We start from the raw sequence: 137,145 nt of genomic DNA on the forward strand, positions 1-137,145 counted from the left end.
ATGAAACCTGAGTAAATGATGTCAGGGATATATCATTCCTCCGCAGTTTGTTATCAACCGCAATTAAAAAGCCATAGCCATAATTGTACTTCGGGTGCACAGTACTAGCCCACTTTGAAGCCCATAACAGAAACTGTTAATTTCTTCACAGCCCGCCCCTGTCAACCGAGGTATCTCTTCTGCTCAGGCCATACTTTATGAAGCCACTTGTGGTCAGAAGGACAACGGCAGATTTTTCGGCTACAACATACTATGCGCGGGTCAACCACTCTAGAGAAGACTTCTCACGGAGCTGCGAAAGCGAAAAGTACACGTGTGAAAAGATCACAGGCGCACGGATCCTTACAGTCTCTCCCGCCTTCTACCAACCGTTCTGTTTTCAAGGTAACGCAAGCCACTCACCTGACTTGTCTCGAGGACCTTCAGAGTGCTCAACCTCGACAGCGCCGTCGAAGTGCTCGTGTCATCTACACGGCTGTCGTTTAGACAAATGCGCTACCATCAACAGCATCACAGCCAGGCGGCTCCCAACACGTCGCAAAGAGAGCGCATACACAGTATAGCGCTTGAGCAGTGACCCAAATACGTGCCGCGCAGACCTACCTGCGACCACGGTCGGCTTCAGCAGCGCGTATCCGAGCCATTAATTAGCGAGTCCGAAACGGCTGCATCGTGCGTATGTCAATCGAACGCTTGACTGGTTCGGCGACTTCCGTGGTGGCGCCGGAGTGCCAGTCAACTAACCCCTCCCGGGATAGCCGCAGGGCTCGACGGCAGGGAGGCTGGGGGCCGGGATATATGAGTCATGGCGGGGCAGTGACCTTTGGAGCTGACGACACTGACACGTCGATGTAGTTTTTGTCTTTAGAGACACGATTGGGATAATTTCTTTTTTTTTTTTGTTCAAGTTCGTTTCGTTGCCCTTACTGACTTCACGCTTTATTACCGGAAGCTCTGACAACAACTGACCTTAGAGGGCGCGGCCCGCCATTGAAAAGCGGGTTAATTCTTTAGAGTGATGAGGAAGCAATGGAATGGTGTTGCTGACACAATGTCGTCGCTGTGCGGGGCTCTTTCCTCCCGTTTTCAATGGCAAGGCTGGAGCATTGTGCTTATCTGTGAAAAGGTGCCATTGCTCCAATTTTCAATATGTATTTCTGCTTCAGCTTAATTAGTATAAGGTACTGTTCAAGCTTAACAGTTAACCACTCCCTAATAGAAGCGCGCAATGAGAATTATATTTCCCGTAGCTTAGCAAAGCGCATTATAAGCATGAAATATCTGAAGAAAGGTTAACCCATAAAGCGGCAAGCTCTCGCGAAGCCTTGGTCGGAAATTGTCCAATTCAGATGAGCATGTACTACATCAAATGGAACTATGCACACTAGGTCACACGGCGTATCAAAAGTTCCAAATTTTATGCCTGCGTTGCTCTCAGCGCTTTATACCTTAAAATTATATCTCGCCTTCTCTTGCAGGGTAAAAAACGTGTCTCACGAAAGCAACATTACCAGGAACAGGCAATGCTATGCCAGAGCCAAAACTTCCACTTTTTTTGTGTCCGGGAAACACCAAAATGTGCGGCAGTTTCTTTGTAATTGCATATTATTATTACTGGGCTCCAGCAACCCGCATCTAGCCACAGCAGGTGCGAAGCAGCACTTCGTTATTTTCGCACAACTAGTGAAATGAAGGTTCTGCCGAGAACAAGTATTTAGTGACACCTAGGTTGGCCTAAATTTCAAAAGTATCTTCCTTCCTCGAGGAGTTTCACCAGAGTATCATATGTTGGTCTTCATGACTTCATCTTTGCGCGAGGGCATCTTGTCCAAAGTGCGACTTGTCTAACCTGCTTAATTTGTACAAGGAAGGGTGTTTAGGGCCTGATTTCCGAAGCATTTCGCCCCAGAATATAAAAAGCACTAGAGCTCAGGATAGCCCTTTAAGGAATACGTACTAGACGGCTGAAGTGAAATTACGCGCATATACGCCTATTTCCTAATGTGCAAAGAGAGATTGCTTTGCAACCAGTCCAGGAATGTATATTTCGCTGGTTCCATTCCATACAAGCTGAAAGTATAAAAACAATATATTGTGTTTTGTTCATAGACAACACTCTGGTTTCCTTTATAACCAGACAATATACCGCATGTTTCAGCGAACCCTTCCAAAATTTTCAAAGATAGGCTTTTCGGGGTGAAAAGATGGCTTTCGCGACATGGTATTACCAGTGTTGGCGGACACCAAAAAACCGCTGAATCGTCTTCTGTAGTAAGCTCCTTAAATAATCTTTAATACTCAATTTTTTAATTAGTAGAGTTAGGCGCCAGTTGCAATTAGAGATTTGTAGCCGGTCGCTACTAGTAGCCATATCAGTGTTTAGAATTTCGAAAACGCGATTATCCTTGGCACCGTGGCTCAACCAAATTGGGCTTTTTCGACTAGTTACGTGCACTGGAGGGGTTGCTTTACCTGCGCGCTTCCGAAAGTGCATGTATTCTCGCACGATGTAGCCAAATTTTATCGAGCCACAGCGGCGATGTAATTGCGTTTTCAAAATTTTAAAAACTGATATGCTCATTACTAACGACCGGCTACAAATCTCTGATTGCAACTAGGCACCTAAAACTAATAGTTAAAAAGTTAATTATTGAAAATTAGTTAGGCAGCATACTAAAGACGATTCACCGGTCTTCTCCTGTCCGCCAACACTGGTCATACTTTGCCTCAAAAGGCATATTTTTACCCCAAAAAGCCTATTTTGAAAATTTTTGCAAGCGTTCGCTGAAACACCTGCTATGAAGTGCCTTCTGTTTCCTCTTAGACGTCGTGCTTAGGACCAGTGGCGGCTTTTGATTCTTTTCCGGTGCGACTATAATACCAAGTTCTGTTTATTTCACCATCAAGCTCACAACACAATTAGCCTACTGTTCTTAACAGGGATATAAACGCCGTGCGTTTATATGATGCGAAACGCTTCTTATCAATATGACCCTTCCTACAGCAGGGCAAGAAAGGTACGGATTATTTCTAGCAGGCAAACAACGGAAACAAATAAGACCTAGACAGGCACAGCTCTGTGTCTAGAAACAAACCCACATTACTATTATCGAACAGCTGACCAAGATTAATTTTGGGTCAGTTCCGTCAGAACGACTGCAATAGGCAAAATATATTCTATGACAAAAGCTTCTGTTCGAGCTGGAAAAACTTCTTAAGACTTTGACATGTCACCGGAAGCCCATACAAAGGTCTGATACATTTCGGCGCCCTGGCTTTAACTAACTTATTAAGTGACGAAAATCTCAAATTGTATTCAAAGCGAAGCATGAAATGTCTTCTTTCTCTGGAGGAGATGACTCCAACGTAATGCTTACCTTGTGAACAACTCAATTGTAGCTCAAAACAAGGCTGGACCTAAAACCGGTCCTTGGCCAACCGCATTAAGAACCCTTTACTGTGGTAATATGAGATATTTTTGTCGAAGGATTGTTTTTCTTTCAGTAGGTAGCTTAAAAAGAAATCAATTCAAAAAATTTTTATACCATACTGCACTAGCGTTTGTAATGTTGTTGTGTGTTCAAGCACTTTTTTTCTATTATAAAAAGAAAGGACCCCTATTTTTATTAGCAGGCAAGGAGAAACAAAGCTTGAGACTATGTGACTATAGCCAAAGCTATTGACCTATAGTTTCTAAACTCATCCATGCTGACATTCAGACGTGACATTACCTCACTACCTGTTGTTTCCTAATTCATTCTCAACAAGCTTCTGCAGGACTTTATTAATACATTAATAAGTGAGACAGGGTGGTAGCTGCCTTCGTAATTTTAATCACTACATTAGGAATGCAGGCAAACGCACACTAAGGCAATGTTCGCGGTACGTCTTTCATGAGGCATTGCATTGCTTATTATTTTTGCAAGCATTAATGGGAGGCAGTAGGTGTTGTCATTACCTGCTTCCACGTGCATGTCATCATATCATATGTTCTTGTTAGTAATAAGGTTCTGGAAGATGGTTTTCAAGAGACTGTCTTTGTTGTCCTTCAAAGAAGTTTCAAGAGCACAAGTAATCTTGACAGGCAAAGAGCACTAGCGTGCTCTGAAAGGTCGGTACCGCTTAATGCGAAATTAATATTCAAATTGTTAGCTGGGTTGGAGGCGGACATTGTTTAGAACCTGCCATAATTTTTTGTTGGCTGTTGTGATTTTTTATTTAAAATGCAAGGTACCTTGAAATATGAAATGAATAGCTGTTTTATTCCCATAAAATCGGCATACACACGGCGCGTGTTCTGTAGGAAAGGCAGTGAAGTATGTGTGACGCGCCGCGCTTGGATGCATGAGAAACAGCACAAAACAGTTCGCAAAACCTATTTTAGCTTCTGACAGAAATCACTACGTCTGCTGAGTGCTCAGTGATTGGTTAGAATTCTTCCACACCAGCCCCATTTCAGTGCATGAAAAATATGTTAGCCCCTATTTGCCGATATTATTTTCTGGCTCTGTAAAGCGTTGCCTGCTAGGGCTGGAATATATCCCCACAGCAAGTCTACGTAAGTGGTCAAATTTCGCTTCCGTTATTGTTTTTTTTTCTTTACTTCGGGCTTACAGTTCAGTTTCTTTTACCCCTTCAACCTCTCTTTCAGATATGGCTTAGTGAGCATGGCGCATGATAGCCTTCGATGCTTATGCGCCACTAAACCTGACAGAGCACAACACACCTGTAGTTTATCACTAGTCATATTAGCCTAAGCTGAAATGTAGGGCGCCTAAGCATTGTAATTAAGTATGGGCTGGAGATTTAGTTGCACCGTGTTTCACTTACTCTCTAATGTATATGATGGTCATTTATATTTCATTTCAATTATTTTAATCCCTGAAATATTTAGTAAGAGTTTTTTTATTACAAAGCAATGCAGTCTACAGCGCCCTTTAAACACGGAATGGAAGCCACAGAGGGGAGCGAGTAGTAGAACTTAAATCCTCTTACCTTGGATAACCTCTGTCCTCTTAGCTTGGCATTCATTCCACTTTAATAGAAACCTGTTGTGCAAGTGCACTGGCCTTCATTGCCGCCCTAATTGGAAGTGTTTTCTGTATTGAACGGAATCGGACCGGATACTCAACACGAAACCCTAAGAACGAAACTGTAATTTGAAACCCGGCATTTCTAACGCGTCCGCGTTTTAAGGTTAAAAGGTTTATAATATTGGTCTACCTTTACTATTCTTCTCGATTGAGTGAAGCACGTCGAGTAAGTATCGAAACGAACTCTGAGGAAACTAACAAGTTCCGGCTCGTTCCTTCTACGAGTTAAGCTTATTTGTGCATGTGCAAAGTGTTCCATACTCCTATCACGTCATTCTGCAGTTACGAATACATCTATTCATCAAAGCGATTGCTTTAAGGAGCTGTATGATTAACGTTACACTGGTCCTTACGCATCACAAAGACTTTTTTTATTTGCATAAACAAGAAAGGAGAGATTGGTGCCGCATATCTGCTCCTGCTGTTCCTTTTCACCATAAAGGACTATGTGCTGTAGACATGTCTCTAGGCCATTTCGAACATATACGTTTTCATTTTGTTGTCGTAATAAGAAATTAGAAAAATGTGTTATTTGTAAGTGTGGCATAAAACAGTATTGTAATTAAAGCTAGTGTCTTTTTATGCTCTGGGCGTAACAATGTTACAGTAGTTGTCTGAATTTTTGAAACTATGCCGCTGAAACTATTATGCCGCTCTATTCGAGCTGCTTTTTAGCTCATTTGCACACTTTATAGAGGAACTGTGGCTACCCTTTTGATTCGATGTATTATCTCCGTAGTCAGGCTGATGGTGATGATGTCCTCCTATTATTCATGGGATATTTATCTGGTTGTGGTAATATTTTCTGGTTACATTGTACTTTATTTTGCTGTGTTTTTGCCTCCCTCCTCCTGTACTCTCCTCAATTGTGATGGCATTTATAGGCATTTGAATGAATAAAAAAATAAATCATGGATATTCATCATTTTTATTGTCTTGCAGTTACACCATTAAAAACTAAGCACAAAAGAATGTTCTTGTTTCGCACGGACTGCCAGTAGGAATATCAAGTCGATATCTTCAAGGCAGGCAAGTAGGGCTTGAAAGCTGGGTTTGTTGGTCTTCGCTCGACGGCCTTCCAGATCTTGCGTGTTAACGCATGCATCTACTGCTTCGGCATTTCACGTCCCCGTAGGCAGCGTGTGTCTGGATGTAACAGCGCTCCTTCTCGGATAGCTAGTGCCGCAATGTAGCAATACTGCCTGGAATACACGTATGAATTTTTTTCTCTTTTTCTCAATGATTTTGCTTTTCTTCCTTTTCAGTTTATTTTATTTTTCACTGAATATGTTTCTACAGGTGATTATATGTATTAATGGATGCATGAGGCTAAAAAACTTGTTATGGCAAGAAGGCTTCCCATCCTTTTGAGCGGTTACCTCGTGCTTTAGGGTGCGAATAAAGCCGATCACACTAATTCTTAAAATGTTCATTACAAGTAATGTCTTCATTCAAATCTAGTAACAGCGACTTCAACTGTACCTACTTTCACATAATCTAGCATCGTCACGAAAAATAACGCAAAAAATTTGGCACATGCACTTCAGACTGCTTACGCGTGAGATTTCGAAAGCAGCAACTGCAGAACAGCACAATGTAGACGCACCGATTAGTGCTGCGCATCAATCCGATGCTGCCGTGCCTTGTGACTGCGAAGCCAATGCGAGACCCATTTATAGCTTGATTGCACTGTGTGGCCACCTGGATTACCGGTGCCCACTACTCTGCGCTTGGTGGCGTAGAATGATGACACACGCACTGCAGAGGGTCGGACGCTGGCGGCCGAGAATCTTGATCCACATGCCCAAGCAATTCATTGTGGTCATGCGCAGATGCGTTGATCACGGCGACGAGGCACGGAAATGAAATTCAGTGCCGCGCCGAAAGTTTTCTGATATCCTCCAAATTTCGCACCATAGACAGAGGACGGTGGATTGCTCTTGTGCTATTTAGACATACAGTGCTTTCGCAGTCAAAAAATACAAAAAACGACGTTTCGACACACGCACTAAGCTCCCATGCGGGAGCCGGAGCAAAAATTAGTTCCTCATTTCGGCCGACACCGCTTTGTTCTGCGTCATGCTACAACCCGACTGGAGAGGCTACGATCAAACGCTTCATAACAGATCAAGTTTTTTTGTGTGGATAAGGTTGTCTTATTTCTGGCAGTTGGCAGCTGCACATTTCAGCCTGTTGAAAACAAATATAGAAGGCCGTGGTTTACATAGTTTTTGTTACTGGCGGACAGTGCTGACAGGGATATGGCTGCTTGCCACACCTTTCCGCTGAGTGACGCCGATGCTTATACAGCATTACATAAGGTCGTAAACAAACGGCAGCGATACGAAACTACGTCTGCTTGCTCGTCCCTACCCTTCACAGCTCACATTCACCTCGTATTGAAACTCGTAGTACTTGATTATGCAGTTTCACAGCTCCCGGTCGCTTCTGTTGCACGAAGCCTTTTTCCCGCGCAAAAGAGTCTATCAGCTTCGTAACAGCCAGTGGTGGTGCTCTCACTAGCCTTAGACGACATCCTGCGCTTCTGAAATCGAGTGCTATTGAAGTCGAGGTCTTCTCGCGTGGCTTTTGTGCGCTGCTATGCTGTCTCTTTCTCAGCAGTTGGTAAATTGAGTTTTCATGCCCACAGCGCACATTTCTAGCAAGAAGACTGTCGTGTGCAAATTTAGGAACTAACGGGGCGTTTTGAGGTATAAAGTTCGTTTTCCTCCCTCATGGGCCGGTTTTTGTTCTTGGAGTGTGAAAGAAAGAAAGAATTTTTTAACTAATAGCAGCTGCGTTTCTGTTGATAATCAGAACAATCCAGGACCCCCAAAGAGACGCAGTTGTTCTGAAGCTTTCATTATTTATTTATTTATTTGTTTATTTGTTTGTTTGTTTATTGGTTTATTTGTTTATTTGTTTATTTGTTTATTAGTTTATTTATTTATTGCCCTTTATGAGACGCCGTAACAAGGTATGAAACCAGTCTCACTTTACGATACGAGTTGTTACTGGGAAATAATAATGTCAGGGACATCAAAGAATGTATTTAAAATCTAATCGAGAGCAAAATTCGCCCTAGTTGCCTTTGCACCATTCGGTATGACTTCTTTCACAAAGCATAAGGCGCTTTGTTATAAAAACCTTTCTTGTTGCCAGCTTTCCGTTACTACAACTTCAGTGGCAGTTTAATGATTCACTTATTTGCCGGTAACGTTTCTTCCAATATGAGCTTTCACTACTGCAACCTGACTGCTGCATACGAGACTCAAGCACAGAGGAAACCATGTCCATGGCTGCATGACCGCAGTTTTGAAACTCAGCGTGGGCAAGGAGCTAGTTCTCCGATCCCTCTGGCTCTCTATCCGAGGTCTTGGCGTTTTCTGGCTTGCAGAAGTCATCCAGGGTGCCATTGGCGTCGCGGCGCCGGTACTCGTCCACCCAGCGCACGAAGCGCGAAACCCTCGTGGATCGCATGGGCGTCCCGGTGTCGCCGCACTTGCGCGGCCCACCCGAGATCACGCCCTCCAGGAACCAGGTGCCGTTGTCGCTGCGGCGCACCACGGGTCCACCGCTGTCACCCTGCGTCGTGAAAGTAGGCGTATGCGACTACTGCCGCATATTGCGCGGGAAACAAATAAACAAAACTGACTGCGAACTCCGGTTCACCCTGGTAAAGATGATCGGGAGGTTAAAGTGCAAAAATAAAGAGCCTTACATTTATTGTGTCGATAAATACCTCGTGTTTGTTTTATAAAAAACAGAAAATGCTTCTCTTTCAACTGTCCCAGAAGACCAGTCCCAATCAAAAACATCCAGACGAGACGCGTCTATAATAAATTACTGCATTGTAATGGCTGAAATTTAATACCTTTTAGTAATTTATAACAAAACAAATTCTTTTATGGCTTAGTACCTTAAAGATGTCAAGAATTATACATACAAGCAGTACAAATAAACAAAAGTAGTTAGTCACTTTCTATAGTTCCTTTCTTAACTGCGAACAAGGCATCCACGTTTCGAGCGACCAAGCGGAGTGACTAAGCGGAGTAAAAGAAAGTAAAAGAAATGGTAGCTTAATCGTTCCAGGCAGCAGGCCGATTCCTGGGACGGTGGATGAACAAAGACTTGCTGAAGCACCGACTTGCTGAAGTGAAATACAATAAGGCGGGATTACATGACGCATAGAACGATTAACTTCATCATCGGATGAAGACTGAAGCACCGGTGCTTCAATATTTTGCCCCTACAAAGGCGAAAAATCATTTTATCATGTACAAGACTGCTGTGCCCTCATGTACGTCTGCAGAGCGTCTTTTAAGCATGACCAAATGCACTCTCTCAGAGCGGAATATTTTCGCTGCCTAATTGATTCTTACGTTCTTGCAACAGCTGAGACGAGTGTACTTCCCCGCGGAACTAAAAAATGATTTCGAATATATTACTTTTCGATATAAATATTCCGATTTAATGTCAGTGTACCCCGCCGCAGTGGCTCAGTGGTTACGGCACTCGGCTGCTGACTCGAAAGACGCGGTTTCGATCCCGTCCGCGGCATCCGAATTTATATGGAAGCGAAATTGTAGAGGCCCGTGTTCTGTGCGGTGTCAGTGCACGTTAAAGAACCCCAGGTGGTCAAAATCACCGGAGCCCTTCACTACGGCGTCTCTCATAGCCTGAGTCGCTTTGGGACGTTATACCCTAATAAACTAATAAATAGGGGTGTGCGAATATCAAATTTTTCGAATACGAATCGAATACGAATACTTGGTTCCGAATACCGAATCGAATATCGAATAATCAAGGACAGACGCATTTAACCACTACAAAACATTATTTGAGCACCCAAGAACATCACAGTTCAACAATCAGTGATGAAATGAACACAAAAGGTTTGTGTGGCTGCACAAAAACTATCAGTCTCGAGCATTATTCTTGGAAGAGGCAATATCAGAGAAGATGGCTAGTACACACCATTGATTAGGGCTAGCTCGCCATAAGCACAAGCGCGTTGCTGGGATGAACATAATAGGTTGTCGTGAAGGAAAACTGGCTGCTCCACATGATCAGGCAGAAGTAGTTCCCTTCTAGCTGAAACGACTTCTCCAGCCAAAGAAAATGCCCTCTCACTTGGCACTGAACTGGCACATATTGCGAGGTATTTCGTGCACAGCTCTGACTATAGCAGCTTCTCAAGTATAGCCACAAAGAAGTTCACCAGCGCAGTCAGCTACTGCATGACCCAACTTTACGCATTGCTCTGTGCGCCGCCAAGTTGTTGTCTCTCTGTCGATAGGACTTGCGAACCGAAATGAACGCCGGTGCTCGCAATATAATATTCGGCTAGATACAAATATTCGCGTCGGGTCGAATATTCGAAGCAACACGAATACATGGATTTCGAATCGAATACGAATACTAAAAATATAATATTCGAATTATATTCGAAAATTTCGAATATTCGCACACCCCTACTAATAAACCAAACCATTTTCAGTGTTTTTCTGAACATAATTTTTTGCTCTCATCTAACTATACTTCTCCGTTCGAAGGAAAGAAATTACTATTGCAATTTATTTACCTTTTAAAAATGGTTCCAATTTAGCTCAGCTAAGCGTGATTTAGCGAAATGGCCCCGACGACGTAGACGGCTCCGGCCCATTCGCTCTGTCCATTGCGAAAACTGCAATGCGAATGCCGCGAGAGCGGCGCCGGCTCCTTTTTGCAGTAAACGGCGAGTAACGTCGTTAGTAACGTGGACACAGCTGCATTTCTTTTTCTAGTGAACCACCTCCAAGAATAGTAGTCAAATATGCACTACTTAAGAGTTTTTTCGGCTCAAGGTAAACAAACCAAAGGGAATAAGAACGGCCAAGAACACTTCACATTTGAAATCACTCTTAAGGACCATTTCGATGATTCGGTCAGGCAGTGTACTGATCTGATAATCAACTTTCATTCTATCCAGCATGCAGACCTTCTGCACAGTACAACATAGCGTGCGAATGAATTTCGAATACTCATCCAAGCACTCCTCCTGTACTGCGAAAATTTAGCACGGACTAATAAAAAGATGACGGATGGTCATGGCAGAGCAAAATGCAAATTAGGTGCGCTAGTACTTCAGTTTGCATTTCATTTTGTTTTTAGTTTCACGATCGGTTTTCCAGGTCAAGCAGGCTTCACACAAGGATCGGCGAAATGTGCGACTGGGGGCCTTCGTCCGAACGGACTAACACTCCCTCTTAACGGTATGACATGATAGCGTCAATGCGTTAATGTCCATAAATGCGGAATGCTCATTCTCTACTTCACCTTCTTTATCACTGGGAGTCCTCATACCACTCCTGGTGCAGTTATGCAGCGGTTAAGCGATGCGCCACTGCCCTGCGATGGCAGATGCTGCCATCGGTGGGACTTGTGAGACCCAAGTGTCTCTCTGCTCGGACAGCTGCCGCCTTCCAGGGTGGGCAGTTCACTGAATCCGGTGGGCAGGTTGTGATGAAGTCACAAGGCTGCGTGACATAGGTGGCCCAGCCACCAGCCTAGCAGGGCGACGTTGGTCAAGCTCAGCCATACAGACAGTGCCGAAAGTAGCGAGACAGTGGCGAAATCGGTGAGCGATGGTGTCAGTGCTAGAGCACTAAAAGCGAGTTCTTAATGTCTATTGTAACTAAGGCTGCAGTTTCGGCAAGTTTGATCCAACTCAGTGCCTGTGTTGCGCGCTCTGTGTGTTCTCTCTTCACGCGCCATTATATTATCTCTACTTGGGACGACTACTGCATACACCTATCCTTGGCACGCTCCCTAGCAATCTCTGGCATAGCCCTGTTTTTGTTCAAAACGCGAAAGGAGTTATTACACAGCGCTCTCACTCTCTGCAAACTTAACCTCCTAAGCCAGTCGGCTCAACAAAAACTGCCACCTTGTTTTAGGATGCCAACAGCAGCCGTGCACTAGTAAAATGCAATTGATAGTCAAGGCCACCGCCACCGCCTTAATAGCTGATAGGACCCTTACTAAAGGCGGCGCTGTTCGCATATCGCACTTTTTACACGATTCAGCCGGCGCGCGGCAAGTTAAATAAATGCGGGCTTTGTATAGTAAACGCGGAAAGTGCTCTATGCCAAGAATGACGTGGTTGACACACGCATTGTTACAAAACATTCCAAGTACAGGTTTCGCAAGGAGCCACTAAGTGCTGAAACTGTTCCGGAGAAGCAAGAGTCCAACTGCACATGCTAGCTTGAATTGAGATGGGAACAGAGCGAGTCGCCAGGCGGACATTCGCTGTGGTTCTTACGTGACAAGTGGAGCCCGATACGTGCTCCGTGCAGATGAAGGTGTCCAGTAGCTTGATGGATATCCTCTTCTGGCACTCCTCAGCGCTTATGGTCTTCGTCTCGAGCTGCTTCAGTACATCGGCCAGTGCTTCCTCGTCGTCTCCTGCGAGAGCACCGCACACGGGTTTGTACTGTCTAGGCAAGGGCCCCGCTGATTACTCATGCTTCCTGAGAAACCTGAAGGGGCCGCAAATGTTAACGTTTAATTTTTATTTCCTATGTCATTTGGTTGGGACGTCAATGTGATGAAAGCGACAGCAGGTAGGAGTGCAAGTGACCAATTATAGACAGAGGTTGTCTGGTCCCGGCGAGCCGCTAGCCGCCCTCCTACCTCTGCATCCTGTCCGTAAACATCACTAGGAGCAAGCAGTGGGAATTCGTCGCGCTACCGACGCCCAGCTTCTCTGCCTAGACTAAATTAGCGCCGTTAAAGCTCGTCACTGGCTTCAAACGCCTCCTCGTGCTCCCTAGATAGTATGCCTCGACGGCGGTCCGCCAGTGCGACATGGGCGCCGGGCGCGTCTGTGCAAGTATGTGTGATTGTGTGCGTGTTTTCGTCTCGACCAGCGTTACCTCCCCTGATGGCCAATGGCAATCACCATACCAATGGCTGAAGGCGAAATGAGTGGGTAATGAAAGGGATTCTTCTAAAATATGCTCCATATCTCATTACATATTATTTCCGGCAAAAGTTTCCCGTGAACCAGTGGAGAATTTTGAAAATGCTAGTTCTTGTCTTTTCTCCTTCAACTACGACACACCTGTAATATGTTGCACTACTGCTGCCGTTGCTTGGTGGCCGGCAACATAGTTACTCAGTGAAAAGATTACCATCTTTCTCAGTGGTTCAGCGCCTCTTGATTCAGGAGCGCGAAGCGAACACGAGCTGTGCTGCAGCAGCACACCGAATTGAGAAGCGCACCCCGTTAGTTCGTTTTCGGCTATCATTTGCGTGCCAGCGTTCATATATGTTTAAATGCTCCCTCTGATCCATGCTGGCCAAGCTGCATTTTGTGCGCACTCCTATAGCCATGCAGGCAACCAGGATAGAGTGTGGTGGTGTCTTGATGGTTTTTATTAAAAATTAAAAACTCGCTCGTTCTCCTGATGACCCATCTGTCTCCTATGCATGGCGATCGTAAGTAGGTACCCAGGACTGATCATACATACTAGCTTCTTATCCATGGCCCGAAGAAAGCAAGCATCTAGAAGCCAAAACATTTATGTCAGCACTGCACACACTGCATACCACTTAATCTCAAAATACGGATCCTAATGCCCGTGTCACAGTAAGAATTAACATAAAATGTAAATTCTGATTTTTACCACGTCTACGCAAGACACTCTGAGTCTCTGAGACACTCTGAGACACTCTGATCCACACTGCACTCCGTGCAGGGGACGGGGATGTTGTGAGCAATAGGCTTTGTGGGTTTTTTGCGCAAAAGACACGACACAGAAGAAACGAGGTAGACAGGACAAGCGCTTACTAACAACTCAGGTGTTTATTGACATAACATTTGCTTAAATACAGCAGCTGCTCTTATCAAACACGAAAAGGGAAAGAAAAGACTTCGCATACATATATATCAGATCAGCACAGATCCCACCATCGCACGAGTGAATGCATGTTTCGAGCTCTAATTCTGCGCAAGATAACTGATTTCTTTTTTTGACAGCAAAATTGAAGGATTACTGACACACGAGTTACCCGATTTTCCTATCTCATTGGCCTCAATTATCTCTCTTCCAAGTTGTGTCTTGCACCGGCGCAGTACTGAAGTTTTTTCGAGCGCGGGAGTGCAGTTGCGGCAATTTCGAATATGGTCAATCATTTTGCTACCTGACTTGTTCTTGACATCTCTTGCGTGCTCCCTCAGCCTTTCATTAAGGCACCTGCCAGTTTGGCCAATGTACTGCTTACCACAGGCAAGTGGTATCGAGTACACAACGCTCTTTTTACAGGCCACGAACCGCTGCTGGTGCCGCTTCGAACAAGCGACGGCCGCATCCTCCGCATTCACTCTCCTGCAAATCCTGGAGAGTTTTTCAGGAGCGTTAAAAACCACTCTAACACCAGCCCTAGCACCGATCTTCTTAATATTATGCGAGATTCCGTGAATGTACGGAATAACCGCCACTTTCTTCCGGTCAATTTGATCGGGTATGCTGGATGGTTTCTTCAGCAGGTTCTCGGCAGTTGATGCCAGCAAGGCCGTCTGGCAGCCTGCGCTCGAAAGGCGCTGTAACTGGATGTCAAAGCTGCGTCCTACCAAATGCAGGCAGGACTTGCTCAGAGCGTTGGAAAGGCACGATTTCACAATGCCTCGTTTCACGGCTTTGGAGTGTGCCGAGCTGAAGGGAAGCAGGGGCTTGTTGCCTCTGGGCTCAAAGGCCCAACATACGTGTTTACTTGAAAAATGAAGCCCTATATCTAAAAACCTGATGAAATTATCTTCCGGTAACTCGTGCGTCAATTCTAATGGTGCTAGGCACTCTGAAAACGTCGTTAGATGCTTATGTACACTAGCCGAAAAAGAATCTTTGTCACAATCTACGAACACAATGAAATCATCAACAAATCTAAAAACCTTTAAAACGTTAGTGTCGCGAAGGCAGTCATGCAGCGTCTTGTCACGTGTCGCTAAAAAGATGTCACTAAGACATGGTGCTAGGCACGATCCAATGCATACTCCTTGTTTTTGAATGAATGTCATATCTTTCCACTGCGCATACGTGGAAGTCAGGTACATTGTTAACAGTTCGATGAAGTTGTCAACCGATAAACCAGCATTATTTTGGAAGGCTGTTGCACCATGGCTGTCAATACAATCGCGGACATTTTTTAAGAGACAATCGTGAGGTATGGAATAATACAAGTCCTTTATATCTACTGACAGGGCTGACATGCGTTTGCTGTTATTTGATTTTAAAAACTCAATTATTTCGTCCGAATTTTTTACCCTAAAGGGATCGTTAATTTCTAAAACACTCAACTTCTCTTGCAAGAACCTGGCAACGGCTTGCTGCCAGGACCCCTTTTCGGAAACAATCACTCGGAAAGGGCATGCATCCTTGTGTGTCTTGCCACTGAAGAACATGTTTAAAGATAACTTCTCAGCTTTCTCTACAGAGTGCACTAGCCCATCCAGCTTTAACGTCTCGATAAACTTCATTGCTTTTGTCTTAACTTTCGCGAGTGAAAGCTTTTTACACTCTTTGAAATTTGTAGCGATCGCTTCTGAAGCCTTCTGAAGATACATCGTTTTTTCCAGGACACAGAAGCCTCCCTCCTTATCGGCCGGTACGATATTCAAGGCATTATCCTTCAGGTACCGAATAGTCTTTTCAACAGGTAGGGTCCTAGTTGACGACCTGTGACGTTGGAGGAAGTCAACGCCTTCGGAGACACACCTATCGGCTTCAGCTCCTGAACGTCGCGAGACTTGCCTGACCATTTCCAGTAGTTCAGCTGGAGACCTCCGAGGTTCGGTGGCGAACTTTGGTCCGAGGCTGAGTACCTGCTGGGTCTGCCTCGGAAGTGACACGTTCCCCAACGTGTGGACGTTGTTCCCAGGTCCAGCGTTCACTTTTGGTACGCACCGTCGAAGGAGGGGAAGTGCTCGTTGCCACAGGAATTCTGTAGTACTGTTGATCATCACGCAGAATTGGCGCCATTGCGATGAAGCACTGGAAGGCTGCGTGCACTCTTGTAGCCGAATCCACAGAAATTCTTTGTACAGACGGCACTGCCTCTGGTACTCCGAGCGCAATATTTTGCACACTCTCCTTCCGTGCCCGGGCGAAGGTGTGCAGCCGCCAAACAGCGCTATAACTTCGCCAGGAAGCACCTTTTTTCGGATACAGAACCCAAGTTCTCTGGACTTGCAAGCCACATGGGCAATGATGGGAACAAGTTGCGACGGAAACAAGGAATAGAGGAAAGGAACGCCTGCAGAACTAGAGATATAACTTGCGAGTATGTTTTTGCAGGCTAGTTGGTGCCTAAGCATTGTGGGTTTTTTGCGCAAAAGACACGACACAGAAGAAACGAGGTAGACAGGACAAGCGCTTACTAACAACTCAGGTGTTTATTGACATAACATTTGCTTAAATACAGCAGCTGCTCTTATCAAACACGAAAAGGGAAAGAAAAGACTTCGCATACATATATATCAGATCAGCACAGATCCCACCATCGCACGAGTGAATGCATGTTTCGAGCTCTAATTCTGCGCAAGATAACTGATTTCTTTTTTTGAGAGCAAAATTGAAGGATTACTGACACACGAGTTACCCGATTTTCCTATCTCATTGGCCTCAATTATCTCTCTTCCAAGTTGTGTCTTGCACCGGCGCAGTACTGAAGTTTTTTCGAGCGCGGGAGTGCAGTTGCGGCAATTTCGAATATGGTCAATCATTTTGCTACCTGACTTGTTCTTGACATCTCTTGCGTGCTCCCTCAGCCTTTCATTAAGGCACCTGCCAGTTTGGCCAATGTACTGCTTACCACAGGCAAGTGGTATCGAGTACACAACGCTCTTTTTACAGGCCACGAACCGCTGCTGGTGCCGCTTCGAACAAGCGACGGCCGCATCCTCCGCATTCACTCTCCTGCAAATCCTGGAGAGTTTTTCAGGAGCGTTAAAAACCACTCTAACACCAGCCCTAGCACCGATCTTCTTAATATTATGCGAGATTCCGTGAATGTACGGAATAACCGCCACTTTCTTCCGGTCAATTTGATCGGGTATGCTGGATGGTTTCTTCAGCAGGTTCTCGGCAGTTGATGCCAGCAAGGCCGTCTGGCAGCCTGCGCTCGAAAGGCGCTGTAACTGGATGTCAAAGCTGCGTCCTACCAAATGCAGGCAGGACTTGCTCAGAGCGTTGGAAAGGCACGATTTCACAATGCCTCGTTTCACGGCTTTGGAGTGTGCCGAGCTGAAGGGAAGCAGGGGCTTGTTGCCTCTGGGCTCAAAGGCCCAACATACGTGTTTACTTGAAAAATGAAGCCCTATATCTAAAAACCTGATGAAATTATCTTCCGGTAACTCGTGCGTCAATTCTAATGGTGCTAGGCACTCTGAAAACGTCGTTAGATGCTTATGTACACTAGCCGAAAAAGAATCTTTGTCACAATCTACGAACACAATGAAATCATCAACAAATCTAAAAACCTTTAAAACGTTAGTGTCGCGAAGGCAGTCATGCAGCGTCTTGTCACGTGTCGCTAAAAAGATGTCACTAAGACATGGTGCTAGGCACGATCCAATGCATACTCCTTGTTTTTGAACGAATGTCATATCTTTCCACTGCGCATACGTGGAAGTCAGGTACATTGTTAACAGTTCGATGAAGTTGTCAACCGATAAACCAGCATTATTTTGGAAGGCTGTTGCACCATGGCTGTCAATACAATCGCGGACATTTTTTAAGAGACAATCGTGAGGTATGGAATAATACAAGTCCTTTATATCTACTGACAGGGCTGACATGCGTTTGCTGTTATTTGATTTTAAAAACTCAATTATTTCGTCCGAATTTTTTACCCTAAAGGGATCGTTAATTTCTAAAACACTCAACTTCTCTTGCAAGAACCTGGCAACGGCTTGCTGCCAGGACCCCTTTTCGGAAACAATCACTCGGAAAGGGCATGCATCCTTGTGTGTCTTGCCACTGAAGAACATGTTTAAAGATAACTTCTCAGCTTTCTCTACAGAGTGCACTAGCCCATCCAGCTTTAACGTCTCGATAAACTTCATTGCTTTTGTCTTAACTTTCGCGAGTGAAAGCTTTTTACACTCTTTGAAATTTGTAGCGATCGCTTCTGAAGCCTTCTGAAGATACATCGTTTTTTCCAGGACACAGAAGCCTCCCTCCTTATCGGCCGGTACGATATTCAAGGCATTATCCTTCAGGTACCGAATAGTCTTTTCAACAGGTAGGGTCCTAGTTGACGACCTGTGACGTTGGAGGAAGTCAACGCCTTCGGAGACACACCTATCGGCTTCAGCTCCTGAACGTCGCGAGACTTGCCTGACCATTTCCAGTAGTTCAGCTGGAGACCTCCGAGGTTCGGTGGCGAACTTTGGTCCGAGGCTGAGTACCTGCTGGGTCTGCCTCGGAAGTGACACGTTCCCCAACGTGTGGACGTTGTTCCCAGGTCCAGCGTTCACTTTTGGTACGCACCGTCGAAGGAGGGGAAGTGCTCGTTGCCACAGGAATTCTGTAGTACTGTTGATCATCACGCAGAATTGGCGCCATTGCGATGAAGCACTGGAAGGCTGCGTGCACTCTTGTAGCCGAATCCACAGAAATTCTTTGTACAGACGGCACTGCCTCTGGTACTCCGAGCGCAATATTTTGCACACTCTCCTTCCGTGCCCGGGCGAAGGTGTGCAGCCGCCAAACAGCGCTATAACTTCGCCAGGAAGCACCTTTTTTCGGATACAGAACCCAAGTTCTCTGGACTTGCAAGCCACATGGGCAATGATGGGAACAAGTTGCGACGGAAACAAGGAATAGAGGAAAGGAACGCCTGCAGAACTAGAGATATAACTTGCGAGTATGTTTTTGCAGGCTAGTTGGTGCCTAAGCATTGTGGGTTTTTTGCGCAAAAGACACGACACAGAAGAAACGAGGTAGACAGGACAAGCGCTTACTAACAACTCAGGTGTTTATTGACATAACATTTGCTTAAATACAGCAGCTGCTCTTATCAAACACGAAAAGGGAAAGAAAAGACTTCGCATACATATATATCAGATCAGCACAGATCCCACCATCGCACGAGTGAATGCATGTTTCGAGCTCTAATTCTGCGCAAGATAACTGATTTCTTTTTTTGAGAGCAAAATTGAAGGATTACTGACACACGAGTTACCCGATTTTCCTATCTCATTGGCCTCAATTATCTCTCTTCCAAGTTGTGTCTTGCACCGGCGCAGTACTGAAGTTTTTTCGAGCGCGGGAGTGCAGTTGCGGCAATTTCGAATATGGTCAATCATTTTGCTACCTGACTTGTTCTTGACATCTCTTGCGTGCTCCCTCAGCCTTTCATTAAGGCACCTGCCAGTTTGGCCAATGTACTGCTTACCACAGGCAAGTGGTATCGAGTACACAACGCTCTTTTTACAGGCCACGAACCGCTGCTGGTGCCGCTTCGAACAAGCGACGGCCGCATCCTCCGCATTCACTCTCCTGCAAATCCTGGAGAGTTTTTCAGGAGCGTTAAAAACCACTCTAACACCAGCCCTAGCACCGATCTTCTTAATATTATGCGAGATTCCGTGAATGTACGGAATAACCGCCACTTTCTTCCGGTCAATTTGATCGGGTATGCTGGATGGTTTCTTCAGCAGGTTCTCGGCAGTTGATGCCAGCAAGGCCGTCTGGCAGCCTGCGCTCGAAAGGCGCTGTAACTGGATGTCAAAGCTGCGTCCTACCAAATGCAGGCAGGACTTGCTCAGAGCGTTGGAAAGGCACGATTTCACAATGCCTCGTTTCACGGCTTTGGAGTGTGCCGAGCTGAAGGGAAGCAGGGGCTTGTTGCCTCTGGGCTCAAAGGCCCAACATACGTGTTTACTTGAAAAATGAAGCCCTATATCTAAAAACCTGATGAAATTATCTTCCGGTAACTCGTGCGTCAATTCTAATGGTGCTAGGCACTCTGAAAACGTCGTTAGATGCTTATGTACACTAGCCGAAAAAGAATCTTTGTCACAATCTACGAACACAATGAAATCATCAACAAATCTAAAAACCTTTAAAACGTTAGTGTCGCGAAGGCAGTCATGCAGCGTCTTGTCACGTGTCGAAGTTCGCCACCGAACCTCGGAGGTCTCCAGCTGAACTACTGGAAATGGTCAGGCAAGTCTCGCGACGTTCAGGAGCTGAAGCCGATAGGTGTGTCTCCGAAGGCGTTGACTTCCTCCAACGTCACAGGTCGTCAACTAGGACCCTACCTGTTGAAAAGACTATTCGGTACCTGAAGGATAATGCCTTGAATATCGTACCGGCCGATAAGGAGGGAGGCTTCTGTGTCCTGGAAAAAACGATGTATCTTCAGAAGGCTTCAGAAGCGATCGCTACAAATTTCAAAGAGTGTAAAAAGCTTTCACTCGCGAAAGTTAAGACAAAAGCAATGAAGTTTATCGAGACGTTAAAGCTGGATGGGCTAGTGCACTCTGTAGAGAAAGCTGAGAAGTTATCTTTAAACATGTTCTTCAGTGGCAAGACACACAAGGATGCATGCCCTTTCCGAGTGATTGTTTCCGAAAAGGGGTCCTGGCAGCAAGCCGTTGCCAGGTTCTTGCAAGAGAAGTTGAGTGTTTTAGAAATTAACGATCCCTTTAGGGTAAAAAATTCGGACGAAATAATTGAGTTTTTAAAATCAAATAACAGCAAACGCATGTCAGCCCTGTCAGTAGATATAAAGGACTTGTATTATTCCATACCTCACGATTGTCTCTTAAAAAATGTCCGCGATTGTATTGACAGCCATGGTGCAACAGCCTTCCAAAATAATGCTGGTTTATCGGTTGACAACTTCATCGAACTGTTAACAATGTACCTGACTTCCACGTATGCGCAGTGGAAAGATATGACATTCATTCAAAAACAAGGAGTATGCATTGGATCGTGCCTAGCACCATGTCTTAGTGACATCTTTTTAGCGACACGTGACAAGACGCTGCATGACTGCCTTCGCGACACTAACGTTTTAAAGGTTTTTAGATTTGTTGATGATTTCATTGTGTTCGTAGATTGTGACAAAGATTCTTTTTCGGCTAGTGTACATAAGCATCTAACGACGTTTTCAGAGTGCCTAGCACCATTAGAATTGACGCACGAGTTACCGGAAGATAATTTCATCAGGTTTTTAGATATAGGGCTTCATTTTTCAAGTAAACACGTATGTTGGGCCTTTGAGCCCAGAGGCAACAAGCCCCTGCTTCCCTTCAGCTCGGCACACTCCAAAGCCGTGAAACGAGGCATTGTGAAATCGTGCCTTTCCAACGCTCTGAGCAAGTCCTGCCTGCATTTGGTAGGACGCAGCTTTGACATCCAGTTACAGCGCCTTTCGAGCGCAGGCTGCCAGACGGCCTTGCTGGCATCAACTGCCGAGAACCTGCTGAAGAAACCATCCAGCATACCCGATCAAATTGACCGGAAGAAAGTGGCGGTTATTCCGTACATTCACGGAATCTCGCATAATATTAAGAAGATCGGTGCTAGGGCTGGTGTTAGAGTGGTTTTTAACGCTCCTGAAAAACTCTCCAGGATTTGCAGGAGAGTGAATGCGGAGGATGCGGCCGTCGCTTGTTCGAAGCGGCACCAGCAGCGGTTCGTGGCCTGTAAAAAGAGCGTTGTGTACTCGATACCACTTGCCTGTGGTAAGCAGTACATTGGCCAAACTGGCAGGTGCCTTAATGAAAGGCTGAGGGAGCACGCAAGAGATGTCAAGAACAAGTCAGGTAGCAAAATGATTGACCATATTCGAAATTGCCGCAACTGCACTCCCGCGCTCGAAAAAACTTCAGTACTGCGCCGGTGCAAGACACAACTTGGAAGAGAGATAATTGAGGCCAATGAGATAGGAAAATCGGGTAACTCGTGTGTCAGTAATCCTTCAATTTTGCTCTCAAAAAAAGAAATCAGTTATCTTGCGCAGAATTAGAGCTCGAAACATGCATTCACTCGTGCGATGGTGGGATCTGTGCTGATCTGATATATATGTATGCGAAGTCTTTTCTTTCCCTTTTCGTGTTTGATAAGAGCAGCTGCTGTATTTAAGCAAATGTTATGTCAATAAACACCTGAGTTGTTAGTAAGCGCTTGTCCTGTCTACCTCGTTTCTTCTGTGTCGTGTCTTTTGCGCAAAAAACCCACAATGCTTAGGCACCAACTAGCCTGCAAAAACATACTCGCAAGCAATAGGCTGATGGAGAACAGTTCAGAATATATTAAAGAAGAAATAGGAAGAATAAAAATCTATTAAGTGATCCCCGGTGGATCGTTGGAATGCGTCAGGATTTTCTGTTTATTCTGTTGTACCTGATGCCCATACATGCGAAGTTGCGAAATTAATCAACCTCTACTACACATTCATAAATCGCTGAGAGCCACCATAGCAGCCCTAACGCAGTTGTGCAGCGGCTCAGCGATGCGACTCCATCCCGGCAGGTGGTCAAAGAGAGCCACCGGTGGAGCTTGTGATACCCAGGTTGCTGTTCCTGAGCCACCTCTCGTGACCAATCATTAATTTCTACCTGCAGAGTAGGCAGTGTGCTCACAATCCGAAGAGCAGGTTGTCTGCTGCCACGATGGTAGGTGGCAGTTACATTAATAACTGATCCCGAGAAGTTCCTTGGGCAGAACAACCTGACTCTAATGTTCGTTATATCCGAGGTGGCCATGAGGGATGGTGACTGGGACACGTTCAAAAGCGGTCGCCACATCCGCTTTCACGAACCCTTCCAATGCTTAAGCATTGTCAAATAACAAACTGTGGTCCTTGAATTTGGCCATAAGCAATTTAAGCGGAGATGCAAAACCAATTTTCAGTTTTCCTAAAAGGCCATTACCTCAGATTTGATCATTTAAATACATGACGCGGATGTAGAAGGGTGGTGGTGGTGGTGGTGTGACACTTTTATTAGAATAGCCCTTCTGTTAGCCGTTGTATAGGTCCAGCAAAGCGGAAAGCTGGGCAAGTTGGATAACGTTCATGATGTAAAAAATAGCGCACAGGGAACACACGGGACGGAAAGTAAACGACGCAGACAAGCGCTATGATGAAGTCATAGCGCGAAGTCATAGAAGTCAATGATGAAGTCGCCTTTATGGGCAGATGCGGTGTTTCAGTAGAGTCCTTCATGGAAATTCTTTCTTTCTATCTTTCCTCAACCGTCATCGGATGGGAAGGAGGCTTGTTCATTCAACGTACAGGGGTTTGCATCGGTTCGTGCGTAGCCCCCATTCTTAGTAACATTTTCCTCGCACAGGTGGACCGAAACATTGAACTTAATTCACCAGGTTTGGTTAAAAAAATTTGCAGATATGTTGACGATTACCTAGTGTTTTCATATCAGTGTGATCTAACTCATAGCATACCTGTCATTTTGAACGTTTTTAAAGAATGCAGCTCAGGTTTGAATTTCACCGTTGAGTCACCCAAAGAAGGGGTGCTACAGTTCTTAGACTTGTCGTTGTCCATGTGCAAGGATCACATTTGCTGGACTTACAGCCCCCGTTCTGCCAAGGCCCTTCTTAGTTTTGCTTCGGGACACTCGAAAATCGTGAAGAATGGTATCGCGACGTCCTGCATTAAGGCAGCCATCACCAAATCGTGCATTCACTCCTTCCAAAAGAGCGTCTCTGCACAGGTGAACAGGCTCAGGGAATCAGGGTATCCCATGCATGTCATCTCGATGACGTGCGGCAAACTAGTGCGCTGGATTAAAAGGGCACAAAAATCCCAAGACGTTGGAAGGGAGCGGCAAAAAGTCGGCGTGGTGCCCTACGTGCATAGAATGGCACATGGGTTAAAGAAGGTAGGGAGCCGCTACGGCGTCCAGGTGGTTTTTTCCGGGCCAAGCAAGCTGAGCAGTTTATGCTCTCAGATACGGAACAGGCAAGAAGGTGTTGGAGATAAGCGAAAAAAGCGCGGATGCACCGTTAGGCACCGCGCCCCGTTTGTTCCCTGCAGCTTGGGTGTAGTGTACAAACTACCGTTGTCCTGCGGAGCTGTCTATGTAGGACAAACGGGGCGATGCCTCAACGTTAGGCTTGGTGAACACCGTAACTCCCTAAAAGATCATTATGGCAATCTTCCTGAGCATTGCCGGGAATGTAGCAAAAAAGAAGAGCAGAAGGGGAAAACTTGTAAACCGATTTTTTCTAGTACCGTCATACTTTTCAGACATCGAGATCAGCGTGTACGCGAGATAATGGAGGCATACCATATTAGGAAATGTCGGAATCCGTGTATCAGTGAGCCCTCTGTTAACTTGGCAGACTGTGAAATCGATTTGTTAGCCTCAGCGTTGCATTGAATTCCTTTTTTTGATAACGGTTTTTTAACTGATCTTCCGCAGCGATGAGTGGCGCCTGATGCTTCAATTTCAATTTTTTTCCTCTGACTTGGTCTTTCCAGGAGGGACTGTTTGTGGTTGTTTTTGTTTTATGTTTTTAAAGTGACTACCTTTTATTGCGCGCGTCAGCAATAAACCTCAGTTGCGAGTAGCGCTTGTCTGCGTCGTTTACTTTCCGTCCCGTGTGTTCCCTGTGCGCTATTGTTTACATCATGTTGTATAGGTCCTGGGCCAAGGCGGCGAGGGCACGTTGCAGAGGCGAGCCAGATGGGCCACGGTGGGTAGGAGAACGAACTTAAAGTACATCAATATTTTCAGTGGCACAATGTAAGCGGCTCAGTTTTAAACTGGTAACATCTCCCCCCGTCCTATATGTCGAGCAGTTCAGAATAACTGATGTGCTGCGCAGTATGAGCAGACACAAAATGGTAATAGTGGGGACTAGTGGTTAGTCCCAAGCTGTTTTGATAGCGGTTTCTTATGGAGCCAATCAGAGGAAGCGGGTGGTAAGTAGTTTCTAGATAACGTGGTCAGTGCGGGGGCCTGGATACCATTCGCTATCGAGCATTGCCGAAACTTTTGGCTCCTTATGTGCTTTGAAGACATCTAGAGCCGAGCATATGGCATGAAACTCCGCAGTAATGAAGGACCCCAGATGCAATAGTTGAGAATTTTACTTCACACAAAAAGAAACAGCGAAAGTCAATATTATCCAGACCATAGTTCTTGCTCGCTTCATATGATGTCAGAACAGTTAATAACATGGCACAAAAATTAAGAGCGCATTTAAGCTCCGCCTTAAGGGTATGAAGCCACAACGTTAATCGTTACCTCTTTCGTACCTCTTTCGAATTGGCATAAATCATTAGACATACAGACCATGCGATACACCACAAGACACACAAAGCCTTCATTTAAGACAGTCGAACGAACGTTTTTCAACGGCCTGGAGGTAGCGTGTGTGACTGTCAACACAAGGGTGATGGTTTCGGTTTGCCAACTAATTATCTCAGCTTTCTTTTTAACGTGATTAATTTATTTAGCATCCCTATATGCCCCAATGAGATTTCAATCATACTACACCATCGTAATCACAACTGAACTGCTCGCTATACGATTTTCACCCACAGCTGAAAGCGTGACGTCACAACCCTGTCGACCAATCCTGAGTTAGTGTGAGCGCGCGCACGGCTTTTCCTCCAAACGTATTCTCTATGAAAACGAGTGTAGCACAATGTTTTCTCAAAATCAACAGCTCACGGCGCCCTCACCAGCCACTGAGTATTTGCACACCATTGCAAAAGCCTTCGAGTATTGAAAATGTCACTCGCGAATATTTTCGTGAATCATCTGATTTTCTTGCGGGCTTTATATCGTTACCGAAATCAGTCAAGAATGCGAAGTCTTTCGAGTTGGTTACTCACGGTCAATCCTGCCCCAGCCAGCCGTGTACAACTCCGTGTCGGCAGGAAGAGTGTCGGTAATGGAGTATTCGGGCAAGCAGATTGGTTGCACGAAGTCGCTCAGGGGAACGTCCTCATCAAGTTTGATGATGGCGATATCGTTCTGCGCAGATGTGTTTCGCGGCAGAATGTAAGCGCTTTGCATGCAAATTCCGGTAATAGGATTTTCACAAAAGCAGTGAACATCCGGATACTATGCCCATCTGGCGAGTTGCGCTGTGGGATGTCACTAACGAAACGCCATTAAAACCAGTCAAGTACTAACCGTCTATATTGATTTCGGCTATGTACAGCAAAGCGGAAAGTTGGGCAAGTTGGATAACGTTCATGATGTAAAAAATAGCGCACAGGGAACACACGGGACGGAAAGTAAACGACGCAGACAAGCGCTTGTCTGCGTCGTTTACTTTCCGTCCCGTGTGTTCCCTGTGCGCTATTTTTTAGATCATGTTCGGCTATGTACTGCCAAGTCTTCCGGAAAAACATGTTCTGCAAAAGTGACAGTCGAGTGGCCTGAAATGTGTCTGTCTTTTTTTTATTACATTTACGGTTGGTCTGAAAAACCACAAGCTGTTCCTTGGCTTTAATTAGTGTCGCGTGTGCTTCTTTCTAATTTAAATTTTCGGGAATAAACTTACAAACAACGAATTAGCTTTAGGCACTAACAAATTCCGCAATCTTTTCAGTGGTACATTGCCTAACCTTCTGGTTGCATAGTAGATTTGCACAAGTTTTAATACATTGCCTTTCTTAATATAGCGAAAATAAGATAACGGCGAAAAGACATTATTCTGATTACATTTAAGAACTGCACCATTTCAGTTCAAGGGCTAGAGCTACAAGCACTCATTTTTCATCAGAAGCACTGAAAAAACAAGGGATGTGAAATTATACCACTCTTTAAAGCACAACTTAAAGCAAGACGCTTTGATTATTGGTCGATACCAGCGGCCACGGCAGCTCATAAAAATATCGCTCTGTAATAATGGTAATGCCTCCAGCCCAGGATTGAATAAAAGCGGGAGACGCAATCACCGCCACCCTTAGCGCCGAAACATTAGCCATTATTCCTTTCAGATAAATATGAGAAAAATGCCTCAAGTGCATTTGCTCGTTACATAAACCTACGTTGTCAACATAGCCAGCAGCTTTCGCCTACGGCATTATTGTAGATCACAATTTTGTTTCGGCGTGTAAAACCAGTTAAAGCTCGGAGCTCGCATGAGTTAGAGCAACATGAAGCAGCCAATATCGAATCGATCACGAAAAGGTCTGATGTTTAAGAAACCTTTCAAAATTCCACTTCTAATTTCCCGAAACCACCTGTAGGTCCAGTAACGCTTTTACATGTTGAGACCATGTTTAGGCTGGAGTAGCTTTCTTTGTCTTAGGCTAAGACCTCACTTCAACACCGAGTTGTTAAAGGTTAAAGTTGTTAGTTGTTAAAGTACGCCAACGAAAACATAAGGAACCTTTTTTTTTTCGCGAATATGATTTTGTTCTAGCAACTGAAAGATCACTGCAGGGATCATTAATATATTTAAAAGCAGAAAAGCTATTTCCATGAAGTTTCATATCTTTATTGACCACACATTTCCTTACCATAAGCTATGGCTTATCAATGGCAAGCACTTCATTTTTCAAGTCTCAATCTGCTCCATGAGGTCTGGTTTTCAGTTTTTATCCATTTTCATTGTCAGGTGCATACTTCAACCCCAAGCCCAGCTAGCTCCACCCTCCTCTTCTTGTCGTATTCTGCACGTGCCCGAAAGGTAGAGATATTATAGGAAATGCAGATCAGCGCTTATTACCCACTGTAGCGCTGTGATGTGGTCGGGACGTTTAGATCACCCTAAGGTCTAGTGTGTTTCCTGAAGCGGATTTCTTCTCGGCGTACACGTAGGCCTCTCTTTACCGTATTTACTCGCATAATGCTCGCACTCGCGTAATGCTCGCACCCCCCACATTGGCTATCAAAAATTGGGAAAAATTTTTTCCCCGCATAATCATCGCACCCCCAAAATTACTGCCGCGAGCCGTCTGCTTGTCGTAGCGGTCGCCATCTATTGACCGCGGCTACAACTACCGTATTTAGGTGATTCTAAGCACCCCCTTTTTTTCACGATCGCGATCCCAACGCGATGCCCAAACTGAGAGGGGGTGCTTAGGTTCGAAAAATCTAAACTGACTCCGCAGTAAACTGACGAAGGTAAGTTCCGCTTGAAAGTAATGTTTTCGTTATATTTGCAATAGCGGACCTGACAATCCCGATCTCGCACCCATTCATCTTTTCATTTAACACTCCGAAACATTTGCTTGAAAATTTTCCCCTCATAATTATCGCACCCCCAAACTTCGCGTTGATTTTCAGGGAAAAAAAGTGCGAGGATTACGCGAGTAAATACGGTAACTGTAAACCTGCGCCAGCCTCATCATTACTTGCAGCGTTCCTTTCATCATATGCCTTTTTTGAGGCAAAACAAAAACAAAACAAAGTCGTGCGGAAGCGAAGTCCGCGAGGCAGGAACCAACATTTTTCCTGTTTGCTGAACAAGCGCGCACTCACGTATGTCCTGTAGGAAGCCCTGTGCTCGCAGACATGCTCCACACCAACGTCGAACTCCGTCGTGTCCGTGCTCTCCCTCTGATGTGAGCCCAAGTGCACTCGTACCAGAGGAAGGACAATGCTAGGGAAGTGCCTGTCAATCAAAAGCAAACATAAAAATATGTTACAGCAAAAATGCATATAATGAAAAGATGAAGATTTACCGAAGAGACTTTTTTGATCACAGTTCATCACAGTTGATCACAGTATATGATGTTCTAATTTTTTTCCTCTTGGTACTGGAAGGATGCGTTCTGACGCTTGCAGTGCATTTTATGTTTCTCGCGGTTGCACTTGCATCGATGACAAAGGGAGTATAGTCTGTAAGTGTGAAGTCCATTACCTGTTTTAGCGCTAACATCCCGGCTCTCTTTTTTTTATTTCTTTGTAGAGCGTGGTACCGTCATTGGGTCCGCAAGCGATGAAGCTTCCACCCAAAGTATATAGATAATCAGAAGAAAAAAAAAGCTGATGGCTTTATTTTTTTCCTAAATAGTAGATTTCCATGTGGGTGAATTACTAATGTGTGCGGTACCGGCATCGACAAATGGATTAGTGCAAGGTACTAAAAAAGTTTAACAACACAAGCCCTCCGTCGCTTAATTTATGGTTGATCATTGTTTCCTACAGCCTCACTATTACTGATGCAGAGTGGTAATGTGAGCTAGTTCCTTCATTCATTATGGAGAGGAACAGTAGCCTAACAATGTGGAGCGACAGTTTACGCATATGTTGCTTTTCGTTCTCTCCTCCCTGTTCTTTGCGCTCCTTTGTCTCTTTTTGCTCACTGTTACTACGGATCATCGCTAAAGCAGATAAGTGCGTTGGCGGCTATAGAGGTACAGCATCCACCATTGTGCGCAGGTGGTACCGGATTCTAATTCCACTGTGCCACCGCGATTTTTCGCCGGTAAAAGAAGCCGAGTGGTGATGGAATCCAGCAGCCAGGCCCAGCATGCTGGCTGATCCTAATGAATATAATTGAGCGGCATTGAGGCTTAGAATCCAATGTTTAGTCGCAATAGAAAGGCTCATTTATCGAGCACAAGAAACGTATGGAAGCTACAACCATCGTGAAAGGAAAAACAGCACAGAAAGCCATACAGACGCTTGTAAGATATGTAAGGAGGCTAAAAGGAGACTTCGCCACCATGGAACATGTCTTTAGCATCCATCACCAAGTATCCTGACTGCTCACAAAATGGCAGAGTGCGTCTGATAGCCGCTGGCCACAGCCAACAATTCTACCTTCTTCCACTTCCTATCTGATCGCCTTGTATGTGTACTCTGGTCAAAGCATGCCCGTTCTCGATCTGCTCCCGTGGGCTTTACAGTGGCGGGTTTCATACTGCCTGGGTTTTAGTGACGTAGAATAGCACGCATGGATTAAGTCACTGCGTTAAAGCCAAAGCCTGCGGTCAAGCCGCTAAGGCTACAGGCGCCGGCCGATTTAAGGTGCGCTACAAATAAGCGTCGTAAGGTTTCAGCACACAGAAGCCAAAGAAAGTGCAATGAATGAGCGCCGAAACGGGTCACCCTCCTCCAGATACTCATTCACAAATGGACATTGTTTTTTTTTTTTGAAATCTCGAAAGCAATTCTGAGATTCTTAATTACGCCACCTATTTATCTATAGCCTTGCGAAGCCATTGAAGTAAACTACATTCAAAAAGACCTCCTGAAAGACCCGTTGTCCCCAGTTCCATTCAAATTAATTATAGTATTCATCATAGCGGTGTGTGAACAAATACTCAACGTGGAAAAAGCGTTACAGTTTTGAAAGATGCCCGTTGCAGAGTACTCTGGAGTGGTTCCCGTCCCAGTCCACCTACTTTTAAGCAAGGCCAATCAGTCGCTCATCCAGCGCTTCAAAGAAGCCGACAGCACGCTGCAAGCTCACGAGCGTAACAGGTGTCTTGCCACTCCGAAAATGATCTCTTACCTGACGCAGTGCGAGGCGGTTAGCACGTGCCGGTTGTCGATAAGTGCTCCAGCGCAGAAGTGGCGGTCGATGGGCAGGGCATGGTGCAACTGGAAACCGACGAGCCATGGCCAGCTTCCGGGGGCCACCTCCGAACCACCCAGAATTCTGTCTTCGGCTGTTAGCGCAGGGTCGATCACCGGACGTCCACACTGTCGAACGGGTGGCGTGGGCGTTGGCACCGCAAATGCGATGGTAAACACGGCGGCAACGACAAAGAACACTCGCCACATTGCGACGTCGGCCCACCTCTCCCTGCACATCTCCGCAGAAAAATTCTAGCAGAGCCCTTCAGCTAACCTCTGAACTATCTCCTTTACGATGCGTGACGACGGTGCGCGAACCGTCCGAAGTTTCAAATGGATGATCCCCTGGGAATGGCGTTCAGCTCGCTCCAGTTACAATCGTCGTTAGATGCCCTCAACCACACAAGCAGGCAACTCTGAAAGCTTTATCGGTGCGCTGCAATCAATAACGTCGGACATTCACATCTTGCTAGCGCTGATTTAGCGTGCGTGCATAACAATCAATGGCTAACGATGCCCCGGAGTTTGACACTTCATTTATCTCCTCATGCACTCCGCTCTAGGTTCCGCCCTCATGCAACTTTGGTCCATTATTTCCCTCCGACCAGGTGCCCACGTAAAGATAAGGCGTCGTATCTACCTCACACCACTGAACTGATAAGGCTTATGCCTGTGTTTTCCACGGCTTACTTGAACAGCTCGATTAGATCTCTATTTTGCCAGAGCATATTGCTCCTGTTTCCTCCTTCTCTGCAAATCGTAGGTCCTGCACCTGAGCATCTTACCTGTACAACGTCGCCGGCTTGTCTAGCATACTGAAAATCTTTAAAAATTTTCATTAAGCTATTCGTTTACTTTTTTCAGTCACTATATTTTTTGTATAGCTACCGACTTGCAGCCTTATCGTTCCGTTCCATTCTTATCGTTCTTTAGAAATACCGACATGGTACCAGCAGCGGCCCTCTGAGTGCCGGTCTACATGTCTCCATTATCATCTTATCTGTAATGGGACAATCCCAACATATCAAGTGTAAGTAGTCCAGATAAGGTGTCCAGGATATCCATTGGCCTAGTGTTGCTCATGCATTACGGCCGACGCTTTCATGAAGAATAGGCAGGTTTCCGTTGCAGCAGATTTCCAGCACGTCTGCAGGTGCGGACGATGTGGAATGTATTTACGCACACGCGGAACTCACCAAAACTCAAAAACAAATGAAGTAACAACCTCTTTCACTCTTAGGGGTTTGCAGACAGCTCGGAGGACTCGCAAAAGGGGACTTGGTTAAACGTGATTTCTTCCTTCAAAACATTTTTTGTCGCTTGCGCTTAAGTGGACACTGTGAACAAGTCCCAGAAGTCCGTAATATTTTTTGTTCTCGGCAAAAATCTATAATATTGCTATTTTTTGCTATATTTATGTTTCCCCGAATGTACCAGAGGCATCCAATGTAGAAAAACCTGCATTTCAAGCCAACTCCAATTCAACCCCCCAACTCCGATTCAGATGCATGACGTCTACAGAGAAAAGAGCTCCGTGATCACAGTTTTTGAAGTAACCTGCAGTATAGTTCGCTGCTGGAATCCGCACCTATGGAACTGTGTCGACGCACCGTGGTGTACATGCGAAACACCCCGGTGAGGGTGCCGGATTTCTTAAACTTTTTCTTAATTTTTTAGCCTACAAAATCCCTTTTTTAAAGCAACGCAACACCTCTGACATTAGAACGCGGCAGTCTATCAATGCAGGCCAACTTATTTTTGTGTTTAGTGTGCACTTAAGGATTATCGCGGTTTGCATATAACGAAAATGCGAAAAATTCGTTTTTACTACAATGAAAGTATCCGCTTATGTGAGAAGTTTTGTAAGCTATCCCGAAATTTTTTGGGTGAAAAATTGCAGGTAGTGCATCTAAAAATAGTTTAACAGCGGTAGTGCATGCTGCATAACTTAAAGAGGCGCAAAATTCGCCTTTCATGAACCTCGGTGCCTTTGCAGAGGCGTGACCTTGGCTTCATCTTGAAATCTGTGGCCCGAGTTTAGTTCTAAATATATAAGCAAAGACACTAAATGCAAAAGATTCGAGGCCTCTCCATGCGACTGCTGCGGGTCAGATGCTCTTCTTCCCAGTTGTCCCTAGCAACCGACGGTTTCGGCGCTCTAGGCCATAGAGAAAAGCCTGCTCTTGCACTCGGTTACCTACGCTTGTTTCACCTTGTAAGATTACATTATTCTTGCAGCGTCATAAAATGTCGGAGGCGCTGGTGTTTGGTTCTGACTTCTGTGACCATGAAATGATGCGCATTCCAAAAGAAATGTCGTATGGACTACTGTTACGGCAGCTACAAGTGAAAGTCAAGAGCAGCCAGACATGTCTGTGGTCTGTTATGAGCGAATGGACCGCGTAGGGCGTCAAGTACGCAGATCCGGTTATCCGAGCTTGATTGCTGGATGGCATGGATGCGTAGTCGATTTCTTTGGGCGCTGTTGCTACGGCACAGCAGCCGATCTCAAATAACTTAAATGGACCCTGTGCTCGCATGGAGGCAGCTACGAAACACTGCGTTGAGAAGGACACTAAGGGCTGCAATCCTGGTGCCTTCAGGAGAAGTGCGTATGGTGGCCAGCTTTGAAACGTCTCTCAATACTGTTTTATTTTCGTTTTTTCCTTATTTTGTTGCACAAGGTTCTCCGCGACTATTTCGTTTACTTTGCTTATTTTTATTTTAGTTTGCAATTCTAGGTGAACTTCTAGTCAGCACAGGGTTGATTTTTGAATTTTATGAATTATAAATTTATTCTGTTAAACTTTTACCTCAGTCTAAACGAAACTGCAGTGACTGCACCGCAACAATTCTAAGAGTAAAAATTTCAGTTTTGCAACAAAAATACAGGCATGCACCATTCCTGTAGATTCGCTACAATGAATGCTAAACGTGCTCTTTGCCACATTTTGTTTACCCAGCAGACTCTTCACAAGTTTACAGAAGAAAAGCAAATCGTAGAAGAAAGTGTTCCTGGGATATAACATTTAAACTGTGACGAAGTGGTTATACCATCATTGATAGTAAGCCAAAATATTTTCATGCACTGCGTTAAGAAATAAAGACTCTGCAGTTAATGCAGAGGCTGCTTCGAAAATAGTCCGTTACCTAAGAAAATAGTAATTCGTTATGCTTAGAGCAATCAGGCCGTGCTTCAGTGATTATCGGGCTTAGCACTTTAACTACAGACTTGTGTTCACAAGCAAGACAGCGCCTTTCTCTCTATTCACCAATAGCGGCCACAAATATTATATCATCTTTTTCATCATCATCATGAAGCAAGCTACGTACACTGCAGCACAAAGGTCGCTTCCGCTGATGTCCATTTAACTCGGTCTTGTGCCAACTGCACCCCCTATCCCCTGAATCTTCCAACTCTCATCTACCAGCCTAACTCTACGCCTCACCCTCCTGCGCCCAGCTCCTATTAAAGCGCACTCGGTTACTCTTCATGACCGTCGGTCGCCCCTCCTTCTTATTAGACAGCCTGCTTAAGTCTTTTCTTGCCTTCCCGCTTTGAGATGTAGGCATCTATTGCTCGCGTTTCTTCACCAAATATGGTCTCTGTCAATGTATCTCACGAATAACGCTGCATTTTCATTTGCATACCTCAGTGCAATGTCATCAATTTAATTTCAAGTTTTTCCGTGAGCTTCTGCGTTTCTTACTTTGGACGAGTACTGCCTAGAAGCGGCTATTTTACAGCGTAGCGATCTCAAGCACGCGGGCCGCATACGGCCATAGGAGCTGTGGCGTGCGACCCGCCAGCCACCCAATTCTTCACAATTTGGTGGCTATCTCTTGGGCTCTCGCCCTTCTGTAGTTAATGTGTTTATCCGAGTAGGAAACCGCCGAAGGATTACCCGCCCCGCCGCGGTGGCTCAGGGGTTACGGCGGTCGGCTGCTTCCCCGAAAGACGCGGTTTGATCCCGGCCGCGGCGGCCGAATTTTGATAGAGGCGAAATCCTAGAAGCCCGCGTACTGTGCGATGTCAATGCACGTTAAAGAACCCCAGGAGGTCACAATTTCGTGATCCCTTCCCTACGGCGTCCCTCATAGCCTTAGTCGCTTTCGGACGTTAAACCCTAATAGACCAATGAACCGAAACACCGCCGAAGTAGACTCGACGATCTGTTTATTGTGTTTCGGAAGCCTGTATGCAATGTTGTTTTCACCCCGCCGCAGTGGCTCAGCGGTTACGGCGGTCGGCTGCTGACCCGAAAGACGCGGGTTCGATCCCGGCTGCGGCGGCTGAATTTCGATGAAGGCGAAATTCCAGAGGCCCATGGACTGTGCGATGTCAGTGCACGTTAAAGACCCCCAGGTGGTCGAAATTTCCGCAGCCCTTCACTACACGTCCCTCATAGCCTGAATTGCTTTGGGACGTTAAACTCCAATAAGCCAAACCAACCAGCATTGCTGTTCTCACAATCACAAAAGGAGCGTTGACATTTTGTCTAATGCACGTGTTATAGGCACTTGTGTTGCTTGGTTCTCCACTTTCGTTTCTGAGAACAAGCGTCTAGCGGGCCGGCTTGCCAACTGCTTCAAGATGAATTGAGGAACTGATGTCGATATTAATCGAGGATTTTATGTCGATTGAGTTGTAAGGGGCGTTTCTGCGCCTAATATTACAGCAAACGAGAAACTCATAGGCATTTAAAATTCCTACATTTGTCCCCAGTGACCGAGAAGTGGCGAGTTACTGCATTCTTTGCTTTCAGTCTAAGAAAATATATGCAGTGCACGTATATTTTTAGGGAAAAAATTATTTGTGCCAACTATACCTTCAAGAGCTTTGGCACCTGAATCGTACTCTTAGTCGCCCTAAATAGCATAGGGATCTTTGAGTTCGTCCAAGAATGTGTAGAGGAGTAGAAAGCTCTCTCTTGGTCCCTGCATGACCTTGGGCAGGAGCATGTGGCATAGCCAGCTACGCAGCTGTGGAGGACCGCTTCATCTCAGCTCTGATTTCCGTAAGTTGCAGACAGGAGCCCAACCTCACCCCCATAAATACATGAGGCCGGCGTTTGCAGTGATAAAAACTCAACCACCTACTCGACCGATAGAACAGTGGAGATAAACAAGGAATTCTTTCGTGTATAACTTCATTCCCGTGCGTGTGTTTCTTGCAAGCAGGAAAGGTTTCGTCTGCGTACATATAGAACATAAGTAAGACTCTTAGTGGCTGTGGTGTTACGCTGATAAGGCAAAGGAAGTGGGACCAAACTGGCTGCCGTATTTTGAACTTGAAGCCCACTTGCGCTTCAAGATGTTCTGAACTCTGCATGCCAGACTATATATGCTTACTACTGTTTAAACATTTACTCGTGAAGATCAGGAAGCGTTTTTACTTGTTTTTAAGTTGTGTTATGCGCATGAAAAGAGGCATTTATTTAAAACTTCTTTCACGCATGTAATTGCGGTGTTTCCTTCTATAGTGCTTCACCTCATGAATTGCACGACAAACGGGCTGTGTGAGTAATAAGCACTTTGAATGTTTCCAAGAAACAATTTCAGGAGGAATAAAATTACGCCGAGATAGGTTCTACTGAGTCCCAAAGTTCTTTTCTATTGCGGCCAAGCTCAGGCGTGCTGCAGTGCAGTTGAATCAAGCATACATATACGTGGTTTCTCCTGCAAATACCACTGTTCCCATTGCAACAAACACAGTGCAACAGTCTACACCGACAGGGTGTATTCATGAGCATGAATTTGTAACTTCAAGCCCACCTTCGAAACAAAAAATTATTCCACGGACCCGGGCGTGCACATAGTTATAAAACCCTGATATCTATCTTTTCAACTATTTTAACAGTTGCTTAACAAACTTGCTTACTGGTTTGTAAAATTAGCACTGCTATTTTCGTTTTCAAACCAATGAATTGGTTTTTTTGAGGTCTGGATATACTATTTTGACGGAAAATAGTTCCTTTGAATCCAAATGATGAATGGTATCGCAAAGCAATAAAAATTATATCCTTTTAGCTCCTATCCTCGGCGAACTATTCCTGAAAGCACGCCGAACATCAAGCCGAACTTGTTCGAAAACGTATGAAAATTCTGTCAGAACTATGAGGAACCGAGAAAACATGGCCATGATATAATATGACTCGAGTGTGATTCAAATCACCTGCCTCGCCGCGGTGATTCAGTGGTTACGGCTCTCGGCTGCTGATCCGAAAGACGCAGGTTCGGTCCCGGCCGCGGCGGCCGAATTTCGATGAAGGCGAAATTGTAGAGGCCCGAGTGCTGTGCGATGTCAGTGCACGTTAAAGAACCCCAGGTGGTCGAAATTTCCGGAGCCCTTCACTACGACGTCCCTCATAGCCTGAGTTACTTCGGGATGTTAAACCTCAATAAACCAATCAAAGAACCTGCGATGCAAACAGAGCAGTTTCGTTTCCCGATGGCAAAAATCTCTCGATCATCACCAAAGCCTATCGCGCGGCCTGTTCTAACTGACAGCCTCCCATGCTTTGTGCTTAAAAATCGTCGGCTTCGACAAAGCTCCTATGTTCTGCGTCGCGTATGATTGCTGAGGCCGCTGAAAAGCAGGCGATGGCTATGACACGGCAAAAAGCGCTTTGTTCCTTTCAGGAGAGCGGTTGATGGCAGTGGCTTCAGCCAAGAATGCAGGCCTCCAGAAGAACCCAATAAGCCGAAGGCGGGCGCCCATTCGTCAGCTAAAGACTTAGCCAATGTTCGAGTGTTGATAGCTGCCCCTATAAGACAGGTCCTAGAAAACGCCACACCTTTCTTTCAGTACATTCTGTGCTCACATCTACTGTGACGACGAGCTGGGTGATCAGTTTTGCAATCATTAATTAAAAAGGCTGAGGCTTAACTTGGTTAAGCCTGGAGAATGCGAAGCATCATCGTGTCGCGTAATTTGGAGGCGCACAACCACAGCGACGGCGCGAGGTGGGCCCCCGTTTCTCCACTGTCGTGACGTCATCGTGTCACGTGGTGTGACGGCATGTATTACGTGATTTGGAGGCGCACAACCACAGCGACGGCGCGAGGTGGGCCCCCGTTTCTCCACTGTCGTGACGTCATCGTGTCACGTGGTGTGACGTCATGTATCACGTGATTTGGTGGCGCATAACCACGGTGAAGGGCTGAAGTGGTAGCTAAAGTAGTATGCTTCGCATAAAATAACTTGACAGGGCATCTGAAGTGAGGAGGAAGCACACTCTAAGGGCTAAAGGAAGTGTCATTTCGAACTTAGTTCCAAACTGGCATATAAAACTTCATGTATTTAACTCTTATGAATCAGTGCACCGCTGTGAGCACGTGCTCTTTGTCGATCAGAGTCCCAGTGCAGAAATGGTTTGGCTCGGTTCATGGGGTTTGACGTCCCAGAGCGACTCAGGCTATGAGGGACGCCGTAGTGAAGGGCTCCGGAAATTTCGACCACCTGGGGTACTTTAGCGTGCACTGATATCGCACAGTAGACGGGCCTCTAGAATTTTGCCTCCATCGAAATCGACCACCACGGCCGAGATCGAACCCGCGTGTTTCGGGACAACAGCCGAGCACCACAACCACTTAGCCACCGCGGCGGCAGAAGTGGTGGTCAATAGAGCATACATGTTGGCACTGGAAAGCGAACAACCTTAGCCACCTCCCAGTCACCGCCTCAATGTCACAAGAATCCTGTCGAGAAAAAACGCTAACTATTGTCTACCAGTACTAACAGATGCATACAATCACCGCTTCACTAGCAGAACAAATAGGCCCTTTCTACAAAAGCCAAGTTAAATACACAATTCTGAAAAGGTTTCTTAGGTTCCCCTCTGAGTTTTGAAATCATCGACATATATTGTGGCCCACCAACAACAAAGAAGACTATGAACAAAGCGGCGGAGCTTGAAACCATCTGAAAACTAATATCTTCAAATGACCTGGGACATACTGAAGTCATCTCTTCTATACCTCCTGTATAAAAAAAAAGTTAATCAGAATGCATGTAATAACATAAAATCTTCCCCAATACTTCCACACCTAGAATGACTATTGTATATTGTTCAGCGATAATTATGTAAATACTTTATAAATCTTGCAACTCCCATAATTATTTTGTTATTGAATACTCAAAGTCAAGTTACTTTATAAGTCACAGTTCTTGCAATTTTTCTGCAACAATTACTGTATCATATTCAATAAAAATTATGTAAGGAACTCTAATTCATAGCGACCCGCAGTCTTGAATAATCAACAAGAGAAAGCCGGGAAAATGTGACTATTATTTCGGCATTTTCGTTTTGTTATTGTTATTACCAACATATTTTGACGTTCAGTTCTGTTTTATTGAATTAAACCACTAGAGTAAATGTAAGAATTTAGTTAGCTATCTGGAGCCAGACCTCTTTTTAGAGCTATAGTAAATCGTTTTTTCGTTTCGTTCTTTTTTTTTTCGTTATGCACACTTTTTCTATGGCCTCGTGCCTAATTATTTTTTTAGTGAGTCTTGCCATTGTGCCGTGACGGTGCGGGAATGACAATTTTTATCTTTTTTTTTTCTCTCAGGCTCCCGACCATCAAACCAATGCATTCGTCTATGCGGGAAAGATCGACTGCTGGGCGTCCACACTTTTGAACTGGCGGCACCGCTGCGGGAACTGCAGCCATGATATTCGGGATGGTTACTACAGCGGCACAAATGATGCAAACTAAATGAATATATCGCGATATCGACATATCCTGGACTTGCCAAGGCCTCCTGGATTTTTTCCACTAAATCCTGAAGACTGCACGGTCGCAACGCACTGAGATCGCTTCAAAGTAACGGGACAATCAGGTCAAAACTCCATTTCGAATCACTACAGATATAAAGGACGTGCATATCAATGACATGAGCCTATGCCGGGTGCACGAAATGACTCGTTCAACTGCCTACCTTCTACAGTTTGGCCCCGTGTCATTCATAATAGAGACAATTAGATGTGCACTGACGCCATCAACGGCTATTCACCTCTTAGTAGTAAGTCCATAAATGCTGAAAGCTAATGGCATGAGGTTGCTTAAGGTCGCCGTTGCCTGCATCTGCTCAATTACGTGTACAGCCGTTCCCATACTCCATTTTCTGCCTGCCAGGCGCCACTTCCGTTAAAAGAAGGCGCCGTATACGCCTCATGGCATTTAACCGAACTATCTTCAGTAATTTCTACGGCCCGTAAGCAGTGCTACTAACTTTTATTTTTTCTTGAGAGGCCCGTTGCCTTCCATCTCTTAATTTCCTCGAACTCGTACATCCTACTACTGCATCTGCAGTGCCATAAACGCGGAACCTTAGACTTCCGGCGAGTTGTCATATCGGCCTGCACACGGCCGCGGAGCTCCATATATTTTTTATTATCATATTTTGCAGCTGCTATCAGTTGGACACATCTTTTTAGGCTCATTACGACAGTCGAATAATCTTGATTATGTTCGCCAGTCGCGATAACATTGTACGCGAGGAACTAAGGTCACTTGCCTGCGGTTCAACTCCGCACCTATTTCATTCCTCCCCTAATGGGATTGATGTCACAGATAGTCGATGTCCCTGGCTCTCCAGCAGCGATTAAGTGCCGTACGGCATATACGGGCGTTCTCGCAATCACATCTTAATAGAGAACCCAGCTTATTTCAGGACCTTGTATTACAGTGCCACAAAAAACCATTCCGGTCTTTGCTCCCACAGATGCTTTCAGGCGGCCACAATACAAATGAATTCCTGCAGTCGCTTTATCTTCTCATGCCATGCCAGAATCCGCGGCAGCTGATTGTCCTAGACGATAACATTTCTTCTCCGGCGCTCACTTTAACCGCGGCATGTTGAACAAGAATCAGAAGCGACAGAACACCCGGTAACTAATGTGTTCTTTTCTCCTGGTTCAATTACAGTGCAGGTCGCAAAGCCAGGGTTCTCTTTCCCGAAAGATACCGAACGATAAGGTGAGCGGCTGGGGCTACTCCCCGCAAGGCATTCTCGCCAAAGAAGTGTTCAAATGTAACTACCATTAATGTACGCTGCATGATCTCGCGTTCCACATAGCAAAGTCCTATTGGAAACACGAGTCCTGGTTGCGGGTGCAGCTGCTAGCGAGATAGTAAAGGCACGTACGAAACCTTGATCGAATTCAGAGTACGAATAAAGATATATTCTGCAGTACTAATAATTCAAGTCAGTATTCAAAAAATGGTATGTATGCTTGATATCACATTTTATTTATCCCGAACTGTTTGTGACGCTGTTTTAAACTGCATACAATTGTAAGATTGTTGTTTCTGTAATTCTTCAACTTGGGTCTCCCAGGCAGCAGACGTAGGAAAACACTGCAAGCTGGCGTGGTCCAGCCTGAATGGACATGCTAAACGACGTCATTATTCATTAAACATGATTCATACCAGGGATGCATATAATGCAGAATAAGGATTAACGCATGCGCTGCAGTAAATAAAGGCACAAAGCAATATAGCTGCAATTTATTTTATGCTTTTCGTGTGAGAAAGCTGGTGGTGGTGTGTTGCGTTTAATGACGCATACAAACCAGAAGAACAGTTTGGGGAGGCACTTAAAATAGACCACTCAAGAGATTCACGTAAGAGCATTATGTAAAAGGAAATAGTCAAGCGTTCGACAGAACATCGTCTGCTCAAGATGAAGCCCAGTGCGAAAAAATGCATTTAAGAGTCACTGACCTAGGTCAAACAAAAACCAACTGACCTTTTGGCTACAATACGAGACCGTTGTTCACAACAGAGCATTCGCAGCAAAAGCGGCGTGTATAGCCTTCGAAATTTCGCTCAATGATGTGGAATGAGCTGTTTTTTATTTAATTTGCGTCAGTGACCATTATATGTAAAATTTCGTAAATTGAACTAGCACCAGAAAATGTACTACATAGATGCGCAGTGGATCAAAACCATGCCTGGGCTTGAGAAATTGGTAGTGTATTCCAAACGACAGGTTTCGGTATTGGGATTTACTTTAACATTTTCGCTTAAATCCTGTTTGTTTCAGCGTTGTGAAATCACTACGTTAGAACAGGATGCGCAGATGGAGATGTGTGCTTTACGATATGTGCTGAAAGAATGAACGGGTCAAGCCGAAGCGGGTGTTCAATATCGTTCAAAAAACTGAAAGTTCAGGCCAAGAAGTTCATGCATGGGAGTACAAACTGCACGGAAGATGATACTGTTTCTTGTTGACTTTCAAGGATGAAGGAGTATTCTTTTTACATTCCCTAATAGATTTATTTGCCACACGCATTGGTATTGGCTGCGCATGAACTGCTCAGTACTGACAATGATTAGCAAAACTGAGTTTTGTTAAGAAAATTGCGATAAGTTTAATGCGCAATATGTGAGACTGCAGTGCTAATATATGCTGCAACTTTTGCACAAAGTTTGTGTGCGTACTCTTCGTACTCCGCAGCTCTCAGCAAGAGATTAGGTATGGAGATGAAAAGAAAGCAGGCGGAGAGATTTGAGATCAACCAGCCGCCTCAAAAGTGATGCCATCCCGAACAATTTATAAGAATTCCCATATCTTTCCTGATAGTCACTTTCTCGAGAACGTGCAGGAGAAATTTGGTAGAACAAGAATTCGATGACTTGAAGACAGCTACGATGAATTCTGCGCACACGTCTTAGCAAGAAAAGAAGGATGCTAATGGCCTCCAAACACACGTGTCGAACTTTTGAACAACAGTGCTCGGAAACGAACGTATAATGTTCCTCAACCCCATCGGGCATTACTTTCCCACAGTTGAGCACGCGGTGATTATAAGGTCTGAAACTTCTTTTTCAGGGCGGTCGAAGTACAAAAATCGCAAGACTGCCAGGCATACAAGTGTCCGAGTCATTGTCAAGTGTGCGTGAGGTCTTCTGAAGCATGTTCAGGAACACACATTGGGGGACAATCAACAACGCTGCCAACATGCATAGTAGAGAAACTGAATGTCCGCTTCTTGGGGACCTGTGTTACGCCGAAAGTCCTCAGCGCTCAGCGGCTTTCCTTACTTGTCTTGAAGAGCAGTCATCACAAGTCTTAAAAAAATTACGGAGGGCACTTATGACTAGTTACGTTTTTTTTAATGCGAAAGCATTGTTTTTCATATTTATTTCCATTTTACTTTTATTTTTGTTTTTATTTTTCTCTTTATTTCTAGTGACATGCCTGCTCTGTAGCATACAGACGTAAGGCAACGCATATACTTGGTTCACCGTTGTTCGCCAAAAACCAACGTGGTTGCGTGCTCGAATCGCAGTCCGAAAGCGCTGGGTTCAATTCCCCGAAATTTGGGAAGAAATTTTATTGTTGCGAAAGCACTACTCCGTTGGGTAAGCCCCGAGCATGTTCTTGCGTTGTTTGCATACTTGCTGTGTGTGTGGGTTTGTGGTGAGTGAAATTAGCAAATAAAATCAAATAAATACGCGTGACTGGGATTTGAACCCGCGGCGGCGCACAGATCAGCTGCGCTGGCCTCTGCGCGAGAGTCGAATACAACATCTGTTAGACTGCACCACACTCTCGCGCCATGCATGGCACATCATCTTCATCAACTCATACTACTATCACGTGTACTGTCCGATGACAGTACTGTCCGATTACAGTACACGTTAAAAAACTCCAAGTAGTCGAAATTTCCGGAGCCCTTCACTGTGCCATCCCTCGTAGCCCGAGTCGCTTTCGGTCGTTAAAACCCCATAAATCAACCAACTACTACTAGCAAACTAATATTCGCGATTTGAGCTATGTGGCGGTAGTCACAAAGACATGTGCGCTGCATGCGTTGGCTTGTACAAAGTTGTGCCAGAAACACGGCTCTAGAGCAACACGCGTTGGCGTTCATAACATTGCTGCAGAAACGCGGGACTGAAGCATAGGCCGCCGGCGCACATTGGGCACATTAGCATTGACAATGAAAAGGTGGAAGACGCGCATAACTTGTTCCCTGGGTCAGTGGACACCCCAAAAGCGCTATCAGGTACGTGGTGGTGGTGTTCAGGTACCCAAAACAGTGCTTTCGCTCTATGTATCGAGCTTAGCAATGCTCAAACGAGACATTTTTTTTTCGTTGATAGCACGATGTCGTCATCTGCGATTTTAGGAACCACTGCTGCTGGACTACGCCGACGCCGGGTTTCGCTGCCGATGAGCCATACAATGCTTTCCTATGTACATACCTTGTCACTCAGGAGACTACATTGTTTTCTGCTCTGTCACATGCCATATAGGCCGCCGCGGTGGCTCAGTGGCTATGGTGCTCGGCTGCTGGCCCGAAAGACGCGGGTTCGATCCCGGCCGCGGCGGTTGAATTTCTTTGGAGGAGAAATTCTAGAGGCCCGTGTACTGTGGGATGTCAGAGCACGTTAAAGAACCCCAGGTGGTCGAAATTTCCGGAGCCCTCCACTACGGCGTCTCTCATAGCCTCAGTCGCTTTCGGAGGTTAAACCCCATAAACCAACCAACCAACCAACACGCTATATGACCACGTGGTTATAACCTTGAGAGAAGGCGAAAAACTAAGGAGGAGGAAACGAAATTCTACTCAGCGGCAACTTTTACAGGGTCCTCGTCTTAAAAAGGAAGCTATTTTCGGCAGAAGATATGCGAAAAAAAAACATAATCAAGAAAAAACAATAGCAGCTACATTTTCGTAAGCGTCATCCTAATAACAGAGTGCAGTAAAATGGCACTGCCAGTTTACTTGTTCAAAAGCTGCTAACTAGCATCAAAACCTCTTTTTCAGTTTTTAATAGCCAGTTCCCATTCATAACAAAAGAGCATTTTTGTGCTTTGCATGTCAAATCCAATGCGCATGTCAGTGCAACGCACGTTTATCCAATTGCAAAAGGAGAGCTGAACACGAACACAACAAAAGAAAAACTCGCAAGCCCCAGTAAAGCCATGAAACTGAAAGTGAACTTCGCGCGATGCTTGTTTGCTGCACGGAGACAAAGAAATCAAAGCAATCAGAGAAGAGAACCCCACAGTGAAAGCCCCGACAATCTTTATGCGCGTGCTGTACACACGGATAAGATATGTGGAGACATGCGTCACGAACAGCGCCATACACGCACTAACATCCGGCATTTGGCCGACAGCTGCACACGGCGCAGGCCATTGTATTTCAAGATGAGTGAAAAAGTTGGGCAAGTTGGTACATATTATTATTCACAACAACGCAGGAAACACGGACAAAAGGGGAGAATAGACAAAATAAGCGCTGCGCTTGTTTTGTCTATTGTCCCCTTTTCTCCGTGTTTCCTGCGCTGTTGTGAATAATGAACACTGAATTTCACCTCAAGGTTGAAAAAATAAACTCAGGCTGGTAGCAAACGACAAGCAGGGCATACAACATGCATACACAACAAACGTATTTTGAAGCACCGGCACGATAATCTTTTCCCCCGATTTCTACAAGTCAGTTAACACGCACTCGCGCACGAAGTTCGCAGCCTAAATTCGCCTAAATTCGGTATTGACCCAGGCCTAACCGCAAAATACGGGATGTTTTCTTCCCCTCAAACACCAAAGAGGCTATAATCGCACACTAACGGGCCCCTCATCCGACGACAACATGAGCCACACTTTCGACGGCCAGCAGTTGGCGATAAAAAATACTTATCAGCCATCGCAGGAGCACACAGCTTCAACTCGGCAACAACAACAGCACAGCCCGCCGTCTGCCATCTTCGTTCTTTACTTCGACGAGGCTCGATATTGGCGGCTTGCTTTCCCTAGCGTCACCAGCCAATACTAAGGCTGTTCGCCCCGCTGCCAGATTTCTTCACCATGAGTAGTGCGCTTAAATCGCCCGTCTTCGACGCCGATACGCGAAAAGTAAAAGTGAAACAGATACCTACAGTTTGGACATATGGCGACGACGGGGCATCGATCTGTTCTACGTTGCTATGTTGCGATATCTTTTATGACCGGTCGCGAACCGACGTTAAGGACCGGAAAAGAAATGATTGCCACAAGCCCCGTTCAAGACACCAAGAGAAATTATTTCTTGATACGCCAAGTTACGCTACAGCATGTCCTTTGTTATCGGCTCGTATATCCACGAGTCTCCTGCAACGCCCTACTTACACTGCAACGGCGCCCTCCGTGCTTGTATATCGCATCGGTTTAGGTCAGGCGCTCCGCAATCATTAGCAAAGAAATCTGGTTTCCCCATCCAGCGACAGATAGCCTCACACGCCACCTGCCGCTAGCCGAGGACTCGATCTTTCACCTGACGCATGTTGTACTTCCCTCCATGCACATTCGGCCCATTTCTCCGATTTGAAGTTGCGGCTTAATTGTTCCGGCATTAGATGTTTTTCGCACACACTTACGGCGCAGGTTTTACCGTTTTTTGCAACCATAAGTCTACACGTACAACTGTTCTCGCAGCTTCATCTTATAAAGCCGGTGTTCTCATTGCCTTAAAGCTATTTGGTTCCTATCGGGAGCGTTAACGGAGCTTGTCAGAAAAAAAGACCTCTATGATGTATGGCAGTCTAGATGGGTAAGCTGTCGTCCTCTGTCTGGAACGGCACTCCAGGGATAAGAAAGTTAAATAGAAAAGATTAAGCGCTGGGATTTTCTATTGTCCCTTCCACTGACACAGGAGCTGAGCGGAGCTTTCTTTCATAAAGACTAGAGAGTTATGGCACAGCCCTATCCGCGATTCGCTACCCTGATCCGCTACCACAGGGCGCCACTGCACGTTCGCAGAACGCTATGGGGGTGCCATATGACACCACGTTCCCGTCAGTTGCGTGCGCTTCTGGCGCGTCGGGACCAATCAGAGCGTATGTAGTGCTGGCCCGCGGAAGCGGATCATCGCAGCGGATCCAGGATCACTTTGCGCCATAACTAAATAAAGTTACAGAATACCGCCGTAGGATTTCACCTCGCCTCTAGTGGTAATCTACAAGGCCACATCATGAACGTCAGGATCGCAAGAACTCCAATAATCATGCTCAGTAAATTGATTTTTGACGCACAGACGTGGTGGTGCCTCACCTGCAGCATTTTCAAGAAACTGCTCGAAAACTACGAGAGGCGAAAAACGAGCTCGACAGACGGAGTGCAACGTGAATTCGAAATGCAGGAGCCATTGTCATTTTTCTGCTCACCCGCGGTGCACTGCGTTTCTAAAGAAGCTGAGGTCCACGCAGCAAACCGTCGGTTATAGGAGCACTCATCTCTGCCAGTACAGCTCGTTTTTGATGCGTCTGTATTTTTTGCGCTCTTTTGAAGATTTAACAACGCACCAGATGGTTTTTCAGCATCGCTGTTCGAAATACACATACACCAAAGATAACCCTGCCTTTTGGCGCTCCTAAATAACATTCCCTGATGTCTGAAGCTGATGCAGTGAAGCCGCTGAGGCCTCTTAACTGGAAGCCGTTCAGCTGCCTCGACACCGAAATGACGTAATTGGAACATCTTGTCAGCTACGCAACGCACTTCTACCTGTATCCTTGCTCCACTGCGTCAGACGCCTCACGCTTGGTGACTTCGATTTAACTGCATCAATCTTCATTACAGCTTTGCAAAGAAACGCGAAAACTCTGCTTCAAACTAAACAACAGCATGGCGTGGCATTAATAATTTCAATTCTCCTATGCATACCTTCAATTCTGCTTTGTTTCCAGTGGCATGTTTTCTGCCGCCATTTTGGCTTTCTGAGCTGTAATAGAGTTAATTTATTGTTGTTAAGCATTTATTGTACTCGCGGTCTTCCAGCTGATCCTTGCTTTTCTCTATCGCTGTTTCTCTCTCTGTCTCTCTCTCAATCTCTCTAGACTGAGGACTGTGTCCAACTTCAGGATAGTAAGGAACCAGGCACTATGTCAGGCCTTTGAAAGATTTTGCTCAAGTCAACTACAAAATATAAACACTGTTTCCAGTTATAAGGACCTCGCGACAATGCCTACCCTGCGGCAGTAACGTTGCGGCCTCCAACCCTTCAGTGAAAAAATGTCACGTTTTGTGCAGTAATTAGTGGGTATGACAATGGCACGGACTCCCGAACACAGTTTCCAAAAAGGTGTGGCATGGTACGGGTGTTTTCACGTCTCAAAGCTGTTGATGGGCTTCCAGAGATGACGTAGTGTAGAGATCGAAATTCCTTTTCAGCTACCTGGTCTTCTTTAACGTAAACAACACAACACTAGCGCGCATTTCGACTTCGCCCCCATTGAGATGCAGATGAGTCACTGGGATTCGATCCCGCGATCTTTGGTTCAGAAAAGCAAAATCTGTGAATTAAGAAAAATGAAGAGCCTATTCGGGTGACAAAATACGATTCCGAAGTTAAAAAAGGCTCAAATCGCGTTTTCCTTTTTTTTTTTTTTGCCGACGGGTTCAAATAGGAAAGGAACTCAGCTTTTTACTGGTTCAGGTCCATGCCTGATGAAATAGAGGTAAACATTGCCGAAAACGGAAATTTTTGTGTTGCAATGTGTAGCGTTGGTGGACAAGCACACCACCGTCACTAGACTTTCGCTGGCAGGATTAACAGGTTTTTTATTTTTAAAAATGGTTGCCTGTCTAGTTGACGTATTCCTTTTCATGAAATTAAGAGATGCGAAAAAAAAAACTTCACACAGCGAACGACAGGACGGAAAGATGATCGCAGTGAACAACTGGTAGAATCAGCTGCTCTCAGCTCCAAACATAGGTCGGCGCATGCACGAAAGTTACTCCCGCGGCAAGCCTGGAAAACGTGTATCATTAACACACTGTGCAATACGGAGTACCAGGGTTCTAACCTGACCACAGCGGCCGCGTTTCGATGGAGGCGAAACGCAAAAAAAGGCCGTGTGCTGTGCGATGTCAGTGCACGAGATGCCCAGGAGGTCGATATTATTCCGCACACCTCCACAACGGCTCCTATTTCTTCCTTTCTTCTTTCACTCCCTCGTTTATCCCTTCCTTACGACGTGGTTCGGGTGTCCATCGAGATATGTGACACAGTTACTGCGCTATTTCTTTTGCTCGAAAAGAAAACAATTTCTCATTTGAAAGAGGCTAATTCTGGCATGCACAAAGCTGTTGGTGTGCCTCTATAGCGGAGTTGTGTGCATTCTTTATTTTATATACTTCCATAATTTCTATTGTTACGGCGTTACTGCACTTGCCGAGAATGTTTCCCTCATTTCGTTGCGGCCGACACTCGCATGTTCTGTAATGTTCAGTCAAATTTCTGCTGTTTTTTTTTTATCCCCTCGTAACGAAACTTCATGCTCAATTATTTATGCAGCGTCTTTCCTGACTTATTTAGGCTTTTCAACTTAATGGTGGAATTTCGTGCACTACTTCTTTCACGTACTTCACATAGAGCGCTCCGCTCTCATGGGAACATATTTCGCGCAAGCGTCGACTTTGTCTTGTACTTGGAGGTGAAAGCCTCTGACAAAGCAGTTGTTAGTTGCGCTTATGTTGCTTTCCTCTATATCTGCGTGTCGTGCTTTTTTGCACAAATCTTCGTGACGTTACATCTTCGTGACGAATCTTCGTGCTCTCTGAGAAAACGTGATATGTTGGCTCGCCGTAGTCAATGCGTCTATAAACTTTTATTAAATACATCATGTGCACGTCGCCAAGGAATGCACCGCGTGGCACAGGCTCTCAGTGAAGTCTGCTGACTCGCGATGCTGCACCTGGACGCTAGCAGGTTCCCAAAAGTAAGAAGTTCGAAGTTAACAGTGCTGAAATTCTTCTTAAACGATTTCGTTGTAGTTTACTGAATTCTTCGAAAGTTCTAACTGTAAAAGCAATGTTACGTTTCGAAATCTTCTGAGCTTCGAGACAGTGGTTTTCAGATCGACATCCGCTCGTCTGCTGAAATGCCTTCTGGCTACTTCCACGGGTTCGCGGTACTCTTAGGTTTCAAACTGCTCTGTGCATCGAGACCACGGCGTTGAGATGGCCGTCCGCTGCCTGGGAGGGTTCATCACGGCCATCCACTCGGATCACAGCTCCATGGTATCATGGTATCATACGTCGGCGGCGGCGACCGGCTTCGGTGTTCTGTGTGATTCCCGGCGGATGCGGCAGAGGTTGTTTACAGCAAACAACGGCGCCTATATACTCAAGGTTCTGAGGAAACCTCTCATCTTCCCCTGTGTGCGACCTATGAGCGAGTCCAGCTTCGGCATTCCGTTCCCACAGAGAGCTTTGCAGTGCAGGTGTCTGACCTTCGCCACCGCTTGCCATGGGTCGCCTTCCGAGCCCGTCATCAATGGCCTGGACCACATTTAGTCAGATGTGGCGCAAGTGCGTCAAAGACGTCCTGGTGGGCGGTACCCAAACAACAGTGACTGGACGCTTTCAATTGAATTGAATTGCAAACCAGAGACTGAGGGACAGAAGATTCCATTAAAAAGAAAGCTGTAGTGCTCATTTTTTCGGTTCGAATCCTCCTTAATCACAATGTAAATAAATCTCTGTTAAATTTCTCTTTTCCTCGACCCGTCTATGCATCGGCGTCAACTGCGATGTTCGAGTTCCTTCAGCTCCACTTCTCACTTGGTTCGCTACCCGATGAGTCCGCTATCGGAGGAGACACAATGAAACAACAATATCGCAACCAACTCGCAATGAAAGGAACCCAATTAAAGCAGTAACGTCAGGCGCAGTGACGCTCCTAATGGAGGTATTCTGTGTTCACTTGAATCTTGGGTATGGGACTTGTAGGTGTTTACGCAGGAGGAGCAGAAATCATGATCCCTAAAAGCGTCGTAAAGCACGTGTAAATTCTCAAGGCACGCTCGTGTAATGCCCTGCTACCTCATAAATCTACCACCAAAAGATGCCGTGCAGCCATAGCTGCAGGCCTAAAGCTACTCTTCAAAGCGACCTTGCCCTACTACGCATAAGCAAAATTAGGCCTGACATAATGCTTAAGCAAACATCGGCACAACACATAAGAAAAGTTGCGCGCTAAGCCTTAACTTTCGCACGCTATTCAATACGCCATTTTCATGGTGGGGGTAAGAGAAAGTGCGCGGAAATATGCTTGAGATTGGTAACGCTATTGTACTTTAGCCTTGTCACATTATTTCTGTATTATCGAGAAAGTTTGTACAGCTGTGAACTTAACATAGATCTAACTCTATACACCGATATATCTCCTGCTTGTACGAGGGAATTTTCCACGCTGCAGCTCACACTCCCCAGGTGAACAATGCGGCCTTTTCATTTTTAGGCAGTGCTAGGACGTACCGAGGAAACGAGTCTGGAATACAATGGTTCCCGGCACAGTAATCTGGCAATAAAATATATCCTTTTATCGTCGTTCGCCACAGCACTGTTCAGTTTTTAATTTAATATATACCTCTCATTCAGGTAAATTACAAACCTGAGTACGGTAAGCCAGCAGCGAATCATTTTTTCACCCATTCTTACACGAATTACAGCTCACAGAAAAGCAAATAAACGCTTTACGACAACTTTGTGCTCGACACTGTGGCTTTGATCTGAACCAACATGCTGCACTAGTTGAGAACGTTGTGAATTCACCTTACTTTAATATTTTCAAAAGAACAGTGAGCGCAGCTGGTGGTTTAGCCCTGGAACACGAAACGAACAATGCGGGTCCCTATCAGGTCCCAAGGTCGCGCGCATCAGCTGGTGATATTACGAGGCTGATAAACGAACATCGTTACCCTGCGTCATCTCGCTTAAAAGAATCATAGGCCCGAAGTGTGCCTCCCTGCTTAGATTGCGTTGAAGCGCTTTCGCTATCACTATAATCAAAAAGTCATCAAAAAAATCTCCTATCCACATTGTTTTTATGTCACCTCGGAAAAAATAATAATTTGTCATTCGCTGTACAACAATGATACGCGAACAGTCGTTCAAGAACGAAAAAAAACAAGATCCAAAAAGTAGAGTTTATTATCATTTGTAATGCCACAGCTACCTCGACCAGAACATACAGTGGAAGCCAGCTCATTCTCTTGTAGCCATTCTTACACATGGAATGCTTTTATGCGTTCGTACTTCCCCGTGTAAGAACGGTGGGCGCGTCCCCAGCTCCTGACCTTAAGTTCGTGCCCCGGCACGCGGCCGGCTGTTCACGGGTCTTTCCTGGCGAAGTTGGGGGCCATATCACAAAAGGTGTCGGCGCGTCCTTCGGCATCGGCGCGCATGTAGTCGTCCACCCAGTCGACAAAGTGTGACACCTTCATGTAACGCATCGCCCTGAAGAACCTCATGGATTTGCAATACTTTCCGCCCTTGTGCACGATGCCTTCGAGGAACCAGGAGCCGCTGTCGTCCTTGCGTACCAGAGGGCCTCCGCTATCAGCCTGCAAATTGCCAACAATTTACGATTGATGGACAGAGTTAAGAGCAAGCTTTTGTTGATCTATTCAGTTCTATTTTTTCAGTGGAGTAGCGCCCTTATCGGGTGTTCCTCGACCTTCCAAGCGAGTGCCACCCCTATTGCAGCATGAGTTCATTACCTGCACCTAGCTCTCTTTTTTTGTTTATCCAGTAACTTAGTTGCAAGAAGAAATAACAAACAAAACCATCGTCTAAACGGTCTCACTGTTGACAGCCGCGCTATGTAGGTTTCTACACAGGATTGCTTGCTTTTATAGCAGAACAGCGTAAACCATTGCTCTGATGAGGTGCTCAAGCATTGCCGTCTCGCCAGTGTGTGGTAAATATGGTCACCAGTGCAGTGCAGTAGTTTTATTAAGGAGTAATTTATAGAGACCTCTAGCAGGCATTTATAAATGTTTAGGTTAATGAATGCTGTTTATGAATGCCGCATTGCATAATCCTCCAACAACCATACCCTCACAGAGGAAGCACAGAATCTAAAACGTGGCGTTGGATATACGTCACCTGGCATGGTGTGCCGTCTTCGTAAGACCCGCAGAGAAGGTAGTCGGGCACCGGGTGGAACTCCCTCACACAGCGCTCGTTGGAGATACTCCTCGTCATCAGCTGCTGAAGGCGCTCTGGTCGCGACTCGGGATCCAACTCTGTACCAGTGCAACGCAAGTGTCATAGCGAGGTAAATATCAGTATCTGCTATCTCTTTGAGCTGCGGACCTAAGGCGACGAAATAGCTGTGCGTTTTAGCACCTTACTCCTACAGCATTTTTTCGCGCACGGTCTATGACCACACTCGACGTAATTCGCAGTTTTCAAAACAGACGTCTTCTATGCGCCTTCGCATGTTTCCATCGGGCTCTGCAAACATCTTGCTCGTGTGAATACGAAAGTGTTGATAAGTTAGCGACAATGGAAATTATGGATCATATCAATAATGATTTACGGGAGTTACTCTCATGTACAATCCAAACTAATCGCTAGTGAATATGTAAATTACCAATTGAAGCTGCCATGAAACGCCTTTCAAAGAATAGTGCCTTATGAACTCGGTGTTCAATGGACAATGCTTCTCGAACCTCCGGCAGTAACAAAATTTGCATTGCGTATTGTTGAAGAAAACACACTTTTCGGCAAGTGCAATTTGTCCTTTGCCTTCTTCGCACCTTCTCTTCTGGTGTTTCCTAGCACGTTCTAAGTTAGGCGCCTCTCCAGCAGGGCAGGCGAGGAGGAAAGTCATCGAGACGCAATCATACCGCAGTTTCTTTTTCAAACTATTACACTTGCCTCGTGTCCACCTTGTGCGTACGCACTTCTCCTGCGTGCTATTTCATCAACATACACTAAGTGCCCTTTAAGGTAGAGAGAGAGCAAGCGGCTGGGCTTCTTGGGAACACAAAGCTAATAAGATAGGTAGGAACCTTAATGTGCTTAGCCAACGTTTCGACAAGAGGACGTGTTTTCTTCTGGTGTTAAGCGTTAACGTTTTTCCGGTTTAAATAGGGCCTTCACTTCAAGGAGAAGCCGCGATGGGAGGGGGGAGGCCCGGATGCGCGAAGGGTGTTCGTATGAGAAGCGTCGCGGTTACAGCCTTTTGGCGCAGAAAGCGTGTGCCCTCTAGAGTAGGTCTCAGTAGCTGTCGAAATTGTGTATGTTCATTTTTGTATGTTGTAGCGTTCAGAAAGGGCCGCCAGTCGTCACTGGCGGCATTAAGCATGTTCGACCTCAAAAATTTCAGTGTGATTCCGCAATGAAAACAATCAATATTTGCCCATTGTCATGAGAAAACCCCTACTGATGATATATAATGGATTATCAGAAAAGATATTAAATTTTTTAAGCTTACACAGAACAAGTAGTGCATTTACCTGGTGTCCTACATAGTAGGACGCTCGACGTCGGCGCAGATGAAAATATGTTGTGAAAGTAGGTTTATCGTAATTCTGAATCAAAATAAGCATTTTATATGAAAATATTATTTTTTTTACTTTCCCGAAGTTTAGGCATATATGCGTTGAATTATTTTTGCACTAGTTTCTGCGTGACGTTCAAGTGACGCCTCAAGTTATCTGAAGAATTTACCGACGGCTCAAGTTTTAAACACGGCCTTCACTCCAAGGTGGAAGCCCGGATGAGAGGAATGAGGCTCAGATGTCGAAGGCCTTTCGGATGGGAACTTCGGAGAAAGATTCTGACTTCTCTGCTACGTATGCAAAAACAATATTTACGCGAGATGTTTATGACTACGTGATATAATAAGTAAGCGAGTATATTTATAATACCCGATCAAAATGCATTGCATGGTTTCTTTCGCAGTGTAAGCTCCATTTACAAACTTTAGATAAAGTGCCTAAATTTTATGCATGCTGCAAGAAAGGCTTAGTCCCACATGTGAGGCATAACATTATTAGTATTATCCGAGAAATTATAGAAAAGCGCATTTTTTCGGCGCAAAATTGTTCATGCACCTATTTTTCTCAGATATCATATATTGCCGGCATAACAATCAACATATAAAAAAATTACTTCTCCGGGCGCTTAAAGATTTCTGCTATTTATTTTTGAAAACTAACCTCCTTGGTTTTCTATAACAGTCTTAAATACTCAATGCGAGCGCAGGACAAACTTCAAAAGTAAGATTTCGGTGCCCATCGCAAGGTTGGACCGTTCCCACCAATATGTTTTACAATAGTCCACTCTATTTTCCCAACTATTTTCAATAACGCACCCCATCTGCACTGCACGCTGCGACCACAGAACATAGTTTAAAGGCCAGATTCTGATACGCATCCAGACATAACACATTTCAGACCAATATGTTCAAAACAGTATACTACAATATTCCACAGTTCTCTCGCAATTAAAAGTGATCTCCGAGAAAGCTGGACATGATTACCACTGTGGCTACTGCGACTGATCAATGCGCAAATCTCACCATCCGCTTGTCCCCAGCCGGTGACGTAAAGTGTCGTATTGTCAGGCAGCTCGGAATCAGGCTCAGGCAGGCACGCCGGTTGAATTGTGTCCGTGAAGTTGACGCTGCTGGACAGCTTGATGATTGCAATGTCTTTCTGCATGTTTGCAAGGAAGTAAAGTTGCACAGAATCGTGTTAACGGCCTGCTTGATAATTGCGCATCTGATGGTTGGGTTGCTTATCACTATCCTGAGTTAGGTTGCAGACATTTATCCCCCATGTGTATTATACTATCGTCATCTTCGTTCTTTTTCTCTTCCGTTTGAATGGCTAATCTCCCAATTTACTCTGTACAATTATTTTTTAGTCAGTCAACCTATTCGCCTAGTAGTCTCTCCCACGCTTACTAGTCAGTAAGTCGTTTGTTTCTCCGTTGTTACGCTACTGCAGTCGTCTTTGTCGCATAAAATGAAAACATTTATACCATTTTCCTTATTATGCTTCCATGAAAGCGTAGCAAAAACTTCAGAAACAAATGAGCTAAATATATTTTATTGCTACACCATAATGTTCGCCACTTGGTTCACATAAACATTTCTAAGATGTGGCTTTTGTTCCTGTTTCGAGCTCCTATTTTTGCCAACTAACGCAAACATTTTTTCAAAATTAGCGACGAATTTCAGAGCAGATCAAAAAAAAATTGGCAGAGGCTTAGCTTGGTTAACCCCGGAAGGTCGCGAAAGCAAATTACGAGCAAGTTTAGCGACTACAGTAGTGAAAGGCGAAAGCCTGAGTGCTGCACGGAACGCCGGAAAAAGCTTAAAGTGCTATTGAGGTGTCCACTAAAGCATAGAGTTGGTAAGGCGCCTTTCCTTTCCTCCAAATCAACTCAGTCTAGAACGCTGTCAATGTCAGAGCGCATCAATGAACGCCGGAATTAGCTTAAAGTGCTATTGAGGTGTCCACTAAACCACAGAGTTGGTAAGGCGCCTTTCCTTTCCTCCAAATCAACGCAGTCTAGAACGCTGTCAATGTCAGAGCGCATCAATGAACGCCGGAATTAGCTTAAAGTGCTATTGAGGTGTCCACTAAACCACAGAGTTGGTAAGGCGCCTTTCCTTTCCTCCAAATCAACGCAGTCTAGAACGCTGTCAATGTCAGAGCGCATCAATGAACGCCGGAATTAGCTTAAAGTGCTATTGAGGTGTCCACTAAACCACAGAGTTGGTAAGGCGCCTTTCATTTCCTCCAAATCAACGCAGTCTACAACGCTGTCTATGTCAGAGCGCATCAATAAACGCCACAACAGAGGTCAAGCCAGAGGTCAAACGTGGATCCGCCGGGACGCCGCTGAAGGCTCAAAACCTAGCGCAGTATTGCTTTCGCAATAAAAGCCTAACATCAAGGCGAATCTTTCCGAGTCATTACAGAATGATACGTCCGAACGTTACACAGCGAATTAATCTAGCCGGACCGCCGCCGCTTTCGCTCAGTGGTTACGGCGCTCGGCTGCTGAACCGAAAAACGCGGGCTGCATCCCGGCCGCTGCGGTCGATTTTCGATGAAGGCGAAATTCTAGCGGCCCGTTTAGTTTGCGATTTCAGTGCACGTTAAAGAGCCTTGGGTGGTCGAAATTTCTGGATCCCTTCAAAACGGCGTCCGTCTTAGCCTGAGTTGTTTTGGGACATTAACCCCAATGAGCCAAACTAATCTAGCTGTACCACCGCATCGATCCGGATTCCATCCAGCGCCAGCAAAAATACACCAGCCTCACTATTCAATGCCTTAGCCCACTCGGCCTCACATGCAATAAGTTCTGGTCAAATGTTTTAGGGGAATCCCCCAAGGTGGAGTAGATTTGCAATAAGGGAGTAATTACTCATTGACGTCCACCTAAGCGCAGCCATACGGCTACAAAGGAAGCTATAGGAAAACATTTGACCAACACTGTTCCATCTTCGAGTTATTGATCAATTCGCTCTCGCCCTACCATAAGCTTGCCGTCCCGGTTAGCTCAGTTGGTAGAGCGACTGCTCCGGTGAAGCGGTGGTCCCGGTTTCGAACCCCGGAGCAGGACGAATTTTTCTTTAACTGCGAAGTTTCTGAGAAAGCTGTATAGCTTTTCTTTGTAGCCGTATGGCTGCGCTTGGGTGGACGTCAATGAGTAATTACTTCCTTATTACAAATCTACTACACCTTGGGGGATTCCCCTAAAACATTTGACCAGCACTGTTCCCACTTCGAGTTATTGATCAATTCACTCTCGCCCTATCATAAGCTTGTCGTCCCGGTTAGCTCAGTTGGTAGAGCGACTGCTCCGGTGAAGCGGTGGTCCCGGGCTTGAACCCCAGACCAGGACGAATTTTTCTTTAACTGCGAAGTTTCTGAGAAAGCTGTATAGCTATCCTTTGTAGCCGTAGGGTTGAGCTTGGGTGGACGTCAATGAGTAATTACTCCCTTATTATAAATCTACTCCACCTTGGGGGATTCCCCTAAAACACTTGACCAACACTGTTCCCACTTCGAGTTATTGATAAATTTGCTCTCGCCCTACCATAAGCTTGCCGTCCCGGTTAGCTCAGTTGGTAGAGCGACTGCTCCGGTGAAGCGGTGGTCCCGGGTTCGAACCCCGGACAAGGACGAATTTTTCTTTACCTGCGAAGTTTCTGAGAAAGCTGTATAGCTTTCCTTTGTAGCCGTATGGCTGGCTTGGGTGGACGTCAATGAGTAATTACTCCCTTATTGCAATAAGTTCTAATTGGTAACTCTTGGCGCTACGTGTTCCAAATCATATTGTCGATTAAGGCTGGGTGAACGACGCATTTCCCAAGCATTTCACCCTAAAAAAAGCCGAGCACCAGGAAGGGATAGCTTGTATCCATTGTATCACCGATGGGCACCCGGCGGCACTAGAGATCCAACCCTGCGCCTCACGCATGCGAGACAGATCCTCAAACGACTGGGCCACTGCTGCGGTCCCGTCGTGTTTCAAATAACACTTCGGCCCTTTCAGATCCTCGGCGGCAGAAAGTAATCGACACTGGCGACTTTATGTAGCCGGACACGAATTTGCAAAGGCGACCCAGGCAAACGAATACGTCGCCAAAGTCACAACAGAGCGGCCGAGCGCAATGCCGCGTCAAACGAACAAAGCAGCGAGGGGCACTGAGCACACTTTCCTGAACGACAAAGAGATGCAGCTTAACGCCGCGGCGCCTAAACACCAAAAAACGGCAAGGGAAACACGACGAAAAGTGGTCAATGACGGAGGCTCCTCAAGCCGGGAAACCTGCGAGAAGGCCATGCGCGTTGCCTAAACTGAAGAACAGAAGCGAGCATAGACAGGCACACATTCCAGGGCCATTGCTCTCCCTGGAATCTATTTCACGCTGACGCGCTATCTTCGCGTTAGCATGCGAATTTAATTTGATAGAAAATAGCTTGATCTAGCGTATTTAATATTGGGCCGATAACACTATTTCCTTAGATTAGTAAGAACCATATGACTGTATCAAGTAATTTCAGCCCATATAAGGTCACTGACTTGAGCCTCCCGTGCAACGCATTAACGATTATAAGAATAGCAGTTTCCACACACCATAGGTCCAGCACGAATTAATATATGGAACATCAAGCACTCAGCCGTATGGCGGCAGTCCGCAGTACACTTGGTTCACCCTGTCTCGCATACTCTGCAGTCTTCTGAAGCACAGAAGCAGTCACTCATTGTCCACGAACTGTGCTTTCGTTAATAAGATCTAAAGACGATAAAGTTCAGATGCCGAAAATCGCAGCTCGGCTGAAAGCATGGCCACTGAAACTGCCGTTAAGACATTTTGGCACATAAAATAGCGACGCGATTTTGTACGGCCGCGGAGCCAACGGGTTGTAAAATATCGATAATTTCCGCTACGCCTCTTCATGAAATCGTTTCCATAAGTAGTGCTGTCTTACGACCATGAAGGTCGTGCACACAGACACGATCATGTGTTTACGCCATCCTGTGCAGCTACACAAAGTTGAGAATTTAGTAGAGTAGAACAAAGGGCTTCTTCCTAGGCCATATAGAAATACGGCGCACAACATTTCGGGGCACAGTTCTCATCCCGTATTTTTGTTGGCTGTGTCACTTCACACTGTACCCTGTTTTCAGACAACATTCGCAACCTTTTTTACTACCGTCAGACTTTTTTTTTAAGTTCCTTCTAGCTTATCTCCTTCTAATATACTAATTTATATGGCATACAGAAAGTGCCGACTTCTTGGCTTATTTTTTACAGTACAGGCTTGTGACTGCACTCATCTAAGATAGGTAATCCACACAGGTGAATAGTGTATTCAAAGTGGACCTTACTGGCAACCTACGGTCCAATTTGTATCACTCATTCTTACCGTGTCGTCCTTGTTCATGCATAGATGTTCGGCGTGCACATACTGCTCCGCGTTGTCACGGATCACGCGGCTGTGCGAACCCACGTGCACGTAGGTCCCATCGGGCTTGTAGAACCTGCGCACAGAGTGGATTCGCTGAGAGCACCCTTCGGCAGCCATACGCAGCCGAAAGATACGGAAGAGCACCACTGAAATGCAAACTGGGTCCCATCGGTTTTGCAGAGTTATGCTCGAGAACTTTAGGCGCATTGCGAGGTAGAAGCTGTGATAAGATAAAAAATTACAGGCCTTTTACGACTTCTATACATTCTAGCTAAGTGCCACGTGGCACAGACTGTCTAGACTGTCAAGACACTCTGAGGTTACCCGCCACCAGCCTCAGCCTCAATAGATTAGGAGCTCCGCTTTCACCTCCACTTTACGAGACCGCTCAAGATGGCGACACGCCCTCAAAACTGAAGGTGCAGAAGGCTGTAGCTACCGAGTCACACCCGGTGGTCCAATGGCCTACATCGATTCATACCAGCGCACAGAGTTCACAGCCAAAACTACAAGTTACAAAGCATATGGTCGGCGCCACGAAACCAGTAAGGTATGACGACAGAAGACAAGTTACGTGAACTTATAAACTCTTTAGATTAGTAGAACCATGCAAAGCGATGTAGATGCGATCTGAATGGAACGCGAACACGACATAGCCATTCTAATCGGCCCATACATCACGTGGGCCCATCTGTGGAAAGTGCACCAACTACTACCGCGGATCTCACTCCGGTTTCATGTGTGCGACGTGATTCGTACGAATAATTCGCGCGCCGTTTCGGACTTATATGAAGAGATACTAAAGACTGAGAGAGGGGAACACCAAGTTGTTCCACACTTCAAAAGTAACACTTCTGACTTACGCTCCCGCTTGCATCATAGTACCAGATGATGATGATGTATTTTAATGGCGCACGGGCATCTGTGGCCAAAAACCGCCATGGCACAAGGTATGCTCTTCTACCGAACATGGTGTTTAGGCCCCTTTTTCTAGACATTTCATCCTCAGAAGCCGAGCACCAGACAAGGGTGCCGCTTGTGCTCATTGTATCACCGGTGGGCTCCTGACAACACTGGGATTGAACCCCAGATCTACCGAATGCGAGGCGGATGCTCAAATTTCATAAGACCAGCTCAAAGAAAACTACGTCCCTTTGACGACTGCACAGATGTGAACTTTGGCATACCTTGTAGAAAATTTCTGAAAATATTTAAGTACGGTGCACAAGAAGTATCTTTTTAAAATCTCCAATTATTATGTTTACCGCAAGTGGGGCTGATATTTCTCAAAATTCATCGTTTGAAGCTGATTCCTGTTCAAAACACCTTGTATCCCACCGCGGTGGTTTTTTTTGTCATATGAATAGATCCACGGTTAAATGTTCTCCACACTGCGAAGTTAACTTACAGTGTCATTATTTCCGAGTTGTAAAATCCAAACTTCTATCTTTCGCCTAAAATTGCCTATACTTTCAGTGGTTACGCTCAGTGGTTGCGGCGCTGGGCTGCTGACCCGAAACACGCGGATTCGATCCCGGACGTGGCGGTCGAATTTCGATGGAGGCGAAATTATAGAGGCCCGTGTATTGTGCGATGTAAGTGCACGTTAAAGAACCCCCGGTGGTAGAAATTTCTGGAGCCCTTCACTACGGCGTCCCTCATAGCCTGAGTCGCTTTGGACGTTGAACCCTAATAAACCAATAAACCAATTTGCATTTTATTATATTATCTCATACTGCAGCCACAAACCAGACTCTGATTTTCCTCTGCTTTTATTTATTTTCTCACAATCCCTGCAGACCCTGTTGTGGCCTCAGATTGTTCTGCAAAAGTACAATAATCATAAAATTTTGCTTCCCAGGCGTACAGGTGAGCTACTCTATGCCAGTTAAGAACACCTGCCAAATGAACTCATGCTAACTTTATTATCTAGATAAGCTGCAATTTTTAGCCCTAAAAGCATGAACTAGCTGACACTTTTAACAATGGCCCAGCATTCATTGCAGCTGCTCTTTCACGATACTGATGAATGGAACCCTAATATTCTATTTGTTTTCATAATCAAATTTAAGCAAAGCACTGAGCTTTCCCTTAAAATTAAAGCCGTTAAAATTAGCTAAAATTAGCAGTTAAAATTAACAAGCATTCTTTTTCATTTTCATCACAGCCTGCCAAAGTCATTTCCACCTTCCTCAGCGCCACTATAACCGCGAACTGTTTAACTTGCTCTTTCGCGCGCTGTTACTCGTATCGTTTGCGATACCTTCATGTTTCTGAGAGAGAACAGCTGCTCTCGAATAAAAGCTTAAATAGTGCAAAAATTTTGGCCTCCATTCTTGCCACCCTTCGTAACTCGCGTCCGGTACTGAACATCACGGTTCATTGTCACTACGCTTAGTGATGAATAAAGCTTCTACATTCACTGCCACTCCGCGATTGCGCACAGCCTTCGCAGTTGCGATGGACGGCAGTTATTTATGCCCTAGCAACGGACGGTATGTCAGTCATGAAAATATCGAAGGCTTGCGTTTTATAGTTTTTTTCTGATTAGTTCCTACTCTTAAACGTTCAATACATTTCGTACAGTTTTTGGATTATGACCTCATAAGTACTCTTCACCAAATCCGAGGAGATTTTATATCCTACAACTCTTCGAGCCCCAATCTTAAGGGTGCCAACTCAGAGCCTAACTTACAAAGTTATCTTCTCGACATTTTTGTCATTTGAGCTAGAATGTTTGCCTTTTTAGCCACATAATATTGCTATTCACAGCCAATTTCACTGCGTAGCTGACGTTTCAATCTGCAATCTGCATTTTAATCTCTTGTGCAAACTAAACGCCATTCCAAAAAAATCCTTGCTTGGTTAATTCGATTGCTAGTTTTCTTTCCCACCGCTCACAATTTGTGTCCTATAATTCTACTAATTCTTCTCTTGTCGATCTATTATCTGGAGTTCCTTAATGGTCAGTGCTTGGTCCTTTATTATTCCTAATTTACATTAACGACTTACCACGTCATGTCACATCACAAATACGCCTCTATGCAGATGGCTGTGTATTATATCAAGAAATCAACACACCAGATGATCACTTGCAACTAAACGCCTCATTTACTAGTTTTGCACCTGGTGTAATACATGGCAAATGAAAATAAATTTTAGTAAAACTGTAGTGATGTCTTTCACTAACTGCACGCACCCTTCACTGTTTAATTATGACTTCAACTCACCACTGCATAGGACTCTCGAATACAAGTATCTCAGCTTTATATTCACCACTAACATGCGCTGGGCGAAAGGCATTATTTTCATTTGGACAAAAGCGATAAAAACACTTGGGTATTTGAGGAGAACGCTAACTAGTGCCCCCCAAAAAACTAAGCTATTGATGTACAAATCCTCAATTCGTCGCGTAAATGAATACGCGTCTCCCATCCGTAATCCTCATAAACAATGTTCAATTTGATCAAATCGAGAGCATGCACAGGAAAGCCATCAGGCTCATACATCGTCGATATGATCGCTATTTCTCACCTCCTGGTGCCTTGTCCGCTTTGAATCTAACCAGATTGTCCGTGCGTCATAAGGTGGATTCACTGAAGTTCTTGCACTGCATCGCCAATTCACTGTATCATGTCACACCTATTGTCTATCTTACCCCTGATATTCCCCGATCAAGCAGGAGTCATCACAGCCTTAATGTTAAGCCATACTTCGCCCATACTAATAATTTCAAACACCGCTTTTTTCCTCGTACTATTCAACATTGGAACGTAATTCCTGGCATAACGCGGTCTCTTCCATTAAACTCATTTTAGACAGCTATAGGTGCCACATGATGTTTTGTTTGTTGTGTTCATTGTGCACTGGTTTAATTTATTAGTTAATGCCTATCACATTGTTCGCGATATGTATTCAACCATGTGAGATGTAATCTTTTTGTGTTTGTTGTACATTGTCATTTTTACAAATTGTTAACCCCACTCCTGCAGTAGCTCCAATAGAGGCTGCGGTAAGTAAAAATAAAATAAAATAAATAAATAAATAAATCGTTGGAACTGCTGACCTTACATCCAGGCAATGTTTCGCCCATTGCATAGGACAACTCTGGTGCCGTTTTATTCTTTGCACTTTGTACCAGCATTTTCTATTCAATTTATGGAAGACAGCATAATAATTTCCACTCTATTTCACTGCAGACATTGTAAGTCCAGCTTCAAATTGTACTTGCATGTTTTTATACTGTTGTTGGTATTCTGCTATTTGTTTTCATTTCCCATCTTGCTCTAATCCCCACCACTTCGTATCGCAGTATTAATTAACAAATACAACACAAATCCTGGGGCTCACATGACGCAGTGGGCAGCAGTGAGCACGTGGCGGTCAGAGATCAGCGCGCCGCCGCAAAAATACATGCTATCCCAGAAGGGGCTCATGTGTAGGCCGGCGTGCCACGGCCAGCTTCCCGGCACCGCCTCCTGACCGCCCACGATGCGGTCTTCCCTCTTCTCCAGCAGGGGCGCTATGGGCGTCCTGCCGCATCCCTCAGGGTTGGTCCACGCCGACGTGCCGCCGGTCGCCAATAGGACGGCGACCGCGGCTTTTATGACGCTGACGCCAGAGGCTCCCTGCCTGCTCATGGCTATCGCTGACCCTGCGGACAGAAAACGCATTGTCATCGTTATCACTGCAACAGCCCTTTTTTGTGCTTGCTGCGACCATCTTTTCCTTAATATATCTTAGCCACACCCGCTCACTTTAACATCTACCCCCCCCACCCCCACCCCTCGCCCTGCTGCACATGCCTTATCGAATCTCTGCACCCCTCTGAAAAAGGGGAGAACTTTTACAGACACTACTTTCTTTTTTTTAAGCGGTAGCTGTTAAGGACACATTGACAGGGTTGTGGGGCGTTGGCACAACACGGCACGCTGATCGGTCAGAATAAAGTGACGTCACGTATGATGTCACTAAAACGCGCATGCCTCAGTGGCCCGAACGCAGAACGTCATCACTGGTAGCGTAGTTCAGCAACACGCACAACACTAAAAGGGGAAAATAAACATGAATAAACAATACTTGAGTTAACTCCTGCAAAGAGCTTTCGTTGAATACTGCTTGACAAAGTGATAACCGTTCTCTGAGGTTTTCATCCACGCCCTACAGACGAACTACTACACCTGGTCACTGAGAGTTCGCGTATAAGTGGAAGAAAACGGCAAGACCGTGTCAGAAACACGACAAATTTTTGTACTTGTGCGGTAACGACAGATTTTCTGCGTAGAAAGTTGGGCTAGTTGGTTGGTAGGACTATTGTGAGACATTCCAGCGGCTTAAAAAGACACGGACGAAGGTAGACGAGACAGGACGAACGCCGGCGTTCGTCCTGTCTCGTCTACTTTCGTCCCTGCCTTTTTAGCCGCTGGAATGTCTCACGATTTTCTGCGATTCTGTAGTATTTTTGGGTAGTACTGTTGTTTTTTATGTAGTGATTTTCTCTAGTCTGCGGCGGTGAAGTACTTTACTATAGGAACTACATAGAATTCTGCTCTTACTAGAAGTTTTTGGTAAAAAACCTTACAGAAAACCTCTGTTCTACAGAAAACCTATAGGAATTTTTTTCTTGTCTTTTTCGACTATGAGACCCCTCCTGGAGGCTTGGGTTGTTCGGCCTATTAATGTTTCAGCCCTGCACCACCATCATCAAAGCTACAAAAGTATGCGAAGGAAAGTTCTCCTCACCCTCCATGTATCTTGAAGGCTTACACTCTGGTACAAGAGAGAAGTGATTTCATGAACGAAAAATTTAACGACTAGGTACTAGTTCTGCATGTTTCGAGCGTGAACAAAACAAGACCGAAGAAGAACGACGCACATTACTGATGACAGTTCAAAGCTTTGTTCCAGGTAAACTTAAACTTATACACCGAAATTTTGTCTCGCTTTCTTAGGTCTTCTTTTTCTGCTTACATATTCATTTGTTCCTACTGTCAAGCTTTCAGTTTTCTGTAGCAGTGCATGTGTCGTCCTTCGTGTTCGCTCTTTTTCTGTTTGGGCTCAAAATACGCAAAACTAGTTCATTTGGCACGAGACGTATTGAAGCAGCCTGTGCCTGTTTTTTTTTGCAGCCTTTCCACATAGTCTATAATATAAAAAGCGTCCTGCATGCAACTAAGTATAGCAAATGCATATTTATGCATGTGAATAAGTTAACAGTATAACTATGTGCTTGCTGCCTCAGGGACATATCTGAGTTGTTAGTACAGCCTTTGGCAGCCATATCAGTTTCCTTTTGGTTTCTTTTCTTCACAACAAATTCATTGCATCGTCTGTGTAGGCATAGATTTGTCAGAGTTATCTAACTAGGCTTCTTTCAAAACATGTAGAAGCAGTAGTGCATTGAAAACCGGAATATTCACCAAATTTTGGTGTTCTGTACAAATGGGTAATAAAAATTTTGTGCGTTTTATTTCGTAAACTACAGTACCGATTAAACGACAACCACAGTCAAATAAATCTTGAATTCAATTTGTAGCTAATAGTATTGAATTTAATTGAATTGAATTGGCGTTTTATTTGCAGGAAACAATACAGATGAATCCCTGCGGGTGGCGTAAGGCTAAAGGCTTGGAAGCCTGACGAGGCCTTAGCCCCCTCACATCAGTTACAGCCTGCAGCAGCAGCAGACACACATTTTCTGAATTTAAGCATGTACGCGGTTGCAATAGGATAACATGTTCACGCTTTTCAATTACAACACAATGAATACGAGAAATACACAGTACAATGCAGCAATATAACTAAAGTGCAGTTCAAAAGTTTTGAGCAAGAATGAAGGTACATAGGCATTCATGTACAAATGAAAAGAAACTAAGCCATAACTTGCGTACGTGGCGTACAAACTGCAAGTTTCTAATAACACAATTGAACAGAAGTGAGTATTAGCGTATATCACAGTCTAACAAAGAGCAGTACGAAAGGGAAACAAAAGAACAAACTTAGAATAATAGTTGCAAATGCATGATAACCATGTAGAAGATGTTTACTGTATTTGCAATGCGTTTATGGTTCTAAAATTATATTTGAGGAAAATAGGAATGCTCGATAATTTCGTTTGAAGGCTCTGAATGGTTGGCTTAAGTCAACATAAGATTCGTGTATGTTAAGCAGTCTAACTATTTGATAGTCCATAGCCTGTTTGCCATAGTTCGTTCTGAATTTTTGTACCTTTCTCTTACGATTCCTGATTGCATATCTCATGGAGGCATGCTGGACGTTATCGGCATATAGCTGTTTTTTGTATATTAGTTGCATTATCCGGAAATTGTACACTTTTTTAACTGGAAGGATATTATGTTTGAAGAAAAGTGGTTGCGTAGGCAAGTTTCTTACTTGACCTTTGTAATTCTCTAATATCCGAAGTACGCGCTTCTGCAGAACTAATATTCTCTCATAATTCCCTTTGGTGGTCGTACCCCATACTAGCATACCATAGAGCAGTTTGGAATAGAATAAAGTGTAGTACATTGATCTCTTCAGCCAAAGGGGTAAGATATGGGCCACTTTACTTAAACATCCTACAGAACGCGCGAGTTCCGAAATTAAATGATCTACATGATAAGTCCATGACAAATGTTCGTGAAACCATATTCCAAGAAACTTTTGCGTCTGCACTTTCTCCAAGTAATGGTCTTCAAACTTAATATTGATATTATCACATGCATTCTTATTGATGGGTCTGAATACTATGTATTTAGTTTTTTGCGCATTGAGCTGCAACTTATTTTTTTCTAGCCAACGGGACAGTTCTAGCAGATAATCATTAGCTTCATTTCTTATTTCTTGGATGGTTGTGCCTGTAAAAAATATACTTGTGTCATCAGCAAACAATGTGATTTCAGGTGTGTGTTTTAGCTCAGTGATATCATTAATGTATAACAGAAATAGTAGCAACTTTATTAGTAGCAACTTTATTAGTAGCAACTTTATTAGTAGCAACTTTATTAAGGACACAACGTTAAAGTCCAGTAGGTCAGCGGCCTGTGTATAAATGCTGTTCGGCAGACGCTTCGGAAGAACTATTCAAACCTCATTTTAAGAATTTTGCGGCCTGCGTCTGTAACGTAATATTGCCCTGCTCGAGAAACAATTTCCTTTTGGGAAAGCTACGTCGCTGGCGACAGTGCCATCGTACGCGGTAAAATAAAACACTCGAATTTATCCTTTAGGCCCAAAGAAATTTTCTTCAGAACTTAGGCAGAAAATGTAAGCAAACATTGAGAGGTGGTGAGCAAAATTATAATCAATGGGAAAGCCCCTGATTAATGAAGACAATGGAGGATGGGCATGATATATAAGGGAAGAGGGGATAAAGCTGACAAAAATACCTACCGTCTCAACAGTGACATCATTGGTTTATAGGGGGCACATTATAAAGGGCAGACTGCAGGCATTTGTGGCGAAAAGGGGGTGCTAATAGAGATACAAACTGGGTTCAGGCAACAAAGCAGGCTAGAGGACAATCTGCTGTCACCGAAGCAGTGTGTCGAGATTGCCAAAAATGAACACAGAAACCTATAGCTAGCACTTCTGGATATCGAGAGAGCCTACGTTACTGTAAACTAGGAGGATTTTTGGGACACACTGGACGCATTAGATGTGGCAGTTTGAGTAACGAATGTTTTAAAAGATATGTATTAAAGTACCAAAGTGCTTATCAAATGGGTAAAAAATGTATCAAAGCCTATGAGGATGCAGAGGGCAGCTTAGGTTAGCATGTTCAATGTCACCTTTGTTGTTCGTATTGTACTTATAAGGATTATAAACAAAACTAAAGAGGAGCGGGCTGGCTTCTCCTTTTCTTTTTTCAAGTAAGGAGAATGGATTGAACAGTCATTTTCAAGATTGATGTTGCGGATGATATAGTGTTAATGGCCGACAACGAGGAAGATTTCCAGAGGTTGATGAACATCAGCTGCACAGATGGAGAACGATTACGTCCGCAGTTTAATGAAGAAGACTCGCACTCTCGATATTTAATGATGAGGGCGGCAAGCAGGGGACCTGGATAACCACGAGTATCTTAGGGTGTGGATAAATATGGCGCTGGGATTCTAACAGAGCATGAAAAATATGTAATGTCTAGAGGTGGCAATAATGCAGCTGTCATAAAAAATAGGGCGTTGTGGAAGTACAGTAGGTAAGAAGTGGTAAGAAGGGTCAGGAAAGGGGTGATGGTTCCTAGCTTGACTTTCGGTAATGCGGTCCTGTTCATGAGACCAGAGGTTTAAGCAGTGTTAGAAATCAAGCAGAGCGGGGTAGATTCGCTTGCTTTGGAAGCGCATGACAATACAACAAACCAAGAAACACAAGACGACATGGGATGGGCATAATTCGAAATTACAGAAGCTACCAGTAAGATAAAATTAGAGGAGCAATACAGAGAAACGAGGGAAAAGCAGTGGGCTAGCAAAGTTTTCAGTTACTTGTAGATAAGGAATGTTGGCACAAAATGTAGAAAGCGAACTAGAAAATTGACAACCCATTATTTGGGCAGCACTGCAAAGGAGGGGGAAGGGGGGATAAATCAGAAATTAGCGGTTAAGAAAATGATTAAACAAAAAAGGAGGAACCTACGCAAAACTGGATTGCAGAGGCAATCGGTAATAACATGCAGAACGTAGAGGCTAAAGATAGCCAAAGAAATTATCTACGATAAGTCTAGGCAATTGTTGTTCCAAGCCGGGACGGGGGTACTGCGGACTAAGACTTACTGAGTCAAATATCTCTTGATACTTTGTACCCCTTTTCATCTTCACAATGGTTCCTGAACTATGCCAATAAGCTTAAGCTCACTCTTTCTCGCACGTAATGACGTCTATTCTCAAAATCAGTACCGCCTAAAAAGAGCAGAACTTGCTTACTTCTTGTACTGCCATTATTTCACTAGTCCTCCCAATCAGCCTACCTATCGTATTTAGAATCTATTGATCTGTGGTGATGTGTTTTCCAATTTTAGCGAACTATAACTGTGACAGCTGCCATGTGTCTTTGAAGTTTCAGACTCATGGCATTTTTCGTGACATCCGAACCTGTTATTCTTGGTACCTTTTCCAAACTTCTGATTTTTTTATATTCATGTTACATACGCGTCTTCCTTTCTTCCTTGCATCTCTACACACGATTTGTCTTTCATCATACGTACTTGGCTTGTTTCTCTGTTTAATTCTGTTTCATAACGTGTTTTACTGAGTATCTGCCCTGTTTTGTTTAATAAATCCCCCCCCCCCCCCCGCAATACCCGCAATGGCCCTGAGAGGATATGGAATAAGTAAATGAAAGAAAAATAATTTATACAAAAAGGCCCTTCTGCCTAGGCACCGATTCGAAGGGGATGCCGATAGAACATATCTGTCAGTCGATGTCCAATAATCTCGGACAAAAATTCTGAATATTGAAAAACTCTAACGTACTGTTTTTACTAGGTACTAGGTTTTTGTTTCATGAATTTCTGCGCTCTGGGTAGCTGGGAACTAGTAAAGTGGAATTTTCAGCTTTTTTTCCCGCAGTCCCACACTTCCTGAGTGAAATAAAGAATTTACTTAAATATTTACTGATATGGAAATTTTGAATATAATTGTCCATCCACCTGATTTGTGCTAAAAGCATTCTTCCTAGTGTACCAGGTAAAACTACCATAGAAAACCAATGGGGTACGCTTCTGACGATACCAAAAACGTTAATAGAAAAAAATGTAACCCTGCCGACGGGAGATTTGTCGATATATTGATCGTTATAGTCAAATCTTATAACATATAAAAAATGCACTAAAAAGCTCTTTCCCGTTCATAATTGGTTTTGTCCAGAATTGTTGGGTACGGACGAGCGCCCAACATGCAAAAGAGTAATAGTTTGTACACCTTGGGTTACGTTCTGCTTCTCTATCACCACTTTTCGTGTCAGTGTGTGGGTGTGTCCGGGTCCTTGTCCCAGTTATTCACGGGCCCTATTCCCAAGCAATTTATCCTCGCAGACCCGTGCACCAGGCCAAGCAAATTTGGACCCATTAGAAAATCAGTGGGCACCCGCCTGCTGTGTGGTTCAAACGCCGCACCTGCCGAACTGGAGGCGGATGCTCTTCCACAAGGCCACCGTTTCGGTAAAATAAGGGCCATAATTGGGCTTTATCGCATGGGACGGACTTAGGATCTTTTATGGCGGAAAGAATCACTGACCCCTCAACGCAATGGTCAGGTCGGACACCCTTTCCCAAGCATTTCATCCATGTACAGCCGAAAACTAGGGCAGTAAAAATCTTGTGCCCATGAGAAAACCGGTGGGTAGCCAGCGGCACTGGGAATAAATCCCAATCTTACAAATGCGAAGATAATACTCTACCATACAGCCACTGCTTCATTTAAGTGGTCGTAACTTCCGTGGAAATGATCATGTCCCAATTTCAAGATCCTCACAGGGTTTAACCACTTTCCTAGCTCGACAGCTGATTTCATAATGCAACGTGACTCTTCCCAAACGCATCCTTATTCATGACAAAATTGAAGCAATGAAGATGTGCATTAATGGTCTCTATCCCGAACTATACCCTGTGATCCCGTACATCATGTTCCGTCACTTCTTAAGTCTCCTGTGTCCGTCCTCATCACTGCAGACTGAGTAATGCAAACGAGAGCAGAAAAAACTGACAGCGTTTACGCCAAGCTGCGAAACGTGGGAACTACGTCGCCTCTCAGTGCGGAGAGGCGAATCAGCGTGTGGACCAACGCGGATTGGCGAAACAGCTCCCGCTGATTTCCGGAATTTCGCAGAATGACGTAACCGCTGTGAAATTTTTGACGCCAGTAGCAGGCCGACTTCTTTGCCTTTCTTCTATGAAACTTAACTTTCTCTTTCCCTCTCTGCCTCTTAAGTGTGTGAAAAAAGACTTGCAGATAGTTATGCCAATGCATATGACACATCGTCTCGAGCGTTCTTACCCCGGGTTCAGGATGCAGCACGTTTGCGGGCTCTTGACTCCCGTCGACAAGCAACTTACGCGACGCATCGTGAAGCGTTTGGCGTCTCTTACAACAGCGTGTCCCTTCCGACGACAACGCGCGGTTGAATAACGCACGAAGCATGGACTGCGCGCGCGGTATGGTCACGTGATGGCGGGTGAGCCCGTGGCCCACCCGTGGCGACGCATGTAACGAGAGGCGCATATTCGTGGTCGCATCCAGGGGCTCAAAAAGTAAAACAAGGCCCGAGAAATTTAGTTGGTAAGATTAGTAATTTAGTTTCTGCAAGAATGTAAAAGCTAAGCTAAAGAGTTTCGCGACCAAAGGAATTAGTTCTTCCTTTTTCTCGTGGCACCGCGTTTGTAGCAGACAGAACGTGTTTGAAACCTCACGTGTTCTTCGAGCCTCTACACATTCAGAGCATTGTTCAGGCAGCAATATTAAAGTGGTGCTAAGACGGTTTAGCCAAAGTATTTCAGTAAGGAGTGTGAGGTGGTGAACCAGGCTGAATCGAGGTTTGATTCGGCAGAGGAGGCGGAAGCTGCGGATTTCATGGGCAACTGTTGCGTGTTGAATGGTCGACTGCGCGGTCGGGTTATGTGTAGACACCCTGGAAGGACAGGTTGCGTTTAAAATTGGAGAATACGAAAAACATATGGGGAATTGTTTAATTAATTACAAGGAAAAATACTCGAAACCGCCTACTAGAACGACACCAGTTGATATGATAGCGCAGGCCACGTCGATCAGACTTGAACGGGCGTTGCAAGCGGCGAGAAAGTAGGTCAGTAAGGCTTGAAAAAGAAATGCTATTAACAGGTGGTATTTAAGTATGGAAAATATAATCAGCAAGAAGACAATGCAAACCCACGAAAGGAGGTCACGCTCAGAACCAGCAAGGGACAGGGCAAAAACAGAATAGTGATAACAGCATGCAGCAGAGTAAGTTGGGTGAGAGGGAAAGATTCTACAGGTTCTTATCGGTGATGACCCCTACATGAGAAGGTGCGCTGGAACTATAGTAAAGTGGTAGATATTGTCGAATCATCATCGCCATCAGACTGAATATATCCACTGCAGTACAAAGGACTCTCCCATATCCCTGATATTAATCTGGCCCGGTGCAACCCACCCGTTCCTTATCTTCTCCAGCAAACTTGTTAATTTCATAGGCCCATCTAACTTACTGCCGCTCCCTGCCACGCTTTCCTTCTCTTGGAATCCAGTCCACTGTTAATCCGCCGGTTCGACCCGCCGCGGTGGCTCAGTGGTTACGGCGCTCGGCTGCTGACCGGAATGACGCGGGTTCGAACCCGGCCACGGCTGGCCGAATTTCGATGAAGGCGAAATTCGAGAGGCCTGCATACTGTGCGATCGCAGTGCATGTTAAAAAACCCCAGGTGGTCGAAATTTCCGGAGCCCTTCGCTACGGCGTTCCTCATAGCCTGAGTTGCTTTGGGACGTTAAACCCATATAAGCCAAATAAGCCAAGCTAATTTGCCGGTTCCTTATCACCGCCCACAAACTTCTTAATCTCATAGCCCCCTCTAACTTAACTGCCGCTCCCTGCCACGCTTTCCACCTCTTGGAATCCAGCCCACAACCCTTAACGACCACCGCTTATCTTGCCTTCGCACTACATGCTCTGCCCAAGCCCATTTCCTTTTCTTGATTTCGTCTAGGATGTCATTAGCCGGCGTTAGCTCCCTTACCCATTCTGCCCTCTCTTTGTATCTTAACCATGCACTGACGATTTCCCTTTCCGTTGCTGGCGAGTAGCAGTCGGGATTGCTGAGGAGGACTGTGAGCGAGCTGCTATAACAGGCAAATAGCAAATTGTTGGAGAATATTCGAGGGCTTAGCCTGGTAATAGCGACGGCAAGGCTAACTGATGCGCTCAGAGGTGAAGCAGCTCAAGTAATGCTGACGCACTGATGAAGAAGTTAGTGAATAATCAAATCAAAAAAGCACTTGCACGGGAATCATGAACTACCGCGGGTAAAATGACGAAGCTGGTGGTGGTTTATTTATGAACAGGAGACTGCTCCAGGAAAAAAGATAAGGTAAAATGTATCAGTGCCTATGTAATACAGCTCGCAGATGGTCTCGTTAAAATTCCATTGGCCGATATGGATGGCCACATCGAGATTCAGCGATTGTAGATCAGCGCGGAAAATGCGCGGGAGCGCGGTAACTGTGGTGTTTGGGGCAACGAGCAAGCAGACTGGGCCGCCTCACTTGCGGAGACGCGCGGCACAGAATCTCTAATTACATTCAAAGACATCACTACATACTGCAAGGACAGTCATCGTCGACATCAGGATTCCTGTAAGGGTCTCCGGAGAGCAGACCAACCGCTCCTTCTCAAATTTTTTACAAATACAGTGCTGTGCCCGGCAGTACTGAAACACTTGAACCCAGAATTTGATGGTGGCTGCAGCCTGTGCGAAGCGAGGTTCTTGGACGTTTTCCAATGGTCTGGGCCTGCCCTTACAATCCCCACCCATCCCAATCCTTCATCTCCCGCGCTTCTAGGGAGGACTGGGAGGTGGCGCTGCTCAGCTGCCATGACCTGCAGACCCAACGGATCTTGGTCGAGAGGGCGCCAGCGGCGTTAGACGCCATTGGGGCTCCTGAATAAAAGTACCATCTAGATTTGTGAGGACCTGGACCAACAGGGCCTGGGCCCAAAAACCTCTCCTTGTACACAGACAATAAATGTTTACCACCACCGCCTCCTGCGGCCGTCGTGGTTGTCGCCCTCCTCTGTGCACCCCCGCATGCGCACCACCGTCCTCAGGCTCTGGTCATCTACATGGACCGCGAAACACTCTGGCACCCTCTTGGCTGTTTTTGTCACCTCCATTCACCGTTCCCGCGCTCTTTCCCTCTACCCCAATCTCTCGTCCCTATATTAACTAGCCACGGCAGTTTTCCCTCGTACTTCCATCGCTTTGCACTCCTTCCTTCGCCATCCTGTCCATGAGGTGCAGCTGTGGGCGACGTTCTTCATTGCCAGTGCGCCTATCCTCTCACGGCGGACATAGCAGTGTGGCTCCCCGGCTATCCGTACTTTCCCCTAACGACTCGCCGTCTTTGACATCTTCCCCGCGGTCTCGTGCGTTGCTTATCCGCATTGCCCTACGCGTTCCTTCTTTCCTTAGTGGAGAGGAAGCCACGAAGAGGGTGAAATAATGAAAATAAAAATGTACTCAGACAAAGATTTGTGGATTCGAGAGAACGCAAATAGGCAAAGAAGGGGGAAATTGACAAAAAAAGGAAATCTTGTCGCCAAAAGAAACTGAAGAACTGATTCTCGTCTGAGGTGAAATTGAGCACTCTACTGTTTGCTGGATAGGTTAAGTTTACGATATAACTAAAAGAAGACCAATAAACTTCTGGTACCATATACGTGAGCTGCCAATGTAAAAAGAATCAAAGAAAGGAGAAACTAACTGAAGACGGTGTAGAAAGCGTTAAGAGGGGGACGACACTGTGCAATGCCTTACGTAAATTTGAGCTGAGTCATTTTCAAGCGAAGACAAGGTAATGGTAGTAAACTGTGATGTAGCACAGGCTAGCATAAAGAAAAGGAATTTAGAATGGCACAATCTTAAGTGGAAAAAGCCGGAAGCAAATCCTCCTAAAGGCTCCAATCCAAGAATGGAAGACGAAAGTCCGGTCAGCTGGCGACAGGGTACGTTCAATATGATTTGTAAGGGAGAGCAGATTATGCCAATTTAAAATGCCTCAGACCTATTGCAATAACATCCGCTAGGTACATACCGGCTGGCAATGCAGGCAGTGAAATTAAAGTGCAGGCATGACTCCAAAAATACAAAATACTGAAATAACTTCAGAGCGAGTTCAGAAGCGGTAGCTGCTTAGATGAAGGCCTGTTAGAGCATACCCGGTGTATAGATTTAGCTTGGGCTGAAAACATGCCTCTGTATTTAGCCCTCCTGGACCTCAGTGGTGCGTATGACAACGATAATGGGGAGCTCCATTGGAGCCCACTCAAAGATGAAGGTATAGGTCATGAATTAATACGAGCGCTAATGTAAAAATACCGAAATAATAAAGTTGAAATTACATGAGAAGGGAGAAGAAGTGCATCAACAGCAGAGATACACAGAGGACAAAGACAAGGTTGTCCGTTATCACCGTTGCTCTTCGTACTTTTTATGATAAATATGAAAAAAACGGTTGGAAGAAAGTAGTCTATGTTAAATACATACGTAGAAATTAGCCGGAACATTCGTACAGCAGAGGCTCCCATGTTTAATGTATGCAGGCAATAATGCGCTATTAACTGATACCCAGGATGATTTGAGGACTCTGGTTAATACCTCTGGAGAATACGGAGTCCTTCTGCGCATTAACTGTAGTGCTATTATGTCAGCGTTGGCGATATTCAACGGTTACACAGGACAGGTTCTTACAGCACAAGGCCATGAGATACCCAGCCTGGCCGAATACAGATATCTCAGGCCATGAGTAAGCGAAGGACCGACGTGAAAAAGCACGAAAATACCGTACGGGCCAAAGGGCGAAGACATACCGCGATGATGAATCAGAACATCAGGGAGGTGCTATAGGTTATAAGTGCTGAGATGCGTTCGTAAACGAAAATGTTGCCTAAAGTTACTTTTAGGAATGCGGATTTGTGCCTAACGGCAGAAGTTCAGTCGGGGCTGGAAGTAAACCACAGAGCTATTTCGAGATTCGTACTAGCTTCCCAAGGCAAAACCACAAACGAGGCAGGACAGGGGGACAAGGCCTGGGCATCAGTTGAAGCTCGGGAAGCTAAAGGAAAGATATCATGTGAAGAACATCTCAGGAACCTGGACGATAATAGGTTTGCAAATAAGGTACTTAAATACTTGTACGGAAAGAGAGTTCACTGAGAGTGTCGGAGATGAACAAGGAAACTAATTTGTAAGTAAGCAGGAAACCAGAACGGCGAAATAAAGAGCTTTAAACGACAGCTCAAGACGCAGAAGGTCAGAACTGTATTAGTTCAATGGAAGAAAAGTAGACTCTATACCTGTATAGAAAATGGAAGAGGCGAATCAGCAAGGGACAGAAGGAACCGAAGAGGTAACACAGTACTCTTTAAAGCAAGATCAGGGTCTCTTTGAACGCGAAGCTACAAAAAAAAATACACCCAAGATGATGACATTTCCAGTGTGTGGTAGGTCCATAAAAACAATGTACATATTTTACAAGATTGTGCCAGCATCCCTCCAGGTGGCGAAAGAGGCGCAATCACTTTCCTTCAAGCCCTATACGATTTAGAAGCAACAAAGGAAAAGTGAATGAATTTGCGGTCGATATTATCAGAACACAATAGCCAGCAAGAAAAACAAATACCGAGCCCGCTGGCCCCTGCCACCACTGATCCATTCACCCACCCAAGCCTATTGCTGCTGCGTAGACAAAAGCCGTTTTTAAAAGTTGGTGGTCTTCGCGTCTCCATCGTTGGGGCCCGCAGTTTCCATGGAGCCTCCAAGCATTGGTTTGGCCTATTCTAAATCTCTCCAATAACACCTATGTATACGATAAGGCGTCACTTTTTTCCTTTCTGCAGCTTTCATGTTTGTTCTAGCCTTCCGCATCGTTTTATGTTGTATTTACGTTTTAATACTTTCACAGTTTTGTATTTTTGCCCTTTTGTTCCAACAAACACACACACACACACGCACACATATCCCACATACATATATCCCCTCCCTGCTGAAACCACCGAAAACAACATCTCACTATCGTTCTACTGACTCTCGAACCCCTCCTACGGCACAACACAACATATAGACATTGCAAACACGAAGAAAAATTCAAAGATTAAGATATCTTCTCTTACTCAAAAATAACTAACTCTCCATGAGCCCTTATTTATCTTAAACCGATCACAACGCGACTAACAAGACATCGTGACGCGGAATCACTAACACCGTACTGCGCTAGAATCAATGCTTTCAAATAGACATTTTTTCCTCACACAATAACTCGTAGAATGAATTAGCTCCCGCCTGAGGTTATAAACAGCACCGATGCCATCGACAAAATTGCTCATTGATAAGTGCTGAGTTGTTTCGTTTGGTGTTTATTATGTCCTGTTACTCATATGTTAGTTGTCTACGATGTATTTTGCCGCGTTTCTTTTTATGTATTTTTATTTGCCTCTCCTGTTTGGACCTATCACAAGGTCTGCAGAATTCAATAAATAAATGAATTAAATAAACACTTCTAAATAATCATCTACGCCCACTGACTACGCCCACTGCAAGGCAAAGGTTTCTCCCATATCCCTTCATTTAAAGCTGTCCTCTGCCAGCTGCGGCCATCCTAGTCCAACAAGCTTCTTAATCTCATCCACCCATTTCCTTACGGCTGCTTCGCTTGCCTTCTCTTGGAATCCAGTCCATTCACAATACGGCTGCGCATAACAGCCATTTAGCGGGAGTTGACTTCATACCGACTTTCTGTGTCACTATGTGAATCAGACCGGTAAATAATAATAGTGTGACGCACCAGTAAGTACTGCACTTCTGTCCAGGCGTAGCATGAGTAATACTACAAGCTTGCGTGATAGTTGTTGTACTACCCAGGTATTTAAGTGCACAGATAGACTTCTTACGTGATTTGCTTAGCTTTTACGTTCCGGTTTATGTTGTTCAACCGCACATTTGATGATAATGCGTAAAGTGTGACAATAACTGAAGGATAAACGAGCGTTCGAACTGTTCTAGATACTTGGCGTCGAAACTTTTCCCAAGCATCTTGAGTTAGACTGATCCTTAAATTATTTACGAGTCCATTACACCTGTGTTCCGCAGGGCAGCGCCATAAATTTAAACGCAGTAGTTGCGTGACCCTTCTTCATGCATGAAAGTGACGTGATAATAAAAAAAAGCTACTTGCACTAGATGTTTCATATGACTTATTCTTGAACGAAATATTCCTATAACGTAGTTTGCTGTAATGTACAGGATCCAGTGGCCGTTCGAGAAATGTGACATGCTACTTTATTTTAATCTTTAGTTCTAATTTCGAACTTCAAAAAATTGGTAAACAATCTGGGACAAGCTTGAGAAAATTAGCCATTATCTTCCCTTGCCAGGCCATTTCTAGTGGTCAAATAGGCGCGCAACCTCAGCGCTGCCCTGACGCGATAATTAAAATTATGCATTAAAAAATACATTAATTGCAAGAACCGCTCATTAATAGCGACATTTGGTAGCAGTGGACCCAAGCTACGAATACGTAGTTGTTGTGTTCATTTTAGCGGCTATCTTCCCTGTTCATTTTTTACGAGTCTCCCCTAACGTGTAATAATCGAATGTGTACACAAATGTTTTCTAAAAGCAAGACAGTCCTACTCAACCTTCACTACGGCTACTGAAACTCCATCCATAATAGTAAAAGTACGTTCATACCATCTTTCTCAGCTCGTCCACCTATCGCTCATTCGACGCACTGCTGAACGTCGCCTCTGCGTAATCTTCGAATTGTTATAACGCAAACAAAGGCTTGAGGTTCGTCTTCATCATTACTAGCGGTTGTCGGCAAAAGCGAAAAGGAGTGCACATAAAACATATCTTTTCAGTCCATCAAAATTACACGAAATGCATCAAAGTTCACACTAATAATACATAAAAGAGCACAATAATAATCACAACCTTAAGGCTTGCAAGAACGTTAGATCAAATCGGCTTTTCTTGAATTAACTTATCGACTGGAAGACTTCTAAGGAATGTCGGCATTCATCAGTAAACATGAGTGAACAAACGATCTCATTTCGTCTGTAACATATTTAAACACATCTGTGGCATCCTCAGTTTTTCGTGCAAATTCTCGTAAGAAATAATAGGTTCACTGCCGAAGAGGACCTCGCCAGTCGCGTACAAAATTAAAACTCTTCGGAGACGGATTCTACTAACCTGTTGCCGCTGGCCTTGATAGCAGGCTCCAGGAAAAAAGAAAATTTCGAACAGTCCTTTCGGTGACGAACTCCCGCAACAGTCTTTTATACGCGAGACTTCTAGCGTTGGTGTATGCGCAAGCTTTTTAACCTCTCCTCCATCAACCCTCCAGAAGCGGTGATAGCACGTTAAAGGTCGCGGTCATATGAACAATGTGTGCCGATGACTTCACAACGTCGGCAGCAAAACGAGTGGTGCACATGCTATCAGAGATAGCAGTGACGCCGATGCTTTTAGGTATAATCGGACGGGCGAAAGATAAGCGTTATCCTTTCTCAGCCTATCTTCAGACGGACGTGAAGCAGACAATGGAAATCAAGTACAGTTCTTGCGAAAAACTACAACGTATTGACGCACCTGTTCCCAGAGACGTCACTTCCTCACCGACGCAGTGTTGCGGTTAACTTAATTTCACCTCTCACATGTGCCAGAAATTGTAGAAGGAGCGGTACAGGCGCATTTTACATGGAGAAGGAATATTAAATATCTGAATTTACACCTTGCACATTTAACCCGCTCAACCTATAATTAGGGCTGTTTGCCTTAAAATATCATACTTACAGAGTAGCTTCTTTAGGACGAGTACAGCTCCGAAAGTCGACAAAATCGTGCTACTTCCTTTCCGTTAAAAATCTATGCGGCAATTCCAAACAAAAAGAGTGCGACCTTGTTGATGTGAAATGCGCCGCTACAGTTTCATGCAAAATTTCACTTTTCGTCGAAGTTTTTAAAGCCGTTCTTTTACTTGGTGAGGCACCATTGTGTGTCCGACTCCTTACCTTGAATATGTGAGTATTAAATCCCCGCACAGCCTGCACCTCCACTGTGCATCGTAGTGTGCAAGCCAGCTGGCTGTCTTGCTATGCGCAAACCTAGAGTGTGTAGCAATGGAAATATTATTCATTTTAAGCACCGTCCTTTCGGAGGAAGACAGCAGTGTTTCTTTTGATGCATTTGCTTTGAAAGAATCCAAAGAAATCTGCATTTGGAGCTTTCAGCGATCACCTTTTTGAGCAGACCACCGCCTTATGTAGGGCCAAGTCCTCAAAACACGATTCGTGAGCGGATATCAAAATACTCGCAAATTGAATGTATTCTTGCGATGGAAAGAAACGCGAACAACGCGGCACCTACATGCTCCGCTGTTCGAAATTCGTTTTCCAGCGTTTTTAACTGGGTGGTAAGAAAAAAGACGCTAGAGTCGCTCTAGAATGCATTCCAGTTAAGACTCGAGCGAGTGTAATAAGCAACGCACTGTCGAGGATATTTTTGAAGAGTGGAGTGTACGATTTAGCTCGTGTCGCATGGGTGTGTCGTGAAAGAGCGTTGTGCTGATTTCATCTAACACTATTTCGTTTTATTTGCTCAGGAAGCCTTGCCATAGCGAGGGTTTACTCGAAAATCAGTGCACGTGATTCGAAACCATACGGGTGGAATAAAGCGTCCTGGTGTTTATCTTACGTTATTAGAAAATGAAGAACAGCGCTAACGAATACAGCTTAAGCTGGCTGTGTAGCAAAACAGTTCATTTTAAGGCTTTTATTACTGCATAATTAAAAGGTTAATCATAACGCGAAATTATAAGCAAAATAATTTTCACTTTAAAATGTTGATTTTGTTCACAGCCGCGATTAGACAAAAAAGTAACACAGCATCCATCATGCCGTCGGTATTTTCTGGCTTACTGCTTTTTTAAAACGATGTGCAGACAAGAGTATGAAGCTCGTGCACCAGATATTTGTGATTATTTTGATCGTTTTAGCTGCCAAGAGCATGTTTGCATCCGTGATGGTTGCCATGGCCGATCGCGGCCAGTGCACCGTTTTGCAGTAACGCTCTCTACACCCGCCAAGCCACCTCATCTGCCATTATTTCCGACCGAGTCAGGCGGAAATGGGGAGCAGATCGTTAAACGTGTTCGTCCAAGCAAGAGCTTCTGGGCCCTTGCAGAAGCGAGTAGGCGTGGTCAGTTTCGCCAGCTTTCAGTGGACAAGAGCATGAAATAAATTTGAGCGCCACCATTTTGAAGGCGCTGTGGTGCCAACCGCAGACTTCCGGGCTGCCTTGCGAGGCGACTCGACAAAGGGCGCACACGGGATCAGTGGCTAAATGGCAGTATGTAAACGCTGCACGATGCCGTAATTGAAGACATAAAATGCAGTGATCGTGTTAATTGTCCTGCGACCTTTGGGGAGGCTGTTGTGTCCACTGGCGATGGGATTGCAGGCCCCTTGTCCGCCACCGGGGAAAATGCCTCCCCTGAGGGCAAGAACTTCGCATGCGATTTTCTCAAACCATGTGTTGTTAGTCCGCTAAACGCTGAGGCGTCCCTCATAGCCTGAGCAGATTTGAGACGTTAAACCCCACGAGACCAAACCAAACGATGAGCCAGGGTTCAATAGCGCAGCGGGGATTGCTACGAGCTGCTCACCTGCATGCCTGCCGTGTGCGCGATAATGAGAGAATACGTCGACATGTTATGTCAGTCTCCTATCTCAAACCCTAGCTCGGAGGCTGGCACTTGTTGCGAGCTGCCAACTACATACGTGCTTAGCCCTGATATTACGAAATCAGGGGTGTACGATAATTCAGGAAATCCTGACGATGCGCTACCCACATAGCACGTGAGCACTCGAGCTACAAATGAGAGCCTATTTCAGCGACCAAAATGGGCTCATGGAGGATCGCCCCACTCGAACAAGTTCATGCTACAAGCCATCGCACTATTAAGCTTCGCCACATAAATCGACGCGGCTAACGTGTAAACACAGAAAATCAACGCTGTAGCTTCGGCTGCATGGACACCGCTGCGGCGCATGCAACCTCCGCAGGGAGGAGAGCGGCAAGCGACTATCAGCAACAAAACAGGCTTCCAACTCCACAAAGGAGACGTTTATTCACCCCGTTTCGAATGCTCCGAGCATACCAGCAAGTTCCCATAACACGGTAAACGAAAACTAAACGTATTGCGATGACCACGCAGTTAGGTCGACCGTTTCAAACACTCTACTTACTCGTGCTTTCGTACGTGCCTCGTATTTTGTTCTATGCACCGCAGCAATATATATTTGATACAGGCCAGCATTTTTAACGCTCCATGGGTAACGATGCAGGCTGAACACTCCGCACCGGCAGAGCTCTCAACGCACGTCGCGCACATTGCATACAGCCCTCCGCAACCCAGCTGTTTCTTTTCCTCTGGCTGTCAATGCGCAACGCACTGGTGCCCAGATCACTTCTTGCACTTCCAGGAAGATGACACACACAAACTTGAGGGCTCTAAGAGGTTACAAAGCTCGCTTGTTGTGCATGGCGCGACGGCACTTCGCCGCGATTTGGCAGCCCGGTAGAAGATGGCGCCTGTTGCCTGGGTTTGAGAGTACGCGCGAACCGATCCCAGTGTGAGAGTATCGTATTCTGGTCAATAGTCAAGGGTCAAAAGGATTTATGCAGTGGGAAGCGTGTGTCCACAGACGACACGCGCCTACCTGCTCTAGCTAGGCGAAGCCTGCGTAGATCTTAACTAATGTTCTGAAAATAACACCACCAGCCCGCTTTCGGGAGAAAGCCGTCTTCGAGAGCAGCCTGCTTTGCTGTACGGCGCTTTCGCGCTGGGGGAACAGAGTTGCTTTTAACAGAGCTAAAAAAAAAAGAGTGTAAATTTCCCCAAGAGGCTAACGGTCTCCACGTGCGTGATAACGTAGTGCATTGTTAGTCCATGTGCCTTCAGATAGCATAAATAGTGAAGATGCACCCGTTTTAGACCCATTTTTCTTAGAGTGTAGTCCCGCTGTATTCATGAGGAGCATGCTCCTGCAATTCTCTGCACACCCTCAGGGCACTGTCTTTTCCGAGAGGAAAGCTGCACCGATCAAACTTCTCAGCTATGTCGAAACGTCAGCGCGCTCCGTCAATAGCCTGCGACGATGCTGGGTTGTGTTATGCCCAAGATGCCCTCTGCCCCCTACACAGCCTAAGTGGATTAGCGCGCGGATTCCTCGGCAGTGGTAATCACCACAGCGGCAGCGGGGACGGCAAGCATCTGTGGGAACAGCGCACGACGAGGACAGCTCGAAAGGCCTGCCATAATCCTCCCAGGGGCGTTCTGGGCAGCTGGGTCCATCCACCCGCTGACCATGGAAAAGCACGTCACTTGTGTAACCACCTGCAGAACGTGGGAACGCAAATCCCTCCTGCAACCAATGCAGATTTCGTGCATCCATCTGAAGGCCAAGGGAACGCCGCTCGCGCTGCCTGCGTGACATAGATGGCATCCGGTCCCCCCCCTCCCCCAAATCCTAGAGCTCATCACATGAGGGGAGCATGCCCACTGGTGTGAGAGTGAGTGATTAGTGCCGAAGTGTTCGTTTCAGGACACGCCTTCTTTGGCAGGCCAGACTCCAAACAGGGATTTTAGGGGAGCAAGACCATATAAAACTCAGCAGCGAGTTCGGCCGAGCGACGCCCGTTTGCGAAAAGCTCCCTCTCACCAAGACTCCCGTCTTCTAAGACGCTCTCTTTTACTGAGAGGCACTCTCAGATGCAGTTTACTTGCACGTAATGTAAATAGTCTGCGTAAAGCTTCCCCTTACCGTCCCTGTAACCCCGTCCCCTGCCTTCCTGGTCCGTTCTCCGGCCCGACCACGTTACCCGATTCCAACAGTTTCCAGTGCGGCTTCGGCGCGGCGTATTCGTGTACAAGCCAACCACATCATGGACGAGTTTCGGCCACCGTGACGCCGTCCCCTACCGCCTACGTCACAGACAGCAGCGACCAGTGTCCTGGGACAAGAGTAACGAAAACAAACTAGAGAGCTATGGCGCCCTATCCACGATTCACTACCCTGATCCACTACCACAGGGCGCCACTGCGCGTGCGCAGAATGTCATGCGGGCGCCAGATGGCGCCACGTTCCTATCATTTGCGTGCGATCCTGCCGCGTCGGGACCAATCAGCGCGTATGTAGAGGTAGCCCGCGGAAGCAGTTGATGGTAGCGGATCGATGATCGTGCTATGCTTTAATGCTATAATGTTAATCTATAACGGTAATGTTATAATGCTAATATATTAATAGCTGTAATCTACAACGCTACACCATGAGTGGCAGGATCAAAAATGCTCCCATAATCGTGCTCAGTATATTGATTTGGGAGTCTCACCTGCTGCATTTACAAGAAACTGCTCGAAAACTTGCAACAAGAGATGAAAAAGAATCTCGACAGACGGGGTGCAACATGACTTCGAAATACAGGACGTATGTTCATTCTTTTGCTCACCCGCGGTGCACTGCGTTTGAAAATGTGCTGAGGTCCACGCAGCAAACCGTCGATAATCGGAATGCTGATCGTAGTACTGTAGCACTCGTTTTCATGCGTCTCTATTTTTTGCGCTGTTTTCAAGATTTAACAACGCACCAGATCGCTTTACAGCATCGCTGTTGGAAATACACTGATACGAAAGATAACTCTGCCTATTTGGCGCTTTTAAAAAACATTCCCTGACGCTGATGCAATTAAGCCGCTGAGGCTTCCTAACCGCAAGCCGTTCAGCTGCCTAGACACCGAAATGACATAACTGGAACATCTTGTCAGCTCGCGCGCACTTCTAAGTGGATCTTTGCTCCACTGCGTACGACGCCTCACGCTTGGTGACTCAAGCGCAACTGCGTAACTGTTCATTACGACTTTGCAACGAAACGCGCAAACTGAACTTCAAACTAAGTAACAGCATGGCGTTGCAATAATAATTTCAATTCTCCTATGTGCATCTTCAATTTTGCTTTGTTTCCAGTGGCATGTTTTCTGCCGCTAGTTTGGCTTTCTAAGCTGTTATAGCGGTAATTGATTGTGGTTCAGCATTTATTGTGTTTGCGTTCACCCTGCGGATCCCTGCTTTTCTCTATCGCTCCTCCTCTCTCTCTTTCTCTCTCTCTACACTGAGAACTGTGTCCGACTTCAGGGTAGTCAGTGACCACGTACTATGCCAGGCCTTTGAAGGCATTTCCCGTTACTCTGTTTCCAATTATCAGGAGCTCGTGACAACGCCCAGCCAGCGACAATAAGCTTGCGGCCTACTACCCTTCAATGAAAAAAAGTCAGGTTTTTTGCTGTAATTGTGCAGTAATGTTGTGCAGTTTTGTGCATTTAAGAGAATGGGATGGACTTTTCTGCCGCATATATATTTCAGGTATCTTCCCTTACACTCCCAGGGGTGTGCCCTCTTAGATCCCCTTCCGAACACGGGTTCCAAGAAGATGTGGTGTGGTACGGGTGGTTTCAGATGCCAAAGCTCTTTATGGACTTTCGGAGGTGCCGTAGTGTAGAGATCGAAATTACTTTCCAGCTGCCTGGTCTTCTTTAACGTAAACTAATATAGCACAACATTAGCTCGTATTTCAACTTCGCCCCCATTGAAATGCGGTTGCTTCACAGGGATTTGATCCCGTGACCATTGGTTCAGCCGCTGAGAAGCAAATTCTGTGAAATAGGAAACATGAAGATCCTCTTCGGGTGACGAAATACGATTCCTAAGTTTTAAACGGCTCCTATCGTGGTTGTTTTTGTTTTCTGCCGACGGCTGCAAATAAAAAAGGAACGCACCTTTTCACTGGTTCGGGTCCACGCTTGTCGAAATAGATGGAAGCACTGTCGTAAACGGAAATTTCCAGGTGGCAACGTCTAGCATTTGTGGGCATTTTATAAAGGGATCACTGCCACTACCTTTTTGCTGGCACCATTTGCAGATTTGTTCTTTTTTACCTGTTGCAGGTCTATTTGGTGTGTTCCTTGTAATTCCATTAAGAGATGCGAAAAAAACCTCAACACACAGCAATACAGGACGAAAGGTTGAGCGCAGCGAACAACTCCTATTGTCACTGACTAGAAGACGACAGAGTGGGTGGCGCGGCACGGAGCGCTCGAGCTAGGCTCGCCGCCTTTAGATCATTCCATCGCCATATGTCACGTAGTCCTGCCTTCATCGGGCTTGCTGTCACGTAACATTTGGTATGAAGTGCTCGGTACCTTCGTCATCCCGGCGCTTAGGAGCCTGCTGTCCACCGATGTCCTCTGTGGAGTGCTCGTGGCTTCGCACCTCCAGGCATTGCCGCAGAATGCCAGTTATGATCCGACGCCGCCGCCCTCCTCCGCACCGCCCCAAGCCCCGACCAGAAGATGCGACGAGATGACAACCACACCATACCGCCGCCACTGACCAGAGACCCCACTGACCACCATCCACACATGAGAAGACAGCACCCCTGCCCTGCCGTTGGGTGCGTATGTACCTCGTCGTTGGCTTTCGGCGACCAGTGGCTCCTGCCTTCGTGGAACTGGCTTCACCCGCTCATCATATGCTCATCTCTTTCATTGATGACGGCAACCCTTGCACCTTCTCTTCTGTGTTCATCCCCCCTGTCACACCCATCGTCACGTGATGTATTTCATCGTCACTGCCCGTTCTCGCGAGATCGGGATGATCTCGCGCAGCCCCGGGTAGTGTGGCCCCGGGTAGTAGGTGGCGGGGCACGGAGCGCTCGCGCTAGGCTCGCCGCCATTAGATCATTCCATTGCCATATGTCATGTAGTCCTGTCTTCATCGGGCTTGCTGTCACGTAGCAGTATAATCAACTGCTGTCCACTCCAATCATAAGTCGGCGCATGCGCGAAAGTTACTCTCGCGGCAAGCCTGGAACACCTGTATCATTATCTTTCTCTTCTATACAGAGTACCCCGATTCGAACCCTACCGCGGTGACCGCGTTTCGAAGGAGCTGAAACGCAAGAGGCGCGCGTGTGCTGTGTGATCTCAGTGCAGACTAAAGATCCCCAGGTGGTCGAAATTATTCCGGACAACTCCACTGGGGCACCTCTTTCTTCCTTTCTTCTTTCACTGCCTCTTTTATTTCTTCCTTACGAAGCGGTTCGCGTGTCTACCGAGATATACAAGACGGTTACTGCGCAATTTCCTTTCCTTGGAAAAAAAACTTTTTCAGTTGCAACAGGCTACTTCACAAAGCTGTTGATGTGCCTGTAGCGGAGTTTTGTGCATCCTTCATTTTATATACTTCCATAATATCTTTTGCTACGGCGTTGCTGCCCTTGCCGAGAATTTTCTCAATTCTTCGCCGCCGACACTCGAATGTTATGTAATGTTCTGTCAAGTTTCTGCTGTTTTTCATTTATCACTTTCTAACGAACCTTCGAGCGCGATTATCTATGCAGCTTCCTTTCTGCCTTATTTAGGATTTTCTACTTATTACTGGAATTTCGTGCACTAGATCTTTCACGTATTTCACATAGCTCGCTCCGCTATCCTAGGAGCATATTTCCCGCAAGCGCCGAGTTCGTTTTGTATTCGGACGTGAAAGCCTCTCATAAAGAGGTTGTTATTCGCGCTCCTGCTGTTTTCCTGTCTATATGTTTGTCGCAGTTTTTTTGCACGAATCTTCATGACGTTACATTGCTCTCAAAGAAAACGTGATAAGCTGGCTCGTGGCCAATGCGTCTATAAACTCTCGCTTACGTATATTACGCACATGTCGTCAGATAATGCACTGCATGGCACAGGCTCTCCGTGAAGTCTGCTGACTCCCTATGCTGCAGCTACACTCTCGCAGGTTTCCGAAAGACCAACAGTGCTCAAATACTTCTTAAAAGATTTCATTGCAGTTTACTAATTTTCTCGAATATTCTCCCTGTAAATGCAATGTTACGTTTCGAAATATTCTGAGCTTCGAGACAATGGTTTTTCAGATGGGCATCCGCTTGCCTGCGAAACTTCCTTCCGTCTGCTTCCACGGGTTCGCAGTGCTCTTGCGTGTCAAATTCCTTTGTGCATCGAGACCGCGGCGTTGAGATGGCCGTTCGCTGCCTGGGAAGGTTCATCACGGCCATCCACCTGGGCCACAGCGGCATGGTATCATGCGTCAGTGGCCACGGCCGGCTTCGGTGTTCTGTGTGATTCACGGCGGTTGCGGCAGAGGTTGTTTACAGCAACGACGCCTGTATACTCGCGGTTCTGAGGTGACCTCTCTTCCCCTTTGTGGAACCCTATGAGCGAGTTCATCTTCGGCATTCCGTTCCCGCGGACAGCTTTGCAGTGCAGGATTTTGACCTTCGCTACCACTTGCCGTGATTCGCCTTCCGAGCTCGTCACCATTCCTGGAAGTAGCCTGGACCGCATTTCGGCGAAAGTGGTGAGAGTGTGTCGGAGACGTCTTAGTGGGCGGTTATCGAAGACTGGGCACGTCACCCAAAGAACAGTGATTGGACGCTCTTAATTGAACTAAATTCTCCTTGATGACAATGTAAATAAATCTGTTGTTTCTCTATTTCTTGACCCGTCTATGCATCGACGTCAACCGCGATGCCCGAGTGCCTGCAGCTCGACTTCTCATTTGGTTCTTCACTACGCGGTGAGTCCGCTAACGAAGCAGACACAACGAAACAGCAACAATATCGTAACAAAATCGCAAAGAAAGGAACCCAATTAAAGCAGTAACGTCAGACCTACTGACGCTCCAAAGAAAAGGAGGGTATTTTGTGTTCACTTGAACATTGGGTATAGGACTAATAGGTGTTGTCACTGGAGTACCAGAAATCATGTGCCCTAAGGGAGCGGTAAAGCAAGTGTAAATTCTCCAGGCCCTGTCATGTGGTGCCTTTCTTTCTCATAAATGAACAAGCAAAACATACTCTGTAGGCATAGCTATATACGCGTCAAAAGCTACTCTTTGAAAGTGACCTTGCCCTACTATGCAGAAACAAAACTAGGCTAAGCGTAATGCTCAAGCAAACACGCAAAGAAACAATTATGCACAACACCTAACAAAAGTTGCGCGCTAAGCCTTAACTTTCGTACGCCATTCAATACGTCATTTTCATGGTGCTAGTTAGACAGAGTGCGGTAAAACATGCTTGAAATTGGTAAGGCTATTGTACTTTAGTCTTGTCAAATTATTTTTGTATTATCGAGAACGTTTTTGAAGTTGTGAACTTAACATAGCTGTAGCTCTGTATACCGACGTGTCTCCTGTTGGCACGAGGAAATTTGCCGCGCTACAGCTCACAGACCCAGGGAAATAAAATGTATCCTTCCATCGTCGTGAGCCACATCGCTGCTCAGGTTTTAAAATATACCCAGCATGCAGGTAAAGTACAAACCTGAGTACGGTAATCCAGCAGCGAATCCTTCTTTTGCACATCAGTACTCATATTACAGTTCACAGAAAAGCAAATAATCGCTCTCCGACAAATATGTCATCCATACTGTGGCTTTGATGTGAACCACATACTGCACTTGTTGAGGAAGATGTGAATTCACCTCATTTTAGCATTTTACAGAGTACACGGAGTGCAGCTGGTGGTTTAGCCCTGGAATACGAAAGGAACAATGCGGGTCCTTATCAGGTCGTAAGGTCGCGCACATCACCTGATGATTGTACGAGGAAGATAAAAGAAACATCGTTACCCCGCGTCATCTCGCGTAAAAGAGTCATAGGCCGGAAGCCACGCCTCCTCGCTTAGTTTGTATTGAAGCCCTTGCACTACCCCTACCATCAGCAAGCCTTGAAAAAATCTCCTATCCATATTGTTTTTATGTTATGTCTGAAAATATTAATACTTTGTTATTGGCTTTACAACGATGGTACGCGAAGAGTCGTTTAGGAGCGAAGGAAACGAGATCCAAAAATGAGAGTTTATTCTCATTTGTAATACCCCAGCCTCGTTGGACCCCGTACAACAGTGCTTTACAATGGGGGCCAGCTGATTTCGCTTGCAACCATTCATACACGTGAAATGCTCTTATGTGTTCGTACTTCCCCGTGTAAGAACAGTGTGTGCGGCCCAAGCTCCAGTCCTTAAGTCCGTGCTCAGTAACGCGGCCGGCTGTTCACGGGTCTTTCCTGGCGAAGTTGGGGGCCATATTACGAAAGGTGTCCACGCGTCCTTCGGCATCGGCGCGCATGTAGTCGTCCACCCAGTCGACGAAGTGCGACACCTTTAGGTAACGCATTGCACTGAAGAACCTCATGGATTTGCACAACTTTCCGCCCTTGTGCACGATCCCTTCGAGGAACCAGGAGCCACTGTCGTCCATGCGTACCAGGGGGCCTCCGCTATCGGCCTGCAAATTGCCAACAAAATACGTTCGATGGACAGAGTTCAGCGGCAGCTTTTGTTGATCTGTTCAGTTTTGTCTTTAAACGGGTTAGCGCCTCTATCAGGGGTTCCTCGGCCTTCCCAGCGAGCGCCACCCCATTTGCAGCATCCATTCAATTCATGCACTTAGCGCTGTACCTTTTTTTGGCCGGTAAGTTAGTTGCTAGAACAAACAGCAAACAAAACCGCCATATAAACGATCTCACTGTTGACTGCCGTGCTATGTAGATTTCTACGCAGGATTGCTTCCTGCCGTAGCCGAACAGCGTAAACTATTGCTCTGATGAGGAGCTCAAGCATTGCCCTCTCGTCATTGTGCGGTAAATGTCGTCACCAGTGCAGTGCAGTAGTTTTAATAAGAAATAATGTATAGAGACCCCTAACAAGCATTTATGAATGTTTATGTTCATGAATGCTCTTTATGAATGCCGCGTTGCATAATGCTCCAACAACCACAGCCTCACAGAGGAAGCACCGAGTCTAAAACGTGGAATCGGATATACGTCACCTGGCATGGTGTGCCCTCTACATAAGACCCGCAGAGAAGGTAGTCGGGCACAGGGTGGAACTCCCTCACACAGCGCTCGTTCGAGATACTCCTCGTCATCAGCTGCTGAAGGCGCTCGAGTCGCGACTCGGGATCCAACTCTGCACCAGTGCAACGCAAGTGTCACAGTGAGGTAGACGTCAATATTAGCTGTCTCTTCGAGATGCACACTTAAGGCTCGGAAATATTTGTGCGTTTTAGCACCTTACGCCTAGAGCATTTTTCCGTGAATGGTCCATGACCACACTCGACGTAATTAGCAGTATTCAAAAGACAGGTCCTCCATCGGACTGTGAAAATATTCTGCTGAAGTAGATCCGAAATGTTGATAACTAAATTTACGACAATGAAAAACAGGAATCACATAAAAGAGCGCCCACAGGGAATTAATCTCGTCTACAAACTAAAGTAATCGCTAGTGAGGATGTAAATTACCAACTGAAGCTGCAATGAAACACCTTTAAAAATAGTGCCGTAAGAATTCGGTGTTCAGGGACAATGCTTCACGAATTTCCTGCACTAAAAACAAAATTTCATTTCGTTGAAGCAAACTTTCGGCAATTGCCCTTTGCCCTCTTCACACCTTCTGTTCTGGTGATTCCTAGCGCGCTCAAAGTTAGGAGCGTCTCCAGCAGGAAGACCAGGAGGAAGGTCATCTTGACGCAGTCGTGCCGTCGTTTATTTTTTCCACTTTTATATTTTCCTCGTGCCGGCCCTTGTGTACGCGCTTCGCCTGCGTGCTATTTCATCAATATACACCCAGTGTCCTAAACGGTAGAGAGAGGGCGGGTGGTGGGTTTCCTTGCAGCAGAAAGGTAATAAGAGAGGCTGGAACCTCAACGCGCTTAGCCAATGTTTCCACAAGAGAACGTGTTTTTTTTTTCTGGACAAAACGCTCACCTCTTGTGGGCTTAAATAGGACCTTCACTCCCAGGAGGAAGCTCCGATGAGAGGGAGGAGGTGGAAGGCCGTTCGGATGGGAACTTTTGAACAAGGATCTGACTCCTCTGCTACGTATGCAAGAACAATATTTACACAAGCTCTTTATGACAGCGGGATAAAATATGCAAGCGAGTTTATGATACTCGCACACCATTGCAGGGTAACTTTCGCAGTGTGTTCTCCACACACAAACTTCAGAGAACGTACGCTAGATTTTATGCATGCTGCAAGAAAGGCTTAGTCCCACATGCGACATGCGCAATTCTGGAAAAGACACCGTATTCACTAGATGCGCCTTTGTTCATTCCAAACCATCGAGCTGGCATGGCGGAGTGGTTGCGTGCTCGTCTCCCACTCCGGAGACCCTGGTTCGATTCCCCAACTCGACCAATTTCCTATTCGGTTTTATTTATTTATCTGGTCTGACTGGAAGGTTAATTAGGCTAGTTGGTTAATTAAATAATTAACTAAACTTAGTCACACTTACTTGGAGCATCACTATGCCATCCCTTTAATTGGTTGCATGGTTACTAGCCAAAGTACAGTTGGCCCCGTTTGAAATTCGCGCACTGTGACGTCACGACAATTTCGACCAATTGAATAGCGTGACATTTCTGTCGACAACTCCTGCTTACAACGATGAGACATTAAAGGCTCCCGCCTTAATATTCCACACTCCCCTCACAATAACTATCAAAAACGCACCCCACAGGTTATCTATGGTAATCTTCACTGCACGCTGCGACCACAGAACGTAGTTTAACAGCTAGATTTTGCTACGCATTTAGACATCAGACAATTCACATCAATATGTTCAAAAAAGTATCCTGCAACATTCCACAGTTCCTTCGCAATTAAATGTGATGTCTGAGCAAGCTGGACATGGTTATCACTGTGGCTACTGCGACTGATCAATGCGCAAATCTCAGCATCCGCTTGTCCCCAGCCGGTGGCGTAAAGCGTCGTATTGTCAAGCAGCTCGGAATCGGGCTCAGGCAGACATACCGGTTGAATTGTGTCCGTGAAGTTGACGCTGCTGGACAGCTTGATGATTGCGATCTCTTTCTGCAGGTTTGCAAGGAAGTGAAGTTGTGCAGCCTCTTGTAAGCGGCCTGCTTGGTAATCGCGCATCTGATGGTTGGATTGCTTATCCCTATCCTGGTTTAGGTTGCACACATTTTTTCCCCCATCAGTATTATTCTACGGCTATCTTCATTCTTTTTCTCTTCTCTTTGAATGGCTAATCTCTACACGTAATTGGCACAATTGTTTTTTATTCAGTCAACCTGTTCTCCTAGTAGCCTTTTTCATGCTTACTAGTCAGTAAGTCATTTGGTTCGCCGCTGCTACGCGACTGGAGTCGTCTGTGTTGCATAAACGGAAATAATTATACCACCTCACTTATTCCAATTCTATGAAGGCGTAGAAAAATCATGAGAAACAAATGAGTTAAGATATTTTAATGCTAGACCATAAGGTTTGCCGCTTTGTTTACTTAAACATTTTTAAGACGTGGCTTTTTCTCCTGTTTCGAGCTCCTATTTCTGGCAAACTCAAGCAAACATCACTCGAAGTGAACGATGAATTTGAAAACAGATATAAAGCCGAACATCAAGACGAATCTTTTTGGACCATTACATAATGGTCCGTCCGAACGTTACAGAGCGAAGTGATCTAGCGGTATCATCGCCTCGATCAGGATTCCAACCAGCGCCAGCAAAAATAGAGCAGCTTCACCTTCAATGCCCCAGCCCACTCGGCCTCTCATGCAATGTGTTCGACTGGGCAACTTCTAGCGCTGCGGGTTCTAAATCATAGTCTCTCATATTGTCTGAGGATGGCGAATTTATCATTGCGCAAGGGCGTATGTGGCCAAATAGCGCCATGGAACTAAGTTTTTCGGTCCCCTCTTATTTCAAATAGCACTTCAGCCCTTCCAGATCCTCGGCACCAGTGGATAATCGACATTGGCAACGTTATGTAGCCGCACACGAATTTGCGAAGGTGACCCAGGCAAACGAACACGTCGCTAAGGTCGCTCCAGAGCAGACGAGCGCAATGCCGCGTCAATCAGACAAAGCAGCGGGTGATAGTGAACACACTTTCCTGCACTAAAAAGAGAAGCAGCCTAACACTAAGGCGCTTAAGCACCAAAAAATTCGTTGTAAGCAGCAGTTGTCGACAGAAAATGTCACGCTTTTCAATTGGTGGAAACGGTCATGACGTCACAGCGCGCGAATTTCAAAAGGGGCCAATTGTACTTTGGCTAGGGGCCAATTGTACTTTGGCTAGTAACCATGCAACCAATTGAAGGGATCGTATAGTGATGCTCCAAGTAAGTGGGACTGAGCTTAGTTAATTTCTTAATTACCTAATTAGCCTAATTAGCTTTACTAGTCAGGCCATATAAATAAATAAAACCGATTAAGAAATTGGTCGAGCTCAGGAATCGAACCCCGGTCTTCGGCGTGAGAGACGAGCATGCTATCCACTCCGCCATGCCAGCTCGATGGTTCGGATCGAACAAAGGCGCGTCTAGTGAATACGGTGTCTTCACTCACTCTCATCCTCCTCCATTCCCTTCCGGCGAGGTTTAGGTTTCCACCGACAAATGAGAGACAGATACATTTCCTTTCCTCAAAAACCAATTTACCGACGGGCGAGGCGTAGAACCGAATGGGCGATGGCGTTCTATGGACTCCTTGGCAGCGCTGCAAGGCGCTGTCGCTTTCCACTCTTAGGGGCGAAGCTTAACATCTTAACCACACATCAGTGACCACACTTTAGGTCAAAAAAGTGCCCCCCCCCCCCCCCTGAATTTTGCGACACAGTTACTGCGTAATTTCCTTTCCTCAAATACAATTTTCATTTTCTCCATTACGGCTCCTCTTTATCTATCTTCTTTCACTCCCACTTCCTCCCTTCCTCTACGGTGCGGTTCAGGCGTCCACCGAGATGACAGAGAATTACTGCGCCATTTCCTTTCCTCAAAAAGCGTTGCGTTCAAAGGGCAAGGCATCGCGTCGAACGGGTGGTGGCGTTCCGTGGACTCCCTGGCAGCGCTACAACGCGCTGTCGCGTTCCACTCCTAAAGGTGAAGCTTAAGCGTCATTAATTAGCAGTTAATTAGTATTCAGGCATTAATCAGTAATTAACCATTAAATAGTGATTTGTCATCACTTAGTAATTAGTACTCAATCACATGTGACGCCACCAGTGCCACAGAAACAGCGGAGGTGGTGCGGAAAACGCTTCCGCCTCTACCCACTTTAGACAGTCAAAGTGCCCCCTGAATTTTTTTTAAAGTGCCGAGGTCTTTAGAGAACCCTCCACAATTGCAGATGCTATGAACAATTACTTTCATTCCGTGTACTCCTCGAGGGGTGATAGAGCCATCACGTTTTTACCGTCAATACCTGGTGCAGACCTTATAACGTTTGAATGTTTTTCACACATAAACTAAATTTTAAAGAAAAATTTGCTGGAGGCCCCGATTACATCAAAAATTTCTGCCTTCACCGTTATGTCGAACATGTGTCCCATATATTAGTGGCCGTTTTTCGCTTGTCAGTATGTACTGCAGTTGTACCGGATGACTGGCGTGTTGCTCGTGTTATAACCGTTCACAAGAAAGGTAATCGTCTTTTGATAGAAAACTACCGCCGTATATCGTTAACCTCGACGTGCTTTAAATTCTTAGAACACATCATTGCACATTTTCTCAAGTATTTTCTTGAAAGCAATAGCTTGTAATCTCTTTGCCAACACGGGTTTCGAAAGGGTTTATCGACGTGCACACAACTTGTAACAGTCCATCATGTCGCTAAAATTCTTGATTCATCTGGCCAGGCAGATCTCATCTTCCACAGCTTTAGCAAGGCCTTTGATCATGTCCCTCATATCAGGCTGTTGAATAAACTTGAAAACTTCGGTATAATGTTATCATGACTTTGTTCTGTTGATGTGAGTGTTCTTTTTTCTGTGCTCTCGATAAGCCGTTGTGCATGCCTTTTTTTTTACCAGACTAACGTTTGAGGTATGCTTCAGAAAACACTGCTTTGTAAAAGTTTGTATCTCTATGCTCCGATTACTTGGTATTCCGAGACTGCAGTGTGTCTCAAATAAATAAAAACACTTCGCAGATAAAGCACAAGCTACTCTACGGAACATAAACGCCTCCGCCATATGGAGATAGTCCGCAGTGTACTTGATTCGCCCTGTCTCTTATAATCAGCTTTCTTCTGAAGCAAAGAACAGTCACTCACTGTCAACGAACAACGCCTTCATTAATACGACGTAAAGGCGGTACCGTTTAAATGACGAAAATCGCAGCTCAGCTGAAAGCATGGCCACTGAGAAGGCCGTTAGGACATTTTCACATACAAACTGCCGCAGCCATTGAGTTATACAAGGTTACTAGTTTCTGCTACGGCTGTTCTTAAAACCGTTTCGATAAGTAGTCCTGGCTTACGACCATGAAGGTCGTGCACACAGACACGATCGCGTGTTTATGCCATCCTGTGCAGTTACACAAGCTTGAGAATTTAGTAGCGCAGAACGCAGTGCTTCTTCCTAAGCCATCAACAAATACGGCGCACAACATTTCGGGGCAACGTTCTCACCCTGTATTTTTGTTCGCTGTGTCCCTTCTCACTGTATCCTGTTTTATGCCAACATGGAGAAGCCTTTTTTATTGTGGTCCGACTTTTTATTTTTAAGTTCCTTCTCGTTCATCTCCTTCTGATATACTAAACAATGGTATACAGAAAGTGCCGACTTCTTGGCTTATTTTTTACAGTACAGGCTTGTGACTTCACACATCTAAGATAGATAGGTAATCCAAACAGGCGAATACCGTGTTCAACGTAGACCTTACTGGCAACCTATGGTCCAATTTGTATCACTCATTCTCACCGTGTCGTCCTTGTTCATGCAAAGATGTTCGGCGTGTACATACTGCTCCGCGTTGTCACGGCTCACGCGGCTGTGCGAACCAACGTGCACGTAGGTCCCATTGGGCAGGTAGAACCTGCGCGCAGAGTAGATTCGCTGTGAGCACCCTTCGACCGTCATACGCAGCCGAAAGAAACGGGAGAGCACAAATGGAAGGCAAACTCAGGTGGAATTGCTTTTGCAGAGTCATACCCTAGACGCATTGTGAAGTTGAAGCTGTAATCAGATTAAAAATAACAGGCCTTTTACGAGCTTCTATACACACGAGCTAAGTGCCACGTGGCACAGAGGGAAAGCTCCGGACGTTCAAGGCAGTCTGAGGTAACCCGCCATCCGCCTCAGTCTCGATAGTTTAGGAGCTCGGCTTTTCACTCTCATTTTACGAGATCGGTGATGATGGCGACACACCCTCGATACTGAAGGTACAAAAGGCCGTAGCTACCGAGTCACACCCGCCCTATTATTTCCCTACATCGATTCATGCAAGCGTACAGACTCCACACCAAACTCCAAGTTACAAAGAATATGGTCGGCGCCACGAAAAGCAGTAAGATATGACGAAAGATAACAAATTACGTGAACTTATAAACTCTTTAGATTAGGCCAACCATGCGAAGAAAAGTAGCTATGACCTGAATGGAACGCGTACACTACACAGCGATTCTAATCGCCCCATACATCACATGGGCTCATCTGTGGAAAGAGCGCCAACTACAACAGCGGATGTCAATCCGCTTTCATCTGCGCTACATGATTCTTACTAAGGATCCGTGCGTCGTTTCGGACTGATATGAAAAGATACCTAACGAATGAGAGAGTCGAATACCTAGTTGCTCCACACCTTAGAATTAACACTTCTGACTTCGCTCCCGCTTGCGTCATAGTAATGATAAAGATGGTCTTTAATCGCACACGGGCAACTTTGGCCAAAGAGAGCCACGGCACAAGGTATGCTATTCTCAGAAGCCGACCACCAGACTAGGGCAACGCTTGTGCCCATTGTATCATCGGTGAGTACACCCGGCAACGCTGGGGATCGAACCCCGCACCTACCGAATGCGAGGCGGTGATAAAACGTCATATGATAAGACGAGTGGAAATAAAACACGTATCTTTAATGACTGCACAAATGTGCACTTCGGCATACATTGTACAGAATTTCTGAAAATATTTCAGTATAGTGCAAACGAAGTATCTCTTCAACATCTTAAGTTACTCTATTTACTTCCAGTGGGGCTGACATTGCTGAAGATAACTTACAGTGCCATTGTTTCCGAGTTGTAAAGTCCAAACTTTTATATCTTTCACAACATTACCCATACTTTAATTTTCATTTTGTTATCTTACCTCATACTAAAGCCTCAAACCGAGGCTATGGACTCTCATTTATCGCTGCCTTTATTTATTTCGTCACCACCCGTGCAGTTCTTGTTACGGCCCCAGAGTGGTTCTGCAAAACTGCAATAAGATTAAATTTTCCTTTCCAGGCGTGCAGATTAGCTACTGTATGTAACCTAAGAACGCCTGCTAAATCATCTCATGCTAACTTTATGACCTGGATCGGCTGCGATTTCTCGCCATAAATGCATGAGCTAGTTCGTCACTTTTAAAAATGACCGGACATTCATTGGAGCTGCTATTTCAGTACACTGATGAACGTAACCTTAATATCCTATCTGTTTTCATAATCGATTTTAAACAAAGCACTGATCTTTACATGAAGCCGCCAAACAGCAGCTGCAGGCAACATCCACGCCCCTTAGAATGAACAGGACATCAGAATATGGCCGGCTGCTGAAAAATTCTGTCACCTCCTTAAAAACCCATGCTGATACTTGGTGACGAGAGCTCAGTAAGCATGCACGCTCTGCTTCTATGTTTGAGCTTCGTTTTCTGATTTGCACTAATCCCTTCTCTTAACTAACATTCACGTTGCATATGCGATTTAGGTAAGGCAAGATATTTTAATATATTCCTAGACCGAAGCTTCTTTCTCAACCTTCACAAATGAAGTGATTATGCATCTCCTCTAAGATGCTGATGTTTCCACGCCATTAAAGGCTGAGAATGTTTACGTAGAAAACCTTGTTTAATCTTTCAGATATGCCTCCGCGGTGCCTCAGTGGTTATGGTGCTCGGCTGCTGACCCGAAAGACGCGGGTTCGATCCCGGCCGCAGCGGTCGAATTTCTTAGGAGGAGAAATTCTAGAGGCCCGTGTAATGTGCGATGTCAGTGCACGTTAGAGAACCCCAGGTGGTCGAAATTTCCGGAGCCCTCCACTACGGCGTCTCTCATAGCTTTAGTCGCTTTGAGACGTTAAACCCCATAAACCGACCAACCGACCAATCTTTCAGATATCTTCAAAACCTTACTGACGATACGAATGTCCCCTTATTTGCAGGGTTCGCTGAAGTGTGAAGTGGCAATGATTCTTTTAACTGCTTGTACTGTACGGTGCAAAAAAAAATTAACGAGAATTTAATAATTCCTGCCCCCTATATCGCCTTTAGCCACGACAGTTGTGCTGATTCTATTCCTTTGGAACATTTTTGCGATAACAGCTTCTTCGAACAGTTGTTATGATTTACCACGAAAAATATCTAGCAAATCGCCGACACCCTGCTCTTTGAGCAGCAACGATTCCGGAATACCCGGTTTCTATAATTGTTAGGGGCGTGATATCCTTTGTTCCAGTACCCATATTTCTCTAAGAAGCACACTGGGAGGTTTCGGCATGGCACGTTGTAATGCTTATTTATTTATTTATTTTATTTCAGATACTGTCAATCCCGTTGGGATTTTTACAGGATGGGCACATACTAAGGTACAAATCGAATACGAATGGAATGGTATACATTAAAAAGACTGTCATTTGCAAGTAATTACATGAGTATGGGAAAAAAAACAGGTAACAGAAAATAAAACAAATAACGAAAGAGCATTTTTCACAGAAAAGGGTGAAATTTTATACATTGTAAGTAACGTGTTCATACAGATGCTGTTATATGCAGGGATACGAGTGGTCTGTTGTACTTGTATAACTATGATTTAATTATCTATTTAATTATCGCGCAACTGTTCTTCTACCAGAGTTACAAATTTATGCAAAGATGTATTAGTAGTGATAGAGGGATTCAAACTATTCCATTCTTTTATGGCAAGCGGGAAAAATGAATATCTGAAACAGTCGTTTCGGAATGCGTACTTTCTAAGGGTTAATGGGTGCTTATGCCGGGATGGTCTGGATTCATCTACAGATATATATAACGAAGTATCTATGTTTAACGTGTTATGAACTAATTGGAACAATAATTTTAGTCGTGCTAGTCTGGCGCGTTTCTATAAAGTAAGAATATGTACTTGATTTAGTGGTTGGGATGGTGAATCACTGGTCCTGTATTTGTTAAAGATAAATCTAATTGCCTTTCTCTGCACTCCTTCTAGTTTGTTAATAAGCTGTTGTCTGTAGGGAAACCAAATCGTGTTTCCATATTCGAGGACTGATCGTATAAATGTGCTATATGCTAACAGTTTGGTCTCCGGTGGCGCTTCTCGAAGCCGTCTTCTAAAGAAGAACAATCGTTTTAAAGTAGATGATACTATACTGTTAATATGTTATTCCCATCTTAGATCATGTGAAATGATTAATCCAAGGTATTTTTGTTCGTGAACTCGGGTTAGCGGTATGTTATTGATGCTGTACACATATTCGGACCTTTGTTTCTTACGGGTTACAGATAAGAAGGCTGTTTCTTTAATGTTGAATTCCATTTACCATTTGTGACACCATATTACTACTTCATGAAGGGCGCTGTTTAAGTCATCGTGGTCATTTATAGAGTTAATTTCGTTGTAAAGGATGCAGTCATCAGCAAAAAGATTAATTTTAACTTCTATGCTAGAGGGCAGATCATTAATGAAGATAAGAAATAAAAGTGGAGCAAACACGCACCCTTGGGGTACTCCCGACGTAACGAGCGCAGTAGAAGCAATTTTATTGTTAACTACAACACACTGAGATCGGTTAGTTAAGTAGTCCTCGATCCAGTTGATAATAGGGCCGTTACATAAAGTTGATCTAAGTTTGCTAATTAGTTTTTTATGGCTTACTCTGTCAAACGCCTTAGAGAAATCAAGTGCAACCAAGTCAACTTGGTTTTGGTTATCAATGCTCTGGAATAAATCATGTGTTAGTTCGAGTAATTGGGTGATATTTGAAAGGCCCCTTCGAAATCCATGCTGAACAGGCGATAAAATGTTCTCTTGCTCAACATAACAACATAACTGGTGATATTCTTTAGTATAATATGTTCCAATAATTTTCCTACCGTGCACGTTAGTGATATTGGTCTGTAATTTTAAACGTCATCTTTGCGTCCTGTTTTGTGTATAGGAATAACTTTCGCTATTTTCCATTCATTAGCTACACTACAGGTTGATAAAGATTTATTGAACATTAAATGTAAATATTTCGCGTTGACTTCGGCATATCTTTGCAAAAAAGTGTTTGAAATATTATAAGGACCATTTGCTTTTTTTGTATCTATTGATAAAAGTAGGTTGAGCACGCCTGTCTCAGTTATTGTTGGCATGTCTAGCGGTGTTTGATTGCGGTGAATACTCTCCGGTGTGCGGCCATCGTCATCTGTGAACACAGATTGGAAGTATGTATTTAAGGAATTTTCACGGTGTCGATGGTTCGGATCTGTCTCGTCTCTCACTCGGTACTGGGAAAGATGATGGAAGCCAACAGCCAGCGAAACGAAAAAGCATTGGGGATGTTTTTATTTGTATCTTTTAACAATAAGAGTTAAAAAAAGCAGAACAAAAACAACTGCAGCCGGCCAGTGGGATACGAGCCCATGACCTCCGAATTTTGTGTCCAGTGCTCCACCAACTGAGCAAAAGAGACGGCTGTCCACAATATTTTGCTTCCGCGGGTTTTATGTGCAGTGTATCGGAACGTTGAGAGTGTTCACCAGCGTCACACTTGACCATAGCCGCGGACGTAGTACTCCAGAAGTCACGTGTACGAGGTCAACGTAGGAACGTGGTCGAACGGCAAGGGCGGAAACTGCGTTGCGGAAGCTTGGTTCGTATCCCACCAGCGGCACGTGGTTGTTTCAGAATGCAGCTCTTAGGCGCCCGTTTCTGCGTTCGCGGCATCGCCGTCGCCGTGGCCGTTGCTGTCGCCGTTGTCCGGCGTAACCAGCAGTGGAACCCTTTAAGCTGAGAAAGCAATGGAGAAGGAGCTTGCAAAGGAGAAAGTAAAAACGCAACCTCCTCTCCTCTTTAGCAACCGGCGCGCCAGTGGGGGGCACAGCTGTGCATAGCAACCGTGACGTGACACAGTAGCGGTAGAACGAGCGCGCGCGCGTCGGCGGTGGCAGCTACACCATCGCTCCTTCGCCAGACGTCTCGTTGCAGTCGAGTGAGAGCGCCGCATGGCTCCGAAGCGGCCCAGTGATTCCGCGCCAAGCGGTTCGGGGTAGCGGCAGTGCGTTGACCACAGGGCTTTCGCAAAGCACACATTAGAATTTCCAAAGTGTCTTCGGTATTTTTTTTTGAGAAAAGGAAATGCGCAGTATCTGTCTCACAGATATCGGTGGACACCTGAATTAGAGGGAAGGCGCATAACCGCCATCTTGGAACAGTGGACACCTCAATCGTGGTTTAAGCTACGGGGCGGCAGTGACAGATGTGCGCTCCATACTTTGGCATTGACAACGTTGTGCACCTGCCAGGGTGGCCGGGTGGTGGGGACTTTAAAGTAGATATAAAGACAAGCGGGAATTTCTTACAACTTATGCGGGACAATATATCGTTCCTCTCGCTAGTAACGGCTCCCACAGCTGTGCCGACCTCGCGAAATACTTGCGCACACCTCGTCTTTGAGAACCAGGCATTGGTGCAGCAAGTCGAGCATATATACATCTATTTCTCCGTCCACAAAGCTTCCCTCGTGACTATCAAGAACTGTTAGTGGAGTGTTTCTTGAAAAAGGAATATGTGTGAAAAATAAAAAGTTGTCTGTAATTGTAAATACATGTCTTGATCGAATTTTTTGCTTCAATCTATCGAAAAGCTGAACCAGTTGATGAGCTGCCCTCAAATTTCGCATTAGAAAGTAACGCAATCGCCGGCAATTTTTTCCTCTGTCCTCTCCTCTACTCTTACAGACTATATTTTTTTACTTAGCTACTTTTAGTACTTTTTTCATGCATTCAACTTTACTGCGTAGCTTTTCACTTTCTCCACGAAGCCATAAGAAGTCCCAAGCTGTGTGGTATACGTCTGAGAAATATACGTCACATGTAACATGTGTGAAAAACAACAAGTCGTGTGCAATTGTACATACATGCCTTGCTCGAGTTCTTTGCCTCAATCTATCAAAAAGCTGGAACAGCTGATGAGCTGCGCTCAAATTTCGCATTAGGAAGTAAAGTAATCGTCGCCAATTTTTTCTTTTGCTTCTATTAATCTACCACTGAGGACAAGCTACAAATTTAAAAAAGGGACATCCCCTATGCTCCTTGGTTTCGGTGGCTCTTGGCTTCCGTCATGTATGTTCTAACGAGCACCTTTATTCCTTTCACTCTTATACTCGGTATTGGAAGCATTCGCTTGCACGCCCTGTCTCTTTACAACGTTGATTGTACCACAATCTGCCTTGATGAAAGTACCGATGCAGTCTTGTTGCGACGTCGGAAGTATTTGGTTGGCTAACTTTGGTTGGAACTAGGGGTGTGCGAATATCAAATTTTTCGAATACGAATCGAATACGAATACTTGATTCCGAATATCGAATCGAATATCGAATAATCAAGGACAGACGCATTTAACAACTACAAAACCTTTATTTGAGCACCCAAGAACATCACAGTTCAACTATCGATTATTAAATGAACACAAAAGGTGTTTGTGGCTGCACAAAAAGTATCAAAGTCTCGAACATTATTCTTAGAAGAGTGGAAGTATCAGAGAGGATGGCTAGTACAAAGCATTGATCAAGGCTAGCTTGCCATCAGCACAAAAGCGCGTTGCTGGGATGAACATAAAAGGTTGTCGTGAAGGAAAACCAGCTGTTTCACATGGTCAGGAAGAAGTCGTTCCCTTCTAGCTGAAACGACTCCTCCAGCCACAGAAAATGCCCTCTCACTTGGCACTGACCTGGCACGTATCGCGAGGTAGTTCGTGCACAGCTCTGACTATGCCAGCTCCGCAGGTATAGCCACAAATAAAGCTCACCAGCGCAGTCAGCTACGGCATGGCCCTTGGAGGAAGGAAAACTTTTCCTTCCTCCAAGGGCCATGCCGTAGCTGACTGCGCTGGTGAGCTTTTTTGCAAAGAAAAATTTGCTTTCCTCAAAGAAAAAATTCCAAGGAAAAATTTTCCTTCATCCATGCGCATTGCTCTTTGCGCCGCCATGTTGCTATGTCTCTGTCGATAGGGCTTGCGGACCGAAATGAACGCCGGTGCTCACAATGAATATTCGGCTAGATACGAATATTCGCGTCGGATCGAATATTCGAAAGAACACGAATACTTGGATTTCGAATCGAATAAGAATACTAAAAATATAATATTCGAAACATATTCGAAAATTTCGAATATTCGCACACCCCTAGTTGGAACCATTGTAAAGTTGCACCTATGATAGATAGGGTGAGAGCTGTGACATTGTCGAGACCAGTTGACGATCTCTGTGCACAAAATAGAACAGATAGGCGCAGTACGTCCTATAAATGTAATTGTTCTGCAGCTTCTTCCTTGTGCGCGGCGTTCGCATCGGGCAACGAGGAAAGGACGTGAAGAATTCACATGTCACTGCAGATATGCTGGCATGCGGTTGAAGTAATAAGGCGATTACGGAAGCCTAAATCACTTTACTTGAATCAAGACTAAGTGAAGTACAGGTCTGCAAAGATGGCATTGCTCCAGCTGCCAGGCCATAGTTCCTTCCTTTCGCCGCTAGGATAGAAACACTACCCCCTGTGAACGATGGAGCAGTGTACAGATCAAGCGTTGGAGAAATGTGCAGAGCAATGTACAAGTACAGATATGCGCAGATGGCATTGCTCTAGCTCCCATGCCCTAGCTCATTCCTTTCACCGCTAGGATAGAAACACTACCCCTGGTGAGCGCTGGAGCAATGTCCTCTGTGCAGGTCGTATTTGAGTGGGTCTCGATTAAAATAATGTCATTTTGGCGTCTTTGATCACCTTCTTCCTGTCAAACGCCGTTGCCACAGCTTCGGCAATCACATGCGAGTTCTTTACGTGTTTTCCTCTTTCGCCAAGATTTCCTCCAGTATAATTACTTTAAAGACGACATTTTTATAATTTGTCTGTTTAATCATCGCGATCCGTTTTTCTGTGCTAGGCGCGGTAGTGCCGAAGAAAAGGAAGGCACAAAAGAGAAGCGCAAAATGTAATTATAGCTATTTTTAATTGATGATATTGAGAGGGAAGAGAAAGACAAAGAAAATACGCTTAAGTTGCACGCACGAAAAAGCAGGTGGTAATGATCTCAGAAGATGAATAGGGCAACCGGACGCACTCAACGGCCAAGAAGGTAACGGAAGATGGCGAACGGTGCTCCTATAGGAACTCGCCATCTCTGCAGGTGTGTATTGCAGTAGGTCTTGATTAAAATGATTGGCTAACGAGAAGCGCCGTGCTACCTACTTAGAAAACTGGGGGAAATGCGAAGGTAGGGCCATGAACGTAAACCTAACGATGTACCTCCATCGTCGCCAATGTAGAGTTGGAGCCCGGGGCACGCAGCCCGAGGAATGGGAACGAAGCTCACTAGTCGAGTGGAACGATGAACCACCTTTATTTGACAGCTATATCGATATTGATAACCATTAGTCGCGTGCCACCTAACAGCCAATTACAAATTATATATCTTCAAAGGGAAGGAAAAAGAAAATCAACTGAATTGGAAGTTAGCTAAAACCCACAATACAACACGATAGCGACAAAGAACGGTATCAGAATTTACATTGTTGCAAAAAAAAACGCAAGATAATTACCGTACCAAGGACTTCCGGTTCCTTTCGTTGCGAGGCTGCAGTTGAATTTATCAGAATCTGAATCTGAGTTTCAAATTACTTCGAGGTTTCCGGCCCATTCACCATTGTAGCTAAGCGCCCATCTCAAGACCACGAGAAGACAAAGCGTATTTTATTTTATTCATGGTAGATCTAATTTGTTTAATTTATTTTAAAATTTTCACCAGTTAATATATTTTCTAATTTCAGACTTTCTACTATTCTACTTAGTTTTTTTTTTTCCGCACATATACCTCGTTGGCATTCACCACCGTACCTTGGCCAATCCCCCCGCGTGGGTATGTGCCATGCTTACTGTGAAGAAGAAGAAGACGAACGCCGCAGTTGAGCTTAGGGAAGAGGCAACTACCTTTTTTCTAGCCTCAAGTATGCTGCTCTTGTCTAGGTGGAGGCTGAGCCGGGTAGACTTAGTGACGAGTGACTGCTATGACTGTGGCGATGTCTTCGGCTACGGTTATTTTCAGCGCTCTTTCCTCATTCTTGCCATCTTCTCCGTATGTGCACTGCAGTGCCACACCCTCGTCTTCCCTCTCATCTCAGGCGATGTTGACCACTGGTGCAAGCAGCCGCAGGACCAAGTGATGTCTGCTGACTCCTGGAAGAACGCAGCGATCCCTCTAGAAGCCGACGGTCGCTTGAGTCGGTGCAGCGTCTACAAACACCCGGGAGACCCAAATGACACGCGGACTGTGAGCTGCGACAAGTGGGACTACGACCCGGAGCAGAGTAGCAGGACTGTCGTAAGCTACTGGGACTTGGTCTGCCACAGAGAGCGGCTGCGAGCTCTGGCGGAGGCCTTCTACATCGCCGGCTCACTGATCGTCATGAGCGCAGTCGGGCTCGTGGCGGATCGGGTCGGACGGATGCCTGTACTTCTCTCAGCTGTGGCGGTACTGCAGATGGCTACACTGGCCGGATGTTGCGCAGCGTCATACCAGGCCTACGTGCTCTCTAGGTTCCTGAACTCTGGCTGCACGGCGACGGTCGCGGTGCTCTCCTGCACACTGCTCTTTGAGGCGTCGACGCACGAGAACAGGAACAGGCACCTGTGCGCTGCCATGACCGCAGGCATGCTGATGGTCGAGGTGTGGCTTGCCGTGGCACGGCTACTGCGACAGATCAACTGGATTGTTATGCAGATCTTCATCCTGTCGCCGACCGTCCTGACGTTGTACGCGCTCTCCGCAGTGCATGAGTCAGCACGTTGGTGCATTGCCGTGAACGACATGAACAGAGCCGAAGTTTTGATGATCGTCGCGGCAAAGGAGAACCATTTTCCCGTTTCCACCACTGCCTGCATGTTGGAAAGGCTCAAGACAGAGGTTCTCAGGACGAAAAGGCGCATCACTATAACAACAGGGGACTTACTTGAAGCAAAGGCAGTGCAGCGCCGCGCGCTTGTGATGCTCGGCTTAGCGTTCTCCGCTACTTTCACACAATACTCCATGCTGGCCGTCCAGGCCCACGTAGCGTCTGGAACAACTGCCTGGTTCCAGTGGACCTCAAGCGGAGCCAACCTAGCAAGCTTCATCCTCTTATACGTCATGTTCAGAAAAATTTCACCGCAACGCTTGCTGGCCGCAACAGTAGCAGCGGTCGGTGGCACGGCGTGCGTGATAAGCCTGAGCTTCTCATTAGGGTATGCTTCCCTAACTACGCTATCGTTCCTTTTAGCCAAGCCGCTGACATACGTGGTCAAAGTCCTCATTTTCACGAATGTCTTGGAAATGGTCCCTACGCGTGTGCGTTGCGGGACAATATGCTGGCTATTCGGCTTCGGCCGAGTGGGAGGGGTGTGTGCCATCGTGTTATCTGTGCAGCGAGACATTGGGCGTCACGACGTCCTCTTCGCCCTAGCTGGAACCGCACTCTTCATGATGCTGCTTGCTCAGCTCACTTTCCGGCACACGTCCGAGCAGCCAACATTGGGAAGCCCTTTGTCCGCTGCCGATACCATGGACACTATGGTCTACATGAAGAAGACGCTGGATTCGTTGCCTCTGAAGAAGGAATATACCCGCAGGTCTCGAGGCAGCGCTCGGTCATCCAGATTCCAAAGCGGGGAGAGAAGAGCTGCGGACAGCAGGTTTTAGCAGTGTGTTATGTTTTAGTAGGGTGTATGTTATGAGTGCCAACTGAGCAATTTATACTAGGATGTGGAATACCGCTTGAAGGCAATATCTTAATGTTCCTTGATAAGGTTAATACAATTTTCTGACTCTTTATATGCTTTCATTGTACGCTGTATGGCCAGATATTACGTGCAATTCACTACATATAACATTTAACAAATAGATTTGTGTTTGTGTTCTGTTGGCTTGAAGTGTGTGCGTGGGCTTCCATCCGTTATTTCAAGCGCCGTGGTAAAAATAGAGCTCGAAGTCTTGTAAACGTCGTACAAGACATTTTCAGCCGCGGTATGTGCGGTGATTTGTGACTAAGGCACGAGTAACACAGTATACAAGCGTGTACAGTATACCGAACGACAATATGAAGGAGTAATCACTTTGAGGAACCCAGCCGATTATGGTTGTTTTTTCTGAGCGCAGTGAGATCACTTAAGTAAAAAGGGGAAGGTTACCTGTGTGGAGATAGTCATGCAGCTGCATCATCATCATCAGCCTGACTACGCCCACTGCAGGGCAAAGGTCAGTTCCATGCCTCTACAATTAACCCTGTCCTTTGCCAGCGGGGGCCACCGTATCCTCGCAAACTTCATAATCTCATCCTCCAACCTAACGTTCTGCCTACGCTTGCCTTCTCTTAGAATCCACTCCGTTGCCCTTAAGGACAAGCGGTTATCTTGCCTTGTATTACACGCCCTGCCCAAGCCCATTCCTGACTAGGGTGCCATTAGCCCGCGTTTGTACCCTCACCCCATCTGCCCGCTTCCGGTCTCTTAACGTTATATCGATCATTGTTATTTCCATAGCTCGCTGCGTTGTCCTTAAGCTGAACCCTTTTCGTTAGCCTCCGTGTTTCTGACCCATAGGTGAGTATTGGTAAGGTATAGCTTTTGCACACAGTATCTCTTCAGGGAGATTGGCAAACTGCTATTCATGATCTGAGAGAGCTTGCCATGTGCGCTCCACCGCATTCTCATTCTTCTAGCTATCTTCCTTTCATGATCCGGATCAGCTGTCACTACCTGCCCTAAGTAGACATATTCTCTTACTACTTCCAGTTCCCCGCTATCGATTGCGAACTGTTCATTCCTTGCTAGACTGTTGAACATTACTTAGGTTTTCTGCATGTTAATCTTTAGCCCCACCGTTCTGCTGTGCCTGTCCAACTCATCCATCATGCTTTGCAGTTCATCTCCTGAGTGACTTAACAAAGCAATGACATCAGCGAATCGCAAGCGAATCGCAACTCTTATCCATAACTGTTCCCATTTCAGGCCCCGGAACCCCTCCGGTAAACAGAAGGCGAATAGCACTTTCGAGATCGTGTCTCCCTGCTTTACACACTGCCTTATTGAAATTTCATTGCTGACTTTATGAAGGTCTATGGTAGCTGTGCAGTCGATATAAATATCTCCCTGTTACTTTCGCATCACACTCTTCTACACCCTGATTCCGCAATTCCTGCATGACTGGTGAGGTTTCCACTGAGTCAATTGCTCTCTCGTAATCAATTAACGCTATATTGCCACGTTTCCACAAGCAGCCACTAGGCGGCTGCTCTTCGCAAGTCGCGTGCACCGGCGAGTGAATGAATAAGTAGATCGGTTCCGGCCTCCTCTGGGTGCTCTTGGCTTGTTCTCCGGTGCCGTCCAGGTCAACCCCCGATTAAAGCCTTTCGGTTACGAGCTCCAACGGCTACGTAACACTGGTGGAGGTGCATTCAAGATCCCATGTCCCGGACCTCTTCTCGCAGCGGTTCATCGAGTCCCGACCAACACCCGCTGGTGTCTACGCCCGTGCATCGCAGCAGCCGCCGCATTCACGGCCTCTCCCCCGAGTTCGGTCTCCTTCCCGCCCGCCGCCCCGTTGAGCTTCATCCCATGGCGCAGGCGAGTTCCCCTCATCTAACCCTTCAGCAGCCCCGTGTGCCGACCAGTTTCCATGGCGCTCCTGCTGAAGACGTCGACGACTGGCTAGAGCAGTTTGAACGGGTGGCCAACTTTAATCAGTGGAGTACTGCCATGAAGCTGCGCAACGTACGAGGTCTGTTAGAAAAGTATCCGACTTTATTTTTTTTGCGAACACCTGATGGATATGAAACAAGCGCGCTTACAGAAGCCGACCTTGAACCCTCGTGCGCATGCACGAATTTTGTCCCGCCTGCCGATACCGTCAGTCGCTGGGAAGCAGCGTTTGAGTGAGGCAGTGCGCAGTGCCCTCGTCGGTTTTTTGTTGCAAGGAAAATGGCGGAGCGAGAGGAGCAGCGCTACTACCTCAAATTTTTCCAGAAACTTGGCGATAGCCAAGTGAAAACCATTCGAAATGTTCAGACGGCTTTCGGTGATGATGCTATGAGCAGCACACAGATTAAGCAGTGGTGCAACTGGTTTAAAGACGGCCGCACATCCGCGGAGAGAGAGCCATGCTCCGGTCGGCCATCAACATGCCGAAATGACCAGGTAATGGCCGAAGTGAACGCTGTGGTGATGCGGGACTGTTGTGTGACTATCCGAGAAATTGCGGAAGAGGTGGACGTCAGCAATATTTCTGCACATTCCATTATCACCGAAGATTTGGCCATGGAGAGAGTTGCGGCGAAATTCGTGCCGAAGCTGCTGACGGTGGAGAAAAAGCAGCTTCGTGTTGAAGTCTCACAGGAGATGCTGGATTCCACAAACAGTTACCCTTACTTCACCGACGCCGTAATCACTAGTGATGAGTCTTGGGTGTACGGGTACGACCCGGAAACCAAATCCCAGTCGTCACAGAGGACGCATGCCACGTCACCAAGACCAAAGAAGGCCCGCCAAGTGCGCAGCAATGTCAAAGTGATGCTGACTGCTTTTTTGACTCCCTCTGTGTTGCACACCGCGAGTACGCATACCACAGGGTCAAAGAATGACTAAAGAGTACAACAGGGATGTCCTCCATCGCCTACGTGGTGCTGTGCGACGCAAGAGACCGGAATTGAGGTCAACAAGAAATTGGCGCATCCCTCGCGGCATTGCTCCTGCACATTCATCGCATTTGATTCAGACTTTTCTGGAGAAAAACCGGACTCCTGTAGTTCAACAGGCTCCTTACTCTCCTGATATGTCCCACTACGACTTCTGGCTGTTTCCTAAAATCAATAGGTCATTGAAAGGAGCTCGATTTCAGAAAAGAAAGGACATTATGGCTGCAACGACAGCAGAGCTAAATTCAATTCCGAAAAGGGCCTTTTCGGAATACTTCCAGCAATGGCAGCACCGCTGGGAGATGTATGTGGAGTCCCAAAGAGACTACTTTGAAGGTTATTAGGTTTCTAACGCTCCAGTTATGCCAGTTTTTTTTTATTCGGCCAAAGGTCGGATACTTTTCTAACAGACTTCGTATACTTCGCGCTGGAAGACGGGGCAAAAACCTGGCACGAGAACCGGGAGACCGGTCTTCAAAGCTGGGATGCCTTCCGCCCGCAGCTGCGCGATACGTTTGCCAGCCCCGACCACCGCGATCGACCGCGCCGCCTCCTGGAAGCCCGTATCCAAAAGCCCAACGAGAGCGTCGCCATGTTTGCCGAGGACGTGACCCGTCTTTGTCGGCGGGCTGATCCTGACATGACCGAAACCGCGAAGTTGCGCCACCTGATGCAGGGGGTAAAAGAACATCCTTTCGCTGGTTTGGTCCGGAATCCCCCCCAGACCGTTGCCTACTTCATCAGCGAAGCAACCCTCATTGAGCGAGCCCTGTAGTAACATTCTCGACGTAACGAGTCTGCGTACGTTCAGCCCTTCAGCACGGTGGCCGCTTCGTGCAGCACCAGTGAACATTCCTCTTTGCGAGAGTTGATCCAAGAAGTAGTTCGCGAGGAGCTCCGGAAACTCCACATCATCTCGCCTGATCCGCCAGCCGCTGCCCTCACTGAAGTCGTGCGCGAGGAGATCCGGCAAGCGTTTGCATCGCCTGAGTTGCTCCCCGAGCCACGCCCTCTGAGTTATGCAGCAGCTGTCCGTCAGCCCGCGGTGCCTCCCTCGCAGCCTGTCCCGTTCGACTCGCAGCAGCCGTCCGTTCTGCCGCCACCCTCCTACCAGCGGCCACCGCAGCCGGGACCAGCCATGCAACCACCCGTCCGGAAGGCAGACATCTGGCGCACTCCTCGTCAGCGGCCGCTCTGCTTCCACTGCGGGGAAGCCGGCCACCTGTATATGCGCTGCCCCTACCGCGAACTCGGGCTTCAGGGATTTTCACGTCACGCCCCGCGCCGACGGTTCGGTGAGCGACCTCGGGAAATCGAGGAATACCTTGCCGCCCGGCAGACTTTATCGAACGGCCGCCAACGGTCACCTTCTCCGGTCCGCTACTCGTCACCTAGCCGTCGTACTTTCAGCGATACGCTGAGGGGGCGGTCGCCAAGCCCACGCCGGGAAAACTGAAGGCGGCGACCTCAGGGGGGCAGGTTGCTGACAAACGAAACCGACGTCCCGATGACCCCCCGTGACGGTGCAGCGTGATTCCGTGACTCCGAGCTTCCCTCATACCGATGACACAGCTAGCGCCGACCTTCCCGTGCTTGTTGACGGGCACCCAGTGACTGCTTTAGTAGATACAGGAGCAGACTTCTCAATAATCAGCAAGAATTTCGCGGATCGGCTCGCAAAAGTTAGGACTGAATGGCCTGGACCCCAAATTCGTACTGCTGGTGGCCTCCTTATGACACCTTTAGGGGGTTGCACTGCACGAGTCACCATTGCCGACTCCGTGTTTGTTGCCGTTTTCGTCATTCTGCCTAACTGTTGCAAGGATCTCATACTCGGCCTTGACTTTTTACGACAGCATGGTACCGTCATTAACGTTCCTCGCCGTTTGGTCACGTTTTCACCGCCTGCACCGACTTCCTCAGACGCCGACCGACGCCACGCACCTTTGCGCATCCTTGACGCGGATGTAACCATGCCGCCGCGCTCATGTACCCTCGTTACCGTCAGGTGCGATGACCAGTCCAGTGCTGCAGGGGTGGCCGAACACGAACACTAACCTGCTGCTCCGTCACGGCGTCTGTGTTGCCCGCGGTATCGTCCATCTGACCAACGGCCTCGCGTATGTACTTCTTACAAACTTCGGCAATGAACGACAACGCATCGCTAAAGGGACCACGGTCGCCTACTTGGACGATATCGCCGAAACTTCTGACTGCGTCGCACTCCAGACCGGGACATCCGCCAGCCAAACGGCCCAATTCGCCCTCGATGTGAACCCCGCTCTATCACCAACCGAGAGGGATCGACTGGTCGGGCTGCTCTGTCAGTTTCAAGACTGTTTCTGGTCTGCCTCCGCGGTCAAGCAGACGCCCCTCACCAAGCACCGCATAATAACCGACGAACGTATCCGACCAGTCCGACAGAACCCATACCGAGTGTCACCGCGGGAACGCGAAGTCATCGCTCAGCAGGTAGACGAAATGCTGAATGACGGTGTCATACAGCCATCGAGGAGTCCCTGGGCTTCACCTGTCGTCTCGGTTAAGAAGAGAGGTGGCAGTCTGAGATTCTGTGTTGACTACCGCAAACTTAATCAGGTCACAAAAAAAGACGTCTACCCGCTACCACGCATTGATGACTCCTTAGACCGGCTGCGCCATGCGCGCTACTTCTCCTCGCTCGATCTCAAAAGCGGTTATTGGCAAATCGAAGTAGGCGAACGGGATCGTGAGAAGACAGCGTTTGTCACGCCGGATGGACTTTACGAGTTCAAGGTCCTGCCTTTTGGATTGTGCTCCGCTCCAGCGACATTCCAGCGGATGATGGACGCAGTCTTATCCGGCCTTAAATGGCAAACTTGCTTAGTATATCTGGACGACGTTATTGTTTTTCCCCAACGTTTGAGGAACACCTCCAACGTCTTTCCACCGTGCTACGGGCTATCTGATCTGCCGGCCTCACGTTAAAACCTGAAAAATGCCACTTTGGTTATGAAGAGCTCCTGTTCCCGGGCCACGTCGTCAGCCGTCGCGCCAAAACTGCAGCCGTCGCCAACTTCCCTACTCCCTCCGACAAGAAGACAGTCCGGCGTTTCTTGGGACTCTGCGCCTATTACCGCCGATTCATTGCAAACTTTTCACGAATCGCTGCCCCGTTGACGCGTCTCACCCGAGATGATGTCACCTTCGCCTGGACAGACGAACAGCAAAAGGCATTCGATGAATTACGGCACCGCTTGCAAACAACGCCTGTGCTTGCCCACTTCGATGCCCATACCGAGACCCTGGTTCACACGGATGCAAGCAATGTAGGCCTCGGCGCTGTGCTCGTACAGTGGCAGGACGGCGCTGAGCGAGTCATCGCGTATGCTAGCCGGACTTTGTCCCGTGCTGAATCCAATTATTCCACCACCGAGAAAGAATGCCTCGCTGTTGTCTGGGCAGTGATGAAATTTCGCCCGTATCTTTATGGCCTCCGCTTCCAGGTCATGAGCGACCATGATTCTCTTTGCTGGTTTACGAACTTGCGCGATCCCTCAGGACGCCTTGCACGTTGGAGTTTACGTTTACAGGAGTGTGACATGACCATCGTGTATAAGTCCGGGCGCCAGCACAACGACGCCGACTGCTTGTCTCATTCGCCTATCCAGTCGGCGAACGAAGACGAAGAGCCGGACTTCTCTCTCATCGCAACTGTCGACGCAGTCACTGTTTCGCAGCACCAATGTGGGGACCCGGGGCTCGCACCGCTTCTCGACTTCCTGAAAGCGCGTACTACGGAAGTACCCCGTTCCTTCGCCTGAACGCACTCCTCATTTTGTCTCCTAAACAACGTGATGTACAAGATCAACTTTTCTCCAACGGGAAGGGATTATCTCCTCGTAGTGCCAGAGACTCACCGCGACGAAGTCTTGCAGGCATGTCATGATGAGCCCACCGCCGGTCATCTCGGGTATGCTCGAACTTTGGCCCTCATTGAAAAGAGCTTTTAAAAGAGATTGCGAAGGGAATTTTTTTGCTTATTAGCATAGCCACACCTCCTCCACGTGTTAACCTGTCTTTGCGCACGATAGCATAGTTTGGCGGGGCAATTTCTTTGTCATTGATATCGCCAGTAAGACAAGTTACTGTGATCGCAATGAAGTCAGGTTCGAGGCCGATAAGAAGAGATTCTAGTAACTCAACTTTATTAAGAATACTTAGCGCATTTACATTTGCAAAAGTTGTCTGTTTCGTTTTGTGGGATGACGGGGCGTAGGTTTGGTGCTTTGCCATGTTCGTTTTTTTGGCTTGTACTCGCGTTTGTCTCGGGACAAGAGTTAGTTGTCGCGTTTGTCTGTGTCTTTACGGGTACTCGACAGCTGTTTTCTTCATCCCATTGGAACATTTCACCGTTTATGCGTATTTTATCGAACACTAGTGCAACCTTTGCCCCGGAACCTTTCATTGTTTTCGCACTATATAGTCCACAACTTCAACTTTTTCGTTACGTCGCGTACTCGGGCTGAGAAACCTTCACTGATCGCATATTCACTACCTTTGAGTTTACTATAGTTTTTTAGCCTAAGCGTCTTTTCACGATAGTCAAGAAGTTTTAGTATTACAGGCCTAGTTTTTTTCAGCTGAAGGCTTTCCCAATCTATGTATGCGTTCAATGGCGACAGGTTGAATTTTAAGGATATCCTTAGCAATATCTTCATTAAAAATCGGTTCTAAGGACTCACTGTTTTTACCGGGATCTTCTGTAATGCCGTATACTAAAAGGTTACTCCGCCTCGATCGGTTTTCCAAGTCATCCAGCTTTGTTTTGCTTTGTTTTGTTTTATGTTTTTCTTTAAAATCTGGTCCAAAACGGTGACGCATTTTTCTTACAAAAATCTTTGCCTTTATTCTTGCCACCCTTCGTAACTCGAGACAGGTACTGAACAGCAGGCTACCTTGTTACTAGGCCTAGTTGTGACTAAAGCTTCTTCATTTTCTAGCGCGCCACTATGGCTCAGAGCCATCACAGTCACAAATGACGGCAGCTATTTAGGCCCTAGAAACAGACGGTCTGTCCCTCACGACAATACCAAACATCTCCTTTTTGGCATCCGCGGCTGTTATGGCGCGGTTGCCAAAAGGCTCCCTGCCAGCTTATGGCTATCGCTGGCCCTGTGGACACTGCAATTCGACAGGCAGTTCTAGTTCGATGATTGAAGATCCCACGAAACTCCCCGAAAGTATTCCTCCTATGATAAAACCTGCGCCATGATGAGGAATTTTGCCCCCAAACGCCACAAAAATCCAGCTAAAAAGGAAACATTTCCTGGAAATAATCTTGGTGGACTTCTCATTTGAGTTTTACGTTTTATAGTTTTTTCATCCGCTCTTAATGTGGCGCGTGCAGTACATTTCGTACAATATTTTGGCTATGCCCTCACTACAAGTATCCCTCACCAAATCCAAGGAGTTTTTATATCCTACAACTCTTCGAGCTCCGACGTTTTTGTCATTTGAGGTAGAATTTTTGCCTCCTTAGCTGCATAATATTCCATCCATAGTCAGTTTCACTGCGTAGCCGAGGTTTCAAAGGAATCATTGGAACTGCTGACATTATAGCAATGCAAGGTTTCGCACATTGTATAGAAGAACCCTGGTGCCAAGTTTCATTTTTTCCACTTTGCACCAGCCTTTTCTATTCAATTTATGAGAGACAGCACAATAATTTCTACTGTATTTCATTGCTGGCATTGTTAGTTCCGCTTCAAATTGTACTGTCATGTTTTATAACGTTTTTGGTATTCTGTTATTTATTTTCATTTCCCATCTTGCTCTAATCTAAAACACTTCGTATCGCAGCATAAATTAACAAATAAATACAATAGAAGTCCGGTGGCTCACATGACGCAGTGGGTGGCAGTGAGCACGTGGCGGTCCGAGATCAGCGCGCCGCCGCAGAAATACATGCTCTCATAGAAGGGGCTCATGTGCAGGCCAGCGTGCCACGGCCAGCTTCCCGACACCGCCTCCTGACCGCCCACAAAGCGGTCTTCTCTCTTCTCCAGCAGGGGCGCTATGGGCGTCCTGCTGCATCCCTCATGGTTGGTCCACGCCGACGTTCCGCCGGTCGCCAATAGGACGGCGACCGCGGCTGTTTTGGCGCGGATACCAAAGCCTATCGCTGACCCTGCGGACGGAAAAAGCATTATCATGGTTATCACTGCAACAGCCCTTTTTTTTGTGCTAGCTGCATGCGACCGTCTTTTCCTTAATATATCTTAGCCACACCCGCTCACTTTAACGTCACCCCCCCCCCCCCCCCCTCCTTGCCCTGCTGCACATGCCTTATCGATATCTACTCCCCTCTGCAAAAGGGGAGAACTTTTAAAGACACTAGGTTCTTCTTTTTAAACCGATAGCTGTTAAGGGCTCATTAACAGGGTTATGTGGCGTTGGCGCAACATGGCACGCTGATCGGTCAGAGTAAAGTGGCGTTACAAATGACGTCACTACAGCGCGCATGCCTGAGTGGGCCGAACGGAACACGTCATGAGTGGTAGCGTAGTTCAGAAATGCGCGCTTCACCAAAGGATAAAATATAAATAGCCAATACTTGACTTCACTAGTGCAAACAGCTTTCGTTGAATACTGCTTCAAACAGTGATAACCGCTCCCTGAGAATTTCATCAAAGCCCTACACAAGAACTACTACACCTGGTCACTGTTTGAGAGTTCGCGGATCAGTGGAAGAAAACGACAAGACCGTGTCAGAAACACGACAAAATTTTTGTACTTGTGCGGTAACGGCAGATTTTTTTGCTATTTTTTGCTGACTTTTTGTAGCCAATTGTCCGAGAATGTTCCAGGGCATAACCTGGTAATGGGAACGGCAAGGCAAACTGATGCGTTCAGCGGGGAAGCGGTACAAGTTGTGGAAAGATAAACGCAGAGAGTGGGGCATGCGGACGACAACACCACTGGTACAGACCGTGCTGTGCACTGCACCGGTGGTGCTAGGACTGAATAAAGAGGTCGAGAGGGGCGTGGTAATTGCTAATTGAGAGTTAAAGAAGCTAGGTCAAGAGAGGCGCTTCGAAGTAGCAGAAATAAACAGGGTAGACGAATAACAGGCATTGTCAGTTTAGCACGAGATGGAATCCCTTTTAGTGAAACGATGGAAGCAGATATCCGCTGGCGCCTGGTGGGCCGTGCTTCTTTAAGGCGTTCACAGGAATTCTGAGCGCAAGCGTAAGTAGCAGTGAATAAAGTGTAAAAATGGAGGCCGAGCCCCACAATATGGTCACTAGGAAGATCAGGAAGATAGCTATCAAAAATAAACCAAACACCAGGATCAATGAGCGAAATGGTTAGAGGAAGAGCAGAAGTTAAAGGAAAAAGATATAGGCGTATATGCTCTGTGGGACACTCACCTCAGGGATCTCCAGGACCCACCGTTTATCGATGAATATGTATGGGAGGGGTGCTACAAAACAACAGAATGATGGCGAAGAAGAACGGGGGGGGGGGGGGGAGTTTGCTGATACATTAAGGAGGAAGTTAGTGAATAATAAAATCGGGAAAGCACTTGTGTGGGTATCAGGAACAACGGCGGGCAAAATGACAACGAAGTTGGTGGTGGCCTGTTTACGAACAGGAGACTGCTCCAGGTAAAAAGACAAAAATAAAGCAAAATGTATCAACGCCTACGTAATACAGCTCGGAGACTGTCCCGTTAAAATTCTATTGGGAGAAATGAATGGCCACATCGAGAATCAGCGATTTGAGATCAGCGCGGCAATTGTGGTGTATGGAGCAACGAGCTAGCAGACTGGGCCGCCTCACTGGCGCCGACGCGCGGCCTCCTGCGGCCGTCGTGGCTGTCGCCCTCGTCTGTGCGCACCCGCATGCGCGCCACCGTCCTCAGGCTCTGATCGTCCACCTGGACTGCGGGACATTCTGACCCCCTCTTGGCTGTTTTTGCGGCGAGACCTACACTACGCTACCCAGCCGAGCATTTCGCCGCAAGCACGGGAGGCCGATAGTGCGCATGCGCGAAACCGGAGAGGAGCAGCAGGTGCATGGCGCGTGACGTCAGAGTTCGTCACAGCCGCCGCACGTGAATGCGCGGCAACCGGAGAAGGGCAGCAGGAAAAATCTAGACCACTGCTTCTATCACCAATTCAACAATCCCGACAAGGCTTGGCCATAGGAATTTGAGCGCCTCCAACCGGACGCCCATGACACGTCATATGCAAGCTGTGAAGCGCTGCGCAAGAACCCCACCACAGCTCACTCGATAGCCTTACTGAACTTTAGGTGGTTTAAACGTCACGTGTCTAATGTGTGTTCAGACCGACTGCTAACCAAAACTGATGTCCTCCTGTTTACAGAGACTGGTCTTGCACCGAGATGTCAATCTTACAATATACAAAATTGGAAATGTTGTCAAAAAAAACTGAAAGAAATGATCTTCCTGTAAGGTGAAATAAAGCAGTCTACTATTCGCTAGATAGGTTAAGCAGACGACGTAACTAAAAGAAGACTAATAAAATTCTGGTATCATATACGTAAGCTTTCTACGTAAAAACAATGAAAGGGAGGAGAAACTAACTAAATATGGTGAGGAAAGGGTTAAGAGGGCGATGGAAATATGAAATGCCTTACGTCAACTTGCGCTGAGTCATTTCCAAGTGACGATAAAGTAATCTCCTAAAATAAAGATGAATAACAGGTTAGCATAAATGAAAGGAGTTTAGATTGGCACAATCTTAAGTCTAAAGAGGCGGAAGCAATTCCTCATAAATGCTCCAACGCATGAATGAAAGACGAAATAGTAATCAAGCTAATTAATGTACTTGGTCTACGCAGCAAGGAAGCCTCGTAAAAGCATCGGAAACAGTCATTTCAAATAAGCAAATTACGATCAGCGGGCGGCAGACTACGTTCAATATGATTTCTAAGAGAAAACAGATTATACCGATATAGGAGCAGAGACCTTTGGGCTAGTTGGTTCATAGTAGACACGTACAAGCGCAAATATCAATATAGAATGCTTCAGACCTATTGCAATAACATCCGTTAGGTACAAACAAACTGGCAATGCAGGCGGTGAAATTAAGATGCGGACATCAATCGAAGGTAGTGAAATACTGAAAGAACCTGAGAACGGGTTCAGAAGCGGTAGGTGCTTAGATGAAAGCTTACTCCAGCTTACTCAGTGTACAGATATTGCTTGGGCGGAAAACCGGCGACTGTATTTAGCCTGCCTGGACGTTAGTGGTACGTAGGACAACGGCAATAGGGAGCTCCAGTGGAGCACACCCAAATGTGAAGGTAAAGGTCATGAGATAACACAATCGCTAATGGAGAGATGCCTAGATAATAAAGTTGAAATTACATGAAAAGGGACAAAAATTGTGACAACAGTCATCAAACACGAAGGAAAAAGGCTGGGTTTTCCGTTATCGCCATTCCTACTCATGATTTCTATGATAAATATCAAGAAAGGGTTGCAAGAAAGTAGTGTAGGTTAAAGTTAACCCTAGAAATCAGCCGGAATATTCGTAGAGCAGAGGCTCCCGTGTTTTATGTCTGCACGTAATAAAGTGCTATTAACTTATATCCAGGAAGATTTGCGAACTCTGATAAGCACCTCTGGAGAATAAGGAGATTTTGTAAGAATTAACTGTAGCTCTATTAAGTCAGCGTTGACGATAATCAACGATTCCAGAGGTCAGGTGCTTGCAGCACAAGGCCACGAGATAACCAGGCTGGCCGAATACAGATATCTTAGGGCATCAGTAAGCGGAGGACCGGCGTGGAAAAGCACGAACAGACAATTAGGACAAAAGGGCGAAGTCATACCGCGGTGATAAATCAGAGCACCAGGGCGGTGCTATAAGTATTAAGTACTGAGACGAATTTGTAAAGGAAATTTTGCCAGAACTTATTTTTAGGAATGCGGCTTTGTGCCTAAGGGTAGACGTTCAAAGCGGGTTGGAAGTAAATCACAGAGCTGTTACGAGATTCGTACTAGGTTCCGAAGGCAAAACCACAAACGAGGCAGTACAGGGGGACAAGGCCTGGACATCAATTGAAGCTCGGGAAGCTAAAAGTAAGATATTTTGTGAAGAACCCTTGAGGAAACTGGACGATAACAGGTGGGCAAATAAGGTACTTAAATACTTGTACGCAAAACAGCGGTGACTGAGAGTGTCGGAGATGAACAAAAAAACCAATTTGTAAGTAAGCAGGAAACCAGGACGGAGAAATAAAGAGTTTTAAAGGACTGCTCAAAAGGCAGAGTGTAAGAACTGTATTAATTCAATGGAAGAAAAGTAGACTCTATACCTGTATAGATAATGGAAGTGCCTAATGAGCAAGGAATCGAAGGAATCGAACAGGTGACGCAGCACTCCTTCAAGCAAGGCCAGGGTCTCTTAGAACACGATGCTGCGAAAATAAATATGTCGAAGATGATGGTTCATGTCCAGTATGTGGTAGGTCCATAGAAACAATGGAACATATTTTACAAGACTGTGGAAGCATCCTTCCCGATGTCGAAACAGGCGCAATCACTCTCCTTGAAGCCCGATAGTGTTCAGAAGTAAAAAGTTAAAGTGAATGAATCTGCGGTATATATTACCAAAAAACGATAGCCCGCAAGAAAAATAAATACTGAGCATGACTGCCCCTGCCACCACCCTGTTTCAAAGGGGACGCTCCTAATATCTATTCACCTATCCAAGTCTAGTGCTGCTGCATAGACAAAAGCCTTTTTTTAAAAGTTGCTGGTGCGCACGTCAGCATACTTGCGGCTCGTAATTTCCATGGGGCCTCCGAGCGTTGGGTTGGCCCATTCTAAATCTCTCCAATAACTAAGACGTCACATTTTTCCTTTCTGCAGCTTTCATGTTTGTTCTAGTCTTCCGCATTTCTTTACGTTGTGTTTACGTTTTAATACTTTCTCAATTTTGTATTTTGTACCCTTCAGTTTTCTTCCCTGCTTCAACTCAAAAGCTTTGTTTTTTTTTGCAATTATACTCCAACACACACGCACGCACTCTCACACACAAATATATATATACTATATATATATATTTCCCTTCCCTGCTGCAACCTCCGAAAACGACATTGCACTGTCGTTCTACTTACTCTCTAACCACTAACCACACTTATGGCACAACACAGCATATAGGCATTGCAAAAACGAAGAAGAATTCAAAGATTGAAATTTCTTTTCTTACTCAAAAATAACTAACTCGCCATGAGCCCTGATTTATTTCTTAAGCCGGTCACAACGCAACTAACACGACACTGTCACGAGAAATCGCTAACACTGCACAGCGCTAAAATCAGTTATTTCAAATACATATTTTTTTCTCACAGAGTATCTCAATGAAATGAATGGAACTCCCGCCTGAGGTAAAGAGGATCGATGCCATTGACAAAATTGATTATTGATAATTGCTGAGCTGTTTTGTTTGTTCTTTACTATGTCCTATTAATGATATGTTAGTTTTCTGCGATGTAATTGGCCGCAATTCTTTTTATCTATTTATTTCTGATTGCCCTTGCTGCTTTGCACCCAACATAGGGTCTACAGTATTCTATAAATGAATAAATACAATAAATAAATAAATCAAAATAATTTTCATCATTGGCCTGACTACGCCCACTGCCAGGCAAAGGCTTCTCCCATATCCCTTTATTTAACGCTGTCCTGACGCTAAAATTGAAATCATGCAGTAATAAAATACATAATTTGCAATAACCGCTCATTAATAGTGACCTTTGGCAGCAGTGGACCCTAGCTACAAATACATACTTCTTTTGTTCGTTTCAGCGGCAATTTTCACTGTTCATTTTTTCTACAAGTATTCCCTAACGTGTAATAACCGCTTGAAGATTGAAATTTATTTTCTTACGAAAAAAATAACTCTCTATGGGCTCTTATTTATTTTTTAAGCTGATCACAACGGACTAACATGACATCGTCACACGGAATCACTACACTGTACAACGCTAGAATGAATCCTTTCAAATACTCATTTTTTCCTCACACAATAACCCGTGGAATGAATTAACTCCCGGCTGAGGTTGTAAACAGAATCGATGCCATTGACAAAATTGCTTATTAATAGTTTCTGAGTTGTTTCGTTTGTTTTTGACTATGTCCTATTCCTCATATATTATTTTTCTAGATGTAATTTGCCGCGTTTTTTTTTACGTATTTTTCTTTGCCTCTTCTGCTTGGACCCATCTTAGGGCGTGCAGTATTCTATAAATAAATAAATAAATAAAATAAATCAAAATAACCATCATCATTATCCTGACTACGCCCACTGCAGTGCAAAGGCTTCTGCTATATTCCTTTATATAACGCTGCCCTCTACCAGCCGCGGTCATCCTAGCCCAGCAAGCTTCTTAATCTCATTCACCCATTGCCCTCCGGCTGCTTCACTCGTCTTTTCTTGGAATCCAGTCCACTCACAATAATGAAGTGCACAAGAGCCATCGAGCGGGAGTTGACTTCACACCAATTTTTTGTGTCAATGTGTGAATGTGACCGGTAAATAATAACAGCGTGACGTACCAGTAGGTGTGGGAGTTCCACCCAGGTGTAGCACGAGTTCTACAGCAAACTTGCGTCATACTTGTTGTACTGCCCAGGTATTTAAGTTCACAGATAGACTTTTTTTATGATTTGCTTAGCTTTTACTTGCCGGTTTATGCTTTTCAACCACACATAGGATGAAGATACGTAAAGTGTGACAATCACTGAAAAATAAAGGAGCGTTCGAACTGTTCTAAACACTTGGCGTCGAAAGTGTTTCAAAGCACCTTCCGATAGACTGATTCTTAAATTAGTTACAAGTCCATTACAGCTGTTTTCCGGAGGGCCGCGCCATAAATTTAAACACAGTAGCTGCGTGAAATTTCTTCGTGCATAGAAGTGACAGGATTATAAAAAAAACATATGCACTACATGTTTCATATGACATGTTCTTGAACAAAATATTTCATTAACGTAGTCTGCTGTAACGTACAGGATCCAGTGGCCGTTCGAGAACTGTGACATGCTACTTTATTTTAATCTTAAGTACTGATTCCTGACTTCAAAAAAAATGGCAAACAATTTGGGACAACCTTGAGAAAACTAGCCATTATATTCCCTTGCCTGGCAATTTCTAGTGGTCAAATCAGCGCGCAACCTCGGCACTGCCCTGACGCAAAAATTAAAATCATGCAGTAATAAAATAGATTAATTGCAATAACCGCTCATTAATAGCGACATTTGGCAGCAGTGGACCCTAGCTACGAATACATACTTCTTTTGTTCATATTAGAGGCTATCTTCAATGTTCATATTTTTAGGAGTCTTCCCTAACGTGTAATAATCGCATGGGTGCACAAATGTCTCCTAAAGGCAAGACAATCCAAACCAACCTTCACTATGGCTTCTAGAACTCCACTCGTAATAGTACATTGGTGCCATCTTTTCGGCTCGTCCACATCACACGCATTCGAAGCCCTGCTGAACGTCGCCTCTGCGTAACCTTCGTAGTCTTATAATGCAAACAAATGCTTGAAGTTCGTCTTCATCGTTATTGGCGGCTCTCTGCAAAAGCGAAAACGGATGCACATCAAACATTTTTTTTTTTTTCAGTGCATCAAAATTGCATGAAATGCATCTAAAGTTCACACTTATAACACATAAAAGAGCCGAAATAATCACAACCTCAAGGCGTGCAAGAACATGAGATCAAACAGGCTCTTCTTCGATTAAAGGGAAGCTGAAGAGATTTTCGAATTCATTAAGATGGTCACGTATGGATGTGGGAACCTTAAAAATCATGCCGGTGAAATTTTTTTGCAGATTAATCACTTAGGAGCGACGTAATCGCCGTTTAAAATTGCGCGGTAGCTCCGCCCCCCGCTGTCCGCCGAGCGCTGCTGATGACACTGACGATGCGAGCCGAAACCGGAAACCGTGGGGTGGTGACGTAAACGTTGGTGTTCCGTCGCCTCGCAGCCTCCGCGACCGTGCTTGTTTCTGCGCGCGTGCCATCATAAGCTGCTTCGAGCTGCCGTGTGTTTCTTTATTTGTGCGTTTTTATGTTTGTGGTGACGTACAGAAACGTGTGCAGCATCGAGTGAAGCGGTGAACAATCATGCCGGCGTTCTGCGCAGCCTTCGGCTGCACTAACACCAGCGGCCGCGACGATGTGGTCTTTCATTATTTCCCGCTAAATAAGAAGCTTTCCGCGACGTGGGTCGCTGCTGTGAAGCGAAGGGATTTCAAGCCCTCAAAGACTACAGTGCTAGGCTCTGACCACTTTCGTGATGAAGACTATAACCAGAGACTGTCGATAATGCGTTCATTGAGCCTGTCAACAAAGTCAGCTCTACTGAAACCCGGCGCAATACAGTCTGTCTTCGCGCACAGGAGCTCGTCACCGCCATCGAGGCCAGCTTTCGCGAAAAGGAGAAAGCTCGAGGTAAGAATTTGTGTATTAACTCTATGAGTATTTGACTGCGCGAACCGGTGTTCTGTGTAGTGTATGGCGCGTTATTTCGTGGATGCAAGACTTTCGGTAGTAGTGAGATGAAAGGCGCTGGAATGAGAACGTCAGGACGGCAGCAAACTGCAGCTTACAAAATAAGTGCTTAGCTTTTATGCTTGCAGGCATGCATCATGCATCTCGTACAGCATTACTGCTACTAATACTGCAAGAGCTGGAGCGACGCGAAGTGCGCCTCACAACCGGAGACTGCGCACCGCGCGTGAGCACAGAACTTCGTTCGGTATGCGAGCATGTGAAAAGACCTTATATGCAGCCTCTTTACTCAATTATGTTGGAGCTCACATATTCTAGGATTCATGCGTAGCCCTCAGTGGGGAGAACATAGGGAGTAATACGCGGCACATTTTTCTTCATGCTCGGAGCGCCGAGAAAACTCTTTGCGGATGTTTCTGGTATATGGGCGCGCGGCGGTTCGTTTTCAATTTGGTTTCGCCTGGGGCCTGGCTGATAGCCGCCTCGTCAGCGCCCAATATGCGCAGTCATGGCGCTTGCAGTCCGGCCCCAAAGCGTACACTTTTTTTTTTTAGCGATCTATGTTGGACGCGCCCGCTGGCGCTGTGTTAGCGCGTGAAGTTGCCTGCCAGGGTGTAAGTTTTTAAAGAGATATTTTTTGCTTGGCTATAGTATTTGCAGGAGGGGCTCCAAATCTGCAAATACAACATAATATGAAAATAAAAATTTAATTAAGATATGCAGTTTAGTGAGCTAATGGAAGCCTTCTGCCTATTACTGGTGTCTTCCATATCCCCCAATATAGCCCCAGGGATAAAATTAATACAAGGTTAGTTACCCAGTTTTTAAAATAAATTTTGGACCTTCTAAAGAAACACCTGGTATATAATAAATGACCTCACTTTGCACGGAGCTCGCCAATCAACAAAATGGTTTATGAAATAAACCAGAAGATTTTTCTCATACTGAAGCACACTTTTGTTCTGTTTGCAGCAATAACATCATATGGCTTATGCCTTTCAGGTTCTTGCCGAACTGCTGCAAGATCAAGACTGCACACCAGACGATAGTGCTAATCAAGAGTGCATGGAAAATGACATCACACCTGGAGGCTGCACACCAGACAGTCAAGAATGCACACCAAACAGCAATACAAATCAGGACTGTGCAACAAGTCGAATGCCACTGGCAGATGCTGCTGAGGACCCTGCACTGAAATTTTGTAAAAGTGCTGACAAGTCTGTTCAAGTTCTAATGCAGCCAATACCAGTAAAGTGTCCTGCCAGGAATACATTTATAATAACACATGTAATCGTAAAAAATTGCCGAGTGCAGCATGGCTTCATACATTAATAATAATATATAATTGTGCGCCACGTGTGCTACAGCCAGCCTTGCGATTCGGCCTGCTCGGTTGCAGCCCGAGGCCATCGAGTTAGTGAAAAAATCACTTGTCGCTTGATCTGAGAACAGCACGATAAAGGCGGCCGCAAACGGATGGAGATATTCCTACAAGGGCTTGCAGTATGAATCAACTCGCCTAAACAAGGATTTTAATTTACTGCCAGATACCATCTTGGCACGCAGAACGGAAGGCGCACGTTTGTCACATCGACGAGTTTTGCCGAAAAGCGCCGCGAACTTCTGTTTTACGCGTGTGTTATGAACCGAGCCGGCACGCAGCGACCGTGAAGCGATTCCAGCATAAAATTTTCGTGCAAAAAGAGCCTGATAACTTCTTGCGCATGTCAGTGGTCTGTGTGGATTACAAGCAGATTTGCGGCAGCACCAACAAGCGGCAAGACAACAGTGCCGACGATCGCATCCCGCTTACATTGCATTAGGAAAATTTCGTGGAGCAGTGCTATACAACATTTGCTCGCTTCAAAATTAATTTATTGTATCTCTGAATGAAGTTTGGCTAGAAAAGTATGCTTACGAAAGGACATTTCCAACACGAGGAGATGCTGACACTTCGCTTTCGTTCAAGCCAAAAGCACCGCTTGCGCCAGCATCGTTGCTTCCTTGGAGCAGTTTGCTCTTTGCGATTGGTTCGTACATGTAGGGGATGACGCCAAGATGCTCCTGGTAATCTTCGATGTGTTCCATTGTGATATAAGCATCAAACCAACAGCCCGAACCACAGCGCGACGCGCTACATGTACTACATTGGCGGCGACCGAGCCGGGCTCACCGAGCCAACGCCAGTGTTCACGTCACGAGGCGCCCAACCAATCACAGGCGGCAACGAGGCGCGCGAGCTGGCCCGAGGCTGCTGCTGCACTTTTCGCCAAAATAAAATAGGTTTACGCTTTCCTCTGCCTAATTTCGATGAGAAATTCGAATTCCGAGGGTGGAAAACTGTAAAGTGCATCTCTTCACTAAATTTTTTTGGGGAACCTTTCAGCGTCCCTTTAACATATGGACTGGAAGACTTCTAAGGAATGTTCGCCTACATCAGTATACATGAGTGACCAGACGATCTCCTTTTCGTCTGTAACGTATTTAAACACACATCTGTGGCATCCTCAGTTTTTCGTGCAATTTCTCATAACAAATAATAGGTTCGTTGCCGAAAAAGTCCTCGTCATTGGCGTCCTAATCAACTAATCAAAATTCTTCGGAGCCGGATTCTACTCACCTATTGCCGCCAGAATTGATAGCAGGCTCTAGCAAAAAGAGGAAGATTTCCAATCGTCCTCGCGTTGACGAACTCCCGCTACACTTTTTTATACACGAGGCTTCTAGCGTCGGTGTACGCGCCAGCTTTTTAATTTTTTAATCTTTCCTCCATCAACCCCCCAGGAGCGGTGATAGCAGGTTCAAGGTCGCGGTCATATGAACAATGTGTGCCGGTGACTTCACAACGATGGCAGCAAAAACAGTGGTGCACATGTTATCAGAGATATCAATGACGCTGATGCTTTGAGGCAAGATCGGACGGGTAAAAGATAAGCGTTATCCTTTGTAGGCGTTTTCTTTCTTTACGTTAGTAGCCTCCCTTCACGTGCTTCACGTCTGCTTCACGTGCATACGCACGTGAAGCAGACAGTGGAAATAAAGTACAGTTCTCGGGAATTTTCGGCAAACTATCTTCGTCGCAGTCGTCATTGCCGATGTCCTGGCCGTGATCGCATGAACGTTTTTTAACTTCTGCGTTCTTCTCTCTTCAGCGTTTTCGTGCGATATCCACTTGTTCGTTCGCATCTCAATAAGTGGGCCGAGCTGCCGTGGACACTTAATTCCTTTCCATCTAATGATCACGCCCATGGAATGCATGTTCATATAAAGTATTTTATACAAAGGCGCAGACTACATTGCGTAAGTTACGGCACTTTGCAGGCTAAACGCTCTAACTGAACTGGTTTGGTTTATTGGGGTTTAACGTCCCAAAGCGACTGAGGCTATGAGGGACGCCGTAGTGAAGGTCTCCGGAAATTTCGACCACCTGGGGTTCTTTAACGTGCACTGCCATCACACAGTACACGGGCCTCTAGAATTTCGCCTTCAAGAAATTCAGCCGCCGCGGCCGGGATCGAACCCGCGTCTTCCGGGTCAGCAGCCGAGCGCCGTAACCAGTGAGCCACCGCGGCGGGCCCTCTAATTGAACTAAAATAAATCAGAAATCACAGCTGTTTAATTTCAAGTTCATTGTGTTTACACTGCGTGTTTCAGAAAGGAAGTACCCCAGATAAGTGGCCAGAAGCAAATTATCGCGTTACCGGCACAATATTAGTAGCGAGAGTACACACCAATATGTTCTTTGCTCCGCTCTCTGACCGCTCAGCCAATCTCATCCGGACGCCGTGCAGAGAGCACGCGACACCGGCGCCGCAGAGTGACGCGCGCTCTTAGGCGTGGCAAGCGCTCTTCCTGGCTGCGCAGTTCGCTTTTGCCCATGCACGGCCCGAAAATTCCTTGCGGTGGGCAGGAAACAATAATGAATTTTCGAAAATTGAAAAACAGACATGCTTTTTCATTGCGGTGGGCTAAAAATCTTTCAATAAATGAAGAGCCTAACAGTCTAGTTTAAAAAGTTGAGTGCTCAGTATTTCTTCACCAGCCTGCAAGTTAACACGTCAGCTGCGCTTTGACGTGCACCACCTACGACAATGCTTTCGAAAGAAAGCTACTACTTTTAAAAACTGCTAACAACGACTGCTGTTGAGGGCGCATCTTTCACCATTGACTACGCGCGCAACCCCGTTCTGCGATCATCTTCCACTGCCTGCACGCGTCTCGTTCTGCCTGCGTCACCTTCGGGTGGGGCACGTACTCGCCTGTGATTACGTCATCACACTGTCTACCCATTTCGAGCCTCACACTTCGTGCGACGTTTGCTGTAATGGTTGGGACCCGCAGTCGTAAGACGCCACAAAGCGCTATGAACCGCCTCTTCGACGCTCTGTTGTGGGCCGGGTCCGCAGTGGCTTCCCCGCGGGAGTAAGGACGAGTAGACAGAGAAGTTTAGGCAAAATGAACAAGACATATCCATTCACACATTTTACAGCATGGAAAAAAGACGGTGAAGGAAATGTGACAAACAAACAAGTCGGGATCTCTTGAATATATTTTGTTCAATCTTTTCTTCGCGTTTGTTGCGCTCATTGAGCAAGACATATGTAAACCAACTAGTCCAATAAGCCGTACAGTTAGTTATTCCAGTTCCCGCCTTCTACCGCCAACGAGCAGGCATCTTCGAGTACCTCCTTCGGGTAGTGACTCTGAATCCCACAGGCCCCAAGTCTTGTTGCTGGGGGGATTTTCTCTTTTTTTCGTGTTTATTTATTTGCATCGCGCACCGGATGCCCAGTGGCCGAGCCAAATGTCCGGCGCGAGCATTTGGCTTTAATTCCGCGTGAAGACAGGCCGGTGCATAGAGCCGCCTTGAGCCTCCAAATACGCCTGCACGGAGAGTGTCGGAGCGAAGACATGGGTGGTCAGGCGCAGCCACAGCTGTAGAAGACCAGGTATCGGCGGACTTCCGTAGAGGGGGGCGGGGGCTATTTAGTGTCTTCCCCACCCATGCCATTGTGCGTCGCGGCACTGGCACCTCTCGTCTGGGAAGGCACACTCGTGGTTCCTTTGTTTCAGTCCGCAGGTGCGGAGACCTCCCCTGCGCTTTTAACAAGAGGGTTTCTTCGTGAGAGGTGATCCCCGCTACTTGCAAGACGTTGGCTAATAGTGTAACTGAACATTTTGAAGACACGATAGCTGCGCATAACTGGAAGGTGAAAGGCCTGCAGTCGTGCAGCGCATTGAACACAGAGAGCACGCGCTAGGGCCACTGCCCGCAAACGCACTGACCGGGACTCGGCAAAACTGCGCCGGCACGTTTTATACAGGGTGTTTCACCTAGCTTGTACCAAGGATTTAAAAAAAGCGGTAAACCGCAGCCCGCTGAAACCAACGATACATTGTTTGCCATCATGTGGCGCTCCTCAGAATATTCTTTGCATTGCGCTTAAATAGTTAATTAACTAAGACGAATTATGCAAATTTTTAAATATTCATTTTATTGCTAAGACCGTTACGTTAGGTTGTAGAGCAGGTTTATAAACAGCCGATCCAATTTATTGTATCTCCAACGGGGTCCTCTATCTAAAGAAAGCCCGCATCTAAAGAAAGCCCGCGAAATATGAAAAAATACCACGTGACTACGCTCGTGCGTTTCCAAGTTGCAGCGCTCTCAACGGCGTTTCGAGCAAATGGAGCATGCCCGCTGAGCAAACGTCAGCGGGCACGCTCCGGTTCCTCGAAACGCCGTTGAGAGCGCTGCAATTTTTTATCGCACGAGCGTAGTCACGCGGTATTTTTTCATATTTCGCGGGCTTTCTTTACACTCTTGGGAGAAAGGGGCTAACAGGGGGCGAGAGGTTAGTCTTTTTGGGGACTAACTGACATGCCACTGCATGTCGTCCTTTCAGGGACTAACTGCAAAGGGTGTAAACGTTTGGTCCCCTTAGAAAGGGTGCAACAGGTAGTCGCCGGGAGCAGATTTTTAATGAAAGAACGCAAACGACGCGTGATTTCCAGCGTAATTTAGAGCGGGATAGTTCCCGACAAAACTTGACACACATAACAACGATAAAGGAAATAGAAATAAACATGCATGAAAACACCAGGATTCGAACCAACAAGCTTTGGATTATGAACCGAGCGCGGATATGACTAAGCCGCCACAACGGACTGGCCACGGCAGAAAATAAAAACCTTATATGCGAAACACACACATTGTCTATCTTTACCGCTCAAATTGTTGTCAAACATATTGCTGTTTAGAGCACAGTGTAGCGATTTTGGTGTCATATGCTTTTGAAACAACCTGCGGTAAGCTTTAATGCGCACGCACAACGGCCTAAATCGTGTTTTGACCAAAGAAGAAGTTTGTCTCCGTCCACACCCAGTCGCCACCGATTTCGGCGCACTTACTTTCCCCGTTGCCTCTGTAAAAAGGTGTAAAATCACATCGCGATATTTAGTTCACACTGTTGGGCGTACCATCGGATTCGTCATTCCATTATGTGTTCTCATGTCGCATCGAGGCTGGACTCTTCTTCCGTGCACGCGCTAGCAGAAAGAAGAAGAAGCATCAAGACTGCCGCCGGCATGATGACCTGGGACAGTGCTCCTAACTTGGTGATACCGGAGGTGCTGACTGAGTCCGGCCCCCTCCTGAACAACGTCCACCGTCCCGAGGACACTAGGGCTGCCGTGGAGAAGGCCGTCTACGCCATCCTAGGCCACGGAGCCTTCCAGCGGCGAATATTGGCGTGCAGCCTCCTCTCCATGGTGGTGCTTCTGTGCCACTCGCTCGCCTACCGCGCCATCGCCAGCCCCGTCGACCACTGGTGCGCCCGGCCCCCGAACCTTCAGCGGGTCGTGAATGTCCAGACGTGGAAGAACGTGGCTATACCCGTCGAGCAGGACGGCAGCCTCAGCCGCTGCGACGTCTACGACCCGCCCATGCCGGTAAAGCAAAGCAAATATATCCTGTGCAGTTCTGTTTTCCACATGACCTGATGAAAAGACTAGTAAAGGTAGAGCATCAGCTTCGACAGATAGCTTACAGCAAGGTACTGAGAATATCTGTCCTGTGAAATACGGTTCTGTGGTCACTCTTACGACAAATGATGAGTATTCTGTTCGAATATATGTCCTGTGAATTCGGTTCTGTGGTCACTCTCAGTACAAATGACTATTCTGTTCGGCTCAATAGCTTGCCATGGCTCGAAGTGCATCACTGTTTTTGGGGATGAAGGGTGATGGGAGGGGAAGTGATTTTCATCATGTGGAAGAGAGCATTTGAAAATTTCTCACGAATGCAACATCACTGAAGCATAATACTTACAACGCTCAAGACTAGCCAGGATATAAACACCTCTTGTACACATTATTACTTATGATTACTGTCGGCCTCACTAGACGCCTAATTTAACAAAGGAGTGGTGTAAAAAAAAATGAAATCCAAGCCCCGACAGAACAAAATCAGAGAGCATGATCAAAGCAAGAATACAGCAATAGCAATAACAAAAAGCTTGTGCGAAAGCACGAATGGAGAAGCGAGAAATTCCAAAGTGCACAAATTCCCAATTCTCTCGTTACCAGCTGTGAGTTTAAAAAAAAAAAAAAAAACGTTCAAGATCTCACATATTTTTGCAGCTGCAGCTCAGTCCGGAAGTCCATTCCTTAGACTCATACAAGAAGTAAAGAAGGAGCTTTGGAAACCATCTAATCGTGTCCTTTAAGGCTGTATTTTGGCATAGTGGTACAGACGTGTACTGTATGATAGACAGGACTAACATATGTTTCTTTCTTTATCTTTACTTCATTCCTAGTTATCTGACAAAACTTCAGTCTGTTTTTTTTCGTCGGGTTTCTAATAGATCAATATAGCAACATTTTAGCATCTGAGTTACAGAATTGGTTTTCCCATGACAAGAACAAAGACACCACGCTGAGGTTATCTGAATTTGTTCGAGATTATCTCGCAAGAATACTTGTTGATGGCTCCAAACGGAAAATGTATACGCCAATAACGGCGAGTAAATGTGTTGAATGCAATGAGCTTCAAGTATTTTGGTGCGTACTTCATTTTTTTCTGAAATAGCACCTTCCGATACGCTTTGGAGCAGAGCTCCTCTACTTGGGCGCGCCAGCACAGACCATGACGAATGCTCACTCCCGAGTACTTAGATACGTACAATCGACAGAAGTTTTCCTTAATTTATTTTGTTGTCCAGGAGAGATTTGCATTTTATGCATGTGCTCGCGTGCATTTGTTCACTGATGCTGAAGCACGTCCAGTCTTTCGCTGCGCTAGCGGTACTCTCTGTGGCGCAAAATGTTGGGAGGATGGCTTGGACTTGGGACTGTCGCCATTTTCCTAGGCCTGTCTGCGGCTGGCAATCCTTTGTCCCACTGACGTCGTCATAAAACTCATAGGAGATCGCGCCCCTCGACAGCCAGCACCACGACTTCTTTGCGCAACGTTGTTTCCTGCGAAGCTTGCTCAATAACTCACATAATAGGAAAATTGGAAAGAACAGTTAAGCTCCGCCTTAAGGGCGTTACGCAATGGCATTAAAGGATTAATACCCAAATCTACACGATCGGACATTCTCTATTTTTGCTCTCATAGATCCCTGGGAGTCCTCGCACCACTCCTGGTGCAGTGGTTAAGCGATGCGCCCACTGCCCTGATACAGGTGGGGCTTGTGCAAACCAGGTTGCTCTTTCCGAGCAACATCTCGTGACCAGTCATCAATTTAACTCCCACTTGCCATGGTGGTCAGTTGGCTTGCAATACGGTGCGCTGTGGTGACGCCACAAGGTCACGTGACCTAGGCAGCCCACCTTGGTTGCTTCTCCTGAGAATTTTCGGCCACAACGTCCACGACGACGAAGAAACTGGATTTTCTGAGGAACGTGAGCCTTAACGCTGTCGCGTTAAAAGTGTCACAGCAGTATCAGGAACAGCTTTAAAAACGAGCCATTCACTTGTCGCGGAGGAGTGATATGTGGCGTTAGAAATGTGGGCGGAGTTTAACTCAGACCTTTGTAGTATCCAACTAAAGAGTTTGGGAACTACACTGAAATATGTATTGCAGTTACTGTACTCTCTATAACATTTAAATATAGCATGCCATCCGACGACGTTGCTTTTTTACTTTGTCTACTTGGTAAGTGTTGATTTAAGTATTCAATTTCTTTGATTCGTAACTTTTCGTCCAATACCAGTGATAGCTTCAAGTTCGCTTTGACCCTAAAATTCACTTTTGACCCATGGATAGAACAAAGCGCCGTGCGGTCTTGCCTCCTTCCGTCCCCTCCTGCTCCGTGAACAAACAGCAGGCAGCAGTGATCCGCGTTTGCCGTAATTCATGGTGCGAGACGTAAGCAAGTGAGAAGTCGTTCTGTTTTAATTCACTTGTAGGGAAATCATTTTCATCTGGTGACCCTATACTGAGAGTAGTCGGGTTGCCAGCATTCATGGGCGCCCCCGAGGGCAACGTCTAAAGTTGTCTTTGCTCTTTGTTCCTGAAGGCATCGGGCGGCGATGACAAGCGGCGCGTGGTGAGTTGCAGCGAGTGGGAGTACGCGAGCAAGTTCCGCAATCGCAGCATCGTGAGCGAGTGGGACATGGTGTGCCACCAGAGTCGCCGCCTGCAGCTCTCCTCTGCCATGTACATGGCGGGCGCCATGCTGGGCGTGCCCATTGCCGGCCTGCTGTCGGACCGCGCGGGCCGCAAGCCGGTCATCACCGGGTGCGTGACGGCGCTCGTCTTCGCCGCCGTCGGGTGCAGCGTGACACGCAGCTTCGCCGTCTTCATCCTCGCCAGGATGGTCGTGTCGGCCATGAGCAGCGCGACGCAGGTATCCCAAGATGTTTTCCCATTCCCTTCGTAACTGGCGTAGCAGCAATTAAAAGGCACAACATAGTGCGTTCTCAAAAGCAAAGGCTATTGTTACTTCAACTCTGAACATCAGAAAGCAAACAGTTGTAAGAAGTAACAAAATAAAAGAGTGACGATTCATCGTCCAACTTAGGAATAAATGCACTGGCGAAAGCGAGCTAGTGCGTTTAAGTATTGCTTTTTTCGAAGCGCCTTTACTGTGTGTGCATGGGTCCGATGTAACACGTAGTGAGGGCTCATTTCGAAGCTTAGTGTTACTGTTTGTTGCAGTGTGCAATATGTGGGCCATTCAATTACTTGTTCAACGATTTGTAGCGCTCATTGATTATCTGCAAAAATAAATGCAATCTGCACGACGGGCCTCAATGCGTCCTTTCTCAGAATCATGTGTATACAATACCGCGCCCTTGCGGTTACTCCAGTGCGGTCAGGGAATTGAGGCAGTACAAGCTCTACAGTGAAACAAAGTGAGCTTTGTGCCCCAACCTATACTAACATTTGAGTCACTGGTGATGACAAGTGGCAAGGCTGGACGATAGAAGGCCGTTGTCGACCTCTTTCATTCACACGGTGTACTAACGCCGGCCCCACACGTTTGCACTAAGCTAATGTTCATTTCTGAGTAAGCGAACATGCTTGTTCCTTCGACACGAGCAGGTGGTTTTATTTTTTTTTATTTGATTGCGCTCTTTCATCCTGATTTTATTGTTATCACAGCGCGGCGGCCGGTGTTCCGTCTCCATACGCTGTGCCAGTGCTGTGACTTATCTGCTCCGTGTAAACATTCTGTAAAAGTCTCCTTCTCCCGCGCAGTTCGCGAGGAAACAATGTATGCGTCCTAACAGAGGGCTATAGCTTTTGTTAGACTTCGACCTGCCGAAGAGAGCCACGTGACGCAAGCTAATTGACAAGTAGTGTTGTTTTTAACCCGGTCTTGAACCCGCAAAACAACAAAGCAACTTGTCCTGCTGAATCTGAGACACGCTGACTTCGTCGTCACTAAATGAAGGCTTCTTATGCCCTGAATTTATATTCGTAATCTCCTAGACCTGCTTCCGTCGATCAATATTCTTTGAGCCTACCACATAGTTACATAGCGCAGACGAAATCAACAACCTCGAAGCTATGAACAGCGTGAAACGAAGACTAAATACAAGACAGGAGTGAGCTGAGGTTAAATTCGTCTCCTTTTCTGTTTTCCTGACCTTACCTACTGAAATTTACAGTGACCCCATCTGTCTTCCTCCTGTATTTCATATATGTTTTCACAGCGCAGTGTCGCTCAAAAATTATCCATACGTACCAGACCTTAAGCCGTCCTACGTTTTGTTTTGTTTTGTTTGAAACATTAAAGTGTTCTGTGCGAACGGACCGTCTCTTACCCACATTCTCCGCCTGTCGTATTTATCCTCGGTAGGCCGCCGCACTTACTACGGATGGACAGCAGGGGGAAGGTGAAAACCACGGGAACAGAGGAACAAGTTATCCGCCCGTGTACAGCACCGAGTGTCGTTCGCAGGTGCTGAGCTTCATCCTGTTGTACGAGGTGACGATCCCGGAGATGCGCTCCGTCTACGCTCTGCTGGCCACCGCGACGGGCA

At 45.9% G+C, this 137,145-nt stretch overlaps 3 protein-coding genes across 3 annotated transcripts in view; 1 reads left to right on the forward strand and 2 right to left on the reverse strand.

Moving 5' to 3' along the window:
• Positions 1–6,002: 6,002 nt before the first annotated feature.
• Positions 6,003–79,466, reverse strand: LOC149361804 (transmembrane protease serine 9-like). The gene is made up of 11 exons (XM_089568158.1): positions 79,301–79,466; positions 63,694–63,997; positions 59,302–59,416; positions 54,930–55,065; positions 52,505–52,644; positions 51,730–51,960; positions 30,545–30,861; positions 28,564–28,696; positions 25,959–26,100; positions 12,400–12,542; positions 6,003–8,678 (listed from the first exon to the last, which is right to left on the reverse strand). Exons 2-11 carry the CDS (start codon positions 63,981–63,983, stop codon positions 8,433–8,435), a joined length of 1,893 nt encoding a protein of 630 aa, XP_089424284.1. The 5' UTR covers positions 63,984–63,997; positions 79,301–79,466; the 3' UTR covers positions 6,003–8,432.
• A 10,611-nt stretch (positions 79,467–90,077) lies between these two features.
• On the reverse strand, positions 90,078–118,993 carry LOC149361805 (chymotrypsinogen A-like). Its single transcript, XM_089568159.1, has 7 exons — positions 118,930–118,993; positions 116,989–117,274; positions 106,968–107,132; positions 96,908–97,022; positions 92,887–93,058; positions 91,013–91,152; positions 90,078–90,469 (listed from the first exon to the last, which is right to left on the reverse strand). The coding sequence occupies exons 1-7, from the start codon at positions 118,991–118,993 to the stop codon at positions 90,236–90,238; spliced, it is 1,176 nt and encodes a 391-aa protein (XP_089424285.1). The 3' UTR covers positions 90,078–90,235.
• A 13,243-nt stretch (positions 118,994–132,236) lies between these two features.
• The window catches only part of LOC149361806 (solute carrier family 22 member 7-like), a 15,963-nt gene continuing 11,054 nt past the window's right edge, over positions 132,237–137,145 (forward strand). The window contains exons 1-3 of the mRNA XM_089569592.1: positions 132,237–132,599; positions 135,174–135,503; positions 137,064–137,145. The exon at positions 137,064–137,145 is cut by the window's right edge and continues 119 nt beyond it. Coding sequence (XP_089425718.1) covers positions 132,237–132,599; positions 135,174–135,503; positions 137,064–137,145 — 775 coding nt within the window. The remainder of the gene's footprint in view (positions 132,600–135,173; positions 135,504–137,063) is intronic.

This window comes from Amblyomma mixtum, chromosome 2 (assembly GCF_055824585.1).
Source record: "Amblyomma mixtum isolate Tamu chromosome 2, ASM5582458v1, whole genome shotgun sequence".
Lineage (NCBI taxonomy): Eukaryota > Metazoa > Arthropoda > Arachnida > Ixodida > Ixodidae > Amblyomma > Amblyomma mixtum.

Excerpts from the sequence above, each read along its gene's own strand:
- LOC149361804 (XM_089568158.1), bottom strand. The coding sequence starts at position 63,983 with ATGAGCAGGCAGGGAGCCTCTGGCGTCAGCGTCATAAAAGCCGCGGTC. Across the intron at positions 59,417-63,693 it reads ACTGCTGCCCACTGCGTCAT|GTTCTACAAGCCCGATGGGA; the intron begins GTGAGCCCCAGG and ends CTCTGTGCGCAG. Across the intron at positions 28,697-30,544 it reads ACCGCCTCGCACTGCGTCAG|GCACTTCCCTAGCATTGTCC; the intron begins GTAAGAGATCAT and ends TTTGATTGACAG.
- LOC149361805 (XM_089568159.1), bottom strand. The coding sequence starts at position 118,993 with ATGCGGGTGCGCACAGACGAGGGCGACAGCCACGACGGCCGCAGGAGG. Across the intron at positions 117,275-118,929 it reads GAGGCCGCGCGTCGGCGCCA|GGTCAGCGATAGGCTTTGGT; the intron begins GTGAGGCGGCCC and ends TTCCGTCCGCAG. Across the intron at positions 90,470-91,012 it reads TAGAGGGCACACCATGCCAG|GCCGATAGCGGAGGCCCCCT; the intron begins GTGACGTATATC and ends GGCAATTTGCAG.